Source organism: Paramormyrops kingsleyae, chromosome 1 (genome assembly GCF_048594095.1).
Source record: "Paramormyrops kingsleyae isolate MSU_618 chromosome 1, PKINGS_0.4, whole genome shotgun sequence".
NCBI lineage: Eukaryota > Metazoa > Chordata > Actinopteri > Osteoglossiformes > Mormyridae > Paramormyrops > Paramormyrops kingsleyae.
The window spans coordinates 29281908-29394197 of NC_132797.1; the positions used below are offsets into that span (position 1 = coordinate 29281908).

Below are 112290 nucleotides of genomic sequence, written 5' to 3' on the forward strand. Positions count from 1 at the left end.
GCTCCCGATGGACTGTCTGGTAGGGAGCTGGGTGGGAGCAAAAACATGGATGGACTGTGGGTCCCCGAGGACTGGATTGGGAATCACTGTTTTAGAATGTTAGGAAGTGCCCAGCTGTGTAAATAGGTAATGTATCAGAGCTGAGTAACAGCTCCCTGGGAGGTAGTTCCTTAAACACTGGGAAGACCAGAAATGCTGAATTGGCCTTTGCGATCAGATAGTGTGGGGGGAATCCTCAACAATGCCCACCTCTGCAATGTTGCAGGGATGATGGGATTGGGTACAGGTGCAGCGTGGGCAAACCCAGCTTGCCGCTGTAGTGGCCTTGTCATAGATGGTGTCAACTTTAAGTGAGTTGACCCAGATTTCAAATGAAATTAAAAATGAACACTACAGGGTCTCAAATATCACTTCAGACATATGTGCTTAGTTGATCCTGTTATAGTAATACATTAACGCCTGATTTTCAGAGCAGGGAGTTTCAAGGAGTAGTTCAGTTTATGTCCTATGCTCACACATACAACAGTAGGGACTCTGAAGCTGCAGGAGTTGAGATCACCAAATGCTCTGCCCCCTCTGGTCCTAGAACCAGCAACTCATTGCTCAGGTTTCGATGCCTTGGGATGCCAGACTCGTTCTGGTTCTTCCTCTGATCCATTTGGGTTTTCCAGACTTCAGACATAATGCAGGCAGGCACCTGCACATATAATGGTTTACACCACGTGGGCTCAAAGAGCAGGAGCAGTAGGGAGCAGGGGGCAGGAGGCACCTGACACCCCTACGGTGAGGTGGGAGGGGGCTTGTGAGAGCGAGGCCTCCCTCTGGCTGCCTTTGAGCCCAGCTGAGTTCAAGAGGGCCCTGACCTGGTCTTGTGCGTATATAAACATCAGGAGACTCAGTATGACTATCGCACGCCTTGTGGCGCTGACGGGAAGGGGGGTAGGTGAGGGGCCATATAAAGCACACAGACGTCATGAACACCTCCCCCCCCGCCTTGGGCTGGAACGGGCAGTTCTGGATGCATAGAGCTTAAAGGAAAATGACTCAGTGTTCATTTAACAGCTAAGTGAACACGGCAGCTATGTGGAATGGGTGCAAGGCAGAGACGCCTTACAAAAATGTGACCCCTGATAACTGCAACACTTGCTTGATGTGCAATACCAAAGCGTACCAAAAGGGCGGAAATATGTGCAGTTATATACTTATTGTAACCGTACAGGTCCTCCCTGATGTAAATGCGTGTTGGGCCACATTTAGTCACAGGTTGGAGGACATGCCACCCGTGCCTAGAATAAACACGAAAATGTCAACATATCTGCACATTTACCAAGACTTCCAAATTGTGCTCCAACATAAGTTTATATCCCAATGTGATTTAAATTCACTTGCATATTACAAATCATTTAAGTCATCCTATTTATATTTCAGTAAGTTTAAGTATATAACAGCAACTTTTTGCTATCAGATTAAATATCAGGTTAATCTGGTTGGTAAAAACCTGTTTCGTTATTGAGGCTTTGGTCTCATTCTGGCGATTGTATGAAAACATCAGCTGGTCTTGTAGCTGTTTCATCTTGAAGACACAGTCCTTACAGATGTTTCCTGACACAAACCTGCCTCCATCTCCCTCCCAAGCCCATTTCTAAACTTGTTGCCCTCCGGTAGCAACATATCACGTTCCATCACTCTCCATTTCTTCAAACAGATACCTCAACACGAGTCATCGGTAAAGACAGTAATGCGCTATTGATCGAGTCATTAGGAGGGCAGACGGAGTGCTTTTAGGCTTCAGAAATCAATGTTAAAATGATTTGTTTACGCATTCAGAGTGCTTTCAGGTTACATTATGCCCTGCTGTGATTCCTGGACGGGAGGCATAAACTGCAGTGGCAGTTCTCAGATTCTTTAGCCTACAGGAATGATGAGCAGATGCTGGCAGGTTGCCGTGCAAGAGGGAAACTTCTGGAGATGCCTCCTATTACATCTTACTCACACTTAGATTCTTAGGCTTGGAGGGTCTCAGAGTTACCAACCTTATGTATTTTCATAAGCACATAAAGTAGTAAGAAATGTCCCGCAGGGTGTTTACCACCAATCAAACCACACATTTGAGAGATTTCTGTTTGTGGTGCCTAGGGTATTTTAATATATTGTTTTATTTCGTGGTTTTAGTGTTTTTTCACTCTCCTAATATGATGGTGTTTTGGAAATATGAGTTTTTCATTGGACAGCTGTGAAATGGATCTCATATACTGATGATTTGCAAACACTCCTTTAAGACATGTATAACATACACTATATGGACAAAAGCATTGGGACACCTGACCACACCTACAGGAACTTTTATGACGTCCCATTTTAAATCCATAGGCATCAATATGCAGTTTGTCCCCCCTTTGCAGCTATAACTACTGCCACTCTCCTGGGAAGGCTCTCCACAAGTTTATGAAGTATGTCTGGGGTAATTTTTGACTATTCGTCCAGTCAGGGCTCTGTGTGGGCCAGTCAAGTTCTTCTACAGCAAATTCAGCTAACCATGACTTTATGGACCTTTCTCTTTGCACTGGGACACAGTCATGCTGGAACAGAAAAGGGCCTCTTCCCCAAACTGTCCCCACAGAGTTCGAAGCACAGAATGGTCCAAACTGTCTTGGTATGCTGAAGCATTAAGAGTTCCCTTCACTGGAACTAAGGGGCCTAACCCAACCCCTGAAGGCAATGCAGGTAATGTTCTCCTGGCACCAGAAACTTTAATCATCAAAAAGTTACTACTAACGCATGTAACAATCGGCCATTTTTACATTGAGAATAATGTTGTCTGGTAATGGTCATGAAAGTAAGTTAAATTCCTGTAATCAATACTCAATGCGGGATAAAAAAATGAATTTCAAAAAGTCAATTAATGTAAAAATCACATTAAAATGTTAAGCTACAATGACAAAATATCAGAAATACAACATCAATAGATCTAAATATCAGAAATATACAAAAATATAATAAATATAAGCAGTGAAATATAATTAGTTGATGGTCTTCCAAATGAGGCATACAATACAATATTAGATATACAATGACATACAGTAGAGATACTAGTTAAATATATAACTTCATAAAACATCTGTTTATTGGTAATTAGATCTAAAATACTACCAGTAGATGAAGGAAAATGTGCATGTAAACAAGGTATGATAAAATAATTCAAAGAAATTAGGTCAAAATCAATTCGCAGTTTCATATTCATTTGTTGGGTCTATCATCTATAGCTGAGTTGTAACTGGGCCCATTTCTTAATGACTAAAAAGCACATTCCAGCCATCGACGTCACGTTCCTCTGTTTACTTCCATTTGTATTTTTTAAAGCTCCATTCCGGCTCCCCTTCGATTTTCTGTCACCGTTCAGCACAATGATGTTTTTGTTTCCATATTAAACATAGATGGAAAATTTACACAGAGGAAATTTACAACCTGGCAACCCCAACTCGGGGGTTGTCATGTCAGCAGCCTCTCACAGCGGGATATCTCTAGACTGGCTTTGTGAATCTGGGGCACAGTGACCAGTGTTACCCCAATGCTTTAAGTAAAAACAGTCTTGCCACAGTTCAGCAGGCCATGCGAGCAGTGCCTTACCGCTGTATATCTCAAGAGTGGCTTTGTGAAATCGTGACACTGTGACTAGCGTTAACACGGCACTTGAAATGAAAATGGTCCTGCCTCCGTGTCTCAAAAACAGCTAATCAGTGTTAGGTGCAGGGAGGACAGACAGCATCATATATGGCAGAACCTCCTTTGCGTTGCTACGAAAAGATGGCAAAATGTTGCTGTTACATTATTCATATGCTGGGAAGACAATTTTATTCCAAGAGACTATAAAGATTAGACATTTACCAAAGTGTATATTTGCTGAAGCAGCTTACACGAGGGATCTTAAAGGCACGGCCAGGGGCGCCGTAAAGGGGGGGATGTTAGGAACATTACTGGATTGGTCTGGGTTGGGGGCCCAATATGATATGATGCTTTCACAGGGTCCAGAATCTCTAGCGGCAGTCCTGGATACAGCAGCAGGGATTTCATGAATTTGTGGCAGCAATGGAAATACACAAAGCAAAACAATTTTGTTGCTAGCAAATTAAGCAAAACATATTTCATCCACAAACCCATCAATTCAGTACAAAAGAACTATGGGAACACAACATACATTTGTCAATGGCTTCTATCTATTTTCTATAACTGGTTGTCCTATTTAGGGTCATAAGGGGTCTGGAGCCTATGAGTGCAAGGCAGGGAACAGCCCAGGGTGGAGCACCAACCCATCACAGGACTCACTTACACATGTACACTTATGGGCAATTTGGCAACTCCAATTAACCTCCGCATACATTCAGAAAGTGGGGGTAAACCAGAGTACCTGGAGGAAAGCCCACAATGAGAGGGGGAGAGCATGCAAACACACACAGAGCTATGGCAGAGACTGGAACACAGGTCCTCACGGTGTGAGGCAGTAGTGCTGACCACTGTGGCACCAACGGCTTTCAGCCAAGCCGAAATAAAAATTTACTGCCATACTTGTAAAGTAAAAAAAAACTAATTCAGTTGCACAAGTCAGTTTAGTAGAAATATTTATTGCAGAGGAGATTTTATTTACATGCTATCACAATATAACACAATATAAACCTACCAAATATTTTCAGGTGGATGCTATATGCTTATCACACAGCATCTTGTTTTAACGAGCAGGTAATATGTTGGTTAAGGTACCATTTCACTCACTATACAATTCATAACAGTCCAATGACTAGAGTTTTGTTTTCTTGAGGGCAGAGAATTGTCCATCTGGCTAGTTATCATTTTCATGCAGAAGCTACAGAAAAGAAACAGATATCACCATAAGCAAATCCCCAAAAACAGAATTTAATTAGCATTTAGTTTAAGCGATTAGCCTGACGCTAAAGTGCCGTATTGTCGATTAACAGGAAAAGGTAACAGCTGCAGCAGGATCACGTCCAGAACATTCCCTACACACATTTATATAGTGTATAAAAGTTGTTAACATAAGAGGAATGTGTCGAGATGTCTAATTTTCCAAAAGGCAGCGGGACAATGGGAGAGAATATCAAGGTCTATCTTCCTGCTTTTATGCCTCAAGAATGATTTGCTCTTATTAGACTCCACTCTCTCCTTCTTACACATAATGCAAGGAATAGCTCAGTTCCCCAAGTCTCAGATTCTTCCAAAAATGCCGGTTTGATAATTAATTTGATAAGTCTGTGCTCTCTCAGAAGATGGCGCCATAGGCTGCCTCCTAGGTTGTCTAATGGATTAACTGGCATATAGCAAGATGGAGAGGCTGGAAAACTGCAATCTGGGACTGTTCTGTGACTAGAATACTCCAGTGGGGCTTAAACCTTTTAGTGTCTGAAGCATCTGATAACGCCCTAGTTGGACAGCTAAGAGTCCTGCAGTCATCAATCCCAGTTTTGACACTATTTACCAAACTCTCTGACTGATAACTTTATTCAGGTCAACATGCCTTACTGTCCCTTCAATTTTAAAATAATCACTTGTGAAGAAGGGCCTTAAATGCCACCTTGTGTCTCGTAAATGTCATGTTCAGGACAGGCATTAAGAGACGAATATGGGAAGATCGCGGGAAGCCTCAGACAGTCTTGGGACTCAAACCAGTTATCATGATTTTGGCAGAGCTGAATAATTTTGATGGAAGACGACATTCATATTCACTTAGACACCGCTGTTATGCTTCTAAGTAGACACTGTCTAATTTAAGTACATTTGTAAGCTTATGTGGCAGTAAAGGGTTATACAGGGTTAAATTGCTAAAATAAAAGAAGGTTAAAGTTGACACCCAAGCAGTTGTACTTATTGATTTCTTTGGTACAAGTAAATAAAGTAAACAAATCCCCAAAGTAATAAAAAGAACATATTGCATGAAACTTTTGCTCAACATTAAACTATCAACAAAGGAATAAGCAAGGTATTATGTACTAGAATATAATTATATATTACAACACATTCCAGCAAATTCCATAACCCAAAAAGAACGGTATCAAATTACTGAACATGAGACAGCAGAGAATGCTGCAGAGTTATTAGGTCTGATGAGTCCTTATTGCATGGCCTCTACGTCCTCTGCATGGTTGTTAGAAAGTCAACTAATGACTAATTAAGGCATGAAACTATCATACATTTAAAAAAAAAAGAAAATCGTCACAATGCAAGTTAGAGGATGCTGCAAGTTCTCAGATATAGTTTCACACAGCTAAACAAGACAATTATATATTATATTTTTGTTGAAAAAAAAATACAGACTTTTTTCCTAGTATTTTTCAATATAAAAATAAACACATAAATAAAAATCTACACACCCTTTCTACTTTATGAACCATTTAACAAAGAGTATTTTATTTATTCTAAAACATAGCAACTACATTGAAACATTTCATTATTTAATTTACTTCATATCTAATTACACTGAAGTTCATTGGAAGCCTCCAGGAATTAGTGGGCTTTTCAAGCTATATTGATTTGATTGATATTGTTAGCTGACTGAATGATTGATTTGAGGTGGTTTAGGTGAAAAAGTGCTAAAAGATTTATCTAAATGTATATGGTATTTGTTGGATTACATAATGTAAAAATGCAATGCATAACAGCTGAAAACATACACCAAATTGTTCTGTAAAAAAGTAATAATAATACAATCTGTTATAACAGTAACATTATAGACAAAAAAGAGACCTAACTAAATAAAAACTATATCAAGTCACAGCTGCAAATGGCGACGATAGTGAGAATTATAATCCAGGTGCTAATAAAAATAAAGTGAGTGTATAAAAATCTTGAGGGATGATAAACATGACTTTTAAAAAAACAAACTGAACCAGACTGTCAACGTGTTTAAATAAATAATGTCACCACTCAGGACAGCAGGACACATCTGACGCCATCCAGACGCAAAGAAGGGAGCTTTGTATCTACTGAATTCTCATTTTACATCTGAATTCTCATCGTATTTACTGAATTCTCATTTTACATCTGAATTCTCATCGTATTTACTGTATTCTCATTTGGCTTCTGAATTCCCATCCTATTTACTGAATTCTCATTTGGCTTCTGAATTCTCATCATATTTACTGAATTCTCATTTTGCATCTGAATTCTCATCGTACTTACTGAATTCTAATTTTTCATCTGAATTCTCTGTATTTACTGAATTCTCATTTGGCTTCTGAATTCTCATCATATTTACTGAATTCTCATTTTACATATGAATTTTCATTGTATTTACTGAATTCTCATAATCTTGTTCATTCATTGCTAGTTAGACAATAAAATACTCTGTCTTATGCCAGTTCACAAAATAAGAATGTATATATCAAAGTACATCTTTGGCATTCATCTTCGGTTGGTACTAAGCTCCAGTCTTTGCTAAACTGCCAAAATCACATTCAGCGGTACAATGTATATATAGCATGTTAGCATGAGGACATTATTTACATACTTTCAGGTCCAGTTTGCTCCTGCAGGCTACAGTTTTACCATTTAATGAACTTTATGGTGGTGCGATGCATTTGAGGAGTGGCTCTGTGATGATCTGAGTGGCTGAGGTGGATTATGAGAGTACTGTAGTTCGTAAGGAGTTCTTCACTGGAGGATAAAGTGACTCAGAGTTGCATAATTGTAAGATCCACACTAATCTAAGAATTCAAGCAAATACTCAGTATGAATCTGGAATGCTTAATATAAGACACTATTTTCCTTTGTTTTTTCTCAAAAAAGGACAAAATAAAACACTGGAAGGAAAAGGCAACTTGGGGAAAAATTCCTTCCAAAGGAATTCCTTCCCAAGGAATACCCAAGTTGTGATAATGTTAGTAAAGGTTTGAGGGTTTTGTATCAATGACAAACAATTATCTAATGGGACGTTCATTTTGAGATGTCCAGCCACATCGAGTGTCATGCGTTTTTCCCTGATGTTGGCTCATCAAAGTCCCAGGGGCAAACATCCGCCAATCTAGCCTTTCCAGAATCACCTCCTTTGAAGTTTGGAGAGATTTGTTTCGCAGCAGATGGATTTCTGTTCTGTTCTTTATTATCTGATTCATCTTCAAAATCCCATGGACAAATATCAGCTTGTTTATTTTGGCCAATGCCCAGTTTACTTGAGCTTTTTGGTGTGTCTCCAGGCAATGTCTCTGTAGGGCTCTCCACATCCCAAGCACAGACTTCTTCTATTTTCGATTGGCTGGGCCATTTCTCTGTGCTCTCCCTCATTTTCTGTCTCCCTTTTTCATTATTCTTCTCCTTTGGCTTCTCCTTCTCCATCTCTGCCATCTTTGAGGAAGATGTGGCTCTCTTTTTTGAGACAGAGTCCTTTAATTTTGAAAGCTGTGCTAGACTGGAACCCCTCTCAGAATTTGAGGATGTAGGACAGTCGTAGTCCCAGGGGCAAATGTCCACCCGTGTTGTGGGCTTAGACTTTGGGCGATCCTGGTGAAGACCCCCCCCTGTCCCTTCTACCAATGTGTCACCCTTGCCCCTGTCTTTCTCTGATGATTTCACCCCTGTGACTTGCTTTACCGGCAATTCTTCAAAATCCCAAGGGCAAATGTCAGCTTTATTGCTCTCCCCAGCAGAATGTGCCGGAATAGAATGACCAGTGGTGGGAGGCTTGGTCCCATCCCCCAGGCACCAGCTTTCACCCTCTGGGTCCTGGAAACACAATTCTCCCTCACCTACTATCTGGCCAGAATGTCTGCTGTTTGACAAAGGCTCATCCATGACTCTTAACTTCTGCTTTGTCTTACCTCTAGTGCCACTGCCATGAACTGAAGTAGTCTCCTCTGGAGCAATGGAGACATGTTTCTGCATTTTGCTTTCAGATGGCATGGTGAGGTCCTCCACTTCCCAGGGACATACTTCAGAGAGGTCGTATAGATCTTTGTTCTTCCACATTTCGCCTGACATGGACGACTGGCCTCCACTAACCTGGGGTTTGATTATACCGGTCTTGCTGGTCAGCTGCTTGTTTTCCACATACTGACTTGGAGTCATGGCGATGGAATCTTCTGGCAGTTTCTCTTCCATGTCTGGGTGGGTATTGGCCTCTCTGCTCTTCTGATGGTTCTTCTTATTGTTTTCCTCCACATTCTGGGCTTTCCCCGCCAACCCCAAAGTTTTTTCCCTAGCGCTAGCAATAACGCTGAGGGATTTCTGTAGCATAGAGGTGCGGGGGTGCAGTGGCTTCTTATCGGCAGTCAGATTGTGAGCACTGGCAGACTTGCACACCAGAGGAACAGACTCTGTGGATTCGGCCTCGATCTTCTCTGCAGATTTTTTCTTAACCAGCTTCTTGCCCATCAGAGACTCCAGCAGGGAGTTCTCATTGGAGACCTCCATCTTATCAGTGGCTGAACTGTTGGAGTCTTCACTTTGGTTCCTTACATGGTCATAGCTGCTATGGGACTTCTTGAGGGAGAAGACTTTGTTCTTCAAAGAGTCCTCCTTGGGCTTGGTGGAGTGGGAGGGCTCAAATGGGTTCTTTCTCAGGGTGCAAATGCTGTTCCTGTTACTCCCATGATCCCCCAGTTCCTTGTCCTCCCTGCTGCACTGCCGGCTCACTGATTCCGGGATTTCTGTGATGCGCCTCATGAGGGAACGCCCCAGACCCTTCTTGGAGCTTCTCTTCTTCTGCAGATGGGGGTTGTTGGCCAGCATCTTCTTCCTCTTGTAGACCTCGAGCTGGGCGTACAGCTTTTTCAGTTCCTCCTGTGTAACCATACACATATGGACAAAAAAAAGAAACAGTGTTGGAAACCCAGGAGATATACCTCCATCAACATTTCACAATGAGGTAGACAGCGTACCCTAGAGGCCACAATGTATATAGCACATGCAACATGCAGTACAAGTTTGAATGTAACCGTTTCCAATGCTTCTAAATACATAAACCAACAAATAAATCAAACAAGAATATGACACAATAGTCTTGGGAAAGTAATGCTGTCTTGGGAAAGTAAAGTAAGTCTTGGGAAATGTTGCATTCCATTGTTAGTTCTGGAATTGTCTCTATTTGATGTTTGGAAACTTTGTTTAAGGGCTATTTGTTTGAGGTTGTTTTAATGTTTAAAAATTTTTGTCCAGGTAGATTTCTTCAGCTCTAACAAACAACAAAGCCTCCCCTCACATTTTTATGTTTCTGTCGCAAGATTGTACAGCAAGGACATTAATACAACTGAGCTGCTTCATTTTATTTGGTGTATGCAATGGAAACAACTGCATACTGCTCAATATTGTTGATGTGTTCAAACAAGGTAAAATTTGGTATGTAATTGATCACAGAGAGGAGGTAGGGGAGGTACAGACCCGGATGTCCTCAGGGTCCAGGCTGTGCTCACTCCAGGCAGAAGTGATGCTGCTGTTCAGGTAGGACCCAGACCGACCCATGTCCAGCTCGTCCTCATACGCCTCCGTGGCGATGTCGTCCCGTGTGGGCGTGCCCGCGAACAGGAACTGTGCCAACAGATGGGGGCACATACAAGCAAGAGGCACCGACAAGCTTCGTTCAGGTAGAAACAGGAGACCAGCAGCCTCTCGGAGACTGTGGGAGAGGTCTAATGAGAACTCTCATTAAACTTTCTAGGCAATAGATTCATGGAGATGTCCCCAGCTCTGACAGGAGCTTTACTGTGGGGGGCTGAGAGACGTGTGGGCGTGGAGGGAAGTTGACGGTGAAATACCTTTGGAATGAGCAGCAAACCGATAGTCACTGTCACTGTCAGGTGTGTGTGGGCAAACCACAGCATCAGCGTCCAATCAGGGTGGAGTCCAGAGGCGGCTGTGAATCTGTAGGCAAACGCCGAGCCCCATGTACGTTTCATTAGCTTCTTTTACATTTTATGCATGTATATTTTACACGGTTAGACACTTTTTATATACTTATCTACTGTAGCGTTTCTCAAACCAGTTCTCAGGGATCCCCAGACGGTCCATGTTTTTGCTCTCTCCCAGTTCCCTGGGACTTGGGAAGGCGCAAGAAACGTGGACTGTCTGGAGGAACACTGGTCAGACACTGATCTACTGTGCCTGTGTTATGCTTTTGCTGCTAGTGGTGCATAATGCATGGAGTGTCAAGAGGAAATGACCTTTGTAGTTATTTTGTTATAAAACATCTATCTGATCAGTCACATCAATACGAAACATGACCAGTATATATCAACATTACGTTTACAGGATGCTTTTGTCTGAAGTGATGAACAAGTGAGGCAAATAATTTTTATTGCTAATTCCTCCTTTTTTTCCTTTCATATTTTTATCTGTGGTGAATATGTATATGTTATTTGCTTATCTACTGTGCTCAAGGGCATAGGCGAGTTTTATATTGGGAGCACAATTTCATAATTTAAATCTAAAGGTCTACAGTAGTTTTTCGGGGGAACAAATGAAGCCAAATGAAATATTGGGGGGGAAATATTCCTCTCCATCCCCACCGCCCCCCTTTCCTATGCACCTGACTATTATCATTTTACTCTTTTTGTAGCATCTGAAGGAGAAAACAAAGTAAGAATTTCATTGTGTAGACACTGCAAATACGACAGTAAATTACTTGAATCTTGAAAAGAACCGGAGTTTGCATGTTCTCCCCGTGTCGTCGTGGGGTTTCCTCCGGGTACTCCGGTTTCCCCCCAGAGTCCAAAGACATGCTGAGGCTAATTGGCGTTGCTAAATTGCCCTTAGGTGTGCATGTGTGAGTGAATGGTGTGTGAGTGTGCCCTGTGATGGGCTGGCCCCCCATCCAGGGTTGTTCCCTGCCTCGTGCCCATTGCTTCCGGGATGGGCTCTGGACCCCCCGCAACCCAGTAGGATAAGCGGGTTGGACAATGGTTGGTTGGTTGGTTGGTTGGTTGAATAGAACCAAGCCTTGAAAATGAAACGTGGCATGCACATCCTCGAAAATTTTGAATCTCTCTAAAACTCTCAACTCTTTAGATTACATTTAAATTCATTGCATCACAGCCAAGCCAATATTTTGTGTCATTTCAGAAAATAATACTGGTATCTCAGCTTCTGAAACAGAATGAAGAGACAGATACCAGAAAACCTGCAGCATTTGAGAGAAGTGTAATGAGATACAGTGAATTTATTTTAGGTCTGAGCAGATTTACAAACCGCTAGTCATTTTTTGAGCATATGTTACAATCTCCTTTCCAGATGTTTCTTTGTGCTGTTTAGCTAGAAACTTTCTTTTCTCTGAAGGAAATGCTCTTCACCTGAGCTATATTTACCTCAAACAATGGCCTACATTGTTCACTCGCTGCATTGTTTACATTTCTGTTAAGGTACAAGCTTGGGATTAGTACATATTGTCGGAGTCTAAGATCCACGGCAAGAAGGCTGATGATCAGAGCAGGGAATTGCAGCAGAAATGTTTTGGTGTCGAAACAAGGAGAAAGACCCAGGAAGAGACGATGAGTGTCGGATTAGGGGAACGGCTTCCACAGGGAGAGGTGTGGGCTTCAAAACCGAGGCATGATGATTTAGGGGAGAGAAATTAGAAGCTGAATGTATATGATGTGTGTGTATGTGTGAGTGTGCGCATATTATATATATATATATAATACACACACACATACACTACCGTTCAAAATTTGGGATCACTTCGAAATTTCACTTAGTGTGTGTGTGTGTATATATGACCTCACCCCACCTCAAAATGACCACCCCATCATACTGGGAGAAAGTGTGTGACTCAGCAGACTAAATGCCTGTCATCCAAAAATCGCTGGTTCACACCCCAGCCTTGGCAGAATAGTCACATGTCCATGGGCCCTTGAGCAAGGCCCTTAACCCCCAGCTCCAGGGGTGCTGTACATTAGCTGACCCTGTGCTGTGACCACCCCCCCCAAGCTATGGGGTCAGCAAAGAGGACCCTGCCAATGTACTTGTGCAAATAAAGCATGTTGGTTTTGTTTTATATTTTGTCTCTTATAAGATGTGTGGAGTTATGTGTGGCTCTGCAGGTTAGGACTCTGTAATCGGTTGAAATGTCATGGTTGGCAGAGTGATTTTACTGTTCTTTTGGCCCCTTGAGTAAGGCCATTAACCCCCAAATTGGCCCAGGGACCGTCTGACCCCGCTTTCTAAGTTGCACATCACTTTAGACAAACGTGTCTGGTAAATAAATGTAAATGAGATTTATGTTCGGCAGGGTGACTGGAGACATCGTGTGGACCTAAATGTAAATGAAAAGGAACAGATTGCTACCTCTCTGGGTCACAACTCCATTTACCTCTTACTGTTACCTGTCCATCCATTCGCTCTTCAGTGAAAAATTATCAATGCGAAAGCCAAATACCAGAGTCACATGACTGATGGGACAGCAAATCAGAGAAGGGGCTAACCATGGTGCGGACCTGCTGTAAGAGGCTTTCTCCCAGCATGCATCTGCCAGTGACAGCTGCCAGTGGTGTATGATGCCTTAGGTGTCACAAGGAAATGACCTTAGTTGGTGTTTCGTTATACAGTAAGAAATCTGTGTATGATCAGTCATATTAATACAAAACATGAACCTTATATATCTACTTTTGCATTTATTTTCTTTAGCAGTGCTTTTGTTCAGAGTAATGTACAGATGAGGAAAATAGCCCCGTACAAACATTAAAGGAAGGGCAATTCCTGTCAAAGTGTCAGAGACTTAAAGCCTAGTCCTTCACATGACAGGTAGGGATTTTCACCACTGTACTAACAAGGAGATTTTGATATCTACAGTTTTCCTGTCATTTTTAAGGGTTTTAATGGGCTGGCTTAGTTGTTTCTACTTTTCAGAGTATAATTTTGTTCAGAGAGATAACATCCGAACAGTTTATGCAATTTGAGAGCAGAAGCTCAGTCCCTCTGTAGATTTTGACAGTTCAACCTCAACTACAATACTGCCATCCACACTTCCTGCTCAAAGGTCTTTCATATCCCCCATGCAAATGATATCTCTGCCCTGGAAAGATCCACACGGAGCAAAACTATCTTGGCCAGTTTGAGTAAACACTGCAGTGATATTAAGAATGCACCAAATCTTTAACAACAAGCTAATAAGCTACTTTGCGAGCTACCTTGAAACACGCTTAAAATGATTATAGCTTCAAAAGTATGTTTCCAGATTCATAAAATATCGTCTGGAAAAGAGCAAAAAGACAACACAGGAACACATTCAGCTGCGTTCCCGTTGTGTCTCGACAGGTTTTAATACTGCAGAGAGTGAAGATGGATCCTTTTAATGAAGTCACCTTCCAAAGACATTTATTACAGGTGAGGCACATTTTGTTCTCAGAGGGGGTGACACCTTCTGTTTGATTAATAAAAGACAGCAGGAGGAGAGGTGGATAAATGACCTGGATTAAAAATGCACAGGAGGTAAACAGCAGGTGCGTTACGATATGGCGCTGATGCTACTAATGGTGTGTCTACCTGCTTCTCGGGACGTCGGGCCCCGTACATCAGGTGACTGCTCACCCCAAACCCCTCAGTGGGGAAACACAGGGCATAAAACCCATTTCAGAGGCTGGGCATCGCATGATCAGCAGAAATACTTGTACTTGTAATCAGATAAGGACAATTATGGCTATAGCCAAGGGTGGGTTTATTATTTCTGTGGCCTCATTCAAAAAGTCAGTTTGGGTACCCCCCCCCCCCCAAAGATGTTTCAAAAACTAAATAAACAGCTGACAAGTAGAGTCAGAGAATTGTAGCTAGCTAGCCAGTAAGCAGAACATGCAGCTTCAGCATCTCCTAAATAAGGAATGTCGATTTCATATTTAATGCAGTGACTGTTTGTGGCCAACAGGGGGCTCCCACACAAACGTGTGGTTGGAGTGGTTGTACAAACTGTCGCTGGACATATCTGATAGTCAGCGGAAAAGCCTACAGTAACAGGTCTTCTTTTGTTATTTGGAAGTTCTGTGTCTGCTGGACTTGGGGGAGTCAAAAAAAAAGTGCAATGAGAATTGAAATACTTGAAAATTTTGGGACAAATGGTATGTGCTAATGTGGGCCAGTGATGGGGGGCCAGGCAAGCTGTGAAAGCTGACAAAGTGAAAGCAGCCGGTGAAGGTTTCCTCCCCGGCAGGGGGGGCGGGGGGGTTCGGGGGGGTAGGGCACATGGGGTCTGACCAGCACTTTGTTACAAATCCTCCATATCATAGCATTAACTATTTCATTTTTGTCACATATAGTTACATTTCCTACAGGGATGTAGCACCATAGTGGGGGGAAAGTTAGGAAGGGGCCCTAAAAAACCTGAAACATAATTGGATTGGTCTGATTTGGGGGCCCAATATGATATGTGTCATGCCTTGCCTGTCCGATCCTCCTGTGTGCCACGCCCCCCTTGCTACCTGATGTCACCAACTGTTTCCAGTCATGTTGATTAGTCCTGCGTATTTAAGTCCGCGTTACAGTATGTATCCCCAGTCCGGTCATTGACGTTATGTGGTTGTCTCCCAATTGTGTCTTTCCTGCGATTAAACCCCGTATTCTCCCAACACCTCGAGTGCTGCTTCTGCTTCCCTGGTCCGCGCTCCCCAATACATAACAATATGCTTTCACCACTATTAAGAATAACATTTAGATCTCTTCCACTTTTGTTTTGTTTTTTGCTTGATGGATACGAATGTCATGTGACCACTCACCTGACCACGTGGAAGACTGCGGAGATGACGAGCTCATTGTGCACGGCAACGGCCATGTAGCGCGGCTCGTGGAAAGCAGAGGGTACTGTCCGCACGGCGTAGCAGAGGTACACGCCCCACAGGAGGAAGAGCAGCTCGGCTGGGGGGGGGGGCAGGGTGTGAGGGTGAGGGGCATTTTAAAAGGCAACTTGGACATCAAAGTCATTCTTTATTTCTTTGCTTAGTAATGTATTACAAAACATCATGCACAGCACCTTGGGGCGACACTGTTGTGAAAGACACTATACAAAAATAAATTGAATTGAACTGAACTGAATTAAATCTGCAAGTGATACTGCATAAAAATTCTACAGAATGTATTGAGATGGTAGAAAATGATGTTCAGATAAAATAATATAAAAGAAGTCTTGATCCCAGGGGGAAATATTGTGCACACTACACCAGGGTACGCAAAGTACAGCATGTTATTTTTTTGGTTGTTTTTATTTCACCGGCAAAGGAATTTTGCCAGCCAGCATTTTGTTCTCGCAAAGGGGCCACAGGCAGATAGCGAGAAGTTTACTGAAATCATCTGCTGTACTCTGTCAGCTTAAATCCATCAGATCAGGAGATGAGGCAGCTGTGGTGACCGGAACAACTCACGTGACGTCTTAAGGGCTAGATGTGGGTTTAACCTGCCGCTTCACCGACATCGCCGCACTAAGCGGAAGCAGGGACAGCGGCTCTCGTGCCCACCAGGCTGGGAGCCTTTGAAAACTTCAGCTTCAAAGCAGGACTGGCCTTGCAGGCAACGTCGCATACGTTGTGTCCATGGACCAGTGCAGACCCTTGGCATTTACGCTTGTTATTATTTGGTGAGATGGTGACTGCACTGGACGATCAGCAATTTTCAACTACAGGGGATCCCCCCGGTCCAAAAAAATTACTGAGGGGGTCCCCACCGCCCCAGTTGAGGCAAGAATGTAATTCATTACTTGGCAGGTTGGGGAACAAACCCTGAGATAAAATTCTTGCAGGCGCCTCTCTGTTTGTCCACTGCTCTGTGGCCAAGGAATCAATAAACTAACATCTAAATCACAAGAGAACCAGCACGGAACTACGTATTTACAGGATTTATGTTGAACTGTGGAGGTTTTTTCTCATAACGCAGAGTAAACTGTACCTCAGAATTAATCTCTCAGGTCAGGGGCCTGCATCAGCCCCCGGAAATCACGGTATTTGTTCAATTAGACCGTGGTGGATTATCCGCCGTGGGACACGCATGTTAAACAAGGCCACTCTGGCTTGTGGCAAAGAAAACACAGCTCAGGATTTGTTTCCTTTTTTTTCCCACGGACTTTTCTCTTCCCCGGTTTGCTTGTCAGAATTAATTGCTGTAGCTGCTCCTGAGGATGCCCCCACTTGTTTGGGAGTGCACCTCCCTCTGTCCCCACTTCGCTCCTCACCTCTTGTCTCGCCGGTGACCTGAGCTGTCCTTTTTGCTGGGCTGTCGCTGACAGCACATTCCACGTCTCTGTTCTTCCCTCTCTCTCTCTCTCTCTTTCTCCCTCCTCCTTTCTCTTGCTCCTCCCCCCACTCTTTCTCTCTCAGACATAAACACATCTTCTAGGGTTTTCCCTGTCATGGTTACTCCAGCACAGGTCCCCATTTATAGATTGATTGTCACTGTATCCATACAGAACCTGCACAGAATGGTTCCCACACTGCAGGTGAGGGGGCGGGGTCATCGTGCTTGATTGCTGTTAGGTTTAACCCACCTCCCTCCCAAACTAGTTTCCATTGGCTAATCATGAGGTCCCTTGACATAAGTAACAAGTAATGGTGCGTTCGATTATTTCTCTCCAAGTCGGAACTCGGATGAAAACGTCACGAAACGTCACGAAAAACGTCACTTCCCATCGGAAACACGCCCCTTTTATGACGTTTTAGTCGGACAAGATTTTGTTGTCCGAGTTGCCCCTGTGACGTAATTTCAACATGGCGACTTGGTTTGTTTGTAATTTATTTACCATTCGAAAAAAGAATATCGCTATGAATGTACTAAAATATTTTATAAAGCTTTTAATGTGGTTTGACTAGTTCGTGTTTCTTGTTTGTCTCTCGGAAAAATCTAAATTTCTCCATTTTCTTCATTTGGAAAACTCCAAATCTGCTAAAATATAAAGCAACAACATACAACAACGTGTTCATGGAGGCAGCCATGTTTGTTCCGAGATGTGGGTAGCTCGAACGGGAGATTGTCGGACGTGATGTCACTCAACTCGGAATTTCCGAGTTCCGAGAGAAAAACGAACGCACCATTAGAACCGCTGTGGTGTGTCCCACAGAGAAACAAGTCAGATGTTTAATGAGCAAAGATTAGGGTGCCCCCTGTTGGCAGAGGGTTTACGCAGAAGAATCGCTTTTTGTGACGTACCAATGGCCATCATGTAGTCCCACCGGTCTAGCAGGCACATGCTGAACTGCAGGCCCTCAGCTGTGAGGCCCACATCGATGAGTGGTACATGCCGTTCCAGATTCTGGCAGATGGCTAAGGTCCAGGCTACCAGGAACCAGCAGACGACGAGAAGGATGACGGCGAGCAGGTGAAGGACCCTCCAACTGGTCATGAAGGGGATTCGCTGTGCCGTGCGTGACAGGAACACCTTCAGAACCCTGAAACGGCCCAACAGAACATGATCAGAACTCAGAGCTATAACCGACAGACCTGTAGGAGGCACTAATCCCACAATACCATCATGCTGTACTAATCACATACTACTTCATATGTTTAGGGTTTTACGTTAATTCCGATGACTGCATGATTGCCCATTCCACTAAAACCACTGGGCATCAGAAACTCCTCTCTCCATCTATCACCTTCACAGGAGCAGTTTTTCTTCCATCAATAACTACACTAGGTACTAGAACTGCTCTACCAATGGGGTATCATGAGTCACCTGCTTAAACAGCCTATCCTCATAAGGGGTTATACAGGCAGAACCTTCTAACAAATTTCTGGCCAAAAGGAATTATGAACCAGGTACATCCCCCCTGCAAACACAAACCGCTGACTCTGAACGTTTTCAGCAGCAGACTCTACTTGGCTAATTGTTGTGCATCAAGCATTGAAAAAAAAACCGTCATCCACTTCATTTCTGGGCTCCCTTAACCAGAAATACTTCCCCCAACTTCATCTGTTTATCTCAGTGTGCTGACTACAGCAGCTCAGGCTATTCCCAGTGCTGGAACATCCCAGTCAAAAATAAAGCCCAGCAGCCACTGTACATCAGCTTCAGAACAAGAGATGTTTTCACAATAAAAATTAAGGAAAACAGACACAAAACATGGTCTACTGTACATAATGGACTTTCCCAAACATTTTTTCACACGGGAAGGCCTCCACATCCACAGATCCAATCCGGTCGGTGGCGTTATGGCAGAACCGCATCAGCAGCGGCACCATTAAAGGAGTAACGCAAAGCACCAGTAATTCATCACCTTGGAATAAACCAACCCAACGCGAAGAGGAAGACAGTGTAAGTGCGTACACTTTCAAGGAGTTAAAAAACAAGCAAATGTTTACAGCACCATGTTTAACTATAATTTAATGTTCAAAAAAGCTTGGGACAGGACCGTTCCTGTACAAATACAGCTTAAATAACTTGCTTGTAGTAATCAAGCAGTCCACTTACAGTATTCATTTTGGGTCTTTTTTTACATGACAACTTACGGAATTATTATTTTTTTTTTTTCTTACTTTACTTTGATAAGCCTACTTTTGCCTAGCTACCTGAGGCTAATACTGTGTGCACAGAAAACAAGATGGGAAAAAGCAAGTAATTTTCTCTCAATGACAAATATAGGCTCATCAAAACTTACAATAAATGGCCAAAAACGAGGCACCGAGATGCAGCAAAACTACAATAAGCTATATTTTATGTGCAGCTCTGTATTGTAGCACATTTGAATTATACACAGTTCAGTGATTTAATTTGTACAGTTCTGTCATTTGAAAAGCGGTTGAAACAATAGTTTCAGTTGAAACAAATAATGACCACCTGGTTATTGTGATCTGTTTTGCCCAGACAGACGTGATCACTACAAGCAGTTTCCACTGTATCTTCAGTTCAGCACACATCATTCAAACACTTTCCTTAATGTCAAAACCTTGGTCTCGCTGGTTATCTTCCAACTAAAGGTTAATTTCATCTCTCCTAATCTGACATACACTACTCTCAGAAACACTTTCAGGTTGTTGTGCCACTATTCACTTTTCTGTGCCTCTTCTGCTTTTGCTCCTTCGTGTCTTTTCCAAGCAGGAAAGGAGAAGAAATGTATATCAGTCCTTTTCTTCCTGAATGGTCATGTGATCGGCTGTGACGGTCCTTGATATGGCAGTACTGTCCAACCACTGTTAACGAGGCATGGTTACTCCAAAAATGGCGACCGTAACAAACAAAACCCACAATGCCTTGCGCAGTGACGTCATGGGCATGGGATTGATTAGGGTGTGAAAAAAATCAGAAATGGAGCTGTGCGAATTGGACTACGGTTAGCCTTTAGCCTGAGTAGGCTAAGGTTAGCCCGAGTAGACTAAGGTTAGCCTTTATCCTTTAGCCTGTGTAGGGTAGGGTTAGCCTTTATCCTTTAGCCTGAGTAGGGTAAGGTTAGCCTTTATCCTTTAGCCTGAGTAGGGTAAGGTTAGCCCGAGTAGACTAAGGTTAGCCTTTAGCCTTTAGCCTGAGTAGGGTAAGGTTAGCCTTTATCCTTTAGTCTGAGTAGGGTAAGGTTAGCCTTTAGCCTATTCATCTACCTCTCCTTAATCAAGGACTGCATTAACCGTCCTTGAGCTCAACACCTGACCTGTAACATATTTTTAGTCCACCATCTTTGAATAAAGGGGCAAACATCTCATTATCTCTCCCAGCATGTCTGTGCCAGAGGCCTGACCTGTCACCGTTATTTTGTCTTGTATGCTTCCCTCTTCAGTGTGAAGATCCCCTTTCCTGCCCTGATTCCTGCCCCCCCGCTTGTCTTTTGTATTAGAAAAAAGCAGCAATATGTCCCGAACTCTTCAGCTCACTTCAGCTTTAGCCGAAGATTTTCCATCCCGCTTAACGAGGCCGCAAACCTCTTACTCTGCCTTTTATGGACCAGAGGCAGGACAGAGTGTTTCCACTGTGCACGAACCTATTATGTTAACAGACAATTAAAACCGTATGAAATGACTGTGGTTTGAAGAGAGACGTTTATCTAGGCAGGTTAAGCAGAGCTGAAAATCCTCTCAGCGAATGACAGCAAAACGTGTCTCAAGTGGAGTTAAAAAAAAAGAAAAATCCAGGGGAATCCTGCCATTTATATAAAAAAAAATAATCCAGGTACCCATTTAACTCTTTCAACCCTATCCATTTTTGAGCATTTTTCTATCCCTATGATTTTAGGGTTATTACATGGTATGTACATGAGATAAATATGCTTTATGGCTTTGCTTTCTGGACATTCTGAGCAACTGAGATAAGTCATAATTTGATGTGTAAATGCTGACACATTCTTGATATCATCCTTTTTCTGAGAAACTACATAAAACTTCATAACATCCGAAAGACATTGAAATAGAAAAGCATCGCTTAGTTTATGATCCACTGGAGAAACACAGATATAACAGGCAGTCTTAGTCTAATGCTGAATGTTTATTGCTATCATTTTTCTGTCTATACTCTATGATTGGTAAAGTGAAATTTGAAAATGATACTTTCAGTCGACATTTTAGCCTCAAACAACAAACCAGTGCTGTAGCATGTCATTGTGCTTAGATGTGAGAGGTGTTCCAGTTATAGAATGGGTGTGGTCTCTTTCAACTGTTTTGACAGAGCTCAACATCAAACATCCATATACAAACTTTTGTGAATAAATATTATGAAAATATCAAGTAATTCTCTTTCTAGTAAATAGAATGCTGCGTTTTGATGTTATTTCTAGTAGAACTACTATTTATTTATAGGCTTATACTAAATTAATTATTTTTTATTTTTTTTTCCCCAGAAGGATAGTACGTGGATCATTGCGGAAGAGAATGTGCACTTTGTTTTCTGTCTAATGTGAATAATATTGATGTTTCATGCATTTTAGGGGTGCGTTTTGGTGGATAATGCTTAAAATATATGCCTTATTGCACACAGCATCGCTCTGGAGTACTTTAGCGGACACTGTTGTAACTTAGCCAGCCAGATTGAGTAAGTTCTCTCGATTCCAGCGATATGCAATTCATGTATATCTGTTATACCTATCCAAAGTTACAAGCTTGAGATTATTGGGTGCGAAAATCAACACATTTTGCGTTTCTAATGGTTAAACTGACAAGGCCCAACATTTCAGGGAGGAACAGGAGCCTAAGAACAGCACTAACTCCACATTTCATAGGCAGCAGGTGAGAGGCGGTACTGCACTGTCCTCAAAGCGCCCATTGGCCTGAGGGGGATTTAGGAAATAGTTTTGCCCCAGGGCATAATGTATCTCTTCCATGAGCAGAACTTCTGCCCTCACCATCCTAATGAGGTGCCCAAACTCCTTCCTGACTCCCAAAAGCATTGGCTGAACCATCAGCAAAGGGTGACATGGGCTGTCTTACCTATCCTGTTACCCTGCATAAAGCACCTTTAACCCCACCCTCAATGCCACATCTTTTAACCCTCTGATTGGTCCGTTTGCTGTCGTCTTTGGAAAATTCATTCAAATGTCTGGGAGAAAGTTTGAAGAAGTTTAAGGGCATACTCACACTTGGCCCAGTTGCCTTGTATTGTGCATGAGCATGATTGCCCTCCCCCCTCCCCACTCTCCCACTGGTCTGCGCTGCAGTGCATTTAACGATCCTGGCCCGAGCACGTTTTCGCCATCACCATGCAACTTTTTTGTGTTAAAGAAAACATAGGAAGAAAAGTGCTGTGGCTCAGCAGAATGGAATTCATGATTAATGTCCTTATTTTGTGGCTCATCTGCAGTCGTTTTGGACGCGATGACACGCATAGGATTATCATGTTTGAAACGCAGTGATTTTTATTTATTTTTGCTGCACGTATAATAAGTCCCACATTTTACCAAATATCTCAGAGAAATCCGTGAAATCTGCCCCAAATGATGGCTCAGTGCAGGATTCCCAGTTTAGGAATACCATCTTTCGAAAAAAGGAATCTAAATAACTGCCGAGCATCGGGTATGCTTGCTGGTCCAGGAACTGGAATTCCCCTTCCGTTCTGCGTGTGAGACTGTCAGGTGGGAGCAAATCCTCCTGTCTGCTACTGTTTAAGCTTCAGCATTTCATGGAGTGTTCATGTCTTGCTAAAACACCACATTTACTGTTAGAAGTGTGACGGGAAAAGGAACTATAGGGGAAAGAAGTTGGTGCACAAATGAATCAATACAAACAATCGCAAAACAACGTTGTCTGTCCCACACAAATAATACAGCAAGGGCAATTTTATATACTGTGTTATAAAGTGCCTTGAGGAGTCATACTCAGACTTCTACTGTGGTGTAATTTCAAATTTATATTTGTATATTTCTGCATGCAATTGATATTTTACGATTTACTACAGAGAATGGTCGAGTGATAATTGCATTAAGACGGTTGAACAAAAGTAGCAGAGACAGCCTTTAAATCTATCTCCTGCTACACTGCCCAATTAGCTCATTGGCTGGCTGAACGTTGTGCTCTTAGCTCCATTATGGGCACCGATAAAGCACAGTAACGTGAGCTTACTTTAGCATCCCTGTATCGGGCATTCCTGCATTCAGTATGTCCCTTTCTGATTGGCTCATGCAAATCATGTGAGAAACATGGACGAATCAAGGGTCAGCACACATTGCATAACTGATCTGTTCTTTTACTTCCTAGCACCATTTGTTTCTTCTGGACGAATGAATATGTAACCAACCTCAAAATTATTATATAAAGCCGGGACATGTGCCATGCATTTTCTTGAAAGAGGAAACTCTCAAGCATACTGCAAGCTTGATATGAAAAGTGGCCATTTTGGATTCTCTAAGTTATATGATTTGCCACCAAGTATCGATGATGGTGTGTCAGTAATGTTTTACCTGTACAGTTTGAGCGTCACCGTTCCATAGACAATAGCAAAACCCAAAAGGCGAACCCATCTGAGGAGGATACAGCGGAACGTGCTGGGCTGAAAGTACAAAATGAGAACCTGAAAAAGAAGAGAAATCAAATCAGGGATTTCATATTGCGATGCTGGTTAAGTGCTTCTCTTTCATCTTTGACTGCATTAACAAAAGTAAACTGCTGTTTGAGCATGGGTAAGAAACAGCCTCCTTCCTTTGCTCGGATAGAAAACACTAGAAAATAGAGGCTGGAATAAAAGCCTGCACTTCGTATGTCATATATGAAATGTTTAGCTACAAACGAAGAGTACATTTCAGAAGAGCAGGAGAGGCTTTGGAAATCAACTTTTCAGGAATTATTCCTGAACCCAAGATTAAATAAGGTCAGGTCAGGTCGACGCTGTCTTGCTTGCATAACACTGATGTACTCCAACAAACTTTAGTGGGTCAACGAATGGGATGATTGGAAAGCCCAGAAGTTCTGTAAATGGTGCACTACTCTGTAGAAGACACCCAGCACACAGGGATTAGTAACATACAGTACAGTAAGCCGAACACATCCAAAGACTTTAGCCGAACATTACCATTTGTAATGTTCCTATTCATCACTGGCAGTTATGTGTCAAACTGACTATATTTGTGTTTGAGGAAACGTTAAGAACTGAGAACTTTCCACTGTCAGCTGCAATTATTTCTCTTTCTGTTTCATTCAACTTTATATTCAGGTGGCTATGATTGCTTGGGAAGCCCCTGTCTACCCATAAAACCTTATTTGAGAAAAGTAGGACTCACTATTATAAGAACACAAGGAGGGTGACATATCAGTGTCCTAACAATTAGTTCACAATACTTATTCTATAAGCAAGATTTGTCTACCCTGTCTGTAGACTTCAGCCTAATTTTTTACGGTAGCATAAACAATATGTAAATACTTTCTGTCACCTAATGATTTAATTCATCCAATTTCCAGAGTTCCTCATCCAACTCAGGATCAGCAACCCTGAACCATGCCTGTTTGGGTGAAGGCTTCTGGTTTCAGAAACCAATAAATGTAGAAGAGCAGGAAACCACGGTGGACCTTTAGCTCTCTCTCCGAGCGTCTCGAAGTGGATTGGGAATTTCCGCCCTCACGGATGCTGAGGCTGCCATGCTTCAGCTGTTTCCGGCAAAATATCCAACATCCGAATCAAAATTCGAGTCAAATGCCATCCCAGTCAGCGCCATTGCCTCCAAAATGAACTCCTTATCCAGGTCACGCAAGGAACTCACCACTCTTCCCAAATCCTAGTGTATTTTCTGTAGATCCAAAAAAATAAATAAAATCAAAAGCGTGGCGTAATTGGAAAGCATGCAAAACAGCAGGACACCTGTCTCCAGCAAGCCATAAAAAAAATCTGTCTCTGATTTCCCATTCACTCAGTATTTGGGGAAATAGTCATCGCTTATAATCAAATAAAACGTCACAGGCACTTAATCAGATCTCAGGGACACTGGGTTAATGATGAGACATGAGTCAGTGCAGATTTTAGCTGCCGAAAGGCTATCATTGCAATTGAAGAGACCCAACGGCTACCTCAACATATTAAGGGCCCAAGCCACAAGACTCTGGCCAAACCACAGCACATTTAGATGAGGGGTCCTTCCAGATACTAAAAAATATGTGTCACAATTTCTCCTTTTAGGCTAAGAATATATACAACTGGCAGTGAGAGCTGTTTATATCATAAATGTTACTTTATTGGGGTTAGGCAGGGCCAGCAAGACACAAACAGATTCAAGGAGCACACTGAGGACGAGTGCAGAGTAAACGCAAGAACTGGCCAAATTATGGCAAGCTGTGGGGAATGTAGAACCAATCAGTAAAAATTATAATGGTCACATGATCCCCCGAGGTGGCCGCAGACCATGCCCTCACCCACAATAAGTAAATGTATGTTTCTAGATTCCAGAGTTGGATAAGTTTGCCCAACTTTTGGTCATCAGACACACAACCGCAAGGATCTTTTCCCAAGTTAATGAGCTACTGTTGTATTATGGTGTCTGGGGTCAGTTGCAGAGGCGGGAGGGGAAGCAGACAGCAGAAAGGAGGACCAATTAACAGTGTAAACACTAAAGTCTTCAAGAATAGCTCTGGCTCCTTCCTCAAAACAGGTCAGCAATAAAAAGGAATCCCAAGGGTACCATGCTGTAAAAGTCTGCACGAGTCACACAGAGTCACATAAGCTGATAAATGGAGAGATCGATGCCATGGGGAGCTGCTCCTCATGCTGGGTCACAGTCACATACAGAAGAGTCGCCTACCTACATTTCCATTCCTATTAACTAACACCAGTGTGGTGACTGTAATGGTGATGATCCTTAGTGGAAACCAAACCCTGATCTGGTAACCTTTAAGTATCCATTTGCTTTAATGAGGCTGAAATTGGCAGTTTATTTCATCTTATGTTGCAAATTTGTATACAGACTTTCACAGGAGCTGTGAAATTAGCCATAATCTCAAGTGACAAACTAAAAAAAAAGCGAAAATTTTAAACCGGAGCAACAGTCATCAATTTTCCCAATAATAATAATAACAACAATAATAACAACAACAACAACAATAATAATAATAATCCAATTATTCCTTTCTTCCTTTTCACAATTAAGCCACATGACAGACATGTGAAAATCCCTAGACAATAATAAGATGGCTGAAGTCATCAGCTCAGATAGTAGGAGTATTAAACGAAAGCAAACTACACAAACCATTCCCACTGCAACAAACAAAAACTGAAACCTGCCCAAAAATAAAGGAAAGCATCTGAAGCCAAATAATTATCTGGGCATTGCAGATAGACTCTGATTTCCCAGCAGGATCGGATGCTAATCCGATTAGCAGAGGCATTAATAAGTTCCCAAAGCAGAGCGAGGCGGGCGGGCAAGCAAACATTTTCTCGTTGCAGGTCTGAGGCAGTCTGGGAACCCCGGGGGAATACGAGCTGCTAGTCTGTTGCTATTGCATCTCAGACATGGCCCGTTTTCCTGTTCCTGGGTTGAAGACATTCCGCCACGGTATGTGGGATAAGAAACCAGGAGATGCCAGGAATGATCTCCCACACATGACGATCAGAGGTGGTGATAGTAACGGTCACTCCGTTGATTAGGAGTTCAGTTTTACATAACTGGAGGAGTGGCTTATGATTTTTTTATCAGTAAAAAGCAAGTTTGCCTTGCCATGGAGCTCTGACGCACATTGGGATCCTCATGGGGCTGGCAAGAGGCAGATCAGTGGAACAGAAGACTCCTGAGATGTATATATGATTTCACCAAAACATGGGGTCCTCAGAGGGTAACCGGACTTGCGCACTTCCTGCTGACAGCTCTCTCCATAACTTCCAGTCAATAAACTCTTTACCAGTGTTGCTAACTCTCACGCATCTGGCATGACGCTCACACTCTCAGACTACCACGCTCACATAAACCTTACGGCAAATCTGTATTATTCTATTACAAACCTAACATTAGCTACATCAAACGTGACATGGCAGTTTGCAAACCCTACAGACTACAGACCCTACAGGTAATAAAACTGCTACATGCGTGTGCATGCGTGTGCAGACGTGTCTCAAACTGAAAATCCCACGCCAGCCAGCTGACCACAGTCGCCAGCCTTGCTTCACACACTGTAGCTGATTAGCAGATTGTTGGGAATGGACTCCCCAATCCTATTTTGAGCCACAAAATCTGTCTTGACAATCATACCCATTGATATAGCCCTATGTGGCATGGGATGTTCTAGAAGCATACTTCTGATGGCTCATATGGACGGCATACAGCATCATTTTTCCAGGAAAAGACAGCTAAGCTGCCTAGATATGAGTCATCATATCAGAACTAAAACTGAAATAAGAGCCTCAGGCTAATTCTCAGCTCAGTCCAGCAGCAACTATAAATGACTGACTTATTTAAATCAAAGGATTGGTACTGGGAAAATGCAGGTCTTGGTTCCAAGTTCAAGATTCAGAGGACGTTGAGGATGTAATTAGACTTTAAATATCTCTACATACCACCGATCACTGCTGATCACTTTGTTTTCAAACATTGATAGCTAAAATGTATTTTCCAGGAGCTGTGAACAACACAGCAGATCTAAGTCTGCCAGTAACAGTCATAAGTGTATTTCAAAAGCTATTTTGAATTGTACTCGGGGTCTTTCTAAATACTACTTTGTTATTCTCCCCCTAAACAGAGGGGTAGTGTTGCCTCCCTCCCAGATGCTGAAACACGAGAGCTTCCGTTTTGGGATCTCAGCCCTGCTTTGTGAGGATAATCTCTGCCCCTCCTCCACTGCGGAGTGGCTTTCTGCACTCGTGTTATGCCGGACTGGGTTACAGGCATCAGTTCTGGTCGTCACGGCGAGAAAGACGCTAGGGTACTGGTGAGAGAGGGCACGGCACACACCAAGCTGCGTGAGAGGATGCAGGAGCTAGTCCGCAAGCTTTGAAAGAGGGAAAAACACTACATTAATAATCAATGCTAAGTACTGGGAGTGCAGAGGGCAGACAGAGGTCAGTAATATCGTACAGGCTTTTACCGATGATCGCACATCCATTCCTGAAATCCACCTTGGCCCTCACTTCAATCCATATCAACAATGGGCACATGGAGTATCCCAACAAGCCATCAGACTTGCAGGAGTGAGTTGACAAAACCATTTTATTCTAAAAAGCAATGTTAATTTTGAAGACAAGGCGGCCAGCCATGATCGTTGGTCGGTCAAAGGCTCATCATATTCCCAAGCAGCCACAAGGTCTATTTTTCCCTGTTGTACTTCTGTTGTACTTCTTCGTCACGTGGAACATCCTGCTGTTGTCAAGCTCTTTGAAGGGCTATAAAAGCACAAGTGATCCAAAGGGCCGTTGCTTTTCATACAACAGCCAGAGCAAGAAGGCCAGTCCCTACAAATGGGATGCCATAAACTCACTTATAGCCTCCTGCCCCACCCAAAGCAGCATTATCTGGAGGGTTGGGGGGTTGACTGTGAGGGAGGCCTGGGTAGAGGCATGATGACGCATCACCAGAAAGAACTTTCTGGATCGCGTTTGGATCACTGGAATGGGTTTCTCCTCTTATGTAACAAATATTTCAGCCCCCTCTCTGGTTTCCTTTTCCATCTTCTACATTCCACCAGCAATAATCCCATTACATAATTTTTTATCCATTTTTAATACATTTTTGCCTGAACCACATTTGGTGAATCACAGAATAACAATACAACAGAGTATCAGCGCTACAAGGCACTGCAAAGGCAGAGCACTGTGATGTCACTTCCTGTCTTCCGTCACTCCTTCATTCTCTCTATGCTACAATGATCTTACGTTAACTGCTGTACAAAAAATGAGGACCTTCTTCTCTGAAAGAATCTGACAGATCCTGACAGCGGGTCTTTGCATATCATTCCTCACCCAAGGTCAAAATTTACTTAGTATTTGTCCATGTTTAAGATCTGGAAGTGTGGATATTTTTAGTCATTAATGTCTAGGAGACCAGACTCACTCTTTCTTGGATTCCAAATGAGTTTTCCCCTGTCCAAAGCTTTTTTACCTCCATAAAATACCTCCATTGAACCATAAAACTTTCTGTCTGTCAGCAAGGTCTCACACAAGGGCATAGGTTTGGTTTCAACACTGGTACTGTAGGAACCAAATCAGCTCCAACCACCCCCCCTCCCCCTGAACATATGGTGCTCCCACAATATTGGTAGAGACATGTTCCAACCATCCGTACCGAAATCTATGCCCTTGGTCTCACATTACCTATTTCGATTTTCCGTTATTTGACTCTGTAGTTTTCATACTGCCAGTTGTGTAAGTAACAATTCTGCATTTACGTAATTCTATGACGGAACGTTACTTGATGCAGTTTGACCCAATGCTGAATCGGTGATAGCAGCAATAGTACATTTCAATACAAAACCCTAACAATAAAACTTACTCAGACACAAAATAGAGCTGGATCTCCTGCATTCAAGAAAGGGGTCTTTATTTCTATGTCTGACATTTTCCTCAAGTATATCTATCTATACACCATTTTGTACTACTGGTGTGACACTTTATGCAAAGAGAAGGTTCTGGAAATTGAAGCAAAATCTTTTCAGCTGCTAAATAAGCCAGAACAAAGACTAGAAGCAGCCGGGCACACAATAGATTAATCACAGCTAAAAGAGTGCAGGAAATGAAAAGTGTTCATGTATTGACTTGAGGGTACAATAAACTGGGTAGTGCCAAAATATATGGAGTGATTTAGCATGAATGATTAAGTGCACTGATTGGATTACGATTTATTGCATCACAAGGGCTTCCTTGGGTCCAGCCAATGGTGGCACAGCTTAAAAGAAAACATGCAGGAGAAGAAAGACAGAAGTAATTTGACCTGTGAGTGACTGCAGCTAATAAAGCCAGAAGCTTCCGTCTCTGCTGTACCACTGCTGCCCACACAACACAAGAAGGAACATGGGTGCGAATGTTTCCAGAGGAGTGAATGTTCATTGGATGAAAGGATGGAACTCGCCAACCATCCTGCCATTTTGATCAGATATCCTTTAGGAATAAAAATTGTACTTATCCGGAAATTTCTATTTACATGCTAAAGAAGTAACAACCTCGTAATCAAAACGGAGCCGTATAGGCTATCATGTGGTGTCTCCATCCATCAGAAGGGCTGACTCAGTGGGGGACAGGGGTGATGTCATGCATTCGGAGCCTGAGTATGACAGCCCTAGACAGGAGGCACTGTGGCTCATTGTATATTTTTTAATCTGAAGTCAGCATCTTTCTGACTGTATTTTGGCTGTATTCTCAAATTGCTAGTTTTCATAACTTCCCAGCTAAAGTGCAATGTGACGTTGATGGAGATGAGGTCGGCACTGCAGCCCAAACACAGTGCTTGTCAAGGAACCCAGCTGAAGATTTCCACAGCCAAGCTCCTTACAGTTCCTAATTTCAGAATCGGCAATGATAGCTCAGGATCTGTGGCATAGAGAATCTACCAAAGCTTCGTTGACAGTCTGAATTGTTTCTGTTGTGAAGATAAAGAGATTTTGTCAGTAGGAATCTCTAGACTAGGGGTTCACAACCCTTTGATGACTGTGACCCGGTTGACAAGGGGGTGTGGGGAGGGGGCTGCTGGCGGTAAAACTTGTTGACCAATCAGAACTCGCAAACTTCAGTGGTCTTAAAAATAGGCGTGGCTTGAAAACATATAACTTGTTTATTTTTGAAAATGAACCATCCCTCCCCCAACCCCCCCAGTGGGAACCATGCTTTTGAAAACAAGATAACTCAAGCTCAGTAATGACCAATCATGAGCATTCCAATGCAACTCTAGACATAATGAAGAATAAAAGTGCCCCCTTCATACGGTTCAACACACGTGTAACATAGAAGCCTCCCTATTACTAAACAACCCAAACAGTACACTGTCACCACCCCCTCCTCACAATTTATATTCTGCAGCCAATAATCTTGTAAATGAGGAATTAATCAATACAACAAATGGTTAACAAATCAGAGCAACTTAAAGGACTCCAGGACTCAAGGTCAGGTCTCCAGTCGATGTATCGATCCCACTCCAGATGTCAGACATCTAACACCTTCAGTGCTTTTGTTCACACGTTTTGGCAAAAACATTAGTTTCACAACATAGGGGGTCATCAGGAAACCCAAAAATTCATCTTAATTGTGCCATGGTTCCTGTGACACATAGCACAGTGAAGTACATTTTGGGAATCTGATGGAACAGCATATGTAGGTGGCGATGTGGAGCAATCTCTGGAACATTTCTGAAAGCATCTATATAGAAGCATATGAAGGAAACTACAGAACATTTCTATTCAGAGAAGTATTGGCATTTTCAGTGCTCACTCAGCATGCATTTCCCTCCTCTTAATGTCCTCTAAATGAACCTTTACTGTGTAATTCATATGATAAACTCATTATTATTCTACCACATCTGAGTGAGCATCATTAAGTCCCACACAAGTCATCAAAATATTTCCAATCTGTCACAATTATTTTGTGTAGTAAATTCTTCAAATTACCATTTTTATGAAGATCATAACGGAAGAGAAATGCAGAAATTTAAGTTTTTTTTTCCCCTGATAATTCTTATTTGTTTTGGTCACACCGGTCCAGCGTATGGGCATGATTGCTCCGTGGAGAGTTGGCAACCTTCCAGCATGGCTGCATAGAACCCCACTGGGCCCGGTGTCAAGGCCTCTGGTGCAAAGACGCCTTTAAGTAGCCGTCTATTCACCGTCTGTTCATTACATCACCGCAGCTGCCTCCGTAAAAATTTAGGTAAATGGTGTCTGTCTGGAATCAGAATTACATCTATAGTGCATACTTTTCGCAAAAGCCAGCCATGAATGAAATGATGCTTCATTTGCGATTTGCACAATTACGAGAGCAGGTTCAGCGGAATGTGTCAATTATCACATGTCCCGTCTTGCTCTCCTTTGAGGCAAACAGAGCTTGGGGACAAAGTGCACACTTAGACATTCATTTAGTGCCCCAGGAGGGGCTAAGGGCCTTGCTCAAGGGCCCAACTGAGATGTGGCAACTCTGCTGAGCACAGGATTCGAACCGGTGCCATTCTGATCATGGGCCCAGAGGCCTAACCTACTGTGACGGTCCCCCATGCAGTTTCCACAGGACTCAGGAATTCTGCTGGATCACCCACAGCTATCTCCTGGGAACGTGGCTTTCGGGCCGTAATACGCCGATTACGTTTGTCTTCACAGCGGCAGAATAATGCCACGGATGGGTTTTGGAAACCTGCCTCCTGCTGGTCACTCCCTCCCTCACGCCGCCTCAGCCGGCCAAGGGCTGCAGTGTGTCTATCCCTGCGGGGCAGATGTGCTCATTTTTTTCAGTTCACATCTCCCGTTTTCTGATCTGTGAAACTTTAATACTGGCAGAACATGAAAAGAGTCTGCCAGGATATGGAAGACGACCCCCTCCCCCCGTAGCTGGGGTGCTGGCGCTGCTCCTCCGTGGCCTGGCAAAGTGTAAATTACAATCGGCATGTGCTCCTCCGGGGCTCTGGTGACAGCTCCATTGGGATGACATAACCGTTTCCCACAATTCCCTGAGTCCGCTACAACAGTCACTGCCCCACCCCTGCAATTCTGGAAGCTGGGTTTACTAATAATGAGAAAGGACTCGTTCAAACACAGGACTGTTTTCCTGTTTGGTCAGCTGCACCCAGAAGGTCAGAGCCACTGACCTACACCCCTCCGGTAACCCTGTGACATGCCCAAAATTTCCCACAATACATCAGCTCCTGTTGATGCTACTTCTGCTTTAGTTTTTTATTTAAATGTACAAAGAACCTGGATTTAAATTTATCAGAAAATTTTCACTTTGCTCACAGTCATTGCTTTAAGTCAGAGGATTTAGCTAATAAGTAAACAATAGTATTATTTATAGTGAGCTGATCGTACGAACAGATGGTTACAGAGCCCAGCACCAAGCCTTCATTCCTTATGAATTTCTCAGTCACTGAGGATGGACATGCAAACTCCTAATTAACAGTGAGTACTAAGCTAATACAACAACATCCTGCTCACTCGGGTTAACCACAGTTTACTTGACTATTAGTTAATTTGTTGCAGGAACGAGGGCCTGGTTGGCTGATTTCATATCTTGGTTCCGCCCTCAGGTTCTCATTCACCTGGGAATATGGCATGATGCCCTAGCTCCACCAGGAGCTCCCATAACACAAGGGGAAAGAGGCTTCCAGTTTGGTACTTTCTATCAGCCTCCGTGACCAGGAAGGTCATTAAACATCGAGGTGATTAAACACTAAAGGAGAGAATACATAAACTAATCATTAATCATAATGGCATTGGTGGTTTTATCCTGGGGAAGTCCCAGAACGGAACCACCGAAACGCCAAAGGGAGCCAGGGAGAGGGGGCTGGTATTGAAGTGGCGGTCCCTGCTGGAAGGGAGGGCTAACTGCGAGGAGCTGCCAGAGTAGCGAAGCGGGAAGCTGCAGATGGGCTGGGATTGAGGTGGCGGTCCTCACTGGGGGGGAGATCTAGCTGCGGGTAGCTGCTGGAGCAGCGAAGCGGGAAGCCACAGACAGACTGTGAGATGGGGTAGGATGAGGTGGCGGACCCTGCTGGTGGGGAGTGGTAGCTGCAAAGGAGGATATCAGAGCAGCAAAGCAAGCAGCTAGGAGAGGAGGGGGACACAGCAGGGAGAGAGACAGACACCAGGAGGGGGGTATCTGTGCGTCAGAAGACAGACGCCAGACAGGCGGGGGGGCGGGTGTTACATCAATGCTGCTGCTTATTTTTAGGCTGTGATGTCACACGGTACCTGTCACAGGTAAAATACAATTTGGGAATCCTTTCAGTGGAGCCCCTGGACAAAAAAGGCTTGATTTGAGACATTTTATACATTTACTCCTTAATTCACCCTATCTGACATGCTGGTTACTTGAGATAAACTTTAATTGTCTTTTCATGTACAGATTCTTTCATATCAGTGTTTCTGAAGCCAGTCCTCAGGGACAAACCCAGTCCAGTCCACATTTTCACTCTCTACCAGCTCCCAGCACACCTGTATGCAGAATCTGGTGTTCTCAATGGTCTAGGAGCTGCCGATGAAGCAAAAATGTGGACTGTCTCAGGGTCCCCGAGGACTGGCTTGAGAAACACTGATCTAGATAATAAGCCATATCCCAGGGAGGGGTGAAGTCACACGACGGGCTCATTTGCACCCCTGTGCATATTTATGAATAATAATATAAATGAGTTCTGGTTTGCCTCTCAGGTGCAGTCCGCCCATCCTAAGCTTTTAGCAGATGTTACCCTCCCAGAGCCCCAACGTCCACAGTGCATTTTGCTTGTACTTAAGCAAAAATAGCTGCTTTCTGTTCTTCTTCCTTCTTACAGTTTTGCAAAACCACAAACGAAGTCCCCTACTTCCCCCCCCCCCCCCCATCCCCGAGTCATGCCGATCAGCTTGCTGTCCCACCCGGAGAGATTCTTCCAGACGTTCATTTCCTCCGGCGGCATGGTAATACCAGCGGGGGTAGGAATGGAGGCTGCAAATTAATATGAACCTTTCCTTATGCTAAAAAAAACGTGGCAGCATTTTTACAGGGACAAACAGCAGTAGTTGGCAGATTACTAACAGCAAGCAGGGACAATCAGCAGTGGACCTCGCAGATTACAATCAAGAATAAACCTATTTTGGGCCAATTCAAGGTCGTAGGTTTGGTTTCAACATTGGTAGCGAACCAAATCAGCCCTGAATACCAAGCTCCCTGAAACGCTCACTGTATCTCCCACAATATCGGTAGGGATATCATTAGTTTATTTATCAAATGTTTCCACTGATTGCCCCAACGGCATAGATTTGGGTATGGATGGTAAAGACGTGTCCCTATCAGTATTGTGGGAGTACTGTGTGTGTCTAGGGGGCAGGATGTCCTGGGCTCACTTATTTAATGTGTGGCTCAGCGGAGGGGATGCCATGCCTGTGAACAGAAGGTTGTTGGTTCACACTCCGGGTTTGGCAGAGTGATTTCATCACTGGGGCCGTGAGCAAGGCCATTAAATCCAGTTGCTCCAGGGACTAGCTGACCTTGCTGTCTCCAAAATGTATGTCATTTAGGATGAAAGTGTCGGCTAAATAAGGTGAGGATGGTGGGGGTGATGCAAAACAAGCCTCCAATCAGGTGCACGCATGGGCATCTGTCGTCCCCAACCCGGGTCCCAAACAGGATAATTCAGGCCTCTTTCACTGCTCCTACAGTCAGCTCTTATTTCTGTCAGTGGGTGAAAAAGTTATTACGAGCGACGTACTGTGGAGGAAAAAGCGCACACACATACACACACATCTCTCAACAAAGCTGGTCTGGTATGAATCCACTGCAGTGATGCAGTTGTATCTATTTCTCTCTTTACGGGGACATTTCTCCAGACTTTGACCTCACAAGGACGTTACAAACAAAACGCTTCTCTGATGTTCTAAGCATTAACTGAAATACTTAGCATTCGCAATTAAAATGCTCTTTTTCAGATCTAAATGAAATATTCTGTTTACAACCCCCCTGGGAGTCAGTGTGTGCTGAGACTCTCGAAAACCAATCCGCCGCTAGATCTCATCTTTAACTCCAACGCCTTATTAACCCTTAGAGTTTAACCAGCTAACGTTTTACCATTTGGCAGCGATCGCCGGCTCCAGAATCAGTTCATCTTAATTACGTTTATCGTCTGTGGTTAGGGAAGCCCACCGCTTCCAGTAATGAATGCTCCCTGAAGGTCCAGATGAATCAGACATAACGTGAGATCTACACAAACCATTGTTTAATCGCCATGGAGTTTTCCCCAGATGCACCCAAAGGGGGCGAATGAATAAACAGTAAAAGAGAGGGAGAGGAGACTCACGGGAAAATACAGCAGCAGCGCGCCAAACAAGATGGCTTCCAGGAGCACGAGTCCCGATGCTCTGATGCACTGGAAGAGAAGAGATGCCCAGATGGTTGCACATACCTGCCTGAACCCGCTAACCTGCTTGTGTCAGGAGAGAATGATTGTAATGGTACAGAATGTCCTTGCGAGGCTGTGCAATGAGAATACAAATATCTTTGTAGGGAGATTTATAGACATAAGTAGGGTTGTTGAGTGAATAATAAATTAAGATCAGCAGGGTGAGACTGGTATTGGTTAAATCCAGGCTCTACTTGGATCCCATTGGTGAAATCTGGACTCTGTTTTGGATCCCACTGGTCAAATCCCACCCACTAGATCACAGCCTCATATCACCCAGCACTGGATCTTATTTGTGCAAATATTCTACAGTGTTCTCTTTATGTTTCTTTTTCCAAGGGGAGAGGACTGGTGTGGTGAAATGCAGTCAAACAAAAGCAGAGACGCATCGTACAGGCATTGCCACAGTGACCTTTGTTACCTTGTTGCCACGGAAACGATAGATCACCACCATGCTGAAGAAATCAGCCAGCATGCAGAGCCCCTGGAAGACGACAGCAGCGACGCGGAGGGGCCCGTCGGCATGCGTGTGGCACGGTGTGTCGTCCTTGCAGTAGGCGCAGCCCTCGCGGCACGGCAGGCAGTGGCTGGAGCCCTCCCAGGAGTCCCTCCCTGAAGACTCCACCCTCTCCGCCTTCCCTGGGGGGAGAGACGACGTGGCCAGCAGGCAGCGAGTTAGATGGTTTTGCCAGCCGACAGAGACACCATGAGACATGAGTGGAGCCTTCCAGGTACTGGGTGACATCGTTAATCAATTAACTGACAATGATCCCCAGCAGGTGGCGCTGAATGTAAGTTCTACTCCCCCATTCCCAGTTGCCGAGTCTTCAGCAGATGTCTGCCAAGAAGGAGATGTTCATTTCAAGATGTTTATTTCATCCTGTGGTTTGGTGATCCTCGGCAATTGTTAAAATCACCCACCTCTAGTTTTGCTAGGTTTCCATGGAACAGCCCTGATCACCAGCCTGTCTGCATCCTGCACTTCAATCTGGACCCAGTGCTCAGGTAACGTGGCTCTGAGTGGGACCCAGCCGGTGACACTCCTCTAACCCTTTTAGCGCAGGTGACAGGCATCTCCCAGGTGGGGGGGAGGATGCTTATCTAGACTAAACAGGACTTAAAGCTCACTGCGTACACCTCCCGGGCTGTGCTTCCTCAGCCTACCCTGCTTTGAAATGAACCACCCCCCCTCCATTAGATTTCCTTCAGTACCTGGTGGCCTTTCCCAGAGTTTTACATCATAAAGCCGTTTTTACAGACTCCGGCTTCTATGCAGGCAGCCTAAAAACCCAAAGTGTAAGAAAAGCGTGAGGTCGTTATGTGGAAACGGCAGCCTAAGCCACTGGCCATCCATTGAAAATCAACACGGACTCTGACAAAGCTGGGTAATCCACCTGGATCTCGTGCAGATGCCTGGACCGATCGTCTGACCAGAATCCGGCGGATTTCTGTCCCTTGTTGTCTATGAAGCGTTGCTGTGGATATGATCCCGGTATTCTGATGAGTCTTTATGGGGCATGCAGAACTCAGCGGGAAGGGGCTTGTAGTTCTCCTCAATACGGCGCTATTAAAACATGCATGCCGATGTGTAACCGATGAATTTGATGGGGGAAGAAGATGGATGTCACACACACCTATTAACAGAGGCAGGTGCAGAGGGCTGATGTGTGTGTCTGACTGCAAGCGGCACTAACCTGCTCTGTGAATAGTGCAGTTTACCAACAGCAGTGCTGCTTCATCGAGCTGTTCGGGCCGGGGGGTGGATTCGCAGAGGGATTCGCTGTCTATTTTTAGACATTTTGAGCATATATATATATGCAGAGTAAATAAAATGTCACACTGAAGTAACTCAGTCTGACCAAATCCATACAGATGGTGCTGGGGGGGGGGGGCAGGTGAGGGCATTGAGATCTAAACTTAAGCAAAATAAACTCTAATGCACAGGATCACCCAGCTTCACATTAGCTTTACTACCGGTGTCACAGGCAGACGGATTTAATGGCTGCATAAGACAGCACATCTCTCTCGCGCGCGTACAGACATACACACGCAGTCACACTCTGCAGCAAGCAGGAATGCGCAGACCCACACCGCAGACACCTGCCGAGGCGATAACGCCTGTCTGCTGTGCGGCCAGACGGCCGCCGGTGCCCCCCCGCCTGCCCGTTTTAATGAGGACGGGAAAATAGAGTGACCTGTCAGCAGAGGAGGCAGCAGGAGCCCCCCCTCGCGGGAGTCAATCAGCGTCGGTGGAGGGAAGCCCCGCGCGTGCCAGCCGCCGCCATTCCCACGCCCGGCCTCCGGCAGCACTGGGGGAGCCCGTCTGTTTGCCTGGCCCACCCCGACCCCCACCTAGCTCACGACCCGCGTCCCACAAACCCGATGGATCGCTAATCTCACATCTGACGCCGCCAAATGCTGCAGCGGAGGACTGTTAGAAAAAGCCACCGGGCCCGCCCCTCTCCCCCCGCCGGCATCGTCCTGGCTGACCTTTTGCCAGCTGTCTGCCCCCCATGGACAGGGAGGAGGATGAAGACCAGCCAGAGGCACTCGGCAAAAAAAAAAAAAAACATTATACATTATACAAGTTATACAGCAGGACGGCTAGCAGGAGAAAGCTATTAACATGGGGGTGGTCAAATTCAAATCAACCCACAAGCTCAGTGCTGAGAATCTCTGGGATGTTCCCTGAGGGTCTGGCCTGGTGTTGGACCAACTGTACCAGAGGGTCAACATGTACTGAACACGCCTGACCGGGTCTCGCTTCGTATTCAGAGACGATGCAGGCAGGAGGTGAGGACCAATAGCTGTCGGTCTTATGGTGCTATGGTGTGGTGGATCTCGGTCTATACGACAGTCAGTCTTCGGTCTTCTCCGCAGTGTAATTTCTGTGGTTTTGGACCAAGGCTTGGGCCGGTGGTGGCATTTTGCTGTTCCAAAGAGGGATATCCAAACCAGCACCAAATCCAGACCACATCAATACACCGCTCCGAGAGCGCTAAGAGTCCATACTCCACGTGCGGACACAGGCACCTCTTACTTTCCTGCTCCAAGAATTCCAACAGCACTCTGAGAATTCCAACAGCACTCTGAGAATTCCAACAGCGCTTCTGAGAATTCCAACAGCACTCTGAGAATTCCAACAGGGCTTCTGAGAATTCCAACAGCACTCTGAGAATTCCAACAGCACTCTGAGAATTCCAACAGCACTCTGAGAATTCCAACAGCACTTCTGAGAATTCCAACAGCACTCTGAGAATTCCCAGAGCTGTTGGATTCTACAGTGATTGAACATCACAACAGGCTGATCCTTATCATTCACTGTACCCAGAATGTTGCCATGAAGTGAGATGTAAAGAACGAAAGACAATGCCATCTCTACGCTCATTCCAGGGACCCTGTGCGCTAAATCCGGGGCTTTCTTTAGCAAGTAGTGTGGACCCAATGGTGCAGCCCCAAAGCTATAGCTTCTGAATCACTGATCCCACAGCATTGTTCCATACCCAATTCCAGCTCCAGTTGATTCATCCTTGAGTGGCTTGGATCAGCCCACTGGAAATCAGGAAAGATGGGTCACTGAGTTTGTGCACTTCAAATAGCACCTCAAATTAGTATTTGACTTAAATAGGATTAATCAGTGGCTTAATTATTCAGAGACTTTAAATTCCAGGAAATAAAATGTTAAATTATACTGGCAGATGACATTGGTTTATAATTTAAAGCCTAAAGACAATAAGGAATGTGCCTTTGTCCCAAAAGAACCCTGCACAATAATGCTTCAGAAAAGGGCGAGAACATGTCAAGGTAAGTCGACCCCATATACCCCGACCCCATTTACCCCGACACACAGCTCATCCATGGCTAATGAAGTTCAGGTTAATTAGGTAGAATACGTGATTGAATGGAACATCAGCATCCACGCAGAGGTCTGCCCAGCACTGCGGCAGAGATAATTTTGTTTCAAAAAACTGTTGTCTGTATGAAGGGGCCTTGTCTTTGTGCCTTACTTGGTTACCGTAGTGCCCCTCAGCCAGGGGTGTCCGGCCATATGGCCTGATGAAGGGCAGATGATAAACAACATCTGTTTACTGAACAAAAACACAAGCACCTGAAACAGGTAGGTGATTTTAGGGGGTTTTCAGCAGGAAAAAGACACCTCAGAGACAAGAAGTTTATGTAGCAAGTTCACCTAAAGGTGGTCGGAGTTTCCCTGAACTAATCCGGTAAGGATGAAGGCAGATTTTTCCTTCAACAGTTTATTGAACCCGCGACACAGCTTACTAATACAGTACCCGGACTTCCTCCTTCCAACTCCATACTTCCTGTTTTGTCATTTTTTTGTATCTAATCAGCATTTCCGAAACTCGGCTCTGAAAGCTGATGCACCAGTCAGTTTCAATCAGCAGATTCTGAACAACATTAAGCAGACAACATAAACTGCAGGCAACTCAGAGCTGCGGTTTCACTGAAACTTACTTTTGAAGCTGCTGGTGGTCACTCGGCTGGGGTGGTAGAAGCCCTCCTTGCACTCGCACCTGTACTTGTCCAGCACGAAGCCGTGGCCTGGGCGGGACACGCACTGTGGACACAGCAGACAGAGGGCGTGACTTACATTAGATGACACATGATCGTGTTGAAGCACGCGGCCCGTTCCGTCCACGGTCAGCGTCCTGGGGCGAGCTCTGGGCTCACCACGATGGGTGCACGGGCTTTACTCTCTTAGTATCTTTATTCGATTTATTACTTTTCATTTGCACTAAGAGCAATGACAGCAATATTTCCACTTAGTGTGTGACCCATGCAGCATGTATCTAAAGCTGACAATAAAGATAGTTTGGCTCTGATACGGCGTGAGCTCAGACCCAACTAAACACAGCTGGATCCGCTATGAGTGTGTTTGTTTTGTGTGTACTCCTCAAGGGGGACCGTTGACTGATTGCTTACATTCTGAATTCTTTTGAGAGAGGAATCCATACTTGTGAATTCTCCTGCCCCTTCACCACCTTAGCTACTGTGTGGTGAACATATTGGCACAGAATGGCTGCAGTCACGTCACCCAGGTGGGGGCTACACAGTGGTGGTGGTTGAAGCGGCTCCCCATTGGTTTGGGTGTCTTGAAAAGCGCTATATAAATGTAACGTTCATTCATTCATTCATTCATTCAAATTCCCAGTAATTTCATGATGCCAGTGCCGGTCAACTCATTAGGTGACATAGGCAGCCGCCTAGGGCACCATCTTCTGAGTAGGCGGCAACTTAGCAAGCCGATTTCACCAATGGTGAAGCTTGCCTCAGGTGCCTCATGGGCTTCGATCACTACTGCATGGTGCTGCGACAACCTAGGCTAGACAAACTGATGCCTGACGTTCCTGGGAATTGCATGCAAATCCATTCTGATGGTCAGTGTGTACAGAAATGACCTTATCACTTACGTAAAATTTAAATCACCCTCTAAAATAACCAATTTTAAATGACACTAGGAGTATGTCTCCAGATCTGCAAACCATTGCACTGTTCTGACTTTAAAAATGAATGTTCCCTGTGAGGATTTAAGGCTACAGTGATTGTACAGCCTCTGAATGTGAATCTGTCCTCTCTGATCTTCAGAATAATAATATTAAATCCTGCTTAACATACATTGTTGCACACTGCCTGTTTTTCCCAGTGGCAACTTTTAGAATTTTGATGACAACTTCCTGGGGATCAGGGATACCTTTGACCTCTGTTTGGGGTCATTTTGACCCGCCTGCAAAGGGATGAGGAGCCTTAAGGCTGTCAATATATGCAATGCCGTCTGGTGCAACTCAATCTGCTCCCTTTTCATCAAAAGGGCAGCAAAACCCCAAAATAGCCCTTTATGAAACACGGTCACAACCAGGACGGATGTCGCCACCCAGACATCGTTAAAAGGCAGGAGTCCAAAAGGACTTCATACGACATGTAAATCACACTAACAGGGGATAAAGCCACTCTTAGCAGCTTCATTAGACTTTCACAGAGCTGCTCTCAAACACTATACATGAGAGGAAAAAATTATAGATCATTTGGCCTATATACCATGGCATTGATTAAGTTGTTAAGCTGTTGGTCAAATTGATTACTTGGCATGTCACACCAGCAACTGTCTTTTTCTGTTGTGTAAGGATGTAGGCAGTAACATTCTTAGTGAGTATTTGTAGTTTAATGAACAGCTGGAAATCAGCTGAATTAATGGAGTTAGACTGCTAGAGAGTTATCAATATTTTAAACACTCACTGGTCAATATTCAGTGTTATTGACACTAAAGGCCTCCTAGGCTGATCAGACAAACTGATGAAAAACACTGAACAGCATTATTACTGTTGACTTGAGATTATCGTCTACAATGACTTACAAATTTTATCCACTTCTATAACTGGATGTTTCACTGGAGAAATTCGGCTTAAAGGTACAACAGCGGTATCCTTCTGGGATTTGAGCTGGCGACCTTGTCATTAACCCCCACGCCACCTGTTGTCTAGCAGTGGACATGCGATGCATGTGCAGAAACAGCCATCAAGGGTCACCAGGTTCAGCTGTCAGTTTAAATAGATGAACCAAGGATGGAGTTTAGAAATTGCAACCTTCCATTAACCTTCACCTAATGCTAGCGGAGCAAATAAACCAATATTCAGTGAAGGATGACCATGAGCCAAGGGAAAACACATCTGTGGCCTCCAGCATCATGCTGTAGAGGGTCCAGGGACTCCCATGATGCCACCTGTTACGTGACAGGACAGAAAAACAACAAACGGCTTAATCAACAGCAAGGCCGCGTTTTACAAAACAAAGTCACATAAAAAAAATTTTTTAAAATCAACAGCTTCTGTGGATCTTTCTGAAAAGCACGGTGCCGGGTAATTAATCACAGAAACGACACTTTAGGGCCTGAAGATAAATTAACATCACACAGGCCAGTGGTATTTTGAACAATGACCTTTTAAATAATGCACACGCCGTCTTGTTCTGTACTGTTATTAGTGTGGGTGGTGAAGGTTGATTTGAAAAGTTTCAGAAAAACAATTTACGGAGAAATGAATCAAAATGAATCAAATACAGATATATTTTGGGCTCACTAACATTCTACCATTGTATTACAGATGCAGTTATTTAAAACGTGTTTATCGTGAATAGATAGTAATCAAGTATCCCACATGAACGGCTAGGTAACAGAGTTCCTAGTTCTCAAATCTCACCTGTAGGTGGGGCCATTCCAGGGTTTTTTTTTTTTAAATGGGGCCAGCGGCTCCGCCCCCTGTGTACATCCCTGCTCACAGCTTCAGGTTTCTGTCACTCTTTGATAGATAAACAAAGCCCAGCCTTACTTAATCTTATAAGACGTCCCACCTCAAGGCCAGTGCTGACCTGCAGCTATAATTCATTTGGGGGGGGGGGGATCACACCTCCATTTTCTCGATGACACACATGTGAGTCAGAGATAAAGCGATCTGACGCAGGAGGCCGTGGCATCAGCCTTGCAGGCGTGTCCAGGACGATGTCCGGGATGGAAAAAAAATTACTTCCTCGCAATCCCCCGGTCTAGCTGACACATCCCAGTAACAGTCATCATCTGAAAGACATCGGGGAACCTTCAGCAAGACCTTCTGGGAACAGCTTTGTACTAGCAGGAGCAGAAGACTCTCCAACCCAATTATCCTGCTCCATTCTGCCGCATCTCCTCACTGACAAGCTTCTTAATTGGCTCACGTCTGTACGTTTTTCAGGCTAGAACGATCAGGCATCACGGAGGGACTTTTCCCACGAAATGCCAACTCTGCAACCGTCTCTTTAGCGGCAGTTGTTCGAAAATAATTTATCGATCAGTAATTCCTCTGGTATAAATACATAAAATACACAAACTTTAGGACCACACAGATTCACTGGTGCAGATAATTCGAAGACGGAGACATGCAGATATCTGACAGAAGTTGAAGCACATAGTAGACAAGGCGATTCTACCACTGACACAAAGGCTAACTAGCCTTACATGTAGTTTAGCATGGGCTCATCAGAAAAAAAATGGATATTAGCCATTAACAGCTAGTTCCTTGAATATAATATCTAAGTATTTCAAATAAAAAGAGCATTGTATAATTAATATCTGGTTATTTTACTAGATTGTTATTAGCCTATTTAGCTAACATGATCTAATGTAACAACAAAATTACTGACAATAGCCACATAAAAATTAATCTTGTGTTAAGCAAATTAGTTGTCAGGCTGCCGCCCCCCTCCCCTTAATTCTCCGTGTGTCCCAGGATAACCTTCAGTCGAGGATTGCCCCGGGTGGAGATGCCTCGATCCGGCAGGCCATCCCGCCGGTGACTCAGACGATGCTTGTTACCCTGGATACGTTTGTCTCCCCCCGTGCCAGACTTCAGATGCCAGTTACTGCAAAGGGCTTTTAGTTCATTGGGTCCCTGCCAACGCAGAATGTTATGCGCAGACGGGGAATTCCTCTCCCTAGATCATGCCTCTATCCCACTTTGCTGCTCTCGGAATTAATATTAATGTTAACTCAGTGAACTTCCTCTAGTCTAGGAGCAATGGGCTAATCTGTCAGACTGGCCCAGCGGCGTTTCAGGTTGCACGTCAAGACAGGAGCTCTGGAGAGGATGAAGGTCTAGGGAGATGTCACTCCAACTTCATCCCCAGGGAACAGGAGCTCAAGTTAGCCATTTAAACCTAGCTAGCGGGCTTACGCCTTATGATGGCTGGGCTTGGGTCACTGCAGTCCCTGTGTATTCTCCAGTATGACCAGTAAGCGTAATGTACTTAAGCTAATGGTCCAACCTTTTACATAGCTGCCTTCTTCCTGTGCCGGTTCTGGTTATGGATGAGACACGACATCCTGTCCTGCCACTTCAGCCCTACATCTTCATTAAGAGTCTGCGGTAGTTAACTGGGCTGCACGGTAGCTGAAATGAAACTGGATCCACCTGAACTGGGGGTCTTCAAAGATGAGGTTTCGTAATGCTTCATAAAAGCTGCTGCCTCCCTGCACAGACAGCGGATAAGACCCAACGTACACCACGTTTCCGCCGCGACTGGGAAATGGCTTCCCCAGTTCCAGTTCATTTGTCTGCTGTGAAATTTAATTTCACCTGCCATTCTATGCTGATTTATTTGTCAGTACTGTAGAAGGTGTGTTTTTGAATTTCTGAGTAGATACAGTCCTTCAGACGCTAGCACTGTCACCTCAAACCTCCCGACTTGTGAGTCTGAATGCTCTCTCTGAGTTTGCATGTTGCTCCACAGCCCACAGACATGCGTCTCTAAACTGGCATCTCTAACTCACCCAGAGTGTCTGTGCCCTGCAGGCTTTTGCAGAAGCCTCAGTTTACCTCTACTCCGAAAAACTCTTGACAACTTGATATGACACCATGATAAGATCTCGACTGCTCCTCTGGCTACTCCGCCTACGCTGATCACATGCTTGACAAAGTCCAGGAGTAAACATTCAGCCTACAAAGATACTGTAGTGACTTAAAAGCTGCAAATACTTTGTATCTCCTAAGAACAGCTATGCTGCACCCTGTACTGTTTAACAAATATTTACATGCCGTAGTCTAGGATCTTATGTGTACATGTCCTTTAACCACATAAAAGACTATCCCAGGGATAATCACCCAATCTCCCATTGCTGTTTGTAGTGGAAAAGCAGGAAGGTGAAGCAGAGAGGATTGTCACTCAAATTCTGAAAATTCTTGTTTGCTGCCAGAGCCCCCCCCCGCCCCCCCTCCAGAGAAATATCCTGTGTGGTGAGCTCATCAGCATGATGTGTCCTGCGTGTGTGGTCAGCGTACGCATGTGTGGGTGTATGTGCGTAGCTGGAATGACGGTTGTTAATGTATCAGACGGAGTTAGACACTAGCCAGCGTTAGTCAGTTAGCGGCATGTTGCCGGGCCCCGAGGCTAGCCTCCATGCGGGGGTGTCGGCTCAGCACGCGATTAACAGTGCTGTGTGGCCAGTGCTGATTAACATGTTAAGAGACACAGGCTGCTGCCTACGGTACCATTTCCTGAGGAGGATCCCTGTCTCCTGGCACAAGGAGCATGTAGAGCACCATCCAAGACAAAGTGAAATTGGGAGGTGATTTTTTTTCCAGGGTGGGGGGAGGGCTGCTTGCTGAAGGTGCCACAATGGCTTTGACCGGCACTGTGTGTGGGCCAAAATTTGACTAAATTGGACAATGAGGTATCCGTTTTGATGTAAACATAAACAGCCATTCATGATGACCAAGAGTAAAGGCATAGAGACATAACAATCCCCCCCCCCCCCACCCCCCACCAACCCTTCACGGTGAGGATGGTGATGAAATACTTACAGGTGACATGGGGGTGCTATGAAGTTGAAGCGTCATTGTCATTAACCCCCTCCCCAAAAGAAAGACTACTTTGCTCAACCTGTCAACTTCTCCCATATCTGATTCAGATACAGTACATCAACAGGATACAAGTACAGACCAAGGCGAAGAAAACAAAGTAAGAAAAGTGAGGCGTATTCTATGAGGACACCCATGTACCGTGTCCGTCCGTCTTCTACTAACGCTTATCCAGTACAGGGTGGCGAGGAGCCTGTCCCAGGAATCACAGGGGCCAATTAGGGGACACCCTGGACTACAGTCTGGTGCAGTTAATATACTGACGAAATATCAAAGTGAGCTCTGTGCAGATGGGGCTGTAATTGGGAGCTGGGGTAAATCCAGATGGACTAGGAAACAAATGAAGGGTCAAACACAAGAGAATCAGAAATCGAAAGTAACCATTAACCACCATAACTCAAGCAAGAGAGTTCAGATTTTGCAGCATCCCAGTGGTTTAAGTAAATGAGCATAGTATTAAGGTAAGGGGGATCCATATCCGTTAAACTAAGGTCTCTGAGGGCGTGACAACATCCTCCTCAGTGATGTCTAACATTTGTTTTAACTAACCAGCCAATCTAGTACATCAGCAACCCATATTTAAAAATGCATTTGTACATAAATGGAGGATGTTCACTGATAGAGAAAGGTGCAGGATATTTCACATTTGATGTATTTTTATTATCTAATTATCATTTTCAAGCCAAGCATAGGAAATTATGGTGTGGTGGGGGTATTAAAAAATAACACAAGTGCCATCAGAGATTCAGGTTGGAAGGTAGACTTTGAGGATCCTGAATTCCTCTTATCTTCCCAGGAGAAGAGGAGGGTGCATTATGACAGAGAAATGTAGGTATAAATATTTACAGCGAGACTCTTTCAGACGTTTAGACAGTAGTTAAAAACCTTTAAAGGTTTTTAACTGCATGGCATAGGGCTGAGAGGGGAGCCAGTTCTCATTACCATCACAATCCTTTGAAGGCATCCTTCTCCATGCTCACTCTTCTGGAGGAGTAACAGCGAGAGACGTGGTCGATATTTATTAACTCCAAACTTCACGCACACGCCAGGATTTCAGGGGGCTCTGTGATTATGTAAATCATCAGCACTTATATGATAAGATCAAATAAGATAGAAAAGATGGACTTTTACTGAGCCCCCAGAGGGGAATGATTTGTTGTCTGGTAGCATTATATTAAATAAACCCCCAGCTCAATAATAAATTAAAAAATAAATAACAGGAAAGCACGTCATCTGGGGTGTACAGCAATGTTAAGGTCCCGTCTTCCGTTGACTTGCCATATGAATCTGCTCTGTGTATTTTAGAAGCTACCAGAGATGGCGCTCATTAAAAATATGGCAGAGGAGCGCATGACCTCACATGTGGTCTGTATGACGGACGACAATGGAAAGTAAATGATGGTGGTCATTACAGCTCCCAGCGTGGGTAGTGCAGCTCCGGGTTCAAAGGGTCCAGGCATCTGAGCTTCTCTCACATCACATGCTTGGCATTAAACCTCTGGGAGTCAGAGGCAGAAACCCCACCTCCTTTCATGGCTAGAAGCCCTCTGGTGCCATGGTGGCCCCGACTCGGTGAAGCACATAGAGCTGTTCTCCCAGTATTTCCCTCAACAAGGCAAGGAGCTCCTCTGTCTTGACCAGATCTAGAAGCAATTACACGCTTCCATTAATCACTGCAGTGGCTTGCAGTTGTTTCTGCTCTCTCTTCCTCACTCTCCAACCTATATGCCTCTTCAAAAACATTTAAATGTAGCTAATCGAGGCAAAACTAAACAAACAGAAAGAACCAGAAAAAAACATAAAGTATAAAAGATATGAAATATGCTAGACATGGCTGCCAAGCACAGTGCCATCTTGGAGGATGATGTCCAGTCCACAGGGGGCACTGTGCTTTTCAGAATAAATGGATGAGGCAATTAACAGGGGCTCACTGTGGGGCAACAAAGGCAAAGATGATGAATGGGCCCAGACTTATAGAGGAATGCATCAGACCTGTTTGGGTGGAAGGTCTTAAAATGGAGGAATTCCTCATTCACCATGTGTCAACAACACCAAGTTCACTAAATCAGACTCAAACACCCTCAGTCTGGCACCTTGTTCACTGTTTATCAAAACTCGCCATGAATAGCAGGTAAATTCAGTCTGTGTCAGAGCCCCAACGGTTTAAAATACCGGCAAGCAAACGTGGGTTTCTACAGAGCATCCACACCCTTAGCAAATTCGGTCCGTCCCTCGTCTGCCAGAGGGCAAGCGCACCATCGGATGGGTTTACTCGCAGTGCGTCATGATGTAAGACGCTCGTGACCCACTTAACTGCAGCAGTAGGGCTGCAGGAAGCAGTTGGAAGCCCAGTTTCGGGGTCCCTGCTCCTGTAAGGCAAACAGCGCCCCCCTAAGATTGATGATGAGAAGTGGGAATAGCACTGCATGCCACAACCAAAGCTGTAACTTTACAAACACTATATTACTAGAGAAAATTGCATTTACATTTTATTTTCTAGCAGACATTTATCAAAAGTATCATGCAATTTTTTTCTGGGACTGCAGAGTCAGGCTATCCCTGGAGTAACTGGGGGATAAGGGCCTAATGGTAAAATCACTGCTAATTCCGGGATTTGATGCAGCAACCTTTCATCCTCACCCACTGAGCCACACAGTGTCCCATACTACCCACAAATATGGTTTAATGTCCTTTTCCTGAAGAAAGGGTAAAATCACCGGAAAAGTAAAGGTAAAAAAAGAAGTGGCACGTGAATGGTGATATTTCCAAAATGAGCTCCTAATTAATGGCTGAGCACTGACCAGGGACAGATTATGGGTTGTGTGGGCCCCTGGGCAAAACGTTTGCGAGGGCCCCCCCCACCACCACCACCACCACAACCACCACAATTCAAGGGCCCTTGGCAGCCAAACGCCCTCCCTCCATGTTTCCATCAGAGGCCCTATAGGGTCAGGGGCCCTTGTAGGCAGAGGATCAAAGAATGTAGGCCCTCTAAAATAGGCAAACGAAAATACATTGTTGATAAGCGTTGCAAATTGTTTTGGGCTAAGGGACCCACGGGCCCCCTGCACCCCAAGGGCCCCTGGGCAGCGGCCCCGCTGGCCCGGTCCGTAATCCGTCCCTGGCACTGACACAATCTGCCATAGCGGTGATTCTACAATTTTTTAAGGTATAGGACAGAAGAGTGGGCATAATTCATACAGGTGGGGTCAACCTTATAATTAGCCAATGATTAGTTTTGAAATGGTGAGTAACAGGAGAGGACCAATCAGCTTTCTGCCAGGGCCGGTGACCTTGTGGCCCCGCCCCTGTATACAATTCTGCACTGTGCTAGCATGCATTTTAAAAAAGACAGTATAGTATCTTGCAAAAGGAGATCAAGCATACCGATAAATGAACTTAATTGTATCATTCATTGAAACATCTTTTTATTATACTGTAGGGTCTGTGAGGATGAAAAGCACCCGCTTTTCGAAACGGTGGCCCTTTGATCGGTGTAGGAGGGAGAAGCCGGTCATTAGTGGTAAATTTAGCTGCACATTAACTTGCCAGGGCCGAGAGCAAAGCCCTGAGACGGAGGATAGGTCTTCGGATAAACAGCACTTTTACACTCCCTGTGCACAGAGGGAGTAATGGGGAGTAGTAAGAGGGTAACAGCGGATGTATTAAGCTGAGGTCTCCTTCACAATGCCGTCATGGGCCTGGGCATACATAACAGTGGCACTACCGGGACGCCACCCTAGGATGGCCATTTGGGTATGTTAGGTAGGTTAGAATTTTTGGGTCGTTGGCAACGCTTAGTGTAGACAAGAATCTCACTCAGAGTTTTGTGGCAGTTAAATAAAATACCCAGAATGCGTCAATTTAATTTAATAATTTAATCAATTAAATAATTTAGTGCTTCTATTACATCCCTAATAAGTCTCTGTTGGATGGGCAGATGATCAGTTTCGGTAGGCAGTGCCAACCACACACCCTACTATAGCCATGCATTATACTCCATAGTCATCAAATGTAATTTATGAGAAGGCCACCAGCCGTGCCAAGCTGCCTCTATGTCCAGGGCAGCACGACGCAAACGCTTGACATCAAACTACAACACCAGCTGGTATAACCGAAAGCACGACGTGATGGATTCTGGGTATTTTATTTAACCGCCACAAACCTCAGAGAGTGAGATTCTTGTCTACACTACACTGATTCTTGTCATAGCTCCCCCCCCCCATTATGGCCAAGGCTGACACACACCAACACTAAGAAAAACAGGGCAACAACATACAACTCAGACAAAGCATGGAGTGAATTATTCAGGGGGCTCTCTACAGTCCATTAGAGAGCATGTATTATGGAGGAAGCAGATTCAGGCCACTAATCATCTATGGCTCTTAATAATGATTTCAGTGACATTACGCTGAAACATTAAAACGGCAGCTGGAGACTAGTCATTGATCTCGGAGCTATATGTGAAGTCATTTTTTCCTCATTTCTTATTGTTATGAGGTCATGCGTGAGACTAAACCTGCTACAACTTAATGTCCACTAAAAAAGATGCCCCCAGCATACAGAGACACCAAGTTTTTTGGCACACTGCCCATTAACACCAGCTACCCCTAATCCAGATCTTGGCTGCCCCACCACTTGAGCCATGGTAACGGGGGTTGTTAGATGAAGCTGTGCTAAGGGGTTGCGTTAAGGCCGGTTTATACTCCACGCTTGCAAGGCATGCGCTTAGTTTACGTTAATCTGGAGGGTCAAAAGTTATGTCCACCAGAGGGCAGTGTGAGAAAACAATCTACTTAGGCTTCTTCATTTCTGGTCTTACTTGTTTGTATGAGGTTGTGACACGAAATGTTTTACACTGGCTGCCTCCACAGCGAGTTAATTCTGTAATGCTGCTGCAGCATTCTCTATATTCTACCTACTTCTGTACTTCATATTGGTACTTTGCTCTGCCATATATCACTTTACTACCTTATTTTGAATGTTGTATTATAGGTTGCTACATATCTAGTACTAGATAGTATTTTGTACTTAGTATTATGGCTGCATGATATTGGAAAAAAAAATCAAGCTTGGTGTCTACTACAAATGTTGCAATATCAATTGCAAGTTCAAAATAAATCAATTTCTCACAAACATGTCCATGAGTGATTTAAACAGCAAGGATGCAAATGATTATTGGCTCATAAAGCACATGCAGAGCTCATGCAAATATTGGAGAGGTAAACTTTAAAACAAATTTTAAACATACACTACATAATCTTGATAAGGAACGAACATTAAAATTGCAAATCTTGCTAAATTTTATTTCCTAATGTTTGAACGAAACATCATAAATAAATACATTTTTTCACCAAGATTTTTAAATAACAGAACTATACTGAAAAATAACATTCCTTATATATATATACCTTATACCGTGGTATTATGTCCGTATAGTATGAAGGTATGCAAAAGCCTGATCTCAGCCCAGCTGCGTTGTCAGAGATGCATGTGCATAACTTGAGAAATCAATATTAATATCACACATCACCCAGCCCTACTTAGTACTTTTTGTATTGTAACATTACACTGTCCCGTTAATTGTCTGCAGTCTGTGGAGAAGGCATTCGAGTAAGAATTTCATCTTACTTTGTACACTGTATTTGGTACATATGACACTGCTTTCTTAGCTCAGATTGAACTGGGACGCAGAAGAAACTTAAACTGCCATTACATTTAGTGCTTCAGAAGCAAACTACAGACGCGCCTCTACTTACGCACTTTCAACTTAAGAACTTTTAGACATATGGACAATGAGGACTGTAAGTCCAAATTGTGTTCATTGGGCTCCCGTTTCCTGTCCGCAACATATTTATTTATTTTTTCTGCGTGCCAATTCCGCCTAGTACAACTTCTGGCCGCTACTCCCACCGCACAACAGTGTAGCGTCCGTACTCCCATCTTAAACGTCTTAATGTAATGTCCTTGGTGATGCTATGATTGCTTCTTTTCTTGTATAGTTGTTGGTTGGATATTTTGTTGGGCCAAAAGATCTGGCAGATTCGTCTGAGGCATCTGTTGTGGAAGACCTCAAGTCTCCTCATGTCTGTACTGACGACACGCCAACACTCTGAACCATACAGGAGGACAGACTTTACATTGCTGTTTACAGGAGCATCTTTGTTTTCAGGCTGTATTGTTTAGACCTCCAGATGGAACGGAGTTGGGAAAAGGCACCCTGAGCTTTTCCCAGCCTTGCTCTAATGTCTTTATGGACAGCGCTGTCCTTGCTGATAAGGTTGCCAAGGTAGGAGAAGTCCTCCACAAACTCGCGTGGTGCTCCATTCACCTGGATGGGTGCTGTAGAGCTGGAGTTGATGCACATCGCTTGGGTTTTGGAGGTGTTGATGTTAAGTCCGGCCTGTCTGGCATATTTGTTGAGCTTGTCAGTTTTCGATTGCATGTTGGAGTGGTTTGTTGAAAGGAGAGCAAGGTCGTCTGCAAAGTCAAGGTCTTAAAACTGAGAGGACAGAGTCCATTGGATGCCTCCGTGTTTGTCTGCTGTTGTGTTGGTTGTGATCCAGTCTATTGCAAGTAGGAAGAGGATGGGAGAGATGATGCACCCTTGTCTCACTCCAGACCGTACAGGGAACCATTCAGTGAAAGTGTTGCCCATAAGGACACTGCACTCAAATTTTTCATAGAAGATTTTTATGATTGTAATTATCTTAGGTGGGATTCCGTAGTACTGGAGTATCTTCCAAGGAGGGTTACGATGGACACTATCAAATGCCTTCTTGAAATTGACAAAGTTGATGTACAGGGGTGTGTTCCATTCTATGCACTGCTCTAGGATGTTTCACAGTGCAAAGGTCTGGTCTATACATCCTCTTCCTTTCCTGAAGCCTGCTCGTTCTTGTCTGAGCCTGGGGTCAATGGCTGGCTCCATTCTGTTAAGGAGGACTCTGCAGAACACTTTGCTTGGGATGGACAGAAGGCTGATTCCTCTCCAGTTGTCACAGTTTTTGGTGTAGTCTTTCTTTGGGATTTTGACTATGAGGTCTTTAGACCAGTCTTCAGGGATGGTATCATTGTTCCAGATGTTTTGTAAGAGATCAGTAAGGACTTTAGTTGATGTTAAAATGTCAGCCTTTAGCATCTCCGCATGAATTGCATCCAGGTCACATGCCTTGCCACTCTTTAGGGATAGGATGGCATTTTTGACCTCGGAAATGTCAGATCGGTTGATGACATCCAGGATGTAGTCTGTTGTTGTGATGTTGGCAGGTTGTTCTGGCTCAGGGTGATTGAGCACTTCCTGGAAATGATGGACCCATTTGGCTGCTTGCTCACGCTCTGATGAGCAAATGTTGCCATTCTTATCCCTAATGTGGGTGCTTTGGCTTGTGTGGTTTCCACAGAGTCATTTGGTGATCTTATATACCAGGGTTATTCAACTCACGGTCCTTGAGGTCCAAGCACTGCTGGTTTTCCAGCCTTCCTTTACCTGTCAGTCAGGTGTGAAGCCTCTGACCAATCAGAATCAGTAATTATTAAACAACTACCTGGGAGAACTGAAAACACGGCCTGGATTTGGAATCGAGGTCCAGAGTTGAAGAACCCTGTTATATACTGTCCCCAGATTCCCAAAGGCTGCGGCTTTCTCTCCTTCCTTTGCCAGGCTTTCTGCAAAGGTCCTCTTGTCTCTCCTTGCACTCCTTCTCCTTGTTTTTATAGGACAGCTTGGCTTTTTCAATGAGTCGGGACTTGAGGCTCAATAGCTTTGCTTTTAGCTGTTTTCTCAATTTTCTGCCATGTGTTAGCGGATATTTATTCTTTGGCTCCTCTCTGCTTATAGCTTAAGACTTTTTGTGCTGTTTCAGAGTATATGTTTTTGATGATGTTCCATTTGTGGTTTACAGAGGGCACTTCTGTTACCATCAGCTTGAGCTTGATGGTAGCAACGAGCAGGTAGTGGTCACTGTAGGCATCTGCACCTCGATATGCTCTCACATCTTGTAATGACCTGCGTACTTTCCATTGATTATGATGTGGTTAATCTGGTTGATGGTTTTTCCATCAGGTGACTTCCATGTGAGCTTCTGGATGTTCTTGTGTGGAAATATAGTTCCACCAATGACAAGGTTGTTCTTCAAACAGAAGTCAACAAGGCATTCGCCATTGTTGTTTCTTGTGCCATGTCCATGTGTGCCCATTGCCCTCTCATAGTTGGAATTGTCGGTTCCCACTTTGGCATTCATGTCGCCAGTTATCAGGAGCTGTTCATACCAGTCCTCTTTCACCTCCTTCTCAGCCTCATTTGTTGGTGCATAGCACTGCAAGATGGTGAGTTTGCAGAACAGCACTCTGATCAGCCTTTCACTTACTGGTTCCCACTCCAGCAAGGTTTTGCCTTCCTCTATGGAGATTATGATGGCTACTCCATGTCTATGGGCGCTCTCATGGCCTGAGTGGAGGATGATGGATGCATCTTGTAGAACTTGGCGTCCGGAGCCCTTCCAGTGACTTTCACTAATCCCCAGGATGTCCAGGTGGTATCTCTTCATTTCACTGAGGACTTGTGCTGTCTTGGAGGTCTCGAACATGGTTTGGACATTCCATGCTCCCAGGCAAATCTTGGTCTTTGGCCCAAGCAGTCCCCCCATCGCACCCCTGACTTCCTTTCGGCTTTCATCGGGGTGGTCATACTGCCACTCAAAGAGTGGCGGAGAACTGCTATGGGCCTGATGTCGATGGATTTGCTCATTGTAGTTTCTGTAACGGTAGCTTTTCCTACAGGGTGGCGCTGTTAGTGCCACACCCAACCCCCAACCTGGAGGACCAGTGTGCTGTCTTTCGTCTGGCTACTCGCCTAAGACCAATCTGGTAAGGTTGGACCTGCTAGGAGCCAAAGGCTCCTCCCAGCATAGCCTTTAGGGTCTTTGAAGCACACAAGCCTCTCCACCACGGCAAGGTTACAGCACAAGGGGAGGTCTGAAAATATTCAGTTTTGATTATCTTCCAGTCGCTCATTCTTAAAAAAATCAGATGCTACTTTAATACTAAACCATATAAACCATATAAACCAGCCCTTAGTCTGAGAGGTGCTAAGGGCAATTGTTAGGTTAAGCTATGCTAAATGCTAAATGTGTGTGCTAGGCTGAGAGGTGTTGAGGGCTGCTGCTAAGTTAAGCTATGCTAAGGGGCCATGTTAGCCTGAGAGGAGCTAAGGCCAGCAGTTAGGTTAAGTTATGCTGAGAGGTTATGCTTATCCTAGTCATGCTAATCCTAGGCATGCTAAGGGACCCCTATGAAGTTCGAATCTACCACGCTCACTTGCATTGCCTACTACAAGTACAGCCAGAGGCGAAGGCAAATCAAAGGTCACCACCTGAGAAAAGCGGAATACTGTAGATCGCCGGAAAGCAGTGTTGAAAGCACTAAGCAAAGTCTCAAGTTCTCCCAAACATTAGACTGCTAATATCCCAGTGTAAAGAACTGGGACAGTCTGACTGCATGCATGGTACCGACCAAGCACTGCCCGATTATTTTTCTCTCTAGGGACATTTACTGAACGTTATAATTAAGGTATGGAAATGTTCAAAGTGTCCAGTTTTCCTGATATTCCCACGTTATCCCACTACTACTAGTGCAACTACAACTAAGAATGATAAGTTATGGACAAATAAAGGGCCTGGAAGAGCACTGGGAGCACTGGGAATTTGCCCTGCTAAGGTCACGGGCTTAAGGGTGGGCAGTGCATTTGCAGTAAAGACACATGCAGCATTTATGAAATAATGTTTTTTATTATTATTATAAAACAGCAATTTTCAATATTAATTACGTTAAAAGGATGTTCAGGTAATAATGTTATTGTGCTAACATTGACAGAACCATTGGTAAACGTGAAAATAACGTTCCATTAACAAGACAAAAAGAACTCTACCAACTTTGAGCAGATCCTTATATAACGCTGGCTAAAGTTCTAGGAATGTTCCCTCTTAGCTGGGTGGAAACCTGGGGTACGAACTGCAGGAGGGGGCTGGTCACGGCACTGCCTGATGTAAGAGTCACTGCCACTCACCTCCATGCTGGTGGAGTTACACCGGTGAGTCCCAGCAAACCAGCCGCTGCTGGAGCACTGGTCGATGTCCACATCCTGAAGGCTGACGTCCACCCGGACCACACCCCTGCAACATAGTGCAGCAAATATTACTTTTCACATGCTTAAAATTCTATCCAGATAAAGCAGTCTATATTGATTTTTCAGACAGCTTTATTCCGAATACCATTTTTCACAAGCATTTGTCAAAGGGTTTCATATTAGTTTACAAATGACTTCTAGGTGACCTTAAATATTTATTTTAGAATCAGAATTCACTTTATTGTCTAGGTACAACTGCATGTTTTGGCAGTATTGGTGTTTACATTCACAAATAACATAGAAGAACAGCAACATAAATTAAGAAAAACAGATAAGATGGTTCTTAAAATATTAATATAGCTGAACTTTACAGAATCAGCACCTTAGACGTTCTAGCTACTTTAACCTATTCATCATGACTCTACCAGCCACCCGAGTTATGAAGCCCTTGATTTCCTGCTCATGTGTATAGGTGGAAACAGAGGAAAAATATGGACTGGCTCAGGCAGGAACACAGAGAGAGAGCCACTGTTTGGATGAAAGTAGCCAGTGATTGACAGCGTTCACTAGTCCCTCCCACCGTGAAATTTGAAATATCATTTCATTTCTGCTCTGCTCTGCATGAGTCTGCAAGTACACTGCTGTTACCAGTGGACACAGCACTGCTTCGGCTATGCCCTGAAAACAGCTTCACAGATCTTCAGCTGACACGTGCATGTCAATCCATACATCAGATATGAATTTAAAAATATAACTGCTGTCTCTAAAACAACAACAACAACAAATTTATTTTTGTATAGCGCATTATCACAACATTACATTGTGTATAAAACACCTGTAAGGTGTCTATTTGTGCCCTGTAATGGCAAGGCATGATGAAGAAGGGACTTCCCATGTAATGGCTCTCAATAAGGTTCTAACAAAACAAACAGCAAGGGAGAACCAGAAGACAAAGGGGCCCCGAGGGGTCAAAACAAGGCTGATAAAACAGAAACTAAGGAAACTAAGCGATACCGGCAACAACAATACTAAAGGCAGAGAGGAACACAGGAAACTACAATAACTAACGCAGGGTAACTACAACTAAGAATCACAACACAGGAAAGAGCCACAATGAACCACCAAGGAACACAACAAGAACAGGCATGCAGGACAGGTGAGAACCTTAAACAAATCAACCAATCATTAAGGGCATGAGGCAACAAGGAACAGGTGGAGTAAGCTACAATTAACAAATTAAAACCAATTAGCTATTGACTAGGAAACATGAACAAAAACTGAGGGCTATCAACACTAGGAGAAATCAAGGAACACAAGTAAAACAGAACATAGAGAAGTCACGTGCTGGTTAACCATAAACAAGACATAAATTAGCCATACAGACACCATGGGATAAAGTAAAACCAAAATGTAACAACCAAAAGGAAATACTCTAGAGAACAGCAAATGGGATGGGCCAACCAGAGAACAGATACATGGGACAGGGTCAGATGGGCACCGACCCCCTGACAGTGCCCTGTGATGGACTGGCATCCCATCAAGGGTGTACCCTTATATTGTGCTACCAGGGATAGGCTTCAGCAACCCCCCCCCCCCTCACGCACTCTTGTAGGCACCCAGTTGGCAGATGGTTACACATTTTTTATGTGTCCAAAAATACCTTAAATGATACCTTGCATTTTCCCCTGGGGCTTTACAAACACCTTGTTTGGAATCCCCTGTTAAATTTCATTAAGTCACATGATGTTTAAAAAGAACATTAAAAATATATGCGGCACACACTCACAGCCAGTCGATATGAAACTGCACTGGTGCTGTCCAGACTGCCTACTCTGCACCTCTGCCTTGCTGGAATTTTGAAAACAATGCAAGCCTTCACAGGGGTGCCACTAGAGATTTTGGAGTTCTTGAAAGAATATCATATTGGGCCCTCAAACCAGCCCAATCCAATTATGCTTCAGTTTTGTTAGAGCCCGTCATTGTTCTAAAATTCCCCCCTTTACCACACTCCAACACAGAGAGGACAAGTAATCGGAAAGAGGCCACTTCTTTATTTGTTTAGTGATACTTTATTAATCCCGAGGGGAAATTCTCTTTCCATCTTCTCCACCTTGCTCTCCATGACACACACAGGCACATATAGAGGTAGGCACCCCTGGATTTGAGGGTTAAGGACCTTGCACAGGGATCCAATGGCAGAATCGGTCTGCTAACCCAGGCACTTAAACTCACAACATTCCGAATGCCACCCACTGAGCCACTTACGGCCCCGCAGAAAAGCTCCTTTTCTTTCTTATGTGAATCCAAAACTGAGCACAAAGAAACAACGTGGGAAGACAGGCTCATATACAGCAGAGAAGTTTCGTTCACACCTCCTGTACGCCTTCAGAGCGAGCGAGGAGCCCGGCGTCTTCCGTTCGTGATTCCACTGGTGTGAGAGGCCTCCTGCTGTCTGCCGTTAGGCGGCTGCCAAGCTGGCCTGCTCTGCCAGCCGGAGAGGAACTCCGAGAAACTCCCAATATGTCCATGGAACGTCCGAGCATCTGCTCGAAGCGGATCGCCCGCGTGGCGAGAGAAATTTGCCTGCTCATTGGAGCGGCTCCTTCCATCCTGGCGTGGGGGGGGGAGCACCAGAACAACACCTTTCTTTTTTTAACCTCACACCCCCCTGCATGATCTTTCAGTTTCCTGTTGCTCCAGTGAAAAGCCAGTCCATTTTAATTATTTAAAGCAACATACATTTTTTTGAGAAAGAAGAGTCAGTCAGTCCCTGGAGCAATTGGAGGTTAAAAGCCTCCTTTAAGGGCCCAACGACGAAATCACTCAACCGACCTTGGGATTTCAACCTACAACATCTACATCAGGGGCACGATGGCTCAACCCAATGAGCCACACACCACCACCCCAGAGAATCCATGCTTTGCATCCTGTGTATATTAACAACATGTTACGTCCAACCCCCGACTCAGCTAAACATGGCGACAAGCTGGATTGATTTAATCCTGTGAAACAGATAGGCTAACAGAGAGATTAAATAATAATAGTAATGCCAATCACAGACCATCTGTTCCCTAATGCAATTTGCCTTCTGGGATGTAATCACATAATGTCCTTAGATCGAGCCCCTGTAATCCCAGTCAGGGATCTACCAGAAAATATCACACAAGCAGCCGCCTGTATTTATGACACATTTGATCCGAAACGTACAGGCAGAGTTATGCAGGTAATTAGGAGATGGCTATACATGTGTGCATCTCCATCTGACCCTGTAAGATGTAGCCTGTAACTGTGTAGGTTGACTTAGAGTTAATAAAAAATTATATATTCCATAAAAACAACAGTATTGCTTAGGGAACAGTACAGGATGCTGCATGACCTTGGTATCAGTTTAGGGAGTATCCCACCAGTGGCAGGTTAAATGAAATAACATTCCAACTGCACTTTTACACACTTCATTTTGGACATTTCATGATAGGATTTCTGCAGATTAATGCGGTCAACCCAGTCTAAAAATAATAATCTATTCCAGGGAAAACTTCAAGTACCTTAGCATCTCAGACTAGACGTTCCTGGCTCATCACACACCTGGTATATCCTGAATTTGTTCAATAGGCAAATTTAAAAATAAAAGATGGTTTACAAAAATAGCCAGATGTGTTAAATGTGTTGGCTTTAAATTAAGCCGGTGGTCCCAATGGAGCGTACACAAACATAAAAAAATCAAAAACAAAAAAAAAACAAGTGTGTGAAGTTATTACTTTAAAAATGCACTGTTCTGCGATGACCCTTGACGTTCTGATTGGTCACACTGGTAACATGGATTGGACCCCAGGCAAGCGGTGAAATCCCAGTTAGCCCAAACACAGCCCTGCTCCCATCACAAAAACACACTGATTCATGGTTCCTTTCCCAGACATCCCTGGAAATGATGAAGGAAATCCTCATCAGCTCAGCTGGACATCTGGATCCTTCACACGCCACTCGCCTCTCATTAGACAGGCACATTCTGAGACGACCCCAGGGTCCTCGGCCAACAGCAGGGCGAGCAGCAGTGCAAGATGTGATTCCATCTTGCGCTTCTGGACGTGAACTTAGCTTTGACTTTGCAAAGGGAACAAGTTACTTCTGCCACAGGAAACTCCCAGATTATGGAAAATTAATCTTGAATTTAATCTCTTTTACTTTCCTTTTTCTCTTTGAGGTTCACCCGTCTTAAACAGGTGTTGCGCAGCACCTGCTCTCTCTAGACAACAGCCGGAAAGATTAATTACAGAGCGTTTCAGCTGAAACTGCAAGCAATGACCCTCCCATAGACACGAAAAGCTGTAAGCAAATGTTGAAATACAAGCTCAATACACATGCTTCTTTTCCTTCAGAAATGTATTTTGGCGGGTGACTCGTGTTCCTGAACAAGGTCTGCCATTAACTATAAGCCGCCGTTCAAAACAAACCTCATTTCCTGTCCAGTTCATACTGAGATTAGTGGAAACAGGAAATAGATGCTTTATTTCTGTGCAAAAGCTGTTCTTTCATCACACTTTCCCTTCAGAAATGTGCCAGCCTTCATCCTCAGCCCACCGGACCCCCCCACCACCACCACTCACAGAGGGGGTTAAAACCAGTATAGGTATCATGTCTTACTCTTCATACACAGCAATTCAGCACATGTCCGTTCCATTTTCTTTCTGTCTCTTTTTTAATAACAAGGTGAAAATAGATCAATATCACAGGTATATAGCACCTTGTGTGGTTTATTTTATCACCTATTTTTGAAGTTTCAGTTTTAGCGGGAACCCGTCGACTTATCCTGTTAATGCAGCAATTTTTTTTCTGACCATCATCTGATACTTGGAAATGAAGCTTAATTGCTGTTTAAGATGCCCACACCTCACTAAATTATACAGGGATGACGACAAGGAGTATAGAAAATACTCATCACTACGCCTACAGATGGTGTGAGTGCGAATTTAGTTAACTTGCATTTCTGAAAACTATGAAGAAATTCACCAATCAGAACTGCTGAGTGTTGAGAATGACTTTTTATAGTATTATGGGATTTAAATCAGGCTACTAATGATATTTAAAGAAGTAATGATGTTCTTAATTAAAGCCTAATAAATCAGAGAATGGGGAACCGCATTCATAGGTTTCATGTAGTTACAGTATGAGGAGGGCACTTCATCCATCCATCCATCCATCTATCCATCCATCCATCCATCTCTAACCACTTATGCTGGTCAGAGACACTGGCCCATACATGCATGTCATTTTAATATCTTAAAAAAAGAGTTGGTACCAGATCTCTGCATACGTTAGGTACCAGTGGATGTTACCATGTACATCATGCATTTTTGGAAGATTATGAAATGTCAAGGGTTTGGCACCGTCTGCTGAAATTGCGGGTATATGCAATTGATTAAGTCACGGTGAAGCATATTTAGACTAAAATTAATGTTACGCTGGATCTGTCTCCATGACAAACACATTTCCTGTTATCTTTAAGATACAGTGTGCAGGGGAGCCTATCAATCAAAATGAAGTGACACCCCGCCCTCACCAGAAACCAGAAGCATGGAGGCTTATGCTTATTCATCTTTATGGTGATTTCATAGCCAATCGGAAAAAATCGGATCGACATCCATTGTGAAGATTTCATAAGACTGTCCAGATATAAATTGGATGGCGGGGGGTTTTCAGAATCACATATGATGGAACAATGCCAACTGCTTATACAGTGGAGAAATCCGTGTAATCCAGTCCACTCTGTTGTCATTGATCTTGCGTGTTGGTGTCTCGATGATGCGCTGTACAAAGGAGACTGATGAGCTAACTGCTAACTGATCAGGGGGAAGGTTGTTTAGAACAACAAAAGGGAACTTTCACTTTCAACAAGTTTCCTCCATCAAAACACAGCATCAACAGATAATATCTCCTGTGATCAGTTTTCAACTAGATGCATTAATTGCAACAATACCATAGTAACCACGCATATTTTAATGACCCATTAGAGAACCTCCCAGCACCTTTATCTGTTACGCTGATTCACTTGTGTTAAGAGATACCAACACATTAAAACATATACTAATTATTATGAAATGGCGTGGGGTTTCTTTCACTGCTGTGAAATAACAGCTATTTTTAGTCGCATGGCATGTACCTGCAGAGATCGCTGCCGGCTCACTATCAGTACAGTGACTTCCATGGCAATAACGACCGCTGTCGTTTGGGGCATCTGAGGCAACCTTATTCTGTCTCACAGAGGAAAGAAATACTCAAGCATGTGATGCGAAATATCCTCACAGGCCTACCCAAGTATCCTGGATACAAAGCTATTTGCTTTATTCCTCTTAGTCCTGCATTCTGCAACATATGAAGTCAATTGACCTTTGATATTATGTGGCTATATTTAGTTGTTACATCAATTGTCCATAAGCTGAAAAGAGTAACATTTTACTTGAGGTGCTCTAGCCTTTATGGATGTTGTGATGGTCACAGAAAACAATGGTCATGAAAGATAAGGCTTGAATACCCAGACAGGAAATGGAAGAAATGTTGAGGTACAAATTGCATGTGAAGGGCGACAATCTAGAGAGGCTGCAAGCCTTAGTTTACATGTTTAAACAGAGGTTCTGTAGATAATTCCCAGAAGTTCTCCCACATACCTGAATTCCGGAACCTGATTCTGTTTCAGACCATAGAAGCCAGCTGATAGGGTGAGGAGCCACTGAGGAATGAAAGTCCCTTTGTCACACTCAAGGAAAGGCGCTGACCACTTGATCTCAGTTTTATCAAGGACATAGCTGTCTCCTCTCAGAGATACATCAGGAGACTTTACTTCTTGGCTCAAGACCCTCCGGTGGAGGTGGTGTTTGCGTCTGTCTCGGATCTCACTGAACCACTCTGTTTCCACAGTCTTGTTTCTCAGGCGATGGTGGGCCGTGGACGAGAGGTCTTGGAGAACAATGCCACTCTCTGTTCTGGTAGCCTGGAGGAAGATGTGGTGTCCCGGCAATGGCAAATCCTTGTTGAACGTGAGGACAGCCCGCTGGATTTTGTGGTCCCCTTCCAGGATGCTGCGGACGAGCGCCCAGTACCACTCAGAGTCCCCCTGCAGGCTGTGTAGTCTTGACCTGTTGGCTTGCAGGATCACGTTCAAGAAGTTGGCGGCTTGTGCCACCGCATCAAGCACACTGCGCAGGGACGAGTGTGAACTAGTGTATGCTGGACCGCGGAGTCCGCTCAACTCATACCTTCTGGAACAGTTTGCATGCCTCAACGTCAACGGATCTCCTGTGTGAAGGAAAGCCATGACCACCTTGGGCAGGTCCTCCTCGATTTTCTGTAGGAAGGCGGATTGCTCCGTTCCAGGTTTAAACAGACGAGGCAAATGATGAAGCTGTTCTTGGCTGTTAATAGGAGTGTTATAGATAGGCTGCTTTGCTCTGATCTCAGACTCCCTCTCATGGTCCGACCATTTATCATGCCTATAATTCGATCCGATAACAAATCCCACTCGCAAGAGTAACGAAAGCAGATAAACAGCCATACCTCTTCCCGTCTGGATTGAATAGGATGTTTCAGTTTATACGCAGGAGCAAAGGGGTAAAATCTGGATTAATTAGCGCACCGGATCGCGTTCACCTGTGGATAAGTGAATCCAGACGTCTTTTCCCGTCGGCTCCTGAGTATATGGTAAAGATGGTCTCGGTTCCGCAGGTTAAAAAAACCCTTTTCCAGTTACAGAGCGGGTCGAGCTTGTTTACGTCTGTATATTATTATAGCGGGGGAAAATCATTTAGATCCGTACATGAAACTAGAGATCACTGCTCATTAGTTCCCTGATGCCATTCTTAGCTATAGGGATTGCTTGACATATAGCAGACCGACACCGGGCTTTTAAAAAAATCCGATTACTGGGATGTACAGAGTCTCAGCTCACACTTCAGCGACAAACACACTCCGCCCTCCTCTGCCCATAACATGCAGTAACTAAACCCAACGGGGAGAGGTAGGAGCCACTTGCTCCCAGAGCCCGTCTCCTTCATTATCTTATAGGGTTTCCTAAACTACCCATGGTTCGTGTATGGCCGCTTTTTCTGTCAATCACCGGAGCTGAGGGGGGGACGTTTGGTAGAGAGACCGAAGAGCTGTCCAGTGCTGAAAGCTGCGCGGGGAGGACGAGGGGGGATGCCGGCACCGCTGGACGGGGAAATGCGGTGATCGGGAGAAAGCATCGTGTCTGCAAAGCTCTTGAAGTCGAAATGTGACAAAAAAAAACACCCTCAGAGTTCGTATTTACCGACGCACTAAATAATGTCGGTGAAATGGGGAATACCGTTCAGATACAGATGAGGCAGCACAATCAAAGGAAAATACGGGAGGGTTTACAAAAATACAGCTGCCGACCAAACATTGTTTCTCAATCTGTCGATTCATAATTTAATTCAATGTTAACGCAAGAGGTAACGTGAACGTGTTTTAAAAATACAGGTAGGCAGAGATAAACGTTTACTTTAAATGTGTTACTATATAGAAGCTATTTCCCTTAGACAAATATGGTAATGCAAATCACTATAAATCAACCATTTCGACGTCTTTTTCAATCGGTGAGTGCAAGATCAATTTTTGAAACTCAATTCTGTTTTGTACACACACAAGTAAGATGTTGTTATTATGAATCACTGCCTCAGATCTTTTTTTGGTTGGATTAGAATTGCTGGCTTTAGGTAACTTATATTTCATATTACAGCAGCGTATGCAGCTACAGTAATTCACAGTGTGATTGATACCCTTGGAGAGAAGGTGTTTTATATTAATTTTGGGCTTATTTAAAAGCATCTGTAGTAAGGTTGGCATGCGGTCTTGGAGCTTCTGTTAACTAGGGCCGCTCACGCGCGCAGGGGGAGATTAATAGTCACCCACATCCTCCAAACAACAGCAGTCCTTGATCTAAACCATTTAATGGTGCCGTGAGATGCAGGAGAAGGTCACAAGGATGTTGGGTTTTGACCCTTTCTGTTGTGGTGGTAGGGTAGCACAAGCCATTTCCGGACAGAAGGTTGCGAGCTCAAATCCCAGAGGGGCAGATTATGTTCTCTTGCTCTTTCAGTAAATACCCACAGGTATAAACAAATAAACCATATTGTTTTAAGAATAGCTATTGCAAGTGGTTGTCATATGGTCCCCGCTAAGCACGTAATAATACAGATACATGCCCTTAATGGAATTCCTGAGCTTGCTGAGACTGATCTCAGAACAGCAACAGAAGATAGACACTAAAAATCTAAAAGGATTGGATGCCGCCGAACTGACCTGTCCAATAAAAACAGTCCCTTTCTGGTCATCTGATTGGCTGCAGGTCTAACAGCTGAGGAATTCAACCTGGGCATTGATCAATTGATTAAGGCAACAGTCTTCAACTGTGGGTGTAAACAAAAGGTAGTGAACAATCCCAAACCATGGAAACGTATATTTCAGAGCCAGTTTATGGGTTTATCACATGGGCTTGTAGCTGGAAGGTCCACAGTTCAGCAGCCAGATGGCACCATGTTGTATTGCCATCAAGTAGCATACTTAACCTGAATGGCTTCATGGCAGATCGACTTGAATTTCTGTATCAAAAATGTGTCCTCGGATTCATTATTTCCTGTAGTCTGACTCCCAGCATATTTAGTTGGCTCTGAGCCAATTTTCGACAAATTAAGTAACATATTCAAAATAGTGCATTTGTTTAAAAAGAAAAAAAAACAGAAAACATCTCTTGGTGGAACTGAAATAAATATAACTCATGGAAAATATCTTGATACCTAACAAGCTATGCTGGCTTGCATAACACAGAAAGTACAATGTAATTTGTACCTTAACTCCCTTTAAAGTTAAGTATCATTTTCATGCAGGTGTTGAATTAATTGCCCACTGGTCTAAAGACAAAATGTTCTTGGTATTATTGGTTGCATTGTGATCTGATACAGTTTGTACATTGTCTCTGACTTCCAATGAAATGATTTTAACCTGATAACAGCTGTTTAATTAGGTGTCACATGACAAAAAAAACAACACCTCAAAAACCATAACAAGTGGGATTCATTGAACTCTGTCAATAGCAGCTGCTCTGATCGAGTTCCCAGGGATTATTTTGCTGTATCCCATTGATTTAAACCATAAAGTGACATCAGAAATCCCAACCTCTCTTGGGCTAGAAGTTTGAAACCTTGTGTCACTACCCAGTTATCCGAATCAGCCATTTGTGATGTGTGATTCTGCAATAAAATAATTTGTGCATTCCTACCCATAAGGGACTGCAAAACATTTTTTGCTCCATATTTTTGTTTGAAATAATCATACTCTGGTGAAACATGGTCTCTGGCGGATCTAGCAGTGAAGAAACAGCAACTGCTTCAAGGGTATCGATAACATAGTGAGAAGTTACAACATAACTGTTTCTAAATTCAATTAAAATAGCAATTTGGCGCAGTAGTATCATTGTATTTTTGCCGCTTTGAAGGATAAAGCATGACAGCTTGGGTGACTGTCTATTTGTGTGATAGGCGTGAGCTGGAGCCTGTTTTCACAGTGTGTTCTGGATAATGAATGGAGAAAAGGCATCATGTCAGCTCAAAGTATAGGGTGCCATTAGTCTATTGTGCATTATTATTACCTTATTTGGAGTGCATTTAAAAGCCAAGACAATACACGTTAAAGAAGAAAGTAGATTCATTAAACGACCTCGCAAGGGTATTAATACAAAATAGCCTGTGTTGCTGATAGGATCACTGCTCCTGTCCAAATCATATTAAAGTCAGGGAATGTGATGTTCTCAGGAATGAGAGAGAGGTGCGGTTATAACTGTGGCGATTTAGATATTAAAATGTATCACTCCGAATGTCCACTCCACAAGCAATGGCTGCAGGATGCAGTGTCGACCGCATAAGGCAGATGGATTGAATCATGGCACTGCTTTTCACTATCGGAGAGAGGGAGTCAGGGGACGCAAAGGCTAATTTTGTCAAAAATACCACTGATGTGTTTACAGGAAGCCCCGGTGGATTTGTTTACTTGGCAGGTTTTAGTGGAAATGATTCACCAAAAGCAGTCTGGGAAAAATCCCAAGGCGAGGGAGCAGCAGCGGGTAGTAAGTGACGATATGGGGCGCACTTCCTGCCATTTTGTTAACGTGCACAATTTACAGAGTTTGTCCCCCGGTCCAGCTCGTTTGAGGCCCCACAGGTAGCTGCTGAAGAGAGTGTAGCAGGCGGGCTACATGGACAAAGAGGGTGGGCAACAGGGCCTGGGCTCATTATTTATTCAATAAGAAAAGAACCACCCCCCAGATGCTGCCTGTCATTCTGCAAGCACCTCATTCCTCCACCCCTGGCTACAGGCATCTATGGGCAGCACAAAACCACTAGCACTCTCTAGCCTTTAGGACCTGTACAGAATAAGAATCAGAATCCCTTTATTCACCAAGTACAAAAAGGTACACTGGATTTGTTTTGGTGTAGGTGGTGGCATGACGTAAACAATTAGACACGCAATCTCAACAAAAGTACAAAAAAACTACAAATTTAATAAAAGAAAAATTGATGTAGAAAAATAAAACCCAAAGAATAAATAAACATGTAGATATATAAATAAAGGAAGACAACCAAATGTAGGGTACAAACGGTTTGGGGTATGTGTAAATAAGCTTATAAAGAATATCAGTGCTGAATCAACAGGATAATCACCAGCTTCCTCTCATCAGCTTCCTGTCCAGTGCTGTGAACAGTGAACGTCGCGTCTCCACTGTTCTGTTCCTAATAGTCAGCCACTGTTAATCTGTGAAGTGCTGTTAATCTGTGAAGTTCAGTAACTAATCCCTCAGTTCTTACATATAGGTGAACTGTATTCAGTAGCAATCTTCAAGATTGTTCCACCTCTGATGCCAAGGTCATGTGGTGTGTACGTATATAATTTAGGTAATTATTAGATTTCCAGTTCTCTGTGTGACATGCATTTCAATTTGTTCTCACTGAAGCCCTCCCCCACCCCATCCCTAACCCCTCCCCCTGGACCACAGCAAAATTCACTGTCAAGTGTCACATGATCCTCTAGGCTCAACCCACAGGGCCTGTGAGATAATTGGCTGCGATGCACAATCAAACAGGCTTTCCCAATTAAAAACAAGAGCTAGACAGCAGCGGTATTAGCAGACCTGTTCGAGTTTCTCACTGAAGTGGACTCGGATAAGGGTAAATATGAGAGAATCAGGTGCTGAAATCTGTCATCACCTGTCAGCTATCATCAGCCCTTTCGGTGTAACACAGCAGAAATTGTTTCCTGAGCCTTTTTTTAATAGCATGTTAGAACAAAAAAGGTTCAAATGCAATCTCTCCACACAGTTGATTGTTTAATGCCCTTACTAAAAAGTATATTAAGTTAACTGATATTAATTGGCTTCTTCAAATCATCAAAATGCAGCCAAATACTAAAATATATTTTCTGGGACATCCTCTTTGTGTTTCCATGCTAAGCATAGTTAAACTAACCTACATTAGATATATTAGACTTGTGAGTCTAAGCCGGGTAAGCAGTTATGGATGGATGGATGGATGGATGGATTAATAGTGAAGAATTGGATTGAGGGGTGAGATTAATTTGCCCTTCCTTATATGTGTGCTTCTCACTAACCTGTGCTCCAGGGGCACTGTAAAGGGTGAAAAGTTTGGATGATTCCAAGGGCCAAAGGAGTGACAGGGGCCTTGAAAAATTTGGCACATAATTGGATCGGTTTGGTTTGGGAGTCAAATATGGTACGCTTTCAGGGGACCCAAAATCTGTAGTGTTGCCCCTGCTCTGGTCACTCTGAACTCTATCAGAGGCTCCAGTCTTTCTCAGGCCCATTATAGGACAAAGACAGCTCTTGTTAAGGCTGCTAATGATGCACTGGTTCGGTGCTCCTTGACCTGAATGCCATATTTAAAACCGCAAGCTTGAGAGGCCCGCAGAGCACTAAAGGAAGCATAGTGTCGCACCCCATACATTTCAATCCACACAAATGAATGAAGCGAACCACTATGACCAAGGCAGGCATATCTGGCCTTTGATGGGCACTCACCGTGACCACAGTAGTGAAATGTCCTATATTGATAAATATCAGAACTGTGTTTATTTATTAATGTAGGAAAAGGCTTGTTTGACAAAAGTGTTATAGCATGTAGGAGGTTCTATTAAACCTCAATAGCTGAGTATTAAATTTAAATTGCATTTTAATGATGAGAGATTCATTCTTGCTGTCGATGACGTACCAAGCATATTAAAGTCTCATTTTCAAAAGCCCCTCTTTCAAAAGATGTGTGTGAGAGCCTGGTTTGTCAAGTCTGAGAACTTTCTGGATAAAAAAAAATCTAGAAGGGGATTGAGCTATGGTTATCTGAAATGTTTTGTGGAGCATTGATAATCTACTCAGGCCATTACATAGTGTGTAAGTTCAGTAGAACCACAAGCATCATCATCTACATCTAAATGTGTGAAAAAAACACAGGGCAGCATTCCAAGTGCCCCCCTCCCTCCTGACAAGGAGGCAAAGCAGGAAACTGAATTACTGTAATTAATCAGTCATACAAATAAAGCAACTATGTGTAATATAGGCATCACATTTATATTACAGTTTCCTGTGTGCTTAGCATTCTTCAGCTAACATCAAGGGAAAAGATGTGATACGTAGAGCAAAGATTTCTGTCATTAGCCAATTACAAGAGTCTTAAGACAGTGAGGACATGTTGTAGGTGAGGAAATTACAGAGGTGTAGCATATGTGTGTGCGGGGGATTTCTAACATAAAAGACAACGAACAATCTTCACGGGATTTTCTGTTATTAGAGTTGGGAGACTTGTTCTTACATCTCTGTGGGCTGCTGAGGATCAATATTTATATGTGACAGAACAGGAAGAAAGGGGATTGTCTTTCAGGAGGAGATTATCCCAGGAGACTGTGGGAAGTGTGGGCAGAAACAGTTAACACAGCAAAATCAACGAGGCGTGTACCATTGAGGCAGATGGAATGAACAAAAGCAAATTCAAACATTAAAGTGAGCATTCCGGATTGGCCACCAGTTGTCCATCATTCGTTTAATACTTTTGATTTTATTGATACATTATTTTATTGACGCATTATTATCCTGGACAATTTGAAGGGTATTTCGTCATAAAGTATATAACCTCCCTGGTCAGCAAAATATTCCCAGGGGGACAATTTCAAGGGGGTCATAAGGACCCCTGGTCGGTGAAATATACCACCAGGATTTGATAGCTTGCCTGAGTATTTTCTTTGTAAAAGTAGCTCTTGCTTTAAAAAAAGGTTGGACACCACTGGTATATACTGTTTGGGAGTAATGTAGTCTATGAGGCGTATTTGTCCTAAAATTGCCTGTTTCCTCAACTAATTCCTATTTTTTGAGTTTATTAAACACTTCCATGATGCTTCCGCAAGTTTTTTTTGTTAAATTATAAGCTTAGTGCAGTTATGCACTTCAACCCACAAATCATACAGAAAATCCCAATTCAGAACAGATCTACTTAGACAGTGAATTAAAGGTTCAATCAAAGCTCTAAGTATTCTGCTGTGTGGCTGTCCAAACTGTTCAGACACATTAACTTTCTCTTAAATTAGAATAATTCATCTGACGATTGTATACAACCATAGCTTTAAAGTCTTAAAAATGTCCTAATGCCCCCACAGTTGTTGCAGCCGTGATATGTAATAACATAGTATCTTATCTTCCTTGTAATATCCATCCATCCCATCCATCCGTTATCTGCCGCTTGTCCGGGGTTCGTGTCGCGGGGGTAGCAGCTTCAGGAGAGATACCCAGACCTCCCTCTCCCCAGCTACCTCTACCAGCTCCTCGGGGAGGGCGCCGAGGCGTTCCCAGGCCAGCCGAGAGATATAATCCCTCCGGCGAGTCCTGGTTCTGCCCCGGAGCCTCCTCCCTGTAGAACATGCACGGAAAACCTCTCCGGGTAGCTGCCCAGGAGGCATCCACACCAGGTGTCCAAACCACCTCAACTGGCTCCTTTCGACGTGAAGAAGCAGTGGTTCTACTCTGAGGCCCTCCCAGATATCCGAACTTCTCACCCTATCCCTAAGAGAGAGCCCAGACACCCTGCGGAGAAACCTCATTTCGGCCGCCTGTATTTGCGATCTCATTCTTTCAGTCATTACCCATAGCTCATGACCATAGGGAGGGTAGGGACGAAGATGGTCTAATAGATCGAGAGCTTTGCTTTTCAGCTCAGTTCTTTCTTAGCCACGACGAACCAGTTAAGCACCTGCAAAACTGTAGACGCCGCTCCGATTCGTCTATCCACCTCCCGATCTCGCCTACCCTCACTCGTGAACAAGACCCCGAGATACTTGAACTCCTCCACTTGAGGCAGTATGTCTTCCCTGACCTGAAGAGGGCAATCCACCCGTTTCCGGCTGAGAACCATGGTCTCGGACTTGGAGGTGCTAATCCTCATCCCCGCCGCTTCGCACTCAGCTGCGAACCGCCCCAGAGCACGCTGGAGATCCCCAGCAGATGAAGCCAACAGGACATCATCTGCAAAAAGCAGCGAGGCAATCCTGAGGCCACCAAACTGGACACCCTCAACACCCTAGCTGCACCTAGAAATCCTGCCCATAAAAATTATAAACAGGACCGATGACAAAGGGCAGCCCTGGCCGAGCCCAACCTGCACTGGGAACACGTCTGACTTATTACTGGCAATGCGGATCAAGCTTCTGCTCCATTCATACAGGGACAGAATCACCCACAACAGTGGACCCCGGACCCCATACTCCCGAAGCACCCCCCACAGAGCACCTCGGGGAACCCGGTCGTAAGCCTTTTCCAAATCCACAAAACACATGTAGACTGGATAGGCAAACTCCCAGGCCCCCTCCAGTACCCTTGCAAGGGTATAAAGCTGGTCCAGTGTTCCATGGCCAGGACGAAAACCGCATTGTTCCTCCTGAATCCGAGATTTGACTATCGATCTCACCCTCCTCTCCAGCAGTGTTAATTTTGACAGCAGATTTCAATTTAGTTTTAGTCATAGTCTTTTGACTAAAATGCAATTTTAGTTTTAGTCATATTTTAGTCATCTGTTTTGTTTTAGTTTTAGTCTAGTTTTAGTCGACTAAAAAGCATAAGATTTTAGTCGACTAAATCTACTGTAGATTTAGTTGACTAAAATATATTGGGTTTAATTTAAATGTAATTTAGTTAAACCGTGGTAATATACAAAATATTCTAACTTAAAATTAAATAAAGCCAAGTCTCATTAAATATGTGGAATATCGTCTTTCCATAAAAACCAAAAATTAGATATGCATTGTTTAGAACTTGCATATGACATTCTTCATTCTGTAAAGCAAAAGTGCAACTCCAAATTATTTAAAAGAAAAACTGTATTTGGCAGTAATGCCATTGCAAATACTGCATGACCTGAAAAAATTACCTTGCAGATGTCGCTTTAGATTTGTTGTATTTTTACCAGCGATTTCCGCTCCACACGGTTTACACAAAGTCTTGTTTGTCTTGACATCAAACGTGAAATTATTCCATATATCTTCTCTTCTTTTTCTCCCAGCCATTGCCATGTCATTTTAGTTTAAGTCATACAGACACCCACCAATGTATGCAAGATGTACTGTCGCATCTCGCGTCGCAAGGTGAATCAATATCTTAATTTTCCAAATGTGCGTGTGCGTCTCACCGCGCCACGCACGAAGATTAATTCTGATTGGATCATTTCCAAAAACGTCCCTCACTCACATTTTCGTCTCGTTTTTATTAGTTAACGAAAATGTCAATATATTTTTATTATAGTTTTCGTCATCATCACTTAATTTTTATTTAGTTATCGTCTCGTTTTCGTCAGTGAAAATTTGTCGTTGATGAAAATTATAACGAAAATATTTTGTCAACGAAATTATCACTGCTCTCCAGTACCCCGGAATAGACTTTCCCAGGGAGGCTGAGAAGTGTGATCCCCCTGTAGTTGGAACACACCCTCCGGTCCCCTTTCTTAAATAAGGGGACCACCACCCCAGTCTGCCAATCCAGCGGCACTGTCCCTGACCTCCACGCGCTGTTGAGAAGGCGTGTCAGCCACGACAGCCCCACAACATCCAGAGCCTTCAGGTACTCCGGACGGATCTCATCCACCCCCAGGGCCCGGCCACCATGTAGCTCTTTAACCACCCTGGCCACCTCAGCCCCAGTGATGGGCAAGACCCCCCCAGCACCCTCGGGCTCTGTGCCCTCAGATGTCTCAAAGGCAGTGTGCGTAGATATATCTGAGGCAGGGTTGAGGAGGTCCTCAAAGTATTCCTTCCACCCCCGGGTGATGACCCCAGGTGAGGTCAACAGCACCCCCTCCCCACTATAAATAGTAGGAACCAGGAGCTGCTTCCCCCTCCTGATATTCCGGATGGTTTGGCAGAACCTTTTTGAGGCCAACCGAAAGTCACTTTCCATGGCCTCACTGAATTCCTCCCATGCCCAGATTTTTGCTTCTGCGACCGCCCGAGCCGGTACCCGTCAGCTGCCTCCAGAGACCCCCGAGCTAATAATTCCCAGTAAGCCTCCTTCTTCAGCTTGACAGCCCCCCTCACCTCTGGTGTCCACCATCAGGTACGGGGGTTACCACCACGACTGGCACCAACCACCCTGCAGCCACAGCTCCATATGGCCACTTCCACAATGGAGGTCTGGAACAGTGTCCATTCAGACTCAATGTCCCCAACCTCCCCCGGTATGCAGTTGGAATTCTGCCGGAGGTGCGAGTTAAAGCTCCGGCGAACAGGAGCCTCTGCCAGACGTTCCCAAGAGACCCTCACTATGCGCTTGGGCCTACCAGGTCTGACCGGCTTCCTCCCCCGCCACCTGAGCCAACTCAGTTGACAGCTCTGCCCCTCTCTTTACCCGAGTGTCCAAGACGGAAGGCCGCAGATCAGATGATACGATTATGAAATCGATCATCGACCTGTAGCCCCGGGCATGTTCGTACCATGTCCACTTATGGACACCCTTATGCTCAAACATGGTGTTCGTTATGGACAAACCATGCATTGCACAGAAGTCCAATAACAGAACACCACTCGGGTTCAGATCAGGGAGGCCGTTCCTCCCAATCACCCCTCTCCAGGTCACACTGTCATTGCCCAAGTGAGCATTGAAGTCCCCCAGCAAAATGATGGAATCCCCTCGTGGCACGCCAACCAGCATACCACTAAGGGAATCCAAGAAGGCTGGGTACTCTGAACCGACATTCGGCGCATAAGCGCGGATGACAGTCAGAGACCTATCCCCGACCCGAAGGTGCAAGGAGACAGCCCTCTCGTTCACCGGGGTAAACTCTGTTGTTAATGCACCGAGCTGTGGGGCCACCAGTAGCCCCACCCCAGCCTGGCGTCGCTCACCCGCCGCAACTACAGAAGAAAAGAGCGTCCAGCCCCTCTCCAGGAGATTGGTTCCAGAACCCAATCTATGCGTTGAGGTGAGCCCGACTATATCTAGCCGGTATCTCTTAACCTCACGCACAAGCTCAGGCTCCTTCCCCACCAGTGAGGTGACATTCCATGTCCCGAAAGCCAGTTTTGTCAGCCGGGGATCGGACCGCCAGGGCCTCCCTTGGCCACCACCCGATCCACAAAGCACTGAACCCCTGACATTCCCCTTGCGGGTGGTGAGCCCATTTGGGGACAGTCCCGCGTGCCTCTTTTGGGCTATGCCCGGCCACCAGGCGCTCGCCAACGGGCCCCTCCCCCAGGCCTGACTCCAGGGTGGGGCCCCGGTGACCCTAGTCCGGGGCGAGGCAAATGGGACTTCATTAGAATACCTTATCATAGGGTTCTTTTGGATTGATCTTTGTCTGGCCCCTCCCCTGGGACCTTTTTGCCTTGGGAGACCCTACCAGGGGCTATTGCCCCTGACAACATAGCCCCCAGGGTCACTGAGGCACGCAAACCCCTCCACCATGATAAGGTGGCAATCCAAGGAGGAGTTCCTTGTAATATTTAATGTTAAAATCCAGTACCGATCATTCTGGACTCTCTTAGGGCTGCAACCACAAGTGCATCTCAGCATCAATAACAATACGTACAGAAAGTGAAGTACTACATATATTCTTCAGTTTCTCAACTGTTTTAAATCTGATATACAGTATATATATATATATATATATATATATATATATATATATAGTCACATGCTTTCAGTTCCATAACAAATGAAAAAAATGACTCATCTTTTTTAAAATGATCTTATAAGAAGCGGTCAGCCCTGACCTTCATTTATTCAGTACGATGAGCGTAATACGGCGCACGTCACACTGATATCCTCGTCACGGAAGGGGCTTCAGCAATACCCTGACAGTCTCAGACATCAGCAAAGATCACATCATAATGGCAGCTGGCACAAAACACCCTTTAAAAGTCAAGATGCTCATGGCCACTCCTGTATTGTATGGCGGTATGATAATAATGTATTGCGACAAAATAGCTGAACATTGTTACATCCTGCCATCATGTCTGCCTGATCCTCCTGTCTCCTCTCTGATGTCGCCCTGATGAATTACGCCTGGTGCTTGTTACCCCTTGTTGGTCTTTGCATTTAAGTAGCTGTTTGTCTCGTCAGCCCCAGTCATTGATGTTGCTCCTCCTGTCTGCCTGTGTCCTTCCCCATACTCTCCTATTTTTTAGAAAAGTGTGGGAAAATGCAGACATATCTTTGTTGTTTTTTCCTCTCAATTTCAAATACAATTAGCAGTGTTGAATGACTGTTAATGTTTATACATTTTGAAAAAAAAATTTAGTGTTAACATTTTGGATGAAAATATGTTCATTCCACAATAAATAATGTTTATATAAAGAAATGCGTTCTGAGTGTAAATCAAAATGTAATTAAGTTTTTTTACTTTTATATTTAAATTATGAATGCCTTAAATCTTTATTTGATGCAACTTAAAAAAGTTAATTTGCTCAAACATTCAAAAGTGGTTTATATTAAGTTTATAATTTCAGGTTAGATTTAGTAGAATATTTACATTAAGTAGTATAGCCAACTCATTTATTTTGATTTAGAACAACTTTAAATATTTGGTTTGTTTCACCTTCAGAAATTAGTTTACATGAACTTAAAAATTTAAAGGTTACAGTAAATGGTTTATTTACATTACGGCAATGCTAAAATATTATGTGTGACAGATTACTTCAATTTTTTTAAGTTGAGCCAGTGTTATATTTCTTTCAGTGCAGACGCAGAGCCCTAGACGTACTGACCGACATGGGAAGGATAGTCGAGCATGAAGCCGCTCAGCCTGCCACCTCTCAGCCATGTGAAGCCACTCAATCCACTACCTCTCTGCAGCTTGCTGCAGCTCAGCCTGCTGACTCCTGGCTCTGGTTGAAGGAGGAGAAAGCAGAAGAAGCTGGCTGTGCCCGCGTTTCCCGTCTCACCTGACCTGGTGAGACGGGAGACCCATCCTCGCCTCTGCTGTGCCCAGCCTAGAGATGGCTACTCTGCCCACACTCCAAGCTCCTGGTCCGAAGAAGGCCACTCCGCCTGAGTCCACGGCTCCCAGCCCAAGAAGTACCGCATCACCTGTACCTAGTCTCACAGTAGCCCTGCCATCCGCCAGTGAACCCCAGGGGGCGTACAGGTGTCACCGTTTCACCCTGCCCGCCGTCTCCTGCTGTCCTATCATCGGCTCCTACCTTGCCATCTCCAACTGTCCCGTGGCGCCTGCCTTGTTGACTCCTGCCATCCTGTAGGTGGCCACTTCGCAGCCTTCTGGCTGATACCGTAGTCCAGTGTTCTTCAACTCTGGACCTCGATTCCAAATCCAGGCCGTGTTTTCAGTTTTCCTAGGTAGTTGTTTAATAATCACTGATTCTGATTGGTCAGAGGCTTCACACCTGACTGACAGGTAAAGGAAGGCTGGAAAACCAGCAGTGCTCGGACCTCGAGGACCGTGAGTTGAATAACCCTGCCCTAGTCCCTGGTCACCGCTAAGCTGATGTCCAACTCCGTAGTCACTGCCAGGCCGATGCCAGATTCCGCAGTTGCCACCAGGCCAGGTTGGGTCGACCCAGAAGATGCCCCGGCAGAAGACTTAGAATGGGAACCACTGGACCTAAAGTCTTCCAATTGACCAAATCCTTAGTCCCAGTGTGGTCAGCAGTTTTGGCTGGGGGCCTGAAGAGGGGTTAGCCGAGTCTGTGTCTCCCGGAGGTGGGGGTGGGGGCATACTATCCATACCGGATACCACTCCGATTCGCGTTTGCCTGACGTTGCCCTCCTGGGAAGCTCCCATGCTGAGGCCTGTGGGAAAATTCCCTCAGTGCCCTGGAGTTCTCTTTGTGCCCTCCTGCTCTGGCCCTTCGGTCCTGTGGTCCGGACAAACCCTGCCTCCCTGGTGAACAGGCCCAGGAGGGGCCAGGTTCAAGGGTTGCCTCCCAGTGTCGGGGTCTGTACCTGCCCTTCACGTCTCTTCCCCCTTTGGCCAGCAGGTGTTGCTGGCCATTCTGTTCCCGCCTCTGTTTTTGTGCTAGACCCTTAAGTGTTTTCCCTACTTTGGGACTGCCGCATGGCTCAATGGGTTGAGTATGCAGCACAAAAACTGCAACTCTACTGTCATGAGTTCAAGGCTGGCTACAAACCAACCTCATGTTTAAATTCTTATTTGCTTTTCTGTTCCCCAGTGTTTTGTTAAGTTTTCTATCTTAGTTTTTCTGTCCTAGGTTTTCCCTGTTCACATCCTGTTTGATTTTGGTTTTGCTTATATATGTTGTTAAGCTTAGTGTTTGCTACGTTCCCTGGTTCCTGGTTTTGTTAATTGTAAGTTATTTCACCTGTGTATTGTTCTTCTATGCCTTTGTTGATTAGTTGTTCACACCTACCCTTTGTTAGTCCTCATCGTCAGTGTATTTTTGTGCCTGCCTTTGTTCATTACCACAGTCAGTCATTGTGCTTTGCTACTGTGTGTTTTGCTGTTGGTCCTAATCCTGGTCCTGGTCCTGCCTGTCTCCCTTTGTATGTTAGCTTATTGGTTTTCTTTTAATTTCTTTTTTTTCTCTCTAGTTTACTTCTGACCCCTCGTGGTCCCTTTTATATTGTGGTTACCCTTTGTGTGTCTGTTTAGTTTAATAAACCTCTTCAGTCTCTGAGCCGCAGGTGGATCATCCACCTTTTCCTGCCTGCATCATGTCTCGAGTCTGTGACACCCAGTTCCCCAAGGTCCATTCTCCGTTCCTTCCAGTCCTCCCTGTCCTGCCTTGATTTTGTTCTGGCCAGTGGCCCCTGTGGTCCTCCTATGTTTCCATCCCTGTCACCGTGGTTCCTTTACCTGTCTGCCCTGTCCTGTTATCTGTCTTGTTGGGTGTCCTCTCTGCTGTTCCTGGTTTGCCCCACCTGGTCAAGAAACTTTACCGCCCCTCTTTAGCCCCAGCCCACAATTTTCCTGCCAGCATCCTCCATTCGGCAAATTTATTGCTGTTACCCTAACCCCCCCCCCACCCCAGCCAACACTAGACTGGGACAGTATCTACTTTTTATACCGTCAAATTGTCCAGACATACTGCAGTATATGGTATTTTGATGGTACTTTAAAATGCAACACTATTCTGTGTTTCCTGATGTAACTGTCTGGGGGCAGGGTTATTACCATGGTACAGCCCTAGCCTAGCCTAGCCAGTCCCCCCTGGTTGTCCCTTATCCACCTCCCTGAAATCAATATGCCTAAGGTTGGATGTCTGCAATAATGAATTCCTTTTCCACTTGCTCCAGCGATGGGTTGGCACTCCATCCTGGGTTATTCCCTGCCTTGCACCTGATGTTTCCAGCATAGGTTCCAGACCCCTGCAACCCTGCAAATGACAAAAAGATCAACAAATAAAGTTCCACTTGTCTAAACCAGTTGTGATTCTTTTTTCATTAAATTTCATTGCTTTTGTGTGACACGTGCCTCCAGTCAGAAATCCCTGCAGCCTCATCCATCCAGACCATCCCCGGGCTTCTATACACACCTGTTTGTCCTTCCAAAGCCCATGTGGGGTCCTAAGCGAGCTTCACTGCCGGCGTCCCCTGTCTAAGACATACAATAGAAGAATAGAATTAAATATCTTTATTGTCATTGTATAGGTACAACAATACTCTGTGTGCTTCCCACCAAAGGTATGGAAGATATATATAAAAAAAAGAAAATAAAATGAAAAATAATAGTATGGACAATATAGATGTGCTGTATCAAGCTGAAAGGTGAATCAAAGTGCAGTAGTGCAATCACATATTCTCCAAGCAGCATTAAGCAGTGTAGATTTTGTTAAATTAGCAGCTATGAAATTGGCTTGCAATGTTTGCACCTTCTCAGTAGATGGCGCCCTGAACAGTCGCCTATGTCATCTAATGCCTCGGCACTTGGATCTAGCATCTATGCCTGCACATCACAATTATTAATTCTCCCCAGGATCACTCCCCATGAATCATTTGAACAATAATAAAATATGTTATACTAAAGTATATATTCGTTTTGCCAAATTTGTGCCCAAAGGTGTTGATAGTGTCCTTGTTTAATTGCCAATTTAGGTCTCTGCGTGTTTAGCTCTCCTAATGATGAACATAAAAATCCCCAGTGATGTGGTTGTTCAAACAAAACCCAAACTCAAGATCCCAGTGACAAGCCAGTCAGCATCAGTGACAACTGGAAGTGGCTCAACTCTGGGATATGCAGAATCGCGTTTATGGCTATTTTGAGAGCACAGCTGATCTAGCAGCGTTTCCTCGCACAGCAGAATTTATTCATACCATACCTGCAGGGTTATGGGTTTGAAGACAACCCAACCTTTGTGAGACCTCCAGGTGAACCGGTGACTCGAAATGCACCCCCCGGAGCGTGATGTGTGTGACTGCCCATGTCACGTACAAGTGTTTCTTCCAGGACATCCCTTCTCCCGCACCTGATGTTCCCTGTAATGTATTTTGGATCAGCATGACCCAGATTTCATAAGCTCTATATGAATCAGTGAACTTTCCTCTTCTTCAGCATTCCTTCCCACACTCTACGGTAGAAACACCAACCGTTACTGCTGCGGTTATTTTATTGTGACTTGATGAGGCAGAGATGCAATTTTCTGGAGAAAACATCAAGCAGTATGAATCAGATTATCCAGTAACATCGGTACCATCTGAAATATCAAGTCAAGAGTGACAAATCAAACAACAAACATCAGGTCTCATCAGGTGAAGAGGGAACATCTGTGTGGGGCCTTTCCAAACATCTACTTGGAAAAGCCTTTCAGATGCGTGTAACAGAAGGAAACAAATCAAGGAAGAAGGGAGGCAAAGGAACAAAGGATTTCTGGTTTAGGTGTGTAATCAGATTTGTCAGAAGTTCCAAGTCCAAGTGTATGAAACGGTACATGGTTTCTAGAGGAACTGTATGAAGAATCTGACATAAATGTTATTTTCAAATGAATAACCACACCTCTATGTCAGTGCAGATGAAGGATTGCTATAACTTCAAGATCTGAGAGATGACCTTTCCAGCATGTGCGTATTTACAACATACAGTACCTCACAGAACAGTCCAGGGCAAATCCCAGTGCTCCTCAAACAGAACAATCCAATTTTACTTGATTTTTGTATTTCTCCATTGTCAGAAGCCATCTTCCCGGATGGAAAGGGAAGCACAGGAGATTTTTACTCAACACCGGGCAAGTCTGGTAATGGTCAAGCCCAGTCAGACACCTGTCAGTCATTGCTCAGCCCCACCCTTTCTGGGCCATTCATCATCTCTTTTTGTCAGAGTGGTGCATCCTGAATCAAAGGCAGTGTGACAGTGTTACACGTCTCTCCATGACAAATCTACAAAGGCTGACCGTGTCCAAGACCCCACACCCTCCAGTCTTATCTAAAAATTAATCCTGATCTGATTTTTGCCCAAAAGCATGCAGAAAAGAATTTGTCTGTGCTTGTGTGTATTTTTTTATGAACTGAGAACTGATTGGACCAGTACTGTTTCATGTGATTCTACCCACAAGGAATAGGTCTGAATTAAGAAAAACATGTTACACTTTAAACGCTTCACCATTTGCAGACTCCCAACAAGTGGCAGAGGAAGCAGGTGACGGTCACGCCTCTTTAATTTCAGAGAAAAGATTCCTATCTACTGGAGATCAAAGAAAAAACCAAAAGATAAAGCCTTTCACTACTTCCAACATCACCTCGTACCAGAAGTACATATGACAAAAGGGGAAACATACACCTTCCGCCATCACTGGTTTAACCCACCTCCCATTTGGTCAAAGACTTTTCTCTGCTAGTAAATTGCACATTACAATATAAGATCTAAATTTTGGCCTGAGCAGCTCAGGGTTTAAGGGAAGGATATATTTTTTCTTAATGGTGAGTGAATCACCATGTTTGCCTCTACTACAGAACTTACAGTGTCAGATGTCACCGTTTTTAATTACGAAGATAACACAGTTTAATGGCTAAGTGGAGGTGGGTCAGCAATTTTTGAGATTGCCGGAAAGCAAAAAAGGAAATGTTATTTCGATATTTCCGATTCCTTTTGAATGGTTGAAGGGGGGGGGGGGGGGAGGGGTTCTGTGGGTGTGGCTCCAGGATTTGTGAAGAAGCATATAGTAAGAACAGCTTCCCATGTTTTGTGGATGACATCCTCACACTGTGAGGATTTCCCACAAGGGTCTTGCCCTGCTCTTTGTTGGGGCATTGACTTCACACCCTGGGTGGGGGAAGGTCACACTTCCTGCCTGGAAAGCTGGGCCAGTATTGTAGTGGCAAAATGAAAAGCCTCCATTAGGCCGCGAGCTCCCTATTAAGGAGATGGAAAGAGCTGGACACATGCAATTATTCGTGTCCACTGGACCGTGGAGATCGAGCAGCTTGGGAAGTGCTGGTTCAGAACTCCCTCAGACTGGATCCAGCTACAGTGGAGGACCTGAAAGCCCCCCCCTCTACAGCTGCCCCAAAGCTCCTCCTGCTCTGACATCAGCAGTCATCTGACACCAGCCCTCCCTCTTGAGTTCCTTGCCCCCTCCACCCTATTCCTGTAACAGCACAGTTCCAGGCACCCCCTATAAGCCAGAAATCAAACCCGCTCCATTTGTCCACTGGAACTAATCGGGGGAATCTGCATCACTATGCGTGGAACAAGAAGCTTAACTAGCTAAGCTAATGACTGAAGTTCACGGCTCATCCAATCAGATTCCTGCATCGGTTCCAGAGGATGACATCATTCCAGTTTGTCTCTGTCTCCAAAGTCTTCGCCGTGCGGGTGGGTAAAAATAAACATGCTGTTAGCTGCTGCTACTGCAGCATCAGCCTGGGGGTACGAAATGTGAAATCCCACATACCCTGGGAGAAACACTGCATTCTTTTCTCTCAGCTTTAAAGCATCAGCATTTAAAAGTTTGAAGATGCCCTGGTGATTACACAAAAGTGCAACAGAAACGTAAATAACAGCATTGAGAACTTGGCAACCTGTATCAAATTATGTTTCTAATGAGTCTTCTGTTTTCTGCTTCTGATGCTAACAGTTAGCTGGGAAGTTAGCATCCTCAATGTCAGACTGGGAGGGGGTGGGATTGCGCATGGACCAGAGCACAGTTGACCAGGGGCGATTCTAGGATTATTTTTTTTTAAAGGTGAGGGGCATAAGAGAGGCCCCAATTCATACAAAGAGACCTGATAATTAGCCAATGATATTTTTTTAATATATTGATTGGCACTCCAGGGGCCAATCAGCTTCAGCAGGGGCCAGTGCCCCTGTGGCTCCGCCCCTGTGGTTGACCTCCATCCCTAACAGAAATTCGGAGATTGCTGTATGACAGGGTGACAAAGAGGGTGAAAATGGCCTCCCTAAATCAAAAACAGGGCCAGCCGATCTGACAACACACACTCCCTACTAAATGCCAGCTGGACAATTCAATTGGCTGCTGCTGGAGGAACTTAATGAAGGGAGCAGAAACAAAGGGAAATTTGAAAAATAGATTTGTAAGACTGGGGATTTATAAACGGCAATCGGCTAATCTGGCCTAAGCTGCTAATGTAACCCAATATGAGTCTGTAAGCATTATAGCATTGATTCATCTTCTGTACCTGCATAGGCACAGCAGGCTATCGCGGGAGAAAGCGAGCACAGCTCACGCTGAGTGGGATTCCAGACCCTAACAGGGCACATACTGATGGTCAAGATTCAAGAAAAGGTGGGTAAAGAACTGCAGTTTAGAGAGGAGATGAGAATCCCCCCCCCACAGAGTGTGAACATCAGCTGCAGCTGAGAAGCAAGCTACTCGCCATCATGAAGTCCCATCAGAATTCAGCGTGAAATGTCGGGGTACACAAGAGACAGGCAAGTGAGCAAGGAGATCTAAAGCAGAGGCTTAAATATGCAGGAGGTCAGCCATCAGCCACAGTACCCAAACACCAATGGGGCACATTACCAGGAACAGGCAACCCTGCCACCTACAGACCAATTCAGAACACGAGGAATACTCCCTTCAGTCGTTCCCGTACAATCTCATGGAGTTCCACAGCTCCAAGCTCCAAATCCCCCTGCCGCCAACATCATACAACACCAGCATCAACTGCCTCTTTATTTATTTGGTCCTCAGCTACATTTCTCCCCACTTGGCTCATAATAACAACAATAGTAAAGAATATTAGGTACTGCACCATAGGGGGGCGGTAGTGAGCCAGTGAAACGCAGCAAACTCACAACTCTACATAAACTCCTGTGTCTATATTTGAGATGAAGGAGAAGGGACAAAAGGACACAGACAGCAGGGGACCTCCGGCTGCCACACCCGGCCATCATGGCCGTCTTCGGGGGTGGCGAGGAAACTCCAAACATGCATTCGACGCCTCCAATTCTCTACCAACTGCACTTGGCAATTACTGTAGCAGGAGCCTCGCTGAGATCAATTAATTATCCAGGTTGTAATGTCACAATGAGAGAGCTGCCCTGTCATTTCAATAGCCACGTCCACTGGCTCCCAAAAGAGCGGCCCACGCATACGATTCTCAGGCTCGGAGCAATTTAAGTTGTCTTGTTCTAGAGGGAACACTTCCGACAGCGAGGAGCGTACGGCTCTAAAAATAGCACGCATGTTCTCAGCCGGCCCCCAGTAATAAATGCAGACTGCCCTGCCTCCCAAAATGAAGAATAACTACAAAGAATATACTCATAAGTGTTTTTTCACCAAAATCATGAGAGAAGACCTCATGGTGAAAATGTTTAAAGAAGTTAAAAGATGCATACAGGTCTCATGCCTGAATTTTATAACGTTACTTTTTTAGTGTATTGTTCTGAGGACAGCAGCTAGAAATTATTATCACACACTAATCATTCATGCTTTGAAAGAGAAGACATTATGTAAACAGCATTATGCATGTGCTTACATATAAGCTAGATTTAAATAAATGTTTACACTGCTGGCTGATTATGTTGTATCCTCTGGTATGTTTTCAAATTACTCTGAAATTACAAATTAAGCAAAACAGAGTAGATTATGGGTGGGCGAGATTTAACCTTAACACCCATAATGAACCGAACAGATGGAACCAGAAAATAACAGGAGAGCAAATCATGTGTCCGTCTGAAGCTCCTCGGAGACTTGTTAACCATCCTGCCTGCATTTCGTGGCTCAGTGCTGTGAGTTTCCTCACCCTGTGATTGTGACAGGGTCATTTTTCAATGCGTGCGATTATTCCATGATGAGGTGTTACAGTACACCCCAGACTGCCATCTAGTGGGAAATAAGAAAAATACAATGCCAGATACTAGTACAATTGTGAAGTAAGAGAAACATTCTGAATATTTCACAAAATAGAAAGAATTCATAAAAATTCATGAATTTCTACTATAGTTATTCATTATTAGGGCAGATTCAGAGTAGATACAACCCCTCCTTTGGGAAGTCCTTTAAGAACCTTTCAGGAACGAGTCTTGTATCATGGTTTCCACCTGCTCAGCCATGGAGCTGAAGTCTGCCCGGCACGTAGTGTAAGACTGTCTCTTGACGTCCCGCAGGCACTCATTTAGGGCTTCGTGAGTGAGGGGCCGGGAACCATGTGAGCGAAACCAAGCCAGCTGGTCCAGGGGCGCCGTGGGGGGGTTCTGAACCTGAAGGGCACGCAGGATGGCAGGGGCGAACTTGGCATGATGAGCAGTGGAGGAGAAGATGACGGGGCACGTCCGGTCTTGCAGACGGTCTGCCACCACCTTGGCGACAGCTGTGTGTGTGTCCAGGATGTAGCCGGTGCTAGCGTGCACCTCATGGATGGCGGCCAAGCACTCGGCCTCAGAGCACCAGCCGGCCAGCACCTCCGACTGCACTCTCTGGAGCATGGCCTCAGGAAGCTCAAGGTACCCCTTCTCCTCGAGGCCACAGAACAGATCCCTCACCAGCTGTCCATTCTCCTCCAAGGCATGGAAGATGAACCTTTCGAGGTTGGAGGCCTTCAGGATATCAATGGCCGGTGAAATGGATGGTGTGAGCACCCGATTGCGGAGGTCATAGCACCCTGTGGCAATGAAGTCAGCCAAGGCGTGATTGTGGTTGGAAGCACAGATGATCTTTCGAATAGGGATTCCCATGTTTTTGGCATACATGGCAGACATGGCATTGCCAAAGTTTCCTGTGGGGATACAGGCATCAATAGGGTCGCCAAAGCCAATCACACCGTCTCTGACTAGATCCAGGTAGGCGGAGGCGTGGTAGACAACTTGAGGCAGAAGCCTCGCCCAATTAATGGAATTGGCTGTGCTCAGGACTGTGCCATACTCTACCGCCAAATGTCCAGTCAGATTGGTGTCGACAAGCATCTGCTTCACGGCCTTTTGGCAGAAGTCAAAGTTGCCGTGGATGCCCACAGCCTTGGCATTGCCTTCCTGGAACGCCATCATCTGCAGCCGCTGGATCTCACTCACGCCTTCCTCTGGGAAGAACACCAGGACTCCGATCCGCTGTCGGGCGGCATCATGCAGACTAGCAAAGCCGTCCAGCACCGCACCACCCGTGTCTCCAGACGTTGCCACTAGGACCAGGTAGTTGCACATCTGTGGGAGGCAGTGGGTAAAGAGCTGTGGCATAAGTTGCAGGGCAAAGTCTTTGAAGGAGCCTGTGGGACCATGGAAGAGCTCCTGCACATACTGGTTCTGGACCAGATGGCTCACAGGTGCTATCACAGCACAAGCAAAGTTCTCCCCATAGGCTCGCTTCACCATTGCCTGCAGCTCTGTGGGTGGGATGTCTGTGGGGTGGATGCATTTCTCGAGAAGAATGGCTGCTCTTTCAAGGTACGACATGTGGATCATCCTCAGCCATTCCCGGGGCTCCAACTTCGGAAAACGGTTCCTAGGAACGTACAGCCCACCATCTGGGGCCAACCCTTCGATAACCACATCACTGAAAAACTTTTTGGTGGCCGATTCACCCTCACTGGACCGGGTAGAAATAAAGGTTTCTGATTCCGAGTCCTGATATCTCTTCAGGGCTCGGAGGGCTTTATCTGCCACTTCCTCCTCTGTGTCTCCACAACCACATAAGACTCTGATGTCGAAGCACTGGTTATAGAACCTTTGCCGGTATGCAAGAATGTCCCTCATGGAAACCCCAGGCTCCTGCCCCACTATGCGTTGCACCTTCATCCTGGACAGCCTCTGCAGGATGTCCTCTGTGTCCACGTCCAGGTACAGCACGATGCCTGTACGTCTCAGGTGCGCCATGGCCTCTGTGTGAAGTGGATTTGACCCAGTCAGTGAGACGACACTCCCACAGGCAGAGAAGTTTGACACAGCCGCTCCCTCCCCCTCCAAGAACCGCTGCCCTCCAACTGCTGACAGCTTGTCAGCTACGGACACCCCCCACTGTCGCTCCAGCACGTCGTCATCGATGTCGACGGCAGGGCGCCCCAACTGTTGAGCGATGATCCGTCCAACTGTTGTCTTGCCCGCTCCAGGTGGACCCATCAACATGATGTTCTTCTCAGACTCAGGGAGGGGGTACTGTGAATGCAACCGTGCAGACAAGGGGAAAGGGAGCGGCGGACCAGGGGCCAACATCCGTATAACGGAGAACACCCCCCTAGACACAAGGCTGCCCCCCAGCCACTGGGAGGATAAGCATATCATCTTGAGAAAACGGTATGGAAACATCAGGGACAACCTGAAACACAACAGCAGAAAATCCAAGCAGATACTGAGAATCCAGTGGGAATCAACTTAAATAGTAGCCTATTTTATATACTGTATATTACACATTAATTAATTACAGTAGGTGTTGTGTCTCCCACTGCTCAGCAAAACAAAATGGTTTTGGTCAACTAATCTGAAATAATACAGTACAATACTTGATGTTAATAAAAGATAAAAAGCAAGTCAAGGCAACAATTAGGATCAAGTTCATTTATGATACATGTATTGTAAATATGTGTAGGTGTACATAAACAGCGTTATCTTGCAGTTACTTTTAAATATCGTGCTCTTCCGCCAATTTCTTTCCCATGTTTTATAAGTGTTTTGCAGACGCGTCCAAGTACACCCGAAAAAGAAAGCAATCGTTCAACCAATAAAACGTCAAACACACTCTACGGCAAGTCAGAAAGGACAGACAACTTATTTCACCTTTTGCTGACGATCCACTCTACGTCGTTCCGCCGTGGCGGAAGTGACGACAGTTCCTGACGTTCTTGCCGTCCGAGTCAGCGTCAATGAAGTGTAGAGCGTGCAGGTGGTCGCTAAGCAACCATCTCCGGGGGAACTACACACGCCAACAGTCTATAAGAAACCCGAATAAGTGCATTCGATTTCTTTAAATATATATAAATATATCTTTTACTTTTCTGATGTCGAATTCGTCAGAAAGCATTTATAACCTCATTCCCCGTGAAGAGGTTAAAACAGAGAAACCACCGAGGTAGGTAAATATATATGTGATCTGGTATTTTGTAACTTAACAATGTTTGCTTTTGGCTAACCATAAAGCAAAATTAATGGTATTTAAAACATGACATTCAAAGCAGCAACACAGCCTGAACCCAGACTGCAGCAATGTTTAGAATGTATAGATGTTTATTTTAGGATGATTATCAATACATTTATCCTCTAATTTCCATATTGATAAAAGTATCAAAATGCATGTTTAACTTGTCTATTAATTTCTTTAGATACATGTCAAAGTTTAGGGAGCAGGTAAATCAAGAAAAAGAGCTGAATAGGGCCAAGAGCAAGACCATGGGGCCGGCTAAGGTGGATGTTCCGTCCCCTGAGAAGTACCTGCTGAAACACTCCAAGGAGCCCAGGTTGCCTGAGAGTAAGTCACAGCAGCAAATCCATCCATTCCTCAGCCTTGCCCAGGGCTGTGACCCTCTAGATCCAGTGTGCTGGTCTGTCTGAAAGGCACCACCACAGCCCTGATGATCAAAGGAGGAAAATGTCATCAAAGCTCACCCACCAGGCTGCTTCTGAACCCAGGCCTGGCAGTCCATGCGCTTTCAAGCATAAAGCTTTAGATGTATTAATTAACAGTGAAGGCGCGTTTATTTCTGGTGATCGTCTGAAAAGTTCTCCGTTGGCGCAGGAATGTTCTTACCTGACTTTGCCCTTGATCTAATAGGAAAACTCTTTGCCTACAAGGACAATGGCAAGGAAAAAAAACCTCAAGTCCCCAAGAAGACGGACAAGCCCCTGATGGGCATTCACACGCAGAAGAACTTCATCAAGAACAATGCCATGGAAACCATCACAGCGGCACCAAAGAAACCGCAGGCGATCAGCGTCGACACCGAGAACGGAGATAAGCAGCTTCTGGAATCATCTGGCCTCGTCCCAAAATATGTGAAGAAAAAAGTACGTGTATCCGACTTATAGTGTCAACACATAGGCTTTGTACTGTATATATTAGGCGTGAGTGGGACTGGACTTTCAGTTGTAATTAGACAAAGGACTGTTTTATTTCTGCACAGGTGCTGGGATTTTTTTTAGGGGGCTAAGAGGATAAGATTTAAAGATTATCACATGATGGACGAATTTAGCCCTTTCTTTTCAGTTATGAATTTTCCTGACTCATTATTCCAAAACTAATGTATTAAGTGTTTCAGAATATGGTGTCTCTGATTAGTTTAGAAAAATTTAGAAGCTTTAAAGTATATAGATGCAAGAAAGTCACATTTTCCCACATTACTATTACTATCATCTCCATTTTAGAAGTGTTAGTTTTCACAGCATGTTCAGATTTCGATCGTTTCTACCCAAAGAACAGAGTAAATATGTGCTGAAAGTCGACCGGCACTCTGCAGCGTATCTTTTAACTGGCTTTCGTGGAATGCGACTCGCAGGACTACGGGCAGGCCCCCGAGTACTTGCAGCAGCGCAGGGACGAGGTGAGAAGGGCCCAGCAGGCGTACGATGACTACATCAGAGAGCGGCTGCGAGAGGGGGCCATGAAGCAGGTGTCAGAGGAAGAGCGGCAAGCGGTCCTCCAGGTGCGGCCTCGCAGACGCGCCATGGCTGTGACTCGGGCACCAATCAGATGTCCAGGGTCATCACTGGTGGATATTAATGATCCACCATGGGCAGGGGGACAGTAGGGGTACAGATCCCCTGGCAGATTGAAGGGGGGCAGCACCTTAGAAGGGCCCTAAAAAGCATTCAGTTATACTTACATTTGCCCAACTTGTCACCCACCCCATACATTACATCAGAGACCCCCTCAGCAAATTTGATGGTTGTGTGCCCCCCCTTTCAAGTTATATGGTCAGGGACCCAGGGAACGACTCTAGCATGGGCCCAAGGTGACATTCTGTCAGGGGGCCCAGTATTTCTAGCTAAACCCACGACCGTGGGTATGGTGCAGACATTTCAGTGCAAGGCCTGCATCAGCGTCTGAGTCCAGCTGTGTTAACAGCTGGAATACTAGCTGATAGGTTACTAAGGTAGCACCCAAACAGATCTAGCATTAAACAGCTCAGATCCACTTATTATTTAAATAACTGTATTGTATGGTTGACCAAACCAATGGTGATAAATCATCTGAGAAGGTAAAATGCAATGTTTTAAAAAAACGTCTTCTAGATGTTGTGCATATGGAAATATGAACAATGACTGCCAAATGAAGACAGCAGTTTTCTTTTGTATTGATCTTAAAGGACAGTGTTGTCCTGTAAGCAACAGGAGCTGCAACCCACTCCTTGACTTGTGTGTTTCCAGGGCCTGAAGATGAACTGGGAGGAACTGCATCGCCAGTATCAAGGCCTGTCCGTCGTCACGGACACCGTCCTCAAGAAGCAGCGCAAGGAACGTCTGGAACGGGAGATGAAACAGCTGGAGAAGGACATGGAGCTGGTGGAGAAGAACAAGATCATATATGTCGCAAAGAGCTGAAGGGAGAAAGAGTTGAAGGGAGAGGACGGCACCTTCACACACCTCCCGACACAGGAATGCTCTCACACTCTGAAATTAATAACCGCAATATACTTCCAAATGCATTTTTTAATGAAGTGAAGTGTATTTCACTTTAGACTTTACTAAAAATTAAATGCAGTTAGTTTTATATAAGTTACTTCTAACTTTTATTGGAGCATATTCTCGGAGGGCGATGTACTTTTAAAGTTGACTAGTGTGGTTAATGTTTCCTGCACATATTTTCTTGTAAAAAAAAAGAGTTGTGTTAATATCTGAATAGCCATGAGGTCATGGAAGATGTGTGACTGTAATTCGATCGTTAACGGTGGATATCACTTAAAATTCAATGAGCAGTAGCTTAATAATTTAAACACAGTGAAGGCATGCACGGAGTTGCCGATAAATATATGTCAGACATCTGTGGCGCTACACTATGAAGGTGGCTTTGGACGTATTATTATCTGTCTGATTATTCTATTTGTTTTGGGATTATTGTTCAGTAAACAGGAAAGCGCATTCTACATTTAAACTGCCTTTGTTTGCCACAGCCAGGGATGAAAGTCTTGCTTTTGCTCTGGCTCCATCTGTATTACCAGTTGATAATAAAATTTAAAGGATGTAAGTGAAATATTAACGAAAAACGTCTTTCGAAGACGGAAATTAAGACATCGAAAAGCACGGATTACTCAACAATAACAACTGAAAGTTAGGCTAATATAAATCGTCACTGAGAGTCGCAGATACCAACATTTAAACAATAAACTTTTCAGAAACAGCAAAGAGGCGGAGAGCCCGAATTTTACACTCCTCCTTCTGCCCCGCACTCCTCCTCCCTCGCTTTCTTGATTTACTTTCTTCCCCTTCGATCCGCCTGAAGTCTGCAGCGGCAAGCGCAGGACCAACGGTATGGCAGACAGCGGGTCTGTGCGAGAGGACTCAAGGATCGTGGTAAATAGTTAAACCCGCGTTTAAACATGTGCCTAGTCACGTATTAATTACAGAAAACAAGAAAAGTAACACTTTGATATGTTATTATTATGGGCCTATTCATGTAATGAAAGGCCCATATTGTTCTTCACCTAGTAAATTACATTTTGCCAATTTGCGCTGAGCCTGTGAAAGGCATGGAGCTCACGTTGGGGCCAAATCGTAGGGCTTACCTTGCCGGACGGATTGACATATCGTTTGTCTCCGTACTGCTTACGGATTGCGTGCAATTCCCTCTCAAAGTGGAAAAAAAACTTTATTATTTATTATTTATTATTATTATTCTTCCGTGATTTTCGGCAATTAATGCGGGTCGTGCCGTAGCGTGCAGCCAGGCAAGCTATATATCAAAAGTGAGTCCTTCATGGTGTGAGGTGTGCTATTACTTTTCTGCGCAGAATATGTTACCATGGCGACGTTATTCACGTTAAAACACACTTAAAATCCCATAGGAATGCATTGAATGCTAACTTTTACCTAGCATTAGCCTGACTAACCATGTGAATAGTAGTAAGGCGCATCTTTTTTCATGGGAGTGAATGGCCCATTGACTTCAATGCATTTCAGTCAAAGTTTTCCCACTCGGCCAGCGTTCATACCACAGCAACAAGACTCGGTATTATACCGTAGGCCTCATCACTCAACACCTCAAGTCCAACATCTTGACCCGCACTCGTCTTTCATCCCTCGTTCTCTCCCATTGACTTTAATGCATTTCGGTCAAAGTTTTCCTACTCGGCCAGGGTTGATGCCACAGCAATAAGACTCGGTATTCAACCTCAGGCATCATCAACCAAAACCATCAGACCCCCATACTGCCCCGCACTCGTCTTTCATCCCTCGTTCTCTCCCATTGACTTCAATGCATTTCAGTCAAAGTTTTCCCACTGGCCCAGCGTTCATACCACAGCAATAAGACTCGGTATTCAACCTCAGGCCTCATCACCCAACACCCCAAGTCCAACATCTTCCCCCGCACTCGTCTTTCATCCCTCGTTCTCTCCCATTGACTTCAATGCATTTCAATCAAAGTTTTGCCAATTAGCCAGTGTTAATGCCACAGCAACAAGACTTGGTATTCAACCTCAGGCCTCATCACCAAACACCTAGCAACTGCCTAGCAACCACCTAGCAACACCTTAGCAACTACCTACAATTTCATAGCAACACCTTAGCAAACATCTAGCTATGCCTAGCAACCAGCTACTGAGCCCATAGCAACACCTTCTGACAACATAGCAACCACCTAGCAACACCTTAGCAACCACCTACAATTGCATAGCAACACCATAGCAACCATCTAGCTATGCCTAGCAACCAGCTACTGAGACCATAGCAACGCCTTCTGACATCATAGCAACCCACTTGCAGCACCTAGCAACCACCTAGCAACACCTTAGCAACCACCTAGAATTGCATAGCAACACCATAGCAACCATCTAGCTATGCCTAGCAACCAGCTACTGAGACCATAGCAATGCCTTCTGACGCCATAGCAACCACCTTGCAGCACCTAGCAACCACCTAGCAACACCATAGCAACCACCAAAAAATGCATAGCAACACCATAGCAACCATTTAACTATGTCTAGCAACCACCTACTTAGACCATAGCAAGGCCTTCTGATGCCATAGCAAACACATTGCAGCACCTAGCAACCACCATGCAACACCATAGCAACCATGTAGCAACGCCTAGCAACCAGTTTCCAACACCATTGCAATGCATAATAACAACATTGCAACCACCTAGCAATGCCTAGCGGCACTACAGCAACCGCCTAGCAGCACCATAGCACCAAACTAGCAACATCATAGCAATCACCTAGCACTGCACAGACCAGCCACTTTATTAGTAGCACAAGCTCTTACACGGTCAGCAGAATAGGCCCATCTCAAAATTTCTTCAGGAATTTTCGTTTCTAGTTATTATCTACAATCGGTGTGCGCACTTGGTGTTCGGGTTCGTACGGCTACGCTTGTTATCTGTGCATAATGGGTAACGTGTGGTTATTCAGCTGATAGTAATACTGCCCCATTGAACAAGTCATACACCCTTAGGGATCCTACGAAAGATATCGGTGATTAAAATAAGTATTATTAAATGAATATGATATTTTGCGCCAAAGAATTTTCTTTAGGTGTACAGCAAAAAAATCATCAAGAACAATTTAACCACAGGAACATAATGAATTTCACATGCATCTTGTCTTATAAGATGTTATTCAACATTATGACAATAAATGACTTTTCAAAACGCAAAGCATGTCTGAAGCACTTTGTGATACGCTTCAACAATTCAAGGAGGTCGTGGACCAGGAGGGGACACATCTCAGCTGAATTATTTTGCCTTTCAAATGTTTGGTCCATACTCCAGATTCAGTCACGGCTCAAGGTTCAGCCCTCAAAGTTCACGGAAAGTGTTAGTTATTTCTGTAGTCTACTCAGTTTTTGACCTCTTCGGTGAAGTAATTAATTGGACCGTTGATGTAGAGGCTTTTGCCAGGGGCAGATTGTGACGAGACTAGATCTTTGATCTTTTAGCAGCAATAAGCTGTATTATATTACAAAATATTCATCTCCTTCAGAAATACAGTACATGCCAGTGTTTTTATATACCTCCTTTGGCCTTTCCATTTATGATTGGTTCTTTGATTTACAGATTGAAGATGATTGGCCGGGATACAGCTTAGACCTGTTTACTTACCCAGAACACTACTGTGGAGATATAGAAAGTGTCTATATCCCACACGGAATCATCATGGACCGGTAACAACTCCTTCGTGTCAGTGAAAATTTTTTAAAAAGCAGCATGGTCTCTGATTATGGATCAAATTCAAGTAAGGCTCAATACTCATTTGAGAACTGAATAGTCAGTTTGATGCTTCAAAGTGGCTTCAAATGGACACAATACAGAAAGGAACTCCTGTAAAATCAATGGAACTTTTTTTAAATACTGGTTAAATAACACTTCTAAGTACACATCAGCAACTGTTTGAATTCCTTTGAGCAATTATATGTGTTTAGTATAATGTATGTCGGAAAGTATAACTATAATACCATATATTCATGTAGAGTAATTTTAACCTTAAAACAATAAAAAATTACTTTGAGTATCAGCTCTCTATTGTGCGCTTATGTGTTTTTGAGGGTATAGTTGCATTTAGCTTTGATTTTATATGGTTTTAATGACCTGTACAATATAATGCGGTGTTAAATATGTCAGTGTTAAATTTCAGAGTGTTAAATGCCCTATAAAACAGAGATGACTCAAGTGTTAACATGTCAGTGTGTCACAAACAAAAGCTATATCAAGTCTTTAGGCACAGCCCAAAAGCAAAGTTTTGTGTCTGTAGGGTGTTGGGGTGTGTGGGTGTGTTCCCTTTCTCTTATGGCTCAGCTAAGCAAGATTTTGAGATATTTGCTCATGGAAATAATTGATATTTTTCTTTGTCAGACATTTTACCCCACCCATTTCTGTAACTTTTGAAATCTGCTCACCCGTTAAACACAAGGGAGCTTCCAAGAACAGCCAAAAGTTTATCCTCAGCTGGCTGAAACCACGGCTGTCCTAGATGTTCATCACTACTGGCCCTTGCCCTTCTTCTGACACATGTTGCTTAATACTACAAGCCGTTGTCTTTCTGATAGACATTCCATGCACATTTCAGCTGCATTTCCTTAAGTAGAGTAACATGACTTCCTGATTAGGTTATGTTTACTGTGTTGGAATCTTGGTGGATTAGGGCAGAGAGGACCTTTTTTCAGGCACAGCCTAGTTTGACTTTTCATTTTTTCAGGACCGAACGGCTTGCCAGGAACATCATGGACGACCTGGGGGACCATGACATCGTGGTGCTGTGTGTGTTGAAAGGGGGTTACAAGTTCTGTGCCGACCTGGTAGAGTTCATCAAGGGCCTGAGCCGCAATTCCAGCAAATCCCTCCTCATGAGAGTGGACTTCATCAGGCTAAAGAGCTACTTAGTGAGTATGGGGTCCTGCCACATTTTCCTTTTTTGGGTGTTCACAAATGTGCCTGATAGTTTTTTTTTTTCATTGAGTCCCCCATGAATATCAAGTAAAAACACAATGCTTAAGGGCTGAAATAAACATGTAAATGTTCAGAGAAGTAACCTAGTTTGTGGGTAATGGGTCTTGTTGGTCTTTTGCTACCTAACACAGCCAGTGCCATTATCAATCATCCATTTTGAGCCAAACACTGTAACTTCAGTTCAAGCATGTTGAGACAGGCTGGCTGATTCCTGCTTGGAAAGGATTTTCCGATGCTATAAATTGAGACTTGGAGCAGCAGAGATTATAATTTACCCTGAAACCATCAGCCCACAAGCAGGAATATGTTTTGGTTGACTATTAACGAGTGTGTGTGTGTTTGTGTGTGTGTGTGTGTGTGTGTGTGTAATAATATTTTATAGTTTGTGTTTGTGATTTTTCCCGTTCTACTGCACAGTCTTCACTAACAGGAAGTCATTCATGGGAAAATGAGGTGAGACCAACTGGATTGGTCAAATTAATTTCCAGTCTGCTCAGGTTTGACTACATGATCAATTAAGATACTGCAATAGTTCAACAGTCACCTGGATGAGAGAAACGTCCAGGGAAACTTGTAAGTGATCCTCTGGGCGTCCTACATGAGTCTCCCATCTGTTTCCACCTCAGCATAGTCCATGCTCAGTGCTGCCCTCTGGGGGATGCCCACACTCTCGGGTAAACCTTCTCCGCCCCAAGCCAACGTGTCTGGTCATGTGATGTTGCTGGACCCCATTGCTTCGACACTCGTGTACAAGCGTAACTAAAAGCTTTTCATGGTCACTTTGATGCCTCCACCCAAGCCAGTGTGTAGCACATAACGAGTTTGGCTTTAATTAGTCATCCCTTATGCTGCCTGTCAGCCACAGAAATCCAGTCTGAAAAGCACAGACTCAACATTCAGAGTAATACATTACCATATTTCCAACCTTAGCTTAAGGATAGTCACTTTTGTGGCCTATCAACCATCATATAAACTGAATGTATATAATATGTGATTATGATGATGCCCAAAAGTAGTATGATACCAGTAGAACAGGTACTGAAATTACGAATTATGGTTAAAAATGAAATTACAGCTTCAGGTATAAAAATGGAGGAAAAATGGAACAATACAGATGAAAGTGACATTCTACAGATTGATTTTTGAATATTCCTCGTACGTGTGTCTGATCCTTTCCAAATGTTTTGTGTCACTAAGCCTGTAATGAAATACTCCTGCCAGCAGGTGGCAATGTTGTAAGACTTTAGTAATCAGAAAGCAGCCCGGTACTATTCGTATTGTGATGAATTGTTTACAAGTTCATACCAGCCTCTTTGGTAAATATAATATACTGATGGCTGTATTTGCGGGTTATTCTGTGTGAGTTACTGGAAAGGCTCTTAGCTGAATAAGATTGGGGGCAGCCGGTATCAGAGTGGTTAAAGATATAGGGTGCCCCCATATTTAAGCAGGATTCATAATGGATAAAGATTAGGAGTTAAGCAGCTAATGTGTATATACCTCTGCAAATTTACCACTCTTTTCACTTTCTGCGTGAAGTCACGTGATCAGCACTTTCTTTAAGCGCGCTTTGAATGGACGCTTGAACAATGCGCGACTGATGGCTGCACTCTAATAATACAATTATACATACTCTTCATCAGTTTTATGTGATGTGAGTCGGGGACATTGATTGTTTCTGGTCCTTCATCAACATTATCGCGACGTTATTCTAGAGATCGTGTGCGGAGCACTCGGCGAAAACTTTGCATCGTTTTTCTTAGTTGCGTCGTATTCGATCAGTAAGTAAAATAAGACCTTTATTCTGGTGCCGTAATCCATTATCCTCCCCAAAAATGAACTGTACCAGGACATACAAACACAGGGGAGGGCGCTTTTGCCAAGCTTCGTGTTTTGTTAGTACAGCCGGTCCGTACACACCCAGTTTGGCCGCTGCGCGGTTGAGGATCTCCCATCCAAAGGGCTGGAGCCTTGAATGTAATGGTTAGGGGGGAGCGATCCCACGCCAGCTCCACTGTGTTTTCCTGTGGCTTTGCGCTTGTGTCCGTTTACCGGCGCTTTCCACCAATGCATGTCCCCCCCAACCCTGGATGAAGGACTTTGAAATTTTCCAGCACGTCGAGCCTCTGCCAGTTTGGCCAGGTGGAATATAAACTCCATCCAAAGGAAATCTGACCTACAACAAAGTTAACAAGACGAGTGTTTGCATGGCAAATGTCTTCGGAGAGCCCTTTATATGCAGAAGCCCAAGCAGCAGACACTTGAATTTAAAGCTGGTGTTTAGGAAACACCCTGACTCTTCATAAGCTCCTATATCAAGTAGCCAACTTATTGATGTTAGGAATGGAAGAATACAAAGAAGCCCGAAGAAGAATAATTTTTGTAGCTCTGTTTCCTTTCTGATGGTTAGGTTCACAGCAATCAGCCTATGCTTGGTTCTGACTCAAGATGTACATGATTGTGGCTACATGCCCTTTCTTGTTTTTGCTTGTTTTATCTAGTGTATTTTTGTGTAATTTAAAGGCTTATTGCATAATGTATTGCCCCATTTACAGAAATTTGGGTTGTCGGTCATTATTTGCGGCTTGTAACGTGATGCAATATAACTTGTAGCCTGTTGGACAGCGGTGGCCAATCTTATCCGCAAAGGGCCGGTGTGTGTGCAGGTTTTTGGGATAACCTTTAGGTCAGCCGTTCAAACCCAGGTGTGAGGACTCTTCAGCCAATCAGTCCTCTAATTAATAATCTAATTACGGAGCTGCAGCGAAAACCCGCATACACAGCGGCCCTTTCTGGATAAGATTGGCCACCCCTGCTGTTGGAGATTTAAAGTTTTCTTTCCAGAACTAGCTTGTGGGAGATTAATTTGCTGGTGTCGGGTCGCTGGTATTTGGTGCTGAGAGAATGTTCCAGCATGATATAAAGCCTCAACAATCTGAGGTATTAAAGAGGAGCTTCATTTCTATATGTGCCAAAGCTAAAGCAAAATGTTGAAGTCTAATTGTCTCTGGTCCCTTACCAATTCTCTGTAGAGGGGATGTAAACTATAGCAGGCTACTCTCCCTAATCCACTGGTTGGAGAGTTGGTGTGCATCTCGCACATAACCTTTATTGATAAGTGAGACCTTTTTTGGGAATGGTTTGGCTTTTATAAACGGGATGGTCTCCATCATAATGGGATTGGATCATTTATGCTATCTCAAAACATAGCAAATAGTTTACCTGCCCAACTTCTGAGAGCACCACCCAAGCCTCAGCCTTGAGAGCTTAGATAAACATTTTATAGATTTCTTTAACAATAAAATTACAAACATTCGTCTTCAAACATGTTCAAATAGCTCACAAATAACTCTGATGAAACACAATGTGTACCAACCCTTATTGTTTTTGAATTATTCAAGGAACAGGAGTTTAAAATATATATATATAGCTAAAACCAAACCAACCACTTGTCTCCTGGACCCAATCTCCACTAAACGCCTTAAAAAATCCCTAGGAGTTCAGGCAAGACCTATAACTGCCATAATGAATGTGTCCCTGTCTTTTGGCGATGTGCCTGACCGTTTTAAAGTAGTAGTAATCGGACCACTACTGAAGAAGCCAAGTTTGGATCCACAGGAGCTCAATTACAGACCAGTCTCTAATGTACCATTTTTGTCCAAAGTTCTGGAGAAGAGAGTTGCTGTTCAACTTCAGTCATAATTGGAGACACACAACATACTGGATATATTCCAGTCAGGCTTCCACGAGCCACACAGCACTGAAGCTGTCTTAACTAAAGTTGTGAATGACATAACAATGGCAACTGATGGTTTTGAAGTGATTTAAATCCTATTTGACTAATCCATATTAATTATATATATGCATATGTTCAAGTGTCAAATAACTGTACTCTGTCATCAATGTCACCCACTCAAATATGGAGTACCGCAGCGATCAGTTCCTGGTCCTTTGTTTTTTCTGTGCATGCCTCCATTAGGTAACTTAATGAGAAAACATGTTAATAATGTTAATTATCAGTCCTACGCTGACAATACCCAAATATACACTTCAGTTATGCCTAATGACACCACAACTATTGTCACTTTAGCTCATTGCTTTAGTGACGTAAGGACCTGGGTGAGTGAAAAGTTTTATCACTAAATGCGCAAAAAACCAAGGTATTTGGAGGCAAGTCTGCAGATAGGAATGCTAATCTCCTCACTCCGCTCCAAGATGCTGAACTTTTCCCTCAGCAGCTCAGCCCGTAACCTAAGCGTCACCTTAGATACCAGCCTCTCATTCAAATCACATGTGGATGCAGTATTGAAGGTGTGACTCCTACAGCTACATAACATTGCCAGACTATGATGAATCCTTACTATTCATGACACTGAGAAATTGATACATGCCTTTGTATACAGCAAGCTAGGCTACTGTAATGCTCTGAACATTAAACACCTTGCAGGGTATTAAAAAAGCAGCAGCAAGTTTGAACACATAACTGCTGCTCTTAGTTCCCTGCACTGGCTTCCTGTTATGTTCAGAACCAACTTTAAAGTTCTCCTACTTGTATATAAGGCACTTAATGATCTAGCACCTGCCTACCTAACATAATTACTTCAAGTTAACAAGCCACATCGTCCACTCAGATCACAGAATGCAAGTGTCCTTGTCATTCCACATATAGATGACAGAAGTGACAGTTGGAATTAGAGAATTCTGCCGAGGGCCCCTATATTGTGAAATGGTTTGCCAACCTATGTTCAGGATGCTGAATCGGTCTCAGTCTTGAAATCTCGACTGAAAACCTGTTACTTCCATTTACCTTACCTGCGACTTAATGCATAACACACCATAACCATGGCTGCTGGTGCTGCTGTACATGCCATTTATATGCACGATGCTCGTTGATTAATGTCAGGGTCATCACCCGTCTGCCCCTGCCCTTCGTGTCTCTATCCCATTTGGCCAGCAGGTGTCGCTGGCCATCCTGCCTTTTCACTCCCTTTCTAACCCTTGTGTGTTCCATTGCTCCCCACCCTATTGTATGGCTCAAGGGGTTGAGTACGGGGCACAGATGTGGTCGCCTTATAGTCATGGGTTCAGAACGAGCTTTGCCCATTTTGTTTATTTATAAGGTTTTTGCTGGTCCTAGTGTGTGTTGCAGTTATTTTGCTTCCCTGTTTGATTTGCCCTGCTTGTGTCCTTTTTGATTTTGGGTTTTGTGTAGTGTAGTCAGCCCTCTGTGTTATGTGTCCTAGTTCTAATTTTGGTGTATATTAAGGTTCCTTAGTTTCATGCTCATTTAAATGTAATCTGCCCCGCCTGTTCCTTGTTGTCCCAAGTCCTTTTTGATTTGTTTGATTATACTTTGCACGTCTTCGTTGTTTGCCCTGGTGATCCTGTGCATTTAAGTGCCTGCCTGTGTTCAGTTCCTTAGTGAGTCATTGAGTCTGTGCTGTTCTTGTGTGTGCTCAGTAGCTATGTGCTGCTCTGTTTAGTTTCTAGGTCTGCTCCCTGTGTTACTCAATTCCGAGTCTTTGCTCATTTTAGTTGTGTTTAGATTCTTGGTTTTTAGTTAATTGCTTATTTTTCCATTTGTTTTCTGACCCCTCCTGGTCCATTTGTTTTAACATATTTTCCCTGCTGTGTTTTTAGTTATATTACATAAACCCTTTTTGTGTTGGATCATCGCCTTCTTCCTGCCTGTACCATGCCCCCCTGTCGTGTACTAATGCATGATCTGACCACCCATGCTCTCTGCCTCCCTTCCCACATGTCTGGATGGTGCTCAGGGTGGGCACCATCTGAGCCGGAGCCCTGGTTTAGTCACACGGAGGGGTGACATCATGCATGTGACTTACAAAATGACTTACATTGTGGGTGCAGACTACAGTCTGTTACCCTACACAGGCCGACGTGGAGAACTGACTCATTGATGGCTTTGAGCTTGATCATAGGTTACACCTTGCTTTTAGCAAGCAAGCCCACTCTCTTTTTCAACAATGTTAGCATGCCTGGGAGCGTTGGGCAGCCAGTTGTCCTTGGACCCCCCCAGGGTTTTTATTTTCTCCCTACTTGGGAGTTTTTGGTTCTTCTTCTCTGTCATCTAGTTTTCTTTCTTTCATTTCTTTGTCCTCCATTTGTCCTGTTTCTGTAGTATTCTCTTTTAATGGTGTTGTACCAGAACAGTCCCATGTAATGTGCATTGGAGAGACTTGTAAAAGGTGCTACATAAAAATGAATTGAAATGGCATGTGGGACAGGCAAATGAAAGTTAGCTGCCAAGCACTGAGCTTGTTTTTTCTTTGAAGCATGAGCCTCTTACTTGTAACACCAGTCCTTGGAAAACCCTCTACGATTCCATGTGGTTTTATGAGTCGGCATTCTGGAAGACTCCTGTAATGTCCCAGGAGACGTGGGCTGTCCGTTCAAGGCTGTCCCTCACCGTTGGCGGAACACAAAACTGCTTCTTGGAAGAAAGCGGGCCGCGCCTTTGTTCAGAGAAACCCAGCTAATCTGGCTGGGTAGATCTTATCCGAGGGGAAATTCTGAGATCTGGGAATCCCTCTGGGAGCGTGAGGGACAGAACAGAAATTTGACAATGACATAGAAAGGCCATCTAGCCATATTTCATACTGGCCTGGGCTAAGCAAGTGTTTTGCATTAACAACATTTGCAATCGCAAAACAGAGCTTCGAGACCGATTGGACGGAAGGGCTTTCTCCTGTGTCGTCTTTTAAAGCCTTTTGTTTTTCTCACATTCCTCTCGCTCCAGAATGACCAGTCCACAGAAGACCTCCATATCCTTGGAGGAGAGGACCTGTCTGTTCTCAGTGGGAAGGTACGTACCCCCGCCCCCTTAGCAGCAAGGCAGGATCTCTGCCAACCAGCATAGGAATTCCTGGATGGATCGGAAGAGCCGGTGTGTTTTGGTTGGAGTGGCTCTCCTTCTCGATTTCAAGACCATGAGGCAGCTAACTAAACATTTCAAGAATCCTTCACCGCGGTCATGTTTTGTGGGGTAAATCCTATGGGATTTTTTTAAAACTTGCATTGTTTTAACATGACTTTTCAGTTATTTGTTTTGCTCGACCTGAATTAAGCACAATCAGTGAACCAAAGTACTCCTGAAAAACATTTTCTGTTTTTTGTTATTGATAAATTGTCAGTGATTTTGTGGCCAGGTGTAATTTCCCGAATGACCACCTGATCATTTTGCTCATGGGAGTTTGATTGGTTCAGAGATCCCCTGCAGTCTGATTGGTTATCTCTCTGAAACAATCATTTCTCCTTCTGCCCCAGAACATTTTTGTGTAAGTAAAACTCACACGGGCGATTATTTTATTCAGCTCACTGAGCACATGCATGCACTAGATGAGTGTGCCCAGCAGGGCGACAGTAACGGGCTAACAGGCTGCTGTCTACGAATTGTGACTGACTGTTTTTGAGAAGGCACTGTAAGTACTTCCACTTTCTGTGGTGTAATTTGAGACTTACCCAGACTATATGACTACAGCCTGGCCTGAAAAGATATCCACAGAAGCACGGACAACGCTCAGAGCTGCCAAGTTAATGCATTTTGCTATGTCACCCGTTGTAGTTGCATACTTGTGACACAAGGGGGCGATGCCTGGCACTGACACTTGTGCTCCATGGGGTGGCAGACAGTAGATGGCCGACACCATTCAGTGGCTAGGCAGTGGCATGTGAGCATCTGTTAGTGACTTAATGGGGAATGCAGCCATGGGGAGGATCACAGGACAGACGAGTCAGCGATGAGATGTGCTTCCACGATACCTCTCCATGAGCATCGTTTAGCCCCCAGCTGGGGGCGTGATGTGACAGAAGGGTGCGTCGACAGCCTGGCTGTAACCTCTAGGTGGGTGTAGCCTGTTAGTTTAGGGTTCAGTTTATTGCTAATCTGAAAGATCCACGACAGTGAGAGGAGGTTGCCCCAGTCACCCACCAGGACAGTGAGAGGAGGTTGCCCCAGTCACCCACCAGGACAGTGAGAGGAGGTTGCCCCAGTCACCCACCCGGACAGTGAGAGGAGGTTGCCCCAGTCACCCACCAGGACAGTGAGAGGAGGTTGCCCCAGTCACCCACCTGGACAGTGAGAGGAGGTTGCCCCAGTCACCCACCAGGACAGTGAGAGGAGGTTGCCCCAGTCACCCACCAGGACAGTGAGAGGAGGTTGTCCCAGTCACCCACCAGGACAGTGAGAGGAGGTTGTCCCAGTCACCCACCTGGACAGTGAGAGGAGGTTGCCCCAGTCACCCACCAGGAGAGTGAGAGGAGGTTGCCCCAGTCACCCACCAGGACAGTGATGGGGTTTGGACTGGTTGGGGTTTATTCAAGAGGAGGCGATCCATTCTGTCATCTTCACTGCCCCTTCTTCCTGCCACAAAGGAATCTGGATATTTAAATAACAATTTACTGAGTAATAAATGTTATCGGACGATCACTGAGCTCAGGAGAGCTGCCATGCTGATGGGTCTTTCGCCAGCCTGTTTTATGGTTGTGAAGTCTTGCCCAGGCTGGTATCTAGATGGATGTCAGCTGGATCCTCCTGCTTTTCAGGCCACTATTGTGAAGAATTGAGTTTTCTGAGAAATGGGAGCGGCTCAGTTCCTGGGAGACAGACACCAGGATTCCTGAGGATGTGACACTGCATTCCTAGGTCCGGGGTCAATAAACGTGATACTTGCCGTTTCTGGCTGTGTGGCCCTGGGGTGCGGAGGGCAAGAAGAATAGCCCTCTGTTCCCTGTTAAGGGGGGCAGCCGCGGTCTGGAGCCTTGTGATGAAACTGGGAAACGGCTTAAAATTAAGAGCCATGGCAACGGCTCTCGGCCTCAAAACAACGTCTTTTTTTGTTAGCACTGGGCAATTCATTGTTGCTGTTCATATTAATGGCCACAGCCTGAATTGAGGGATTGAGGCATCACCCAGCCTTTAGATCATCAAAGCACGTCCACCTCATCTGTGGCTTCATCCCCTCCCAGCTTCAGTTCTGTGGTCAGAAGCTGGCCTGCTTCACCCACCTGAGCTGAACCACTCAGAGGAGGAGGCTGTCCCCTGGAGTTCACACTCTCGAAATTTCCCTACAGAACCACCTCAGGAATGGAACTGACGCTATCAGATTCCAAGGTGAAACACTCCTTTCATGGTTAATTGGGCCCCCCGAGAAGACATAGTGTGCAACAGTGCCTGTAGCTGAAGTTTAATAACAATCATAAACTGTGATGTCATCTGCATCCAGTAAACAGCATGAGCCAATCAGCTAAATGTCCTGCGATTGTTTTTCTATGGTGTGAAAACTGCAAGCTTTTAGTCACGATGACATCGCCCCCAAGTGTGAAACTGCACTGCCTCATCACCATCAAGGAATGTTCTACAGTGGTGGTGCCAGAAATCCCAGCTTTTGGAGAAAATTGAGTTCTGCATGGTGCCTGGATAAGAAAAATCTATTCAGGACCTTTTTGGGTGCCGGTGGTTGTTTTACTCTGAAGATGCTGATATCTCATGCATGCCTATAGTGACAACAACATTAACTGAATTAGTTATTGATTTTAATGTGTAAGAAATCATTTTTGTTGTCCCCTTTTTATGTTATTCTGCCATCCAACGAAGAACGTCTTGATTGTAGAGGTAAGAGGCACCAAATGTATTTTTTGATTGATATACAATGTGTAGATCCTTTTTTCAAACGGCAGAGCTTTAGATGAAGTGTTCATAGTTCCACACCAAACTGTGAATGTTGCTGTCAGACATTAAGACGGTGGACCTGTCCCCCAATAGTTCAGGATGAGTACAGATGCATTTGGGGTCATTTTTGTGGCTCGAAGCCTTTTTTTAATTACATCTTTCTGGGAGGTTCTCTCTTGTTCAACATAAAATCAATATGGCTCTTTATCTGCTCCCCTTGTCACAATGAATTACATAATTGACCACTCTTAGGAGCATAAAGTAACAGAGAGAGTTTTATGGTTGTTTTGTTTTATAAGTGTAGCTTTTATATACAAAGGGATTAAGAGGAATTTCTCTGAGGAAGTAGGTCTCATTAAAACATGACAAATGATTTTGTTTTAAGGGTCAGCCATTAAACTGTGTTGTGATTCATTTGAACACTGAGTTAAAAGACAATTACTCGGAAGTTATGCTTGACCTAGTTCTTATGTTGTGATTATACTACCTAGAGATGCATTGCTCTCATTTCAGTGATGATAACAACATTAAAATCCCTCGAGCTGATTGCAGTCTGAAACTTTTACAGACGCATTTCAAAGGTCGTGGAAATGCATGAGGCCTGCCCCCCCCCCCGGCCCCCTTTGCTTACTCATTAAATGCAGAGCAGTGTGTTTGCTTGATGTAATATTGAGCTGAGTGAAATTATACAGCCTGTTTTTACGGAAAAGAAGGATTCCGTTGTGCGAGGTTAGAGTTCTGAATCATATGCAGTAAGAAGGGGAAAAAACAGTCAGATTAGCCGAGAAATAAATGAAAACAGATAAGTGACATGGGGGGAAAGTCGTTAAATCTTATAACAATGTTAATCTAATAAAGAAGTGATTTGACTATCTGTAACCTCAACGGTCTCTCCTGTGCTTGACTATTACCATCAAAGTATGGCTTCCCATGTAATAAAGCCATGTATTCCATTAAAGGGTCTCAGGATGAATCAAACACGACAAATTAAAAATGAGTACTGTGGTCTAGATATCCTTATCTGGCACTAAATGGATCAGTCGCTTGTGTTTATTCCTGCACCTTAAATCTGTAATTTGAATAGGACTATTAATTTCTAAGACGCTGCCCCATTGTCCCACAGGCCATAGTTGACACTGGAAAGACAATGAAGGCTCTTCTGGAGCATGTGGAGACCTTCAGGCCCAAGATGGTGAAGGTCGCTGGGTAAGATGGCACCATCTGGCTCCTGGGAGATTCCCTGCAAATGACAGAGTCCCCTCATTTTTCATTCCAGAGAGATATCTGACATTAGTGTGACAGGGACCTATTATCCCATTACAAACAATTTTCAATGTGTATTTACGCACAAGGGTGGAAGAGACCATTCAGGGGGGTGAGAGTTTTGAGGGCTCTGCTGTTTCTTTTTTCAGTTTATTGGTGAAGCGGGTGCCAAATGGACTAGGGACCCCCCCAGACTGTACGTAGTGAATCCATCCCTAATCACACTAACCCTTAATTATATGCCAAGTAAATAACATTTACAACCCCCCCCCCCCCACCGAAAATAAGCTGCTCCAAATTAAAAAAAATCACTGTAACAAGTTACTCTTTATTTAAAACAGTGTTCTCCAAGAATGCTGTGGAATTCATCTAGTTTTTACATCACTGTCTGTAAATTTGAGTATTCACTTGCCTTCTGTTTTCTCCAGATGTTGGATTTGAAATCCCGAATCGTTTTGTTGTTGGTTACGCTTTGGACTACAACGAGTACTTCCGAGACCTCAATGTAAGACATCACACGCCACATGATGTCAACGCCAGCCACTCCGTGTGGGATTTAAGAGGATGATGGTGGTTTTGCAGACCATAACTAAAAAGTGTAGTGCTTCAGTATGAGATCCACAGTTTATTTATTAGTTCATTTCCTATTTATTTAATAAAAGCCATATGCAGCCATATGTTTGTAAATGTGAGAGTATTTTATCTAGAATTCCACTGGTGTGAATTTTGTTTCCCGTAGATACAGGATGTTTGGCTTTCTTTGTAATTACATAATGGCCGGTTGAAGTTTGTTGCCCGGTTTTCCCAGACTTGCTGTTTAGTGTTGATTTAGGATATTGGAAAGATGACGACTCTGGGATGTTACTGATTTCAGTTGGACATTTCTCTTCCTCGGCGGAAGGATGACAAAAGCTAACGTTAAATATTGTTGGGATCATATCATTTATACAAGATGCTGTATAGGGTATAGCAGGCTGACTCGCGTGTTTGTACTTGCTGGTGAAGATCTACCTCTATGTCTTACATGCAAAAATCCTTTAACTGTTGAAGACATTTCATAGTACTGTCATTCTTTTAACTCCCTTAGGCAAATATATCATTTTATTGACTCTCTAATAGAGGTTTTTAGTAAAGTCAAGCCAGAGGCTTTATTTAGGCTTTTTATCAAAAGCTAATATCAAGCATCTTATTTAGATAATTTAGATCTGTTTTTACTGTTTTAGTGTTTTTGGATTTTTTCATCTGTTTTAATATTCCTATACCTTTGCCATAAATGGTGTTAAGTCAACATAACTAACATAATTATCTCCTGGGCCTCGATGTTGTGGGTCATGTTTTTATACAGTTGTCATCGGTGCCAAAATAAAGGTTTGAACCCTGACTCATGCCATTTTGGCATCAGATCAGTCTTTTCCTGGGCTCATTTTTCATCAGGGTACCCAGCAGAAAAATGCCCGTGTAACGTTTTGATGCTCGTGAACGTGGGTTCCAGGAGAAGATGGAGGAATCAAGTCAGGTTGAGAAAGCGAATGAGAGGGGGAATGTGAGTGAGAGACTGGGAACGAGCCAAGCTTCAAGAGTTGACCTTCCTGCCAATATCTCTTGTCAACGCTTCCCAGTAATCAGGCAAAACCGCTTTGGTGCAATGTTTCAGCGGCGCTGTAGATGATTACAGAGGATCTGACCTTCTCAGATGTTCGTCAGTCAATACAGTGTTTCGGTCAGTCAGGAGAGCCGGGTTTGACATGTTCCTGCTGCGCTCTGATTCCCCAATTTCCTTGCTCCTCTAGCACATTTGTGTCATCAGCGAGGCAGCAAAAATAAAATACAAAGTCTGAAGAGCAAAACCGATGGCCTGCTGCACGTGGACAAGGGAGGGTCCCGTACCTCTCCATCGATACGGCGAGAACGTAAGGACTGGCCACCGTTGGGCCAGCTGAGCTGCTTTACACGTCGAGATCCTCCCGGGACGTGGGCTGCTGCCTATCTGAGTCAAAGCGGGAAGCACTGCATGTAATCTGAGTCACGATTGGTCAATTAATACCTGCCAGTAGGAAACTGCGCATTAATAAATGCTCACTAACTTTGTGCCCTTCCCAGCTGTATCGGATTTTTAATGTAATAAACTGCTGTTCCTGCTTTCATATTACCTTTTGTTGTTTTTTTATTTCTCCCTCAGAAGTGATTTTCCTGTGACCTGTCTCTCTCTCACACACACACGCTCCGCCTCCTTATGTCGAAACTGGACCTTGCCTGAGAGCAGCCCGGCTCGCTTCAACATTAACCTATTTTTCTTAGTGTCCCAAAATGTAGTAAAAGATTCAAAGTGATTGGTTTAATAAAAGGCTAGTTTTATGCTATTTTTTTTTCCATTAGCTTTATTGATAATTTTCATTAGTGGCTCTGACCTGACATTCCATTTCTTGAGTGGATGAGATATTCTTACATGATGCCTTGATTTCTGTCCCGTGGCTTTTTATTTTGACTTATTTCACTTACTGTACTGCTGCTAGAGGTAAGATGTAATCCGTGAATGACTTGAAATTTTAATGCATTTTCACGGGGACATTTTGAATGAATAAGTAAGAATATTACTTGTAGTGATATTTTGATATATTTTTAAGTACTAACTTTTTGATCTCAATTTTAGTTTATTTTGTATTACATTTTTTTGGTATTTTCTTTAGCATAATGACAAATGAACATACAGAATCTTTAAGATAGTAATTATAAATACATATAATAACTTATAAAGTAGAGAGTGGTTTATTTCCCCCCCCCCACCACCACTCTGTAACTGACAGGGCTCCCCCCTTTTGATCCTGATTCAGCCCCTGCATACATGTATTCCTTCCTTCAGAAGCTCATCACCAGTTTTGTTCACATTGTCTTCTGGTTTTCATTCTTTCCATCTTCCCTGTTTCCTATGTTTTATGTATTATTCCATATAAATGATGAAGTAATGTGTTACCGCACAACTATGTGATGCACCCTTGATGTGAAAGGCACTATATAGCATCCTTTGAGCATGAATGCCTTGGAGAGTCTTTTAGTCTCCAAACCAATTTTTCTACCCTGAAATTTACATTTTATTTATTTTGATGCTTTCTTCTGAAGCAGTATATGTTTTGAAATAGTAGAATCTGATAGCCCCTGGAACAATTGTGGGTTCTGAGCCTTACTCAAGGGCCTGACAGTGAAATCACTCTGCCGACTCTAGGATTTGAACTGATGACCATCTGATCACAAGCACAGTCTCAGCCTCACACTGGCCCCAGATGTACTGATGGTGAAATCTTTGCAGGATGACCTACTATCTGTTCTCTTTTCTGGAGTTAGTAATGTAGCCTTGAGCTTTCATACAAATTCTGGCACTTTAAACGTGTCTGAAATTTGTCACGTGTTAAAAGCACTGAGCACGGATGCTTATTGTGGTTTCCTCTAATCTTAGGATGAGTCTCAACTGTGCAGCTGCATGTTTTAGTTCAGAATCACTCCCATAAATCTCAGCTTTTTATGTGTCTCTAATTTCATCCTGCAGGGATGCTTGGTTTTTGTTACCGGAATCCACAATGTATGTCAGCAGTTGTTCCAACAAATATCCTCCCGGAAATGTGAATTTGACTAATTTAACCACACAAATTAGAGTCAGTCAGAAAAATATGTGTAACTTCAGAAGTCTAATAATTTTCTCATTTCTCTGGTTTATCTCTGTGTGGTAACATTGGACATCATGTTTTGTGTGTGTGTGTGTGTAATCATTTGTTTTATTTCTCTGCTCAAGGTTGTGAATGTCCAGTATCTTTGTATTGCCCCCTACTGGTTTGGGGACACGCTGCAACAAAGCAATCAGGTATACTGTACTTCTTTTCAGCTTCCCAGAAATTGCTTGGTGCTTTATTTCTCAGCCCCCATTCCCGGGTGATTTTGCTTCCCCTCCCTCCCCCCCCCCATCCCCGTTAATGTTGGATTTATGTTAAACAAATGTTGACAGTCAGTGCTGAGGACTGTCTAGCCGCTGGTGCCCTGCCTTCCGAGTTCCGCCTGCCAACAAGGTTCTGGGTGTGCCTGGATGTCCTGCCTTTATACCCTGCTGACTCCCTTAAATGCGCCGCCGACGCACCAGCGCAGCCTGCTCATCCAGAAAAAGCTCTTCTGCATGAATTCGTGCCTGCAGGGCACAGAGCAGAGCAGCGCTGTTGCTGGAATCCTGCTTGAGTTACTCATCAGAGGTGGCACCTTGGCACTGCTAACCACATCAGGCTACTTTTATTATACCACTGAGCATTTATACACCTTTTCTCTCTGTTTGAAGTAGTTTCCATTTTTATGTTTTTGTATGCATGGCGTTATTTAACTCTTTATTTCCTGGAGGTAATTCTTCAGATTTTTTTAAGGTGGGGGGCATAAGAGGTGCTGTAATTCAGCCAACTTATTCATCAGCTGATGATAAGTTTTGAATCGATTAGTGACAGGGGAGGGGACACTTCAGGGACCAATCAGTTTTCAGCTGGGCCCAGTGTCCATGTGGCCCCTCCTCTGTACCTGCTGCTGAGTGACATTCAACATAATCAGCTACTACTTAATTCCCCAGAATAGGCTTGTTTTAACCTCTCCGCGCTCCTTTGGCTTGTGGTTCTGACTCGTCATCAGGTTTGACACAGGATCAGATCGCTTTACACAGTGCTTGAAGTGGGCCGGAACGCAGCGGAACGCAGTTCCAGAACTTCTGTATTTTCGTCTTTTGGGTTCCGCCACTTTTTTCTGCGTTCCGGTACTTATTGAAACTGATCCAACGCAGCGACAGTGGTCCGAGAAAATTAGAGTTCCTGCACTTATTTTTTCCCACTTCAAGCACTGGCTTTACACATTCATCACTGAAGCTGCCCTCCAATGGAAACAGGGAAGTGCCTGCAATCACGTAGTGGGTTCGTAAAACGACCTGAAAATGGGGGTTTCCAAATTGGAGACCAGAAC

The 112290-nt window shown here is 44.2% G+C and overlaps 4 protein-coding genes across 10 annotated transcripts; 2 read left to right on the forward strand and 2 right to left on the reverse strand.

Annotated features, from left to right (window-relative positions):
* Positions 1-4634: 4634 nt before the first annotated feature.
* On the reverse strand, positions 4635-64836 carry gpr158a (G protein-coupled receptor 158a). Its single transcript, XM_023823416.2, has 11 exons — positions 63530-64836; positions 56808-56913; positions 40815-40917; positions 36760-36977; positions 36237-36305; positions 23772-23881; positions 18112-18350; positions 15696-15834; positions 10755-10860; positions 10381-10527; positions 4635-9783 (listed from the first exon to the last, which is right to left on the reverse strand). The coding sequence occupies exons 1-11, from the start codon at positions 64411-64413 to the stop codon at positions 7972-7974; spliced, it is 3933 nt and encodes a 1310-aa protein (XP_023679184.2). The 5' UTR covers positions 64414-64836; the 3' UTR covers positions 4635-7971.
* An 18158-nt stretch (positions 64837-82994) lies between these two features.
* Positions 82995-88680, reverse strand: LOC111850078 (threonine synthase-like 1). 3 transcript variants are annotated; one of them, XM_023823568.2, is made up of 3 exons: positions 88387-88499; positions 85883-88085; positions 82995-85664 (listed from the first exon to the last, which is right to left on the reverse strand). In XM_023823568.2, the coding sequence occupies exons 2-3, from the start codon at positions 88073-88075 to the stop codon at positions 85641-85643; spliced, it is 2217 nt and encodes a 738-aa protein (XP_023679336.2). In that variant the 5' UTR covers positions 88076-88085; positions 88387-88499; the 3' UTR covers positions 82995-85640. The 3 variants fall into 3 exon arrangements, with proteins under 3 accessions (XP_023679336.2, XP_023679335.2, XP_023679333.2); XM_023823567.2 differs by lacking the exon at positions 88387-88499 and adding an exon at positions 88544-88680 and having other exon boundaries at positions 82995-88085; XM_023823565.2 differs by having other exon boundaries at positions 82995-88085.
* Positions 84024-91949, forward strand: enkur (enkurin, TRPC channel interacting protein). Of its 3 annotated transcripts, none has more exons than XM_023823570.2 (5): positions 84024-84122; positions 89086-89231; positions 89535-89767; positions 90256-90402; positions 91127-91949. In XM_023823570.2, the coding sequence occupies exons 2-5, from the start codon at positions 89090-89092 to the stop codon at positions 91298-91300; spliced, it is 696 nt and encodes a 231-aa protein (XP_023679338.1). In that variant the 5' UTR covers positions 84024-84122; positions 89086-89089; the 3' UTR covers positions 91301-91949. The 3 variants fall into 3 exon arrangements, with proteins under 3 accessions (XP_023679338.1, XP_023679337.1, XP_023679339.1); XM_023823569.2 differs by lacking the exon at positions 84024-84122 and adding an exon at positions 88625-88835; XM_023823571.2 differs by lacking the exon at positions 84024-84122 and adding an exon at positions 88684-88839.
* A 203-nt stretch (positions 91950-92152) lies between these two features.
* On the forward strand, positions 92153-109462 carry prtfdc1a (phosphoribosyl transferase domain containing 1a). 3 transcript variants are annotated; one of them, XM_023823573.2, is made up of 9 exons: positions 92153-92269; positions 94971-95077; positions 96109-96292; positions 103120-103185; positions 105976-105993; positions 107174-107256; positions 107463-107509; positions 107742-107818; positions 109104-109462. In XM_023823573.2, the coding sequence occupies exons 1-9, from the start codon at positions 92228-92230 to the stop codon at positions 109149-109151; spliced, it is 672 nt and encodes a 223-aa protein (XP_023679341.1). In that variant the 5' UTR covers positions 92153-92227; the 3' UTR covers positions 109152-109462. The 3 variants fall into 3 exon arrangements, with proteins under 3 accessions (XP_023679341.1, XP_023679340.1, XP_023679342.1); XM_023823572.2 differs by having other exon boundaries at positions 107742-109462; XM_023823574.2 differs by lacking the exon at positions 105976-105993 and having other exon boundaries at positions 107742-109462.
* Positions 109463-112290: the final 2828 nt, after the last annotated feature.

Bases quoted from the DNA above. Each gene is read 5' to 3' on its own strand.
- LOC111850078 (XM_023823567.2), bottom strand. From the start codon at position 88,075: ATGTTTCCATACCGTTTTCTCAAGATGATATGCTTATCCTCCCAGTGG.
- gpr158a (XM_023823416.2), bottom strand. From the start codon at position 64,413: ATGGCTGTTTATCTGCTTTCGTTACTCTTGCGAGTGGGATTTGTTATC. The intron at 56,914-63,529 runs GTATGTGGGAGA...ACTATGTTGCAG, and splicing joins AATCAGGTTCCGGAATTCAG to GGGTGTGGTCCGGGTGGACG. The intron at 23,882-36,236 runs GTGAGTCTCCTC...CTTCTTTTTCAG, and splicing joins CGCTGCTGCTGTATTTTCCC to GTTCTCATTTTGTACTTTCA.
- enkur (XM_023823569.2), top strand. From the start codon at position 88,765: ATGTCGAATTCGTCAGAAAGCATTTATAACCTCATTCCCCGTGAAGAG. The intron at 88,836-89,085 runs GTAGGTAAATAT...TAATTTCTTTAG, and splicing joins AAAACAGAGAAACCACCGAG to ATACATGTCAAAGTTTAGGG. The intron at 90,403-91,126 runs GTGCGGCCTCGC...GTGTGTTTCCAG, and splicing joins AGCGGCAAGCGGTCCTCCAG to GGCCTGAAGATGAACTGGGA.
- prtfdc1a (XM_023823572.2), top strand. From the start codon at position 92,228: ATGGCAGACAGCGGGTCTGTGCGAGAGGACTCAAGGATCGTG. The intron at 95,078-96,108 runs GTAACAACTCCT...TCATTTTTTCAG, and splicing joins CACGGAATCATCATGGACCG to GACCGAACGGCTTGCCAGGA. The intron at 107,257-107,462 runs GTAAGATGGCAC...TTCTTTTTTCAG, and splicing joins AAGATGGTGAAGGTCGCTGG to TTTATTGGTGAAGCGGGTGC.